We start from the raw sequence: 140,303 nt of genomic DNA, 5'->3' as shown, positions 1-140,303 counted from the left end.
CGTGTATACCCTGTGCAGTCTTGGGACTACTCGGGAATCAGAATCCTTGATGGAGTGGGTGGGAACGCAAGCCATTGTACCTTGGGTATGAAAGGAAAAGTGGCCTCATTTTGTCCCTACGGGCCAATGAAGCCAACCTATTTGGGTTGATCTGTTGATGAACAGGCAGTATAGAACCTCTCACGACAGCCTTGTGGATAAATGAGAAAGCTGAAGTCCAGTCGATAGTGCACTTGGGTGGATGTACAGCTACAAAACAATTGTCCCCAAGGGGGCTTTGCCCAACTCTCAAACCTCAATCTGGAAGGGGATCTCCTAGGACTGTGGCATTGGACTTTGTCCTAGACCCTGTTCAATCCAATGATTTCATCTCTGACGTGGATGAAGACACAGAGAGCAGGATTATTAAATTTTTAGATGACAGTTAGAAGGGATAATTGAGGTCTGGAGAGACAGCTAAGGGTTTGAAAACATCCTGATAAGCTGAAATGATGCCTGAAACAAACAAGATGAAATTTAACAGGGACAAATAGGAGGCCCTATATTTAGGTAATAAAAATGAATTATGTAGGTACAGTATGGCCGTGGAAAGCATGACGTGGGAGAATTTCAAATTAAAATCCGGAGGCCAGGACGCGGTGAGGCCGCAGACTGCCTGACGGGGGCAGCAGAGAGCAGGCTGGCTTACGAAAGCCACAGGCGGAGGAGACCAAGCCGGAGAGGGACTGCCCAGGGCAGCGACAGGCCTGGACTCAGAATGGGACAAGGAGAGACCAGGCTGGGCCGGAGGCGGGCAGAAGCCTGAGCTTGTGAGCACCCGGGGGCCTCTTGTGTGAGTTGTCTGAATCCAGCGCAGATGGGCAAGGGGGCCGTGCCAGGCCAGCTGGGCAGCCTGGAGGCCAGATTTGCCTTCTCTGGTTGGTCCTCTTCACAGCTGGGGTGGACCCAGCCCTGACATGGCCTCCAAGGGCCACGGCTCAGTGGGGGCAGAGAGTGGGGAGCAAAGTCTCCAAGGTGACAGAATGATAGAGGTGGACGACAGATGAGCAATTCACAACTTCCTGCAAACCTATAATTTCACACAATTAATTAATTTAAAAAATCAATGCACTGAGTGCCCTGTGGGAAAAGGGACACAGACCTCCATCGCACCTGGGGAAAGCAGATGCTCCCCTCGGAAGAGGAAGAGGAGGCTTTGTAAGCAGGAGAAGCCCAGGTTCCCTTGCCCTGGAAGAACCTATGGCAAGGGGCCCAGGGCACGGGGAATATAAAGCTTGAGAGAGCGAGAGAGCAAGAGAGAGGGAGGGAGGGAGGGGGAGAGAGAAAGAGAGAGGCTATTCCTCAACCCCACCAGGTGCCCTCGGTAGAGGGAGACCTTGGGAGACTAGTTGGGTGCCTGCCTGTGAGTTTCGTTAGTGGTTGCCAGGGAGAAATACTTTGGGATTTAATCTTGGGAGCAGGGGACACACCCATAGGCTGTCTGATGGGGACTGGGAAAGCCCACCCCAAGTTCTCTGTGACCTGGTGAAGCAAAAGGCTAAGAGGCCTCCAGGCTTGGGCACTTAGAGCGGGTTAGAGCCCCAGAAAGAGACCCTGCCCCCCAGCCTCAGTCCAGGTAGCCGGAAGGATGAAAGGAGAACGTGCTTGGACAAGAAAAATGCAATGCAAATGTCACGAGGATGCCTCAGAGGGAGGCGGCTCTAGCTTCTGCTGCAGGGAGCCTCGAGGCAGAAAGGGCGAGGGGTGCTTCCAGAAGCGCCTCCCCAGGGGTCCTAAGGCGGCCAAGGAGGTGGCTTGCAGGTGCTGCTCTGTGCTGGACTGTCCTGCTCTCTGCAAGCTGCTCCACTTCTCTCCTGGGGGCAGGGAGGGACCAGACACATTCCCTGTGCTGCGACCTGTGGGTTACTACTGGAGGGGGCACAAGCGCCGAGTACTTTGGGGCAAGGCCCTCAAGGGGCAGCCCCCTCCTCTCATGTCCCCAGGAGATGCCAGGTCGTTTCCAAGTCTTCCTTCTCCCCAGGCTCCTTGGCCGATGGGGCCTCCTCCCGGACCCACCAGAACCGGTACACACGGCAGGAGCCTTACTTGATTCACCTCGGTGTACCTCCCACCTCCTCCTGGGGGCCCTCCTTTCCAGGAGCTGTAGCACCCCTTCTTTTTTTTTGCACAGGACCCCTCAGAATTCTGGGCTCTGCACCTGACATTCCGACTGCCGTCATCAGCCCCACCGAGTGCCGGCAGCTCACTCCCATTCTCCTGGGCTCCTGCCATCGCCTGCCGGTCCTTCCGAGAATCCTTCCGAGAATCGGTCTCTGAGTGACAGCCTCTTTGATGTCTCCATTTCCCCCAGTCCCTGCTGGAATCTGACACACTGCTGCTCCCTGCTGACCCAGTTCTTTTGTATCCTCAGCAGGTTGGCACCAATTGGTCCTAGATTTTGATCTCTGCTGATAGCAACTGCCCAGGATCTTGGGAGGGGGGAGGAGAGATTGGGGAGACCATGAAGGAACTAAGGATCAGGACCAAGGAAGGGGAAGGGATAAAGGGAGCAAGGCTGGTCCCACCCGAGCTAGGACAGACCTCCCTGGTAGGGGGGTGGAGAAGGACAGCCTGCTTTGTGTCATTTCTGCTCCTACAGTCCAGGGCTACGGATGGCAGCTCTGGGCACCTGTGTAAAGCAGAGAAGAAAGATGGAGATGAGGAGGTGGGGCGCAGCCCTGGTAAAGAATGGGGGCGTGTGCCCTGCTCTTTGCCTTCCATGTTTCACATGGAACCTGGGGAGCTTGCAGGGCTCTCCCTGCTCTGTGAGCTTGTGACTCTTTTGCAGGCCACTTCAGACCACGTGTTGGGGGATGCTCCAGGAGGGTGACATGTGGTCCAGTCAGGCCCAGGACTGCAGGAGAGGCAGCTCTGGGTGCTAAAGGCCTCAGGCCTCATCACCCAGGGCAGGTCCGAGCTTGGTAAAATGCAGCTGGCTGGGGGTGAATGTCTGTGTGAAGTTTGCATTTACTACCCCCCCACTCCACTTTCTAGCCCGATGTCATACCCAGCAGCCGCTCCCAGTCCCAGCAGCCACTGTACCGCCCAAGGAAGCGCACAGCTGGCTCTATCTGGGCTGCAGCTGCTGCTCTTAGACCAAATGCAAACTCAAAAGCCATCAGTGGCCACACAGGTGACTTAATATGGGGGACTGGGGAGTGGGGACCCCACCTGAAATCATTCAGCTCCATATTTTTTAAAAAAGCTCAGTTTGTGCTGTGGAGCACCTCCTGGCCCACGGATGTTGTGACGCCACACACACACACAAAAAGGGGAGACAAGCGAGAACACAGAAGAACACGCAGCAAATGGACACAGGGAGCAGACAGCAAGCAAGCTGCAAAGGGGAAGGGGAAATAAATAAATACAGACACAGAAGAACGCACAGCGAATGGACACAGAGAGCAGACAGCAAGCAAGCTGCAAGGGGGGAGGGGAAATAAAATAAATAAATACAGACACAGAAGAACGCACAGCGAATGGACACAGAGAGCAGACAGCATGCAAAAAAATACCCGCAAAAGCAGGGGGATAATAAAAAACAAATAAACAAAAAACTCAGTTTGCCAAAAGAGCTTCATCTGCAGATGGACTCTGGCACCTCCCGGGGCAGGCCCTTCTCCTCTCCTCCGACCTTCAGAAGTGAGCCCAGCTCCTCTGGGTTCTGTGTCCACCAATCCAGGGACCACGAGGAGGGAGAATGGAGAGCCAGTCAAGCCCCGGCTCCTTCGCCTGCTCGCCGCACCAACTTTGGCTCTGCCTTGCTTTTCCCATCTGCCAAAGGGGCACCAAATCACCCTTCTCCCCGTTGAATTGATGGCATGAGATAGCGTATTTTAAAAACCTATACCAGCCTCATTCCACACAGATTCGAGGTAGCTTCTAAAAACACCCGCAATATCAAAAGACACATAAATAATACGTGAAATCATCCTGCTGTTGTACGGAGATCACGTTCTCCTTATTGTCACTTGTCACAGTGTAAAAAGTGATAATAGATAAATTACTTCCCAGGCTCATTATCAGAGGATTCACTGGAAAGCCTGGCCTGGTGTGGGGCTCTGGGGTGCTGAAGGCCGTCTCCCTGGCCCTCGGGCTGCTCCAGGGAGAGGCTCTCCCGGAGTCCCTGGACCACCCCCATCAAGGCAAACAAACCCCCCAGCGTCTCCTCTGTGCCTTCCCCCCCGGGCTACGCGCTCAGACCCCCAGGCCAAAAGACCAAGGCCTGTCCTGCAGGAGCCCCCGTGGCGGGGAGGCTGGGGCGCCGGCCCAGCCCGGGCTTACTCTCACTGGGGAAAGACGATGGATCCTTCTCCTTTCAGTCCTCCGCTCACAAAGCGGACATCCTCATACGTCCTCTTCCTCCAGCTCCGCTGGATGGATAAAACGAGAACGTGCTTTGATAAGAGAAATTGCTATGCAAATGCAAGAAATCATCGTCTTCTCCATTCAGAGCGGCTCTAAAGTGATTTCAGAAATAACAGAGCCATTAGGATTCGGGAGCCGACATGACCAAGAGGGTTTGCCTTAAATACTCTACCGTGGACTCTACAGAATTTTTCAGGGGGTCTGGAAACGTTCCCCCCGAGAAAACGGAATTCCTATCGACTTAGGAGTATGCGCTGAATATTTAATGTGCTCAGCACAGCGGTGATCGTAGTGGGGTAGAAATACACAGAAAAGTTTGAGTTACTCCTTTAATGAATATTTATTGAGCTAAACACTGTGTTAGGTACAAGAAACACAAGGATGAACGAGAGAGCTTAAAATCTCTGTCCAGGGACATTGTACCTGCTTTCAAGACGGGGAGAGAAGACCAGCACGCAGGGATGATTTGATAGTGTATGAAAATACATACATGTATATGTGAATATATATATATGTGAAGTTTGAATTGAGTGGTGCTGACATTGACTGTAATGAGACGACAGAGAAAATAAAAACAAAAGAAAGCTGTTAGATGAGGGTTTGAGGAAAGGGGCCTTGAAAGAGTGGGGGAGATGAAGACTGGGGCTGCCTGGAGCTCTGCAGGGAAGCTGCATGTCCAGCAAGTGGTGTCTTGCCAGGGCTGCCCTCACTGGACGGTATCCACTCCCCGGGGACCCTGCTGCACTTGGAGGCAGTGGTGTCCTTGGGAGCTGCCGCCCCCTCGGGCAGAGGACTCCCGCTCCCCAGGGCTGGAGGCTGGACCGGCCTTTCTGCAGCTATTTGTCGCCGTTTCTCCCGGCAGATGGGGACTGCTGGCTGTTCATCAAGTTAGCAATTAACAAGTAATTCATTAGGCGCCTAATGAACAAATTATTAACCTGGCAAGTCCTGTCCAGCCGCTGACTGTGAGAGAAATGGCTACTAATAAGGTCTTGGAGTGGCAGCTGTGGTTTAGTGGTTAAAGCACCAGGCTGGGCAACAGGAATGGGGGTTCGGGGCTCCTGGGCCAAACGGCTTTGCCTCCCTACACCTTCCTTTGACTGCTCATATACCGCGGATAATAAAACCCTGTGGGTGAGCAGATGACAAGTCAGCAACAGTCTAGAGGAGTGCGGGAGCCTGAGTTATAAAACTTCTAAGGTCCCTTGCTTCTAACCTTCTAGGATCGCACATCCCCAAGTCGTGGGAAGGCGTAAAAGGAGACCTACTTATCACCCCTGTAATCGGGGGTACGCCCTCACACGCATGCCTAGAGTTGTGCAGGGGCTCTGCAGGGCACAGAAAACATGCATAATGCGTTCCCTGTTCGCACAGAGCTTACGCTTTGGTTGGGAATACCCTATCCCAATTTGGATACCCTATACCCAATTCATGACAGGGCTAGAGCTACGGTTTCAGAGGAGAAAGATAATGGTAAGCTGGGATGCGGAGGGCGCTGCACCAGGAGGGCAGGGACTGAAAGCAGGACTTCGTTGTGTTTTTCTGAGGACAAAAATCCCCAAATGGGCTTGGCCCAGTGGTTAGGGCGTCCGTCTACCACATGGGAGGTCCGCGGTTCAAACCCCGGGCCTCCTTGACCCGTGTGCAGCTGGCCCATGTGCAGTGCTGACGCATGCATGGTGTCCCCTGCGTAGGGGAGCCCCACGCGCAAGGAGTGCGCCCCGTAAGGAGAGCCCGCCCAGTGCGAAAAAAAGTGCAGCCTGCCCAGGAATGGCGCCGCACCCACGGAGAGCTGACACAACAAGATGACACAACAAAAAGAAACACAGATTCCCGTGCCGCTGACGATAACAGAAGTGGACAAAGAAGAACACACAGCAAATAGACAGAGAACAGACAACCGGGGTTAGGGGGGGAAGGAGAGAGAAATAAATACATAAATCTTAAAAAAAATCTCCAAATGGAGAAAATTGGAAAGAACACGATAGAGATAATCTGTAATCTCGTCACCCAGAGACAACTGCTGTTGACATTTTAACGTGTGTCTGGGAAGGCTTTCTTACGGCAGGAGAGAAGCTGGGAGGATAGTCCAGGTGGAAGAAATACCTTGTTAGGGAAGGTTAAAAAATATGATGGGCATTTGGGGGGATGGATGTGTGGCCTGGGCAGGCTGGAGTGGTGCCCCGGAGCAGGATGGAATCACAGGCTGGAGTAGGCAGGGGCGCCCAGAAAGGCCCACAGGCTCAGGCTGCAGCGCAGGAGAAGGGGCGGGGGGCACGTGAGATAGAGCCTCTGCCATCAGACTGGAAACCCTAGCTAGCCCGTCGGACACTCTGCTCCCTGGTAGCACTCGTGATACAATAGAAATAATGGATGTAGCTGTCCTACTTAGGAGAAATATTGCAAAACCCCTGCAGGAAAAACAAATGATGAGGCTGTGGCAGAGTTGCCAAAGGGAGCACGGGGACAGAGGAAGAGGGTTTGTTGGCTGGGACCATTTGGGGCGTGTCAGCAAGCCAGCCAGTGGAGAAGAGAGCTGTCCCGTTCTGTCCCTCATCCACGTTCTGACCTCCCTGCAGGCTCTTGCCTCGTCACGAGGGGATGTCTGACTCACGACTACTTTTTGTTCTGCAAGAGCAACTATGAAGCCCTTTTCTAGAAGATAAGTAAAAGAGATAATCTTCGTATGCTCTCAATAATCCTCTGAGATAGGTATTGCTATTGTCCCAGTTTTACAGATGAGGAAATTGAGGTTTGGAAAGGGGACGTGACTGACCCAAGAACATATAGCTAGTGACAGAATCAGGCTGCGAATCCCGACGTCAGGACTGCGAATTGTGTGTGCGCCTGTGTGCGCGTGTAATTCGCGGCCCCGGTCTGCCGTGGGAGGTGGCGTAGCTTGGCGGTAAAGTGAACGGTTTTTTGTGACAGTGCTGTTCTGTATTCACTTCCCTCCTCTGCTATCTTGCTAATTGGGGAGTATGAAGAACCTTGGATTTGTTCTTTATTATCTTCATTCATAAAATATGGCTAATGATACCATTTATCTCTCTGGGTTATTGTGAAGCATCAATGAGATATTAATAATACAGGTAACATGTATTTAGCACATAGTCAGTGCTCAATACATGTTAGCTAGCATTATTATTATTAGCAGTAGTAGTAGTAGTAATAGTAGAAGTAGTTTAACTCTGGGCTCATCTAAGTCACAGAAGTAACTTGAGTCTTGGGATTATTCTTTAGTTCTCTGCCATGGCTGGTCACTTTAGAGTTAGAAGAATTCATTCCACATCTTGTGCCCCATAAATTACTTGGCCCTGAGAGGCCAGACCTCAGTTTCCCTTGGGACACTCTGAATTGCCAAACAACCAGGTTCTGCAAGATGCAGAGGGTTCTTCTGTGGCCCCTGTGGCAGAGATGTTGATGCCTGCCCGATAGTCCATCTGCTTCCCCATGTGCGCCAGGCCCTGTGGAGCTGGAAGGGACTATGTAATTGGCTCTGGTCAAGGGGTGGTGGGTGGAAGTGACACGTATCACCTTTGGCCATCTCTGCCCTGCAGTTCTCTCCTCCTGAGGAGGCTTTGTGTTCCAGATGGGGCAGCTACACGATGAGAGAGCATCAGTCAGACTGGATCCCTGCATGCCTGTGTGGAGCAGAGCCCCTGCCAGTCTACAGTAAGTCTGTTAGGTGAAGGAGAAATAAACCTTTATGGTGTCAGTCTTCTGAGACTTTGTAGTTGGTTGTTGCTGTAGCATAACCTAACCTATTTCAACCCATTTCAGTCAATCAAAGACTAACATTTTACATCAACAGCAATATGGCTATCTTGCACTGTTGGGGTCTCCACAGTTTATTCTAGAGTAGGTTCATACCCATAATCCTTTTTGATCCATAGAGCAATTATGTATGTGGAAATGCCTCCTGGTAAGAGCCAGTAAGTGGTATTTCTTTATGCAGTGACTTCTCTAAAATCCCCATTTCTACATATATCCATTAATCAGTTGATCTCTTTCCCCATTATACCATTAGTCTACCACTGAAGTTTCCATACTTTTTTGCATGTATTTTTGTACACATCTGCCTTCCCCTTTCCAGGCCAGAAGCTCCTTGACACTTTTATTCAAGATTGCAGTAACGTCCTGGAGAGTTTGTGTCTCGATGTCTAGTCCAGTTCCTGGAGCAGAGTAGGTGCTTTCATGACGACTGAGTGAGTCCCAATTGTGCGAGGCAGGCAGGCATGCTGTACCATCCCCATTTTATGGAGATGTGGCCAGATGCAGGGACTCGCTCCAGGGGCTGCAGCCACTAAGTGGCAGAGCCGGCAGTAATGCCTCATTTAACGACCGTGGCCTGTTCACTGCAAAGGCAGTTGTCAGGATCTAACAAGAGAGCACGTGCGAGGGCACTTCCTGCACGGCAAAGAACAAACCTAAGATGTTCTCCTGACTTTCGTGATTCCTGTTTCCGTATGGCCAGCCAGGAGTCCCACGTGGTGGTGTCAAAAACTAGAAACGGGTCTGATTGGAGCAAGGCAATGTGTCAAGGAGAAGGCTGGGCCCTAAATTTCCTGGGAGAGGAGACACCGCCTGCTGTAACCTCAGCACTCAGAAAAGTGGTGGAACAAATGCGAACGATGGAGCAAATGTGAACGAGGGAGCGGGGGCAGGGAAGCAGGAAAGGAAGCTTGAATCCAGAAGGGAAAGACCTGTGAAAGGGCTGGGAGAGGGGCAACGGCCCCTTTCCTGCCCTCCCTCTGGCTGCTTAAACCCCCTAGGGCCCGGGTGGCATCTGCAAGGCCGGGCTGGGTCGGCCTCCAAGCAGATGAGCGTGTGGCTGGCTCACGGTGGTACCCGTGCAGCCCACCTACGGGCTCCCGGAATGCTCGTTAGCTGCTACAGCAGCCCCTCTGCCTCCCTGCCTCGCGCAAGCCTGGCTCCTGGCGTGGATGGGATTGTCTACCGGGGCCCCGAGGGGAGGCCCTTTCTCGTTCTGGGGTGCCTGCGTGCCCCAGTATTCCCGCTCAGGGCCAAGGAGAGCAACGGAGCCTCTGGGTATGGAAGGTCCAGCAAGGGGTGAGAGCAGCACCTTGGGAGGAAATGGCCCCTGGTTCAGGACTGAAGGCCGTGGAGGCTCTCCCGTTGAAGGGATTTGTTCTAACTAGCTGTGGATTCCAACAGACCCCCATCGTACGTCCTGGCACCATAGGTCTCCTCCAGCCAGCGCCCTCCTGTCCTCCTTTGGGAGCGGGAAGGTCTCTCTCTTTGGAAAGCTGTTGAGACCACCCCCCGCCTGGTGGGCAGGGAGGAGCGCTTAGGCATGGCAGGGCAGGGCACTGGGACAGTTCACAGCGTCCTGGTCATCTCACAGATCCATGGATCTTGCAGCTGGGGGGCTTCCGACTTCCTCTGACCAGCAATTGCAAATGGATTAGGAGGACTTGTGAGCCACCCCGACTGCTAGAGCGCTTCCCCGAGAGGCCTCAGCTCCTCAGTTAACCAGACAATATCGGCCACCTTAGGAGGGGGGGGGGCCATGGGTGTGGCAGGTTTGCCCTCCCAGAGCTTCCTGGAATCCTTTCTTCTGGAGCCCGATTTCGACTATTAGGGAACCATTACCTCCCGTTAAGCCCTTGTCTCTCTGTTACTATTTCTTTAAAATGCATACGTGTCAGCAAGGAGTAGCAAGAAGGTATTGAAGAATTCGCTGATTGATTGATTGAGATTGCTGGCAAAAAAGACCATTATCCGTCTTGCTAGGTCTGGAAAATGCAAGGCACTGGCAACTCTAAAAATAAACAGATTACCACTTTGCCTGGGACCCGCGTTATCAGACCGTCTTTCAAGGTGGCAGCTGGCAGAGCGGAACGGAGGACAGGCCTGCCTGGCGGAAGGCAGGGTGTTCCCAGGACAGAGCTCAAGCTGCAAGGAGGTACGGGTCGCTGGCCACCTGCTGGAGAGCCCGAGACCCACTCTGATCTGTTCAGGAGCCGCCGGCTCTTGATCCTGCCAGCCTCACCGTCAGTGCCAAGGCTGACCTGGAGAGGATGGCCGTGACCTGTGCAGGGAGTTCAGCGTCCGCACAGCGTGGACTTAGGTCCCCTGTGGGCTGTGCCTCCGGCACCCTCTTCTGGGGGTTTGGGCTGGGGAGAGCCGAGGTTGCAGCCGCTCTGCTTTCTCAGGCTAAACATTTCTTGGGGTCCCCGGGATGGAGTGCAGGGGGATGACACCGCTAACAAGCAAGAACGCGGCAACGGGTGGTGTCGATCGCGAGGTCTAACGTGTCTTTATGGAATTAGACTTGAAAGCCAAGAGAATAAGCCAATCTAGCCTGAATTAAAAGAATTTAAAGGGCAAAAAATCCTCCAGTCAGATTTATCAATTTTTTTTCCTAAGGAGAACAGAACGGAAGTAAAGAGAAGCATTTCTTATATGGGCAAATAAGACCCTAGTGTGCCCAGTAAAAGTGGGTAAGTGGTTTGAACCAGGTCAGTGGTCCTAGGTCGAAGTTCTTGTGTTAAGGACACAGGGCGTAAGTGGCATCATTTGTTCATTCATTTATTCATTCATCCCCTGCACAAGCACTTCCTGAACATCTATTATGTGCTGACCTCTGAGGATGTGGTGACGGAGCACCTAGTCCAGACAGCCCCTCCTGTCCCCGGGGAGAAGGGACACATCCACTTTGGAGGAGGGAGTCAGCGGGTTCCTGTACCCCTGGGGATGCCCCACGCTGGAGCCTGCTGTGTGGATGCCTGACTTGGCTGGGGACTAGGAGCTGGGGTGATGCCGGGTCACTTTGCTGAGAGCGGCACCTGCCAGCTCCACTGGAGGCAAACAGCACCGAGGGAAGCTCAATAGGCTGGGTAGGGGCGTGTGCGGTCCGAGGGATCCCCGGAGACTCTCCTCCACTCTTCTAATCCTGGTGGATGTGGGAGCATGGGCCAGCGAGTTCCAGCTTGGCACGAGGAAGAATTCTGCCATCATCAGAGCACAGGAGAGAAACCCCGTGACTCGGAGTGCTTATGTGACATCGTCTTAGTTCTCAACATTAAAAATTTAATTTAACTTAATTTTGCTGCAGTGTTTAAGCCTCACAATTAGGGGCAGCACAGTCAGCCAGGACGCCTTGGTTCACGTCCTAGGTCAGCAACTCACTGACAACATGATCATGGACAGAGTCATTTATGCCTGACTTTCAGTTTTCCCAGCTGAAAAATACCTGCCCTTCAAGTGTTGTTGGGAGGCACAAGGAGGACGAACTTATAGGGAAAAGCTCTGTAAGCTGTCGAGTGCAGTGCACCTGTTGGCTGTTTATTACCACGGACATGAAAGGTTCCTTCCAACCCGAAGAGCCTGAGGGTTGATGGTGATTGAAATTCTACCATTAGTAATTCATTCCTTTGGGTTGAGCAATGTACCTCCCTCTGGGAACACATAGTTTTCTGCTCTGGCAAGAGAGATAGGATAGCAGGAAAGCATTAGATGCTTGGGGACAGTGGTGGTAAGGAGAGAAAATTCTAGATGATAGGAGGAGATGTTCACAGAAAGAGTGGTCAGGGTGTGGGGTGGGCACACAGGTAAGTGTGCTCATTTGGCCAAATTCTAATTGAGTCTGGCGAAGGCCCTTCCCCTTGGGGAAGGATACTCTGGTCCTCATTTTCTGTCCAAGCCCCTTTCTTGCATGCTGCCTTCCAGCCCCTGGAGCCTGGCGTGACATCCATCGCAGACCTCGAGCTGATGCCCCGCCCATCTTGCCAGGCTCTGCTAAATAAAGACATGGCCCCTGTGGGGACCGCTGGGGCTGAGAGCTCTCCTGGGGAGTGCCAGGCTGCAGGAGCTGGCCCCCCACAGCTCGGCAGGAACCATCACTGCCCCTCTCCCTCTCTCCTGCCTCTAGCCTTCAGTAACCTGGCAGATGGCCAGTGCCGAGAGCTGGGATGTGGGAGAGCTCAGAAGAGAGGCTGGGGGTGGGCCCGGGCAGCTGGGGTCTGCCAGGAGAACTGCTGGCACCAGGACGCGGCTGGGGTGTGGCAGGATGGTGTCCTCCAGGGCCTGAGTGCAGTGTAGTCCAGGGCAGCGGAGGTGCCTGACAGCGAGCTAGGCTATTTCGAGCCGGCGGCAGCTCATTACCAGGGCAGTGTGCACTTGCCCAGCTCCCGCTCTCCCTGCGGAACTGTGAAGGGGCAGGTGAGGAGTGGGCATTCATAGCCTCCCAGGGAGGTCTGGGATTTCTGGTGAAAGAAGCATTCAGAGCAAAAAGCCTGTCTTGTATGAAGGGAGGACATTGCCAAAATTTATCTTGGCGGCCTTCTCCCTCTTCTCCACCAGCTCCTATATCACTTGCCCCAGGCTCCCAGTCCCCAAACCTCCTAGGGCTCTGACCCCGGCTTTCGGGAAGGAAAACTAATGAGTAGCAAGTGTGGGTGATTCCTTATGGGACTGATGTGGGGAAATGCCTGGGGTTGGCCGGGTTTGGATGGGATGACCTGTCTAAGGCTGCCTGACTCGGATAGCCTATGTTTCTAACGAGATAGGAGTTTCTTTTTTTTTTTTTTAAATTTTTATTTATTTTTTTATTTTTTAAAGAAAGGCAGACTGCCACGTGCAATGCCTCATTTGGATGTGTCTGGAGTCTTGGAAGCTTGACTACCCTACGTTCTCCTACAAATGGACCTTGAGAGCTTGTTTGGAGGTTCTAGCAGGGGAGCGCAGCTACTCGTATACCCTTGACCGAAGAACAGTCCTCCTCTAGTGGGGAAGGTCGTCCTCTTCGACGGAGCGCGCAGCTTCGGGAGGGACGCACATGGAGCGGTGAGGGAGGAAGGGGACACCCGCCTAGCCAGCCAGATCAGCCGAATCAACCCTGGCGATCAATGGGGTGACAGATGTTGCAGCCAGATCGCCCTCACATCCAAGATAGGAGTTTCAATATCAATATCTGATGTTGGCATTTCAAGAGAGAATGTAAAGAAGGGGAGTTCTAGCAGCGACATTCTGGGCATTGCCATGGGGGATTTGGGTGGCCTGAATGATGACTTTTAGGCTCTCCTCCAATCATCACCTCTCGCTTTTCTTGGATTTCACACTGGTCTGGTCTTGGCAGAGATTCTGGGGGGTTGGGGCACAGTCCCGGATGCCCACCTCCCCCCCCACCGTGCTGAATGGGAGTGGGACCCTTCTGAAGTTCATAGCCAACTCTTGCATCACCCCCCGACTGCTGTGTCCCCATCCTGTCGCACTTCTCTCCTCCCAGGATGTAGAGGATGAGTGGCGACAGGCAGGGAGTGAGTTGGTGGAGGTGCAGGGGGATTTACTATCTGGCAGTGGGGAAGTCAGAGTGGAAGGCATGGAGGGGGCCAAAAGAGGATGGGACAGAACGATCTTCTCGTGGAAGACACAGGGAGTAACCTAGACCTGAAGGTGCACTGGAGTCACACGTAGCTTGGGGCAGAGGTCACAGCACGCCTGTTTTCTTCTTCTTGAAATGGCCATGACTCTATTCATCATTCCCCACCTCGGCATGGACCGTCCCTATCAGCTACATTAAAGAATGTGGAATAACGTAAATGATACATTTATGCAAATGTATCATTTTTCTCTGCTCTGCAATGAGCTGAGGCTAAGGGAAGGCATTTCTGGGACTTTTGGGTGGTTTTCGCTGGGGAGGTGGGCAGAACTGAAACTCAGAACCGTGGGAAAGCCCGCTGCCGGGGTGGACGGGTCAAGCGTTCCTGGCTGTGGGAGGGAGGCGTGCTGGGAAGCTGGAAGCTCATTAGACCAGTGCCAGAGGACCTCGGCTGGAGGCCGGCTCTGCCACTTGCCGGCCACGTTGTGACCTTGGCCAGGCCACGGGTCTCCTTCAAGCCCGAGCTTGTTCACGTCTAAAGGGAGGCTAATTCGGCCCTGCCTTTTTCCCAGGTGTATTGCGAGGACCCTATCTATGCATCTTCCCTTGCAACGTTGTTTTTGCGAGATGGTGGTATGGAGAGCTTCCTATTGGAGTAACTTCCGATCTGGCGCCCCAGCCCCTCAGGAGGCTGCAGCAGCAGGTTCCTTCCCTGCTAAGGGGTTCTCTGGGGGCGCCCTGGGGTGGGAGGGGCTGCAGTGAGGTCTTTCAGACCCTGGGAAATGGACTATAAAGCCAGATTCCACCTCCTTTGGACGCCTACCTCCAAAGAGAATGATGAAGCCCTGAGAACATTGACGGACACCGAGGAGAGAAATTGATGCCCTCGAATGCAGGGCGCACCGCCTCCCTCCTGGCCCATCCCCACCCACCCCGCCCCAGCAGCCCTGCTCACAGTCTGGGACTCAGATGGCTCAGTTCAATCCCTGCCCATCTCCTCTTCCAGACCAGCTCGCTCCTTCCAGCCTGGGCACGGGGTCTGAAGGGGCTCTGCAGGCAGGACTCGTTGGCGAGGGGGGAGACGGGGCTGCAATGGAGCTGGAAAAGCCCACGACTGACCCGGGCCCAGGAGAGGGCCTCCCTGGGGAGCCGTGCCTCCCTGGGGAGCCCCTTCCAGGCTCCAGGCTTGAACCCCTGGGATTACGCTCAGGCAAGGGCCACAGTAAAGGCACCCAAGAAACGTCAAGTTGCACAATTTCTTCCCCTGTGATCAGATAGTGCAGGGAGAGAGGGAGATTTAGGGTGTATGGAACTGACATATGAAAATTCACTGGCCTAGGGAATTGGCCCGAGTTCAAACCCTAGTTCTGCCACTTAAAATGTGACCTCAGGCAAGTCAAATCACTCCCCTCGCCCTGGTTTCCTCATTTGTAAGATGGGGCTAATAATACTACCTCTTCCATAGTTACCGTATCAATGAAAGGGGTTCATTTCATCCCGGCCTGGCCCCTCTCCAAGGGGAAGGTAGGTTCCCTCCTCCCTGTTCCCCAACATCCCGCTGATTCATCTCTACAACGCCTCTGACAACCACCTCCTCGCCGCGCCCACCGCCACCTCGCCCCACCGCCACCTCATTCGGGCCCTCATTTCCACAGGCTGAGACTTGGAATCGCCTCCTCCCTGGTCTCGTCTCCATCCTTCACAGATGTCAGATCAATCTTCCTAAACTGCCACTGTCGTCATGCCACTCGCCTGCTCAAAAACCTGCAGGCTCCTATGGGATCAGGGTGGGGGGGGGTAGCCTGCCATGCTCGGACCCCCACTGCGCATCCCGATGAGATGACCTTCCCAAGGTTCTCCCGCCAGGCCCTGCCCTTCCCACCTGCCTGGCGCCTCCCAGCTGCTGGACTGCCCCTCAAACGCATCTTACCTTTATGCCTCCGTCTGCGCTATCCTCTTGCCCAGAGGGCCCTCCTCCATTCCCAGACCATTTCTACCCATTTTCTGGGTCCAGCCTGAAGTCTCCCCACTGGCAGCTTCTCCCTGGCTGCGCACCTGCAACCCAATGGCATCAGCCGTTCCTTTCTCTTACCTCGCCCCAGCGTGACATCGCGTGGCTCACTATCCTTCCTTGGTTATACGACCCAAGTCCATCACTGGCCTCTAAAGGCTTCCACGTCAAGCCCTGCCACTGTGCTGGGGACACAGGAGGCTGTCTAATAAATACGTGCTAGCTGATTGATTATGGAGTGCTCCAGGTCAGGCTGCTGTCCCCTGGCTGGGGGCACCCTTGCCTTACCAGCTCTGTGGTTCCTGACACATCTTAGCTGGATGTGAGTGCAGTGTCTTCTTCTTTTCATTCCTGGATGTTTTTCTTTATCTCTGGAGCCAGAGGAAAGGAGGGAATGAGATTCTCCGGGGAGCAGCACCAGGGCTGGTCAGCTGAGCAGTGCAGCTATGCTGTGATGCTAGTGTGTGCGTGTCTTTTACCTGCTTCTCTACTGCTCTAGACCTCTGGAGAATCCACACCAAAGACCAGGAGGCCAAGAGACACGAGGGAAAGCGAATGCATTCAAGGTTGGAAGCCTTCTCTTTCCTCGTCCCGCTCATTTCAGCTCCTGCCTCTGTGGGAGCGGTGGGGCCATCTTGGGCGGGCGGGAGGAGCACCTGCCCTTGAGCTCAGGTGCAGCTGGGAGGGGTCCTTGAGGGATGACCAAAGGATACAGGTACTGGAGAGTGAGCCAAAGCGTATCAAGGAATCGGAGGGCTTTCGTTAGCTCACTCCTGCTGCGACCAGGCTCCTTTCTGCCATGATGCTCTCTTTCATCCTCTAGGAAGGAGTCTCCCTGCAAGCCCTGTAGCCTTTTATCTCTGCTTCTCACTTGCCACCCAGGCTTTTTATTATACCTTGTCAGAAGTTCGTAATTCCTCTTCTGCATGCCTGAGGAAAGGAGCGGTGTTCCGCAAATAATGACCAGCTGCTTTGTCCATGTACCTCATACACTAGCCACGACGAGATGGTATCTTTTTTTAAAAATCTCCATTTCATAGATGAGATCTCTGAGATTTGGAGAGATTCAGTTGCCCGAGAGCGCATGGCAGGGGCGAGCACGAGTTCATCTGTGTTTCCTCTGCACGGCCCAGGGGACCCTCACACAGAGCAGCTCGGGAAGGAGTGTGTCCGGGCGGCTCAGGCTCAGGCTGAGGGTGGGCCTGGCAGAGGGGAGGGAGCGGGGGCCACGCTTGTGTAACCAGATCGGACGTTCCAAGAGGGAGAGGCCCGTGCTACAGCAGGCTGCAGCGCTCCTTCCTGCCACCTCCCCGCGCCCAGCAGCATCCCCGGGTATTTCCGCTTTCTCAGCTCCCTTTGTTGGAAAGGTGGGCGGGTAAAGCTCTCCTGTTTGTTTCGGTCTTCCTCCTTACGCTAACCTGGGGTTAAAAGAAAGTTTAAAAACACTTGGGGGAGGGGGAGAGGGATGTGCCGAGCAGTCCTTCTGAGCCTGGTTCTTGGAAGAAGGCAGGTCTGGGTCGGGGTGGGGGTATTTGGAGGCCCCTTAGAAGGCCCCGGAAGAGAAGCAGGGAGGAGCAAGCGTAAGGTCAGGCTCCCGCTTCCAGCCCCCGCTCCGACGCTCTCCAGCAGTATAATTCCTAGTGTTTCTCATCCTCTGGACCTACACTCGTCGGAGACGGTTCCTTAAGCCCTTCAATCTCTGGAAAGAAGCCAGGGGACCTTGTTAGATGTGAAGACATTTCCCAGAAGTGGAGAGGCATGCGGGAGGGGCGCTTTTGCCAGCTCCAATCTCCGGGCCCCGGCGCAGGAGCTGCGGCCCCGGGGGCAGAGGCCAGCGCCCCGGGCTGTGCCAAGTCAGAGAGGCGGCTAGGCAGAGCCCCCTGCGCCCTCCCCGGCGCGCAGAAGCGCGTTCCCGCCTAAATCCGCAAGATGGAAGTTGCTCCCTCTAGCTTTCCCTCTAGCGAAGGCCGCGGGTTGGCGAGTGGCCCCCTCCTTCGCGCAAGGTCAGTTTTCACCATCTACCCTTTTCCAGAATCTTGTTCATTAAAAAATGCATCTTAAAAGGCACCGCCAGTACATTGGAGAGCTAGCCCAGATCCGCTTCGGGGCAGCGCGTAAAGTTTCCGAGGCGCTGCGCGTACCCCACCGCAGCCCACCGGGTGCGAGCCAAGCTGTGCGCAGGAATGTGCGCGCGCAGGCCGAGGGACGCGGGGCAGCCCAGCCAGCCGAGGATGTCAGCGGGGAGAACCGGGGCGGCCGGCGTGCGTGGGCCTCTGCCCCCCGTGCGCGCCGCGGCGTCTGCTCCCGCGTGTCCGCAGCCCCGCTACCCCCCACCCCTGACCCTCCCACCCTCCTTGGCCCGAACGTCCCAGCGGCTTCACCTCATCTTCTACCCTTTCCCAGACAGACGCTTCTTTCTTGGTGTTTCTGGGCGTTTATTGTCAATTCGGTGACTAAAACGCGCCGGCGAGCCCGGCGCACCGCCAGATGGATCAATCCCCCCCCTTCCTGGCTGCGGGAGACGGAACCCCACGCGGAGCCCCGGGAGCGGGGTGCTGCTAGCCACCTCGCGACCGGCTCCCCGCTGCCCAGCGGCCGCCGACAGCCGGGCCCCCGACGCGCTCGGGGCGCGGTGGCCGCCGAGTCTGGCGCGGAGCCGGGTCCGACCGGGATCTCGGGCGCGCCCGCCGGGGCGGGCTGGGAGCCCTCGCCGGCTCCCTCCCGCTCGGTCCGGACAGGGTTGCCCAGGACCGTCGAATAGACAGTCAGGGATCCCCAGAGCCGCAGCCTCTTCCCGGCGCCGGGTGAAGGTGGCGGGTGGGGACGGGGAGCCTCGAAGGGTGGCGAAGACCGGGCGGGTGGCGAGCGCGCCCCGGACGGGCAAGGAAAGTTCTCGAGCTCCGCGTGGAGAGCACATGGGTCTCTGAGCGCGGGGCGGGCCCGGCGCCGAAGGGATCCTTTTCTTGGGCGCCATCAGGGGGGCGCTCGGCTTCGGCTCCCGGGCCAGGGATTCAGGGGCCCGCGGAGGGTGGAGACCCCTCGCCCCTCCGCGCTCCGGAGGCCGCAGGGGCTGGAGGGCGCAGCCCGCCCGCGGGAGCGCCGCTGCGGGGGGCAGAAGGGCCGGGCGGGGGCTCGGGTGGGTGGGAGCTGACGCGGTGTGGGGGCGCAGGGCAGTTGCGGGCTCGGGCGGCGGGGCCGAGGGAGGCGGTGGCGGCGGAGCTCTCCCAGCCAGCGTTCCCCGGCGCCGCCGCCGCCACCGCCGCCGTGTGGCCGCCGCCGCTGCGGAGTGTCGCTGCCCCGCCGCGCTCCCGCGCCGCCCGCCGCCTGGGAGCCGGAGCGCCGAGCCCGGGGCGGAGGAGAGGGGCGCCGGCGCGCGAGCCGCGGAGAGGGAGCCGAGGAGGGGGAAGGGGCGGGCGGAGGGAGGAGCAGGGGGAGAGGGAGGAAGGGGAGGGAGAGAGGAGCGCGAGGGCGAGCTGGGAGAGCCAGAGCAGAAGAGCGCGAGCCAGAGGAGGGAGCAGAGGTGGGAGCAGGCGCGCAGGGACAGCCGGGCGCGGGGATTCCATTAGCAGGAGAAAGTGCGCCGAGCCAGGGGTGCGGGAGAGGATTTATTCCTTTACTTAATTTTTGGAGCTTTTCTGCGTCTCGGTGCGAAAGAAGCGACTCCGCGCTCTCGGCCTCGCAGCTCCCGCTGGATTTTCCTGGGCTTGAACCCCCGTCGGTGGATTGCTTTCCTATTTGCAGTTTGTCCGGAACCCCTCCCTCGCTTCTTGCTCCCAGCCCTTCCCTCTTCCCTCGCCTCTTCCCCACCTCCCCGTCCCCCTCTTGGGCAGCGCCGGGGAATTGGACCCGCGGGGACTCGCGCCCTCCCGGACGAGCGGAGAGGAGGGCTGACCCCAGGACTGGGCTCTTGGCTTTGAAACCGTATATATACGTGGTCAACGTTTGCGTTTTAATTTTGGTGGGGAAGGGGGGCGTCAGGAGGCAGCCCACCCGCCCTCCTTTCACCCTGCCCCCTCCAGCCGGAGGCGAGCAGCGCCGGACTCCGGATCTTCGCTGGGTGGACTAGCTGGGATCTCCGCATTGGATTCGGGGCTGCTGGGCTCTTATTATTACTGTTGTTATTTTTTTACCCAAGGGAGAAACGGATAAAAAAAAAACAAACAACGGTGGGATTTATTTAACATGATCTTGGCAAACGCCTTCTGCTTCTTCTTCTTTTTAGGTGAGTACCTGTGGGCGGCGAGGGCAGCCGGCACCCGCCGCCCGAGCCCCGGGGGGCCGAGCCGGGCTGCGCGCGGAGGGTGCCGGCAGGAAGGCGGGGAGCCGGCGAGGGCGCGGAGCCGGCGAGGGCGCGGGCGGGGGTCGGGGCTCGCCGGAGCCGGCGAGGGCGCTGCGGGGAGAGCGCGCCACGCACCGAGCCCGGTCGGGGCAGCGCCGAGCTCGAGCGGAGCCTGGGCAGCGAGGACGCGGGCGGAGTGCGGGGCGCGGTGGCTGGCTGCTCTGCTCGTGCGGGGGGAGGGGGGATTAGGAACGAGACCGCAAGCCCGCAAACACCCCCCACCCCGCACACGTACTCACGCCTTTGCTCCCCAGGATGGCCCCAATTCCCGCAAATCAAGCTTAATTTGCGGCGATTAAAAAAAAATCCAACTCTTGATCTAGAAGCGAGGATGGGAGAGGCTCGGTGGTGGGAAGGAGAAAAATCCGGCCGGTCCCACCTTTCCCGACCGGCCCCGGGAGTCGTGGTGGGGGGCATGGATTCCCCCCGGAGCTCCCGGTTGGACATCTGTGAGGGAGCTCTGGCAGTCACCCCCCAATTGCCAGTCAGCCTCGGGAAAATGCACCTCTCTTTCCCACTCCTTCAACCCCTTCCCTGCTGCGTTCCTGAGGACTCCTGACAAGTTTCTCTCCACCTTGGCTCTCCCTCTTGCCCAGACCCGGGCCTGGTGGCTGTGTGGGAGTGGAAGGTTGTGAGCAGAGTTCACTGCCTTGCCTTCACCCCCCAGGGGGGCACGCGGCTGGGGCGGGGCCCCCCCCTAGCTGGTGGGAAGAGGAGTGAGGGAGGCCAAAGTTTGTTTCCTGGGGTGAAGCGGGTGGGAGTGGGAGGATGAGAGAGAAAAGCAGATGTGAACAAAGACCACGGCTCATTTTGTAAACACCCTCCTCCTGGGGGCAGGGAAGAGGGGCTGCCCTGCGCCCCTGAGCTGGGGCAGTTTCCCACCCAGCATTCTCATGGCCTCGCCCCCTTTAATGTGGTGTGAAATCTCCGCCACTTGGGAAGCTGGGGTCTAGAGAGAGCATTCTCGGGCAGGAGGGTGTTGGCAAGGCTGGGTGCTGACCAGAAGTCCCAGGCCAGGCTGCCAGGGAGGAGGTGCTCCATGAGCCTAGAGCCTACTCCGGGCAGCCGGGGCAGCGAGGGTGCTGAGGGCTTGTGGTGCCCACATCTGCCTCAGTGTAGGTGCTGCTCCAGCCACGGGCTGGTGTGGAGCCCCAGGGAGCCAGGCTGCCTGCCGGGTTAGGAGAGCACCCTGGGCTCCGGGAGAGGCTGTGAGCGGGTGGGTAGGTGCTGGGCTCAGAAGGGCCCCTGAGATGGGGAGGCCTAGTCAGTGTTCTCCAGGCTAGGACTGGGATTGGGGTTCCTCCTTGGTCATGCCCTGGGCCCTTTGCCAGCTCCCTCCCTTCCTTCTTCTCCAGGCATTGAGTTCCCAGGGGGTCTGGCCTGCTCTGGGGTGTGGTCTACACCGTTCTGCCCCGCCCCCCAAAGCCAGAAGCAGCTTCTCTTCTGAATGGGAGGGGCTGAGGGAGCCCTCTGGGAAGGTGCCCCAGGACCCACGGACACCCCGCAACCCTTCCCAGCAGCCCTCTGGAAGTGGGTGCTCTTTTGGAAGGGACTATTAGAAAATCTGACCTTTTCGCCCGAGGGCTGGTTTGAAAATCCAGCCAAGACCGATCAGGGCCAAGAAGAAAACAAAATTGTATTTTCAGGAAAAGCAGCCACATTGCCTGCTGCTGAGCTGCCCAGAGCTGCGACGGGCAGGACTTGTAAGAGGCAGGTGTGTGTGGGGGGACAGCCAGGCCCCTCAGCCACCTCCAGGGCCCAGACCACCCTCCTGGAGGCAGGTTTTCCCAGCGGAGGGGGCCAAGGGGTCAACTCTACTTCCCAGAAGTGGCCCTGGGATCATGCTTGCGGTGTGTGTGTGTGTATGTGTGTGCCTGTGTGTGTGTCGGAGATGGCCACTGCTATCTCTTCTGGGAGTAAAGATGAAGATACCGTGTGGAACCGTGAGACCGAGCGGGGAGAGCGGGTGAGGGGAGGGCCAGCTTTCCCCTTGGGTCACCCTCCCTCGCTCCCTCGGTGCTCCTTTGGTGGAGAGGCCCCTTTCGGCCTGGGTGGGAAGGGTTAACTGCACGTCCACAGCATACTGAACACCCTGGGGTAGGCCGGTCAAGAAGGAAGAGAGCCTTAAGGAAACTTCAGCCCCAGGGCCCTTTTCCTGGTCAGGAGCCCATTTTCGGGAGTTGACTGATAATTCCACTTGGGAAAGAAGCTTTTCTGGAGCTTGAGCTGTAGGCATTTTCAGATGGGGTGCAGTGGGCTCCCAGTGGCAAGGGCTTTCACTGCGCCCCTCCCTGGGCAGCAAGGCCGCCCATCCTGACCTCCAGTGTTGATGCGCCTGGGAGAAGAGAAGGAGATGGGGGAGAGCAGATGGGGTGGGGGTAGGGGCAGGGGAGGGGTGGAGGCTGCCCAGAGGACCCACTTCAGACTGGCGTCCTGGCTTGCCTTCTGGCTCTCGTGGGGACATTTGATGCAGGAGGGTGTTGTGGCTTCCGTGCAGTCCCTCAGTTACCTTGCCTCTCTAGCATCTTCTGGTGGCTTGAGTTTTCTGGTCTAGAACTTGGAAACGTTGCTAAGATACCTTCTGACCTTTACTCTCCTAGAATCCTGGGTTAAAGGCTCCAGGTGGCACTAAGTCCTCTCTCAGGCTGGGCTGATGGATTGTGTGGGTCGTGAAGCCAACTAAGAGTCAGGGACAGGTGACAGGGATCGTTTGGTCAGAGGACGTGCTGGCCCTCAGCAGAGCGCCTCCCAGCCTGGTCACAGGTGCTAACTGACCGGGTGGGGCCAGCCCTCCCTTTTGGCACAGGAGCCTGAGAATCTGTAAGGATTGTCTCTTGGTCCTACCTGCAGGAGAGGTAGAGTAAGTGATCTTATGGCGTGAATCCTCCGAGGCTACTTTCCTGACCTTTAGCTGGCTGTGAATTCTGAACTTACAGAAAGCTGAGTCTGTGAGGATGCCCCTTTCTCTCTCCGTCTCCAGCAGTGCAGCCTTTAGCTCAGCCGAGGTGGGAGCAGGGATGCTGAGGGCCAAGTTCAGGGGCGGGCCCCGGGCGGGGCTGTTCTCGCGCCTCCAGCAGGCTCGCAGGTGGGGGGGGGGGTGGCAGCAGGTGCACGCCAGGCAGTGTCAGCTCAGCTGCTCGTGGATGCCCCCGACGTATGCTCAGGGAGACCTAGGAAACTGCTGAAGCCAGGAAAGAAAGATGCTGCCTCTGCTAGGGCTGGGGGGGACACCTTCCAGCCTGTGTCTGCGCAGACGCCTGTTACCTGTGCCCTGTGTTCATGCAGACTGCTTCTCCGGTCTTGCCTGAGTCTGGCCGCAGCCTTCAGCTCCTGTTCTGGGGCAGAGCTGCGTTCAGTGTGAGAGGAAATGTCTTTTCCTCTAGTTCCCAGGTTCTCTCCCCACCCCCCGCCCACCCTCTGCCCCTGTCTTCCTCTTCTCGTGGGTTTGGCCTTGTGTCCCAGATCCCTTTAGGGGCCGTATTTTTTTTTCCCAATCGGGGCTCTCCCGGGACTGCCCGGCTCCCTGCCCGGCTCTGCCTCTAGGTGCCGCTGTCTCCCTGCCGTAGCTCCCCCCCTGAGCGGGGTCCTCCTGGGGAAGGAGTGAGAAGTGGCTGTTCTGGGGGGGATGGGGTGGGGGGATTCTGCGGTATTCCAAGGAGGGGCCCTCTGGCCTGGAAGCTTCTTATGCTCTGGGGTGGGACGATGGGAGGAAGCCTCCCAGATCCCTGCTTTGGTCTCGAAAAGGCAGTCTCTGCCCTGAGCCGTGGGTACGGGCTTTGTGGGGAGCAAGAGCTGGAGTTGGCTCAGTTGAGGACACGGAGCCCGGGCACATGATGCCCATGTCTAGGGGAAACCATTTTGGAGCTTGGCCCTAAGGATGCAGTGGTCCTCTCCCTGCCTTTCACCTTGGTATCTTCTTCCCCACCACTCCCTTTCCAGGGTCTGGGCGTTCTGCGGGGTGGACGGGAAGGGCGATTAAGCGGGACTCGGCCTGCAGGGAAGGGTCCGGAGGCGGGAAGCTCCTTGCCTTTTACTATCGAGTTATTATTTGGCTCTTTGGAAGGAAGGAAGGAGAGACAGAGGAGGAGAGGGCTTCAGAGGACAGAAAGAAAAAAAGAGATGTGAGGAGAGAGAGAGAAGACAAGGCCGTGCAGGAAAGGGAAGGTGTTGGAGAAACAGACGTCTTGGGAGGCATCAGAAAGAGCAGCTTAAGAGAGAGAGAAACAAGGAAAAGGGGCCTCGGTCTGGTGTGGGATTGGCGGGCCGAGCGCGTGAACTGAGCTGCCCGGAGCGTCTCCTTGGAGGGCCCGGGGCAGTCCCGGGAAGGCAGGTTTTTCCAGGTCTCTGGGGTGAAGTTGGCCCGGAAGGCCGGGCCTGGGGTAGCCGCCCAGCTCTGGGCTCTCGGCCTGACTCTCCCTCTCACCCGCGGGGTCCGGGAACCCGGCACAAGGAGCTGTGGGTCAGAGCGGCCCTTGGGCCTCTGCCCGGCCCTTGAGCGGTCACGCCTGGGCTTTGGGCCTCCGTTTCCTCTGCGTGAAACGTGAGGCCTGCACTGTATGTCCTCGAAGGTCTTCGCGGGCCGTGCAAGCTAACTTTCTTTTTGCTGGTTCTAAGTCTCGGGCCACCTCTTGGGCGGGCCTCTCCGGGACTGAGGTTTAGGGGAGGGTACGTGGCAGTAAAGTGGGACTCCCCCCGCTGTGCTCCCCGATTCTCCACTGAGGCCCTGATACTCCTCTCTGGCCTCCTGGAACCTGGGACCGTCTTGTGGTCTCGAGTGAAAGCCTGGTTTTGCCGTGCCGTGCTCCTAGGCCAGCCGAGTGATGGAGGAAAGTCCTAGAGCTCGGGGAGAATGACAGCTGGAGCCTCCTTTGGGTCTGGGGGAAGCTCTTGGTGTCCCGGCCCCTCTAACAGCCTCGCCTCCAATCCACCCTGAGTTGGGGAGGGCGGCTGAGTTGGCGTTGGTGTGCCTCTCTGTGAAATGGGTACGAAGTTCCCAGCAGGGCCCGAGCCCCCGCCCCCCAGGCCTGTGTCTTGGGTCCGTGTCGGCGGCCGCCCTCATTCACGCTTGTCTTCCCTCCCCACCACCCAGACGAGACCCTCCGCTCTTTGGCCAGCCCTTCCTCCCTGCAGGGCCCCGAGCTCCACGGCTGGCGACCCCCGGTGGACTGCGTGCGGGCCAATGAGCTATGCGCCGCCGAGTCCAACTGCAGCTCCCGCTACCGCACGCTGCGGCAGTGCCTGGCCGGGCGGGACCGCAGCACCATGCTGGCCAACAAGGAGTGCCAGGCGGCGCTGGAGGTCCTGCAGGAGAGCCCGCTCTACGACTGCCGCTGCAAGCGCGGCATGAGGAAGGAGCTGCAGTGCTTGCAGATCTACTGGAGCATCCACCTGGGGCTGACGGAGGGTGAGTCCCGGGGCTGCCGGCGAGGGCGGCGGGGGCGAGGGCGGGCGATGGGCCCGTGGTTCGGGGGACGCACGGACTTGGTGATGGAATCCGCCAGTGGGGCCACTCTCTGCCTGCCAGGGGAGCCCGGCGGAAGCAGTCCCCCGACTTAGCTGTTGGTGGAGGAGGCGGGGAGAGACAAGGTGAAGGTGGAGGGGACAGCTGGAGAGGTAGAGAGGGTGAGGTGGTGGTGGGCTGGAGAAACGGGGGTGAGCAGAAGCGGGGGGACAAGGCAGCAGAAGAGCGTCATACAGTAGTACTGGGAGAAGGTGAGCAAACAGGCAGGTGGAGGAGTGAGGACAGAGAAGAGAGAAGGGCAGGCTGTGTGCAGGCAGAACCATGATCTTGGAAGGACGCAGGCCTCTGCCACTGCCCGCTGCCCTGAGGGGCCGAGACTAGGGCCCGGCGGTCCCGCTCCCCTCCCTCGTGCGCCCGCTCCCCTCCTTGCTCCGGGGGCCTCGTCCTTTCAGATGGCTTCCTGCCCCCCCGGCAGGCCAAGGGCGCTGAGCAGTGCGTGGGTGGCGGGCCCTGTTTCCCACCCTTGGCTGGGCCGGGCTGGACTTGTTTGAACTTTCAGGGGATTGGCTGCCTAGGTCAGAAGGTTGCTCACTCATTCAGCAAATATTTATTGAGAGTCAACCCTGCTTAGGCCCCCCGGGAACAGTAGGGGACAGGCTGTGTGTGGTCTCTGCCTCAGTGGACCTCATGGTCTGGGGTACGGATGCTGAAGGGGGCTTCCGTAGTGGGGAATGTGTCCTGTGACGGGGGAAGTGCAGGGTGCAGTGGTGGCGCACAGGAGAGGCCCCCGGCCCTTCTTGCGGCATCTCAACGCCTTCCTGGAAGAGGCACCCTTGGTGCCGAGACTGAAGAACGGGTGGGGGTTCCCTCGGTGAAGAGGTGTGGGAAGGGTTTGAGGGGACAAGGGAGGAGGGAGCAGCCGGGTGGGAAAGAGTGAAACTCACTTGCAGACCTGCAGGGAACTCCGGGCAGAGGGTGGAGGTGGACGTGGGGATGGAGGGGGAGGTGAGATCTGGGGGCAGCAGGACGGGGAGATGAGCAGACCTGTGCTCAGGAGAAGGCGTTTCCAGCCCCAACGGGGAGAGTAGACCAGAGGGATTGTGAGGCCACTGTAATGCAAGGCGGGTGATGGCACCTGCACAGGGCAGCGGCAAGGAGAGAAGGTGGGGCTAAGAGCTACTTGGGAGGTGGCATCAGCTGGTCTTGGCACGGATTGGTGGTGAGAAGGGGAGGGGCACAGGCATCGAGGAGGGCACTGGGAACACAGAGGAAGTGAGGGTTTTTGGGTGCGGGGAGGGCGGGCAGGCGGCTGGCTTTCTTTGGTGGCATTTGCGTCTGGCCTGCCACTCCCTGCACGCAGGTGGCCATGGAGAGCTGGAGCGCAGGCCGGGAGCTTGGACTGGGGCTAGAGACTCGGGAGTCCCGGCAGCCTTAGGTGGCCCCCGAGCCGGGGAGTGGGTGAGCTCATGCAGGGAGGCTGGGGGCATGAGGGCCGGGGAGGGAGTGCCCCAAGCAGGAGGCTTGAAAAGTGTCCCTAGGCCCTCGGGGCCAGTTTCTTCAGTGACTGCTGGGAGCCTAAAGCTGGGTAGGGACAGAATGGCGCCTGGGAATCAGGGACGTTGGGTGTGGACTACTGCCCCTGGGTTTTTGGTATGAAGCCTTTTTAAAAAAATGGGAGTGGTTTGCGTAGTTTAAAGTTTGAAGGGCGGACAGTAGGGCTGGAGCAATTGAGATGGAAAGGAGGGGGGACCCTGTGAATAGGGCCCTTGGGAGCGGACGCGTGCACCTGGAGCCCTGAGAGGTGGGCTGTTAGAAGGACACTTTCTCCAGGGTGCTGGGGAAGGAGGACCCGATGGGGGACAGGATAGAGAGGCTTCTTGACCGGGGCCTAAGGTGGTCCAAATATGCCCTGAATCTAGGAATAAGACCCGTATGTAGGCTGTATAATTATTAATAGCACTGCCACCGCTAATGACAAGGTAATTCCTCATGTATCAAGAGGTCCAGCAACCTTGATTCCTAGAACTAGAAATGAGCAAAGAGAGGGAAGTGCCCTTCATTGGAGACCAGGAGCTGCCCTCACCCAGAGCCCGACTCAGTACTGTGCAAAAGAAACATGAAGAGCAGGGTTCCCGACGCAGTGCGCGGGCTCGGTGGTTTGGTTTCTTGTTTCCTTTTTGGCAGCCTTCCTTGGGTTTTAGCCCAAGGGAGGTCGGGCCCTAGGTGGGGTGGACTTGCTGCTCACCGCAGAAGGGACAGCTGACGGGGGGGGGGCAGGAGAACTGGCAGCCAGGAGAGCGTCGGGCAGGCAGTCTGGCTTTTAGCGCCCACAGCCCTTCGTGTCTCAGCGGCTCCCTTCAGCATCATCGCATCAGCCCGGGACACCCGCGATGATCGGAGCCCGGAGAAATGAGGCGTTTCCATAATGGCAGTAAGTGTGTGGCCGTGTGCCTTTATGCTGCGCGTTGCTGTGTCGTTTTCACGACCCCTTCAACCCCGTGCTTTCGAAATGCCTGACTGACGATGGGTCCTTTCTAGATCCAAGTCCCGAGACAGTGTATTCTGTCGCTTATTCAACAAGCATCTAAGTCCCGACGCTGCGCTTGACAAGGTGACAGCAGTGGCAAAGCCTGCGCCCACCTCTAGAAAAGCAGACCACGTGCCTTTCTCCTTCGTCTTTTCCCGAGGGGATTCCCTAGCTCCCTCTGCCTGGCTCTTGGGGGGCCAGAGGTCGTTGCTGCCCAGTGCTGCCCAGGGGAAGCGGGGAGGCCTGTGAACCAAGGGTCTGCCTGAGAGTTAAATTCGCATGGCCCTGGTACTTGCAAGTTCCTCTTCCATATTCCTAGTCGTGCTTGGTAACCTGGCTTGGGCTTGGGGCAGAGGGGTCGGGAAGAAACACTGAGAAGAGGGAAATCTGCATAGGTTTGGATTTGTCCTGATTCTTGGCTTCTCCTTGGCACCCGCCGATGGGTGACAGTCACCGGGGGACTTGGCTCCACCTTCTCTCTCGCCGAGGCCGGGCTGGCAGTGTGGAGTCCCAGGCCCTGCACACGTGGACAGAGCTGGTGCGCGGCAGCAGAGGGAGGGCAGTGGGCCATGGCCGGAGCGTGGCCTCTGAAAATGTGGCTGCTGAGCCCCGAGAGAGCCCGAACTGCAAAGGAGCTAGAGATCATTCGGTCTCCCCAAGTTTTGTGGGGAAACTGAGGCCCAGAGTGGAGGAATGGCTTCCCAGAACGCACAGCAAGCTGGTGGCAGAGCCCTGACCCTCCGAACCTTATCCGGGTCCCTCTTCACTGCGCTGGGGCCGATCCGTGGGCCGTGGGCCTGCCTTCCTCCTCCGTCATCGCCACCACCGTCGCCGCGGGACCTGCCCGGTGGGCTGCTGCCGCTGGCTGCACGGGGAGTCGAGACCGCGTTTCCTGCCCTCTCCAAGGCCGCACTGAAGTTCACGGTCAGCCTGGTCCTTGAGCGTGGAAGAGCACGGGGCTCTCCACGCGTCCTGTTCCCACCGCGGCCTTGAACCTGACAGCCCGGAGTCCACTTCAGTGCCCTGCTGGGACGTCGGGGCGGCCCGGGCGCAGGAACAGGCAGCGTGCGCAGCGTGAAGAGGATGGAGCACCTGCGTCCTGCTCTGGGGGGGCTGCCCCCCCCCCCAGAACCTCGTGGTCAGCCGGCGGCCGGGCCATCTCCACGTGCCAGCTGCTCGAGGTCAGCGGGGAAGACGGAGCCAGCTCTGGGAGGCTCACCCGCTTGGCAGAGAAGACATGGTCGAGGGAGAGTTTCGCAGCAGCCGCGTCTCATTTAGGAACAACCGAGCTTCAGTAACAGTGTTTTTGGAGACAGCACTCGTAGTGGCTAAGTACGCGGCGGCCAGCTCCCGAGCCCTGATGCCTGGCGCGCCGCTGACCTTGGGCGGTTTCCTCGGCATTTCTGTGCCTTGGATCTTTACCAGTAAAATAGAGCTCAGAATAGTACCTTTGGTGGGGTGGGGAGTCGGGTATATGGGAACCTCTTATACTTTTTAATGCAACGTTTTGTATGATCTTTGTATCTTAACAATAAGGACAAAAAAATAAGATCTCTAAAAAAAATAAAAAAAAGGAATAGTACCTACTTAAATAGTAAATAAAGGAAAAGGAAGAATAATAGTACTTACTATTATAGAGTAATGCTCAGGAGATTAAATAAATGAATATATCTATTGTAGAATATGTAACTTTTTTTTTTGAGGTACTGGGCCCGGGGATTGAGCCTGGGACCTCAAAAATGGGAAGCTAGTACTCTACCAGGTAGAGGTACTGAGGACCAAACCTGGGCCCTCCTGTGTGGGAAGCAGGTGCTCAACCACTCGAGCCACATCTACTCCCAACATCCTCATCATTTTTTTAATTAAAAAATTTTTTTTCAGATTTATTTTTTATTTACTTATTTCCCCTTTCCCCCCATTGTCTGCTCTCTGTGTCCATTCGCTGTGTGTTCTGCGTCTGCCTGTATTCTTGTCAGTGGCACCAGGAATCTTTGTCTCTTTTTTGTTGCGTCATCTTGCAGGGTCAGCTCTCCGTGTGTGCGGCGCCACTCCTGGGTGGGCTGCGCTTTGTCCATGCAGGGTGGCTCTCCTTATGGGGCGCACTCCTTGTACGTGGGACTCTCCTACGTGGGGGACACCCCTGTGTGGCACGGCACTCCTTGCGTGCATCAGCACTGCACGTGGGCCAGCTCATCACACGGGTCAGGAGGCCCTGGGTTTGAACCCTGGACCTCCCATGTGGTAGGCACTCTTATCAGTTGAGCCAAATCCACTTTCCATCATTATTATACTTTTTAATCATAAAAGTGTTTCATAAGCCGAGGAAGCGTTTGGTACCAACAAAGAGGGGTGACTGGTAACCCCGTGGTGGGAAGAGTGTAAGCTAAGTGCCAGGGGGTAGAGTGGAGTCCCCTGAGACTGGACAATGGCAGCCCCTTGTCCCAGAGAAGGTGGGGTTGGAGAGAGGCCTTAAAGAATGAGCACTGTCTGCTTTGGGTCAATGGGCAGGTACCAGTGCCGGCTTGTGTGGCACAACCGTGCGCCCGTGAGGCGAAGCAGAGGGCAGAGCCCTTCTCCAGGAGGGAATGCGCTTCCTCTTTGTCCTCTTTGTCCTCTGGGGGCTTGCATCCTTTTTGGGTGTCTTCTGGATCTAGCAGACTGACTCCTCACTCCACGAACCAGAAGTGGGCTGGTTGAGTCTTGAGCCCCCGGGTGAGCTTGTGGGCCTGGCTGGGTGGGTGGTCGCTTCCCGCAGGTGGCCCCTTGGATGCCAGCCTCCTGCCTCCCCCGCTCTTCAGGAATCGTGCCTGCCCTGGGCCCCAGGTGGCTAGGAAGTTGATTAGGGGGTCGTCGCCCGTCCCCCCACGCCCCCTCAGCCCCCCACACGGTCTGAGTGATTATCCATCGATTTCTCCTCATCCGTAACGCCTCAGGAGATTTCCTCAGCAGAGGGGCAGGATTCCGGATGAGGAGGCGGTGGGAGACCCGGAGCAGCCCGTGTGCCATTTATCTCCCGTCATTACCTTCCCTCTCCCTTCCCCAAGCCTCTGAGGCACCCCAGCGCCATGAAGAGAAGATGGGAGACTGTGGGGAGGAGGGAACCGGAAGACAGGAGCTGGGGCACGTCTCCCAGTCAGTAGGCCATTAGCCCGGCCGGCCAGACCCTTCTGGTGACGTGATGTGATGCAAAGACATCGTGTCTGCCTCACGTGGCCTGTGACGCGGCAGCACGACGGGAAGGAACACTGGTGAGATGGCAGGAGACAGGGCGCCCAGCTCTAGGTCTGCGCTGAAGGGCCATGGGTCGTCTCCGTGCCTCCTCAGAACCCTCCCCTGTGCGGTGAGGAGGCTTGCTGGATGATTGTGGAGAGCCCTTCTGCCTTCCATGAGGCCTTCCACGGGGTTTCATTGTTCCTCCCCCTTAGAATTTCTTTACAGAGTGCTTGGAAGTGTTGGAAGAGGACTGACCACAAAGGTGGTCACGGGAGAGAGAAGTACTGGCCAGTTCTGACCTACTTTGGGGAACGCCTACTCTAGTTGCAGGGAACGAAATGTGCCCCTAAGAACGTGGACCGTTCCACTCCTCGCCCTGGGCAGGGCGTCCCCATCTCTGTCACTCCTCTGGCAGCATCAGCCCCAGGAGTGGAACGTCCTTGGGCAGTTGTACCGAGTGACCCCAGAAGGCCGGGCGGGACCCGTGCCTGATGCTGGTTGTCTCTATTCCAGGAGAGGAGTTCTACGAAGCCTCACCCTACGAGCCGGTCACCTCCCGCCTCTCGGACATCTTCAGGCTGGCCTCCATCTTCTCAGGTAGGTGGGCGCCGGGGCGTGGCTCTGCGAGGCGGTCCTGAGCTCTGGTCTCTGGTCCCCGTGGGGGACGGGTCGTCGGTACCCTGCCGCCGGCCAGAACGCCCCTGGATGTTTCTGGCTCCTCGTCTGAAAAGCGGGCACGTCACGCCGACCCCCCGGGTTGCTGCGTGGATTGTGTGTGTGGAACTTGCCTGGCACGTTGCCGCACGTGTAGCAGGTTCTCGAGTCTGAAACCTGAATTCCCGCTCCTGCTTTCGTCGAAAACCTTGCCCCGCTGCATCCTGCTACCAGTTCCTTGACTCTTCCTGCTCTGGAGCTCTTCTGCTGGGTCACGTTGAGTAGCCTCTCCGTGCCTTGGTGTCCTCAGGTGTGGCCTGGGGAGGACGGCGGCTCCTGCCTCGTTGAGCCGAGGGCCCTGTGCTGAGGGATTGCTGAGGGCTCGGCCCAGGGGATGGCCGGGGTCTGCTGGTACCCCCCTCCCGTCCGCCCTCCCCTGGAGCGCTGCTTCTTGGCCCACAAGCTGAGAGACCCCTCCGGAAGGGGTGCCCAGGTCCCCAGGCCACTCCCCGCTCCGGCCATGGAATGAGGGACCGTGTCAAGGTCAAGTTTTGCTTGCCGTGGTCCTTATGTAGGAGCCAAGGGAGCTGCTTGGGTTCTTTTTTCCTCGGCCTTGTTCCCTCTGACTTCGGGTGGCCAGTGGGCTGAGGGCAGCCCGCCCCAGCTCAGGCTTTGGCAGGGGTGGTCCGTGCTTTCCAGTCTTGGGGTCTGCTCCGTGGGGTGGGTGGGGCTGAGCTCCTCCTGGGCCCAGCATGGGTGCTCGAGGTGGGCAGACAGGGGCTTGTTCTCGGGGTCTCTGAACCCGGCCCCAGGTGCCGGCTTACCGGCAGTCTCGTGACATTTGTTGAAATGTTCTAGAAGTTCTACTGTCCAAAACCAGGGTCCTCAAAGCAGCAGGAAGGACATTTGATGTGCAGGTTCTTTGCCGTGGGGCTGCCCTGTGCAGGTGCAGGGGGCTGAGCAGCCTCCCTGGCTCTGCCCCCTGGGGGCCAGTAGCATCTGTCACCAGTGGTGACAATCAGATGTCGCCAGTCCTTGTCAGATATGTCCCGGGAGGCAAAGTCACTGCTGGTGGAGAACACGGCTCTAAACTGTGAAACCAGAACCTCTCTAGTGAGACCCCGAGCCCTTTCGATGGAATCATTCTCCGGGGCAAGATTTGCCAACCTTTCTTTCATTATCACCCTCCTAAGGCGAGAAAATTAATTCTCCCTAAATGAGAGAAATGCAGTGTGAAGGAATGAAATGTCGTCAGGTAGGGTTGACTTTTGGAGGGCCACCAGCGGTTGTAACAGCCGAGCTTTTTCGCCCACCCAAGGACCAAGTTTTACTCCCTGGGAGTGGTTACCCCCCCCCCCCCCCGCCCCGGGCATGCTCTAGGCATTGAGACAGGGGTGCTGCTCGTGTCTCTGGTGGGGGGCACGGGTTCCTCTGAGGAGGGAGGCACTGGCAGAGGGTCGTTAGGGGGTGGTGGCGGGGAATGGGCTGGAGACCCCAGAGATGGTCAGCACTTGCCCGGTGGGCACCAGCGGGGCACGGCGCGGTCAGAGCAGCTTCCCGTCCTGTTCTGCCTGTGGTTACTAGGATAGCTCAGGCAAGCCTCGCTCACCCAGAGGACTGGGCTGAAAATGTGGGCTGAGACCCCTTCGCGCTCGAACGTGCTGATGCTCAGATTTCCCGATGTGTGCGGAATAGAAATTCATCTGGACCATTCCTTCCGTGGCAGTGCTCTGGGTTGGCCTTGTGGGGAGGCCCTGGCGGCCCCAAATGGACCCGTTCCCACCCTGCCGGTGGCGCAGGTCCCAGCCGCCTGTCCCTGCTGGAAGGGGTGGCATTGGTTTACTGTCCGTAAACGAACCACCTTTCCTTCGCTCCCTGATGGTTGACAGTCAGAGGCTCTCACTCCAGCCCCGGCCCCCGCTGCTCCCTGGACTTACACTTAAGTATCTTCCTAGCAGAAAATCTTTACTTAATGCACTTGACACTCTGCGGGACAAGGATGTTGACAAGACAAATGAGGAAATTACTAGGTCTGTAGCTCACGGAATCAGCTCCCTGTTACCTGCTGCCCAGAGATCACTGGGCCCTGCACAGCCCGCCGTCCCCGTGCTGCAAGGGCCCCTCTCCACCGCGAGGGCCAGGCCTCGGGGCCTTTCCGCTCCCTCCTCCTCTTTCCCCTTGGTTTTGCTCCATTCCGAGCAGTCCTGGGGTTGAGAGACTGGGGGGCTCGTGCAGGGGAAACTCAGTCTCATAGCCAGGGGGCCGGCGCAGGACCTGGTCCCACCGAGAGACCAAGCAGGGCCTGGTAGGAAGAGCCTGGAAAGAATGGCAGTCGGGAGGCCGGGGGTCTTGGGCAGACTCTGCCGCCGAGAGCGGTGGGTCTCTGGGCAGCCTCTTGCTGCTGCAGGCTTAGAGCGAGGACAGGCGCTTACCAAAGCAGGGCTTCCCGTCAAGGCACCCAGAGGGTGGAAGCGGTGCTCGGCCTACCAGGGCGGGCAGAGTGGCCGCTGAACCAGCTCGGGGCGCGGGTCATCGTGGGCCCCCGCTTGGCTGCATGGGAGCTGAGGGATCAGCATCTGGGCGTATCTCGAGCCCCCCCGGTGGTGTGCTGGCTGGGAAGACATGGCCGAGGCGATGCCAGGTCCTGCTCTGTGGTTCTGGATGAGAAGCCTGCTGTCCTGTAGGACTGCAGGACATTGTGGGAAACTCACCACCTCCACGCTCTCCCACTTGGCTGGATGCCGCCTGCTCCACTGTCCCTGTGGGGGACGTCTTGGTGGCCTCCTCCAGGCTGCACTCACCTGAGGCCCAGCCCCAGAGCCTCTGCGGGAAGGTGCTGCTGTGTCTCGGGCTCGGTTGCTGCAACTTCTTTGCCATCTACGCAGGAGTCAGGGTTCAGGGACCCTGTTGCAGGGCCCTCATTGAACGTCTATTCTTTTATTTCTCCTGTCTCTTAAAAATTTTTTTTTCTACCCCCCCCTTGTGGCTTTTTGCACGCTGTCTGCTCTCTGTCCATTTGTTGTGTGTTCCTCTGTGTCTGTGTGTGTTTATTTTATTTCCCCTCCCCCTTGCAGCTTGCTTGCTGTCTGCTCTCTCTGTCCATTCTTTTTGCTGTGTGCTCTTCGGTGTTGTTGTTTATTTTTGCTTGCCACCCTTTTTTTTGTTGTTGTTGCGTCAGCTTGCTGAGTCGGCTCTCCACGGCACCTGTGGGCTGGATGGCGCTCTGGGCGAGGCTGCCTCCACAAGGAGGCCCTGGGTTGTGAACCTAGGGCCTCCCATATGGTAGGCGGGAGCCTGACTGATTGAGCTGCAGCCACTTCCCTCCCCTTTCTCTTTGATGGAGATTGTTGAAAAGTCTGGGATTTTTTTGGTAAAGAAGACTTTCAGGCTTCTGCCAACACCCTCCGGGGGCCAGAGGTCCCCTCCCCTCTGCCAACTGCCAGGCCCTGGTGTCAGGGATTCCAGCGTGCAGTTAGTCCCGAGTCCACGGCCAGGAGGGGAGCAGTCTGGCTCTGCTCTGGACCTCGGGGTCGGTGGTGTTGGAGCCCCCAGACGCCCTGCCCCAGGCTGACTGGTGAGAAGAGCGATTTCCCGAGGGCCGGCTCGTGGCTGGAAGTTCACACTGCAGTGACTGCGTGAACTGGGAGGCAGCCCCGCACGCTGGGAGGCCTTGAGCAGGCCCGGGCTTGAATTTGGGCCAGCACCTAGAGGAGCGAGAGCTGGGCTGCGGCCACCTCTCTAAGCCACGGTGCTGATGTGTGCAAAGTGGGGCTGTGACGGCGACCCACAGAGTGGGTGGAGCGGAGGCGGGAGGACGGACGTGTGCAGCCTGCGGCACGCCGGGGGCGGCGCTGGGCTCGACACGCGGTCCCCCCACCCGTTCATGGAGGATGCCACGGAGGTGAATGTCTTCCGGGGGGACGCAGGGGTGGGAGGAAGTGACACCAGGCGTTCAGAGAAAACAGTGAGTCCTGAGCCCCAGTGGGTCCCTTCTGGGGAGCAGGAGAGGATGGCCTGAGATGGGGAAGAGAGGAAAGCTTCTGAGGGAAAGAAGCTCTTGCTTGCAGGAAGGAGGTTCTAGAAGGGTGATGCATTGTGCACCTGTGTGAGAGTCCCATCCCAGCAGGGCAGTGGGGGGTCGGAGCGGGCCGGACGTGACGGGGACGAGCGGTAGGCAGGCAGGTGGCTTTGCTGCCAGTAGGCGCTGCCGCTGGGATTGCAGGGACCGTGGGGTGGCCTCAGCGACAACAGCGCCCCAGAGGCGGGGCAGGGGGAGTATTTATGGATGTGTATTTTTTCTGTTCTGTAACTGGAAGGGGACTTGGGGACTGGCTAGGCCCAGGCCACCCTTTCACCTGACGGCAAAGGAAACTGAGGCCCAGTAGACGGAGACCAGGATTCCAGGCGTGTGCGCTCAGGCAGGCGCCTGTCCTCTGAGCCCGTGTTTCCTCTTGCACAACTTGGGGCTGCTAGAACCACCTACGCTCCAGGGCTTTTTGTGAGGAGGAAATGAGGTAATTCAGGTAAGTGCTTGACATGTTGTCGTGAAGTGTGTTAGCTGTTTACAATTTGCTCTGAAGTGCTTTCTCCAGGATCACTCGGCCAATCGAGGCAGAGCCTAGTGGCTGGCGTGCGGGAGGTGGTGGACTGGCCTTTTAGCGACGCGCAGCTGCCTCCCGCACCGTGCCCCCGCTTGCGGGGAGCTGGAGTGCCAGGCAACCGGGCGGTTTGCAGGGGGCGGTGGGACCCCAGGCCTCGGCGCCAGTCCCGGGCAGCCTGGCCTTTGGTGTCCAAGGCTGTGTCTGGGTAGGGACGGGCGGAGGCCGGCGAGAGGCCTGGGGACGTGCGCGGAGGTAGAATTGCCGGGCAGCGTCTGGCCCGGTTGGCCTTGGCCGGGAGGCCTCTGGGGTGAGCTGTCCAGGCTGGATGGAGCCAGGAGAGGGCCAGGGACGCTGTCGGTAGAGGCCCCAGCGGTCTCCTCTTTAGGAGGCGGCCAGCACTCACGCCCTCCTGCCAAGTGGCCTTGCAGACGGCCCTTGTAGGTTGAGTCCCGCCTCTCTGCTGCTGCCCAGCCCTTGGTCCTTTGTTGTGGTGTGTTGGCCTCTTTGTTAACAGCATCCATTCCTCCCGGGCCTCTAGCATTGTGCTTGTTTTTATTTTCAAAATTTATTTTCTTTCTTTCTTCACCCTCCTCCCCACCCCCGCCATTGTTTGCACTCACTGGGAGGCACTGAACCCCGGCCCTCCCACGTGCTTGTTGTGTCTCTCATTGTGTTTCCTTGTTGTGTCAGCTCGCCATGCCAGCCCATCGCATCAGCCCGCTGTCTTGCTCGTCTTCTTTAGGAGGCACCGGGAACTGAACCTGGGACCTCCCATGTGGTAGGCGGGCCCCCAATGCCTTGAACCGCATCCACTTCCCCTGCCCTGTGCTTTTGAACCTTGCCCATCAGGGCTCATGGACTAGGGGATGGAACAGGCGCTCCTGAATCCCGGCGGTGGCCCTAGCTGTGATGTGACCTCAGCAGGGCCCTCTGCACCTCGTTTTCCTCCTCTGTAATGGGGCACGGTCCTCCCGGCCTGCAGGGCTCCCGTGAGGTCTGGCCATGACACGCACACGCCGTCTCTCGCAGGACCCGTGTCCAGGAGAACCCGATGGTGGCAATCGCCAGCCTGCTGGGGCCTGGGGGGAGCTCACGGCTTAGTGCACACGTGAGACCCACACGGGGAACCCAGCGCGGGCGAGGTGGCACTGGTGTGCTCCACCCGAGGGGGCACCTGGCTGGATGCCCGGTGAGCGCTTTCCTGGAAGAGCTGGGGTCGGAGGCTGGACCTGGAGGAACTTGTTTTGTTGGATAAAGGTGGAGTGCTGAATGCATTCCAGACACGGGCTAAGCGCTGGTGCCTTAATGTGAACCACGCCGTGTTCTCATGGTGCAGAGGGGGAGGCCGGCCTAGAGACCCCACGTGGCTCATTGTTAGCAGAGGTACAGCCTCAGGGACGCAGGGGAGGCCACAACCTGCTGTGCCCGGGGAGGTCAGAGGAGACGGGGCATCTGGAAAGACGTTCTCTGCAGGGTCGTGGCTTGAGGCCTGAGTGTGGGGGCCGGTAGGGAATGGGGGACGCGCGTGTGGCTTACGGCTGGAGCCCAGAGCCCTGGTGAGTTTCAGGGCCAGTGCGTGGAGACCGCGGGGCAGAGGGGGCAGTGGCCTCTGGGGTCTCCTGCCTTGGCCGGGTCTTTGGGAGCTCTTGCACAGACTTCCCCGACAGAGCTGGGGTGACTGCCTGGGGGAGGAGGGCTCGGGACCCCAGGGAGGGGCTGAGCTGCCCGTTGTGGGGGGAGAGCCCTTAGCCCGGCATCAGAGTCAGTATCCCGGCACCACCTCAAGTGGCCCCTGGCGGTGGCTAGGGTGAGCGCTGGGCCCGGCCAGCTCCGGCCTCACCCCTCGGCTTCTGCAGAATGCCCAGGGAAGCCCCTTCCCCTCCACAAAGGGGGCTGCCGGAGACTCTGAGCCCCGCACTGTCCCCCCACCCCTTATGCCAGGGCTGCAGAGCAGAGGAACGGAGGGTGGGGGCTCCAGCGGGTCAGGAGAGCTGTTTCTGAGGCACCCCCGGGAGGAAGGGGGGTGGGGGTGGGACGGAACTCAGGGCCGCTGGAGGCCCAGGCGGCCCCTCCCCTGCCCCCGACACGGCGGCTCAGGCGATAAACTGCTTATCCTCAGGTTGTCTCCCTGAGCCGAATGCAGAAGCGTGTTATTTAAATTTCAAAATCACCTCCTTCTTCTAACAGCTGTCAGGGACTCTGAGCGTCAGTGAAAATTGGGCTTCGGTGCAGCTCTGTCACCTCTCACACCTCCCCTTGCAGGGGAGAATTCGTGGAATGGCCGAGGAGAGGACGTGGGGTCGGGCAGGCAGGGGTCGTGGGCCCGGGAAGTGGGGTGGCGATGCATGGGTTGGGGACCAGTGCCTCTCACAGGCTGACCTGCAGCGTCTCTGTCAAGGGGTGCCGCGGCATCTGTGGGGGAACTGGAGAAGTCCGCGTCTCCCCCGGCCTGCGCTGCTATTTCCCTTTCTCATCAATGCCTGTGACCTCAGGCTCCATTAAGTGGATAGAAGGATTTGCTCCCACTGGTGTGAGCAGGGCGTCGGTGACTTCTTTCGATTGTCTTTATGTCCAAGCAAGGTTTGCTGTGAAAAAGAAAACACACACACACACACATACAAGGAGAGAACAGAATTTAACGCTAAAGAAAGGCCTTTTTATGGTGAAATTTCAGATGCCGTGGTTGGGAGCTTTCTTTTTGGGGGTGGGGATGTTTTCCAGTGCCCTTCAGATACCATCTTCCGGGAAGCCACCTGCGACCTCCTCCTGCCTTCAGGACGGGCTCTGGCGGCAGCAGGGATGTGGGGTGGCTCTCCAGCCGCTCCTGTGCTGTCTCTTACAGGATTCTTTCCTTCCTGAGCGTGCCCCTGGTTTAACCGTTCACTGCATGCTCTTTAGTCTCCTCATATATAAAGCAGCATTTCAGACACTGGGCCGGGAGCTCCCCTCCCAGCCACGGCTCCTGACGTACTTCTTTATTTCCATTGGGGTCTGTAGAAAGGAAAGCGTCCAAGGGGCTGGCTTGGGTGAGGACGAACGCGTGTGTACGCGTGCCGTGGGGGGCGCGAGTGTGCACGCGGTGTGTGCACCTGCAGGGCGCTGTGTGTGGAGGGCGATACGTGCGGGGGTGCTCGGGGGGTTCGGTCGTGGCCTCTGTCTGCGAGCGACCCGGGAAGGAAGGAGAAGGCTGGAGGGGAGTGGCGCCGGGAGCTGGGCTCTTCCCTGGCGCACAGCGGCTCGCACGCCCACTGCTGCCCCAGCCCCCTATCTCGGCTCCTAGGGAAGCTCCGAGGTTGGGGGATGAATGCAGAGAGCAAGGCCGTCTCTGCTGAGCCACAGAAATACTTGATTTTCCAGGGGCCCCGCCCTCTGCCTGAGTGTTTGGGGCTTCCTGCGGCTGGAGGCTGTTTCACTGAGCTCGGGGTCCAGGCGGCCTCTGTGCAGCCGGCGCGCGTGGTGGGGTTCGTCCTGCAGGTGCCTCCCAGCGCTCCTCCCTGGCGTGCCCGGCCCGTTCTAGGGGCTGGGGAGAGGTCAGCGGACGAGACACAGGAGTTCACTGCGCTTGTGGAGATGATGTTCTACTTCTCAGAGACGCAGCAAAAAACAGAAAAGAAGCCTTCCTAGTGGGAACGCTCAGCAGAGAATTAAAACAGGATGAGGTGGCAAAGGTGACTGGGGCCACTTTAGATTGGGAGTGCCTGTGGAAGGTAAGACTTTTAAGCCAAAACCTGAACCGCAAGAGGCATCCGGCCACGGGAGGACCAGGGAACGGAAGAGGGAACAGCAGGGAGAGGCCCTGCTGTGGATTTAACTGTGTCCATTGCAAGACAGGTTGACGCCCTGCTTTCCTGTACTGCAGACTGTGGACTTCTTTTTAAAGTCAATTTTATTGATACATTTTAATAACGCATACAGTTCCTCCATGATGTACCATCAGTGGTATCTGCTATAATCACACAGTTGTGCATTCATCACTTCCGTCATTATTAGAGCATTTCCATTATTTCAGTATTATTAATAATAAACAAAAAGCCAGACTCATTATTTCAATATTAATAATAATAAACAAAAAACCAGACTCATTATTTCAATGTTAATAAACAAGAAAACAGACAAAGAAACAAAATTCCTCACCTCCCAATCTCTCTACGCTTCCCCCACTGTACATAGCCGCTGTTTCTGGCTTTTCTGTCCAGAGTATATAATCAGTGGCTTTTAGTATAATCACAATGTTATACATACATCATCCTAAAAATTCTAGAACAATTTCATTACTCCAAAAAGGAAGACTCCAAACCCCTCAGCATTCCTTTCTCAGACCTACATAACAACTAATCTTTCATCTTCATGAATTAATTTATATTTACATTTCATAGACATGGAATCATACAATATGTAGTACTCTGTATCTGGTCTCCTTCACTTAGTATAATGTGGTTTTTTTGTCTGATATTAACATTGTGTAGTATTAACTTACATTTGCTCAGCTTCAAGGAAAAATAGTCTTATATATACAATTCTTCCTATATTCATATTTCACATAATATATTTAGTTTGTAATAGAGCAATCCTACAGTATTTTTCCTTTTGTGTCTGGCTAGCTTCACTCAACTTAATGTCCTCCAGGTTCATCCGTGTTGTCAGATGTTTCACAACTTCATTTCTTCCTGCCACTGCGTAGTATTCCATCGTGTGTATATGTAACAATTTGTTTATCCATTCGTCAGTTGATGGACACCTGGGTGGTTTCCAGCTTTTGGCTATTGTGAATAATGCTGCTGTGTACATTGGCGTGTAGATAGCTATTTGTGTCACTGCTCTCAGTTCTTCTGGGTATATACCTAGCAATGTTATTTCCGGGTCCCAAGGCAGGTCTGTGCTTAGCTTCCTTAGGAACTGCTAAACCGTCCTCCACAGTGGCAGCACCATTCTACATTCCCACCACCAGCGAATAAGCATGTGAACTTATTTTGAAAGAAGTTTGTTAAAGATGGAAATAGGCAAGTTAAGATCAGGGCATACTGGACTAGGGTGGGCCCTTTCAGTATGATTGGTGTCCTTATAAGAAAAGGAAATTTGACACAGATGGGGAGACAGAGAGACAGAGCACAGAGCGCCATGTGAGGCCCAAAGCAGAGAACACCCTGGGTTGCTGGCGAGCCATCGCCACAGGTGGGTGAGACGCGGGGGACAGAGTCTTCCGTACAGATGTGGGAGCACGCGTGGCCCTGCCAACACCTGGATTCCCGACTTCTGCCCTCCCGAACTGTGAGGCAAGAAATTTCTGTGGCTTTAAGCTGCCTCATTTGTGGTACTTTGTTATGGCAGTCTTAGGAAAGTAAGACTGATCTTGGTACTTGGTACAAATGCCTAAAAACGTGGACGTGGCTTTGGAATTGGGTCATGGACAGAAGTGGGAAGAATTTTAAGGCTCTTGATAGAAAAAGCCTAGATTGCCTTGAAGGTGTGGGTAGAACTGCGGATGTTAAATGTGCTTCTGGTGAGGTCTTAGATGGAAATGATGAATGTGTTACTGGAAACTGGAGCAAAGGCCATCTCTCTTACAAAGTGGCAGAGAACTCGGCTGAATGATGTCCTGGTTTTGGATGGAAGGTAGAATGGTTGTGTGAAGAACTCAGATATTGAGCTGAGATTTCCAAGCAAAATGTGGAATGTGTTGCCTGGGTTCTCCTTGCTGCTTACAGTAAAATGCAAGAGGAAAGAGGTACATCAAGGAAGAAACCGTTAAGAAAATGGGAATAGCACTTGGTGATGGGAAATTCTGAGCCTGTCCAGGTAACGTGCCCTGGAAATAGGGCTTAGGGTGTGGCTGGACAATGGTTGCTAAAGAGATGAGGCATATGACTCAGGGATCCACTCAACCATGTGAGAAGAAGTCAGAGATCGAGAGATGGTTACCCAGGGAAGATCTGTGGAAGAACCCTTTTGCCTGATGGGGTGGACCCTGTGAATTTCATGGAAGACCCACGAGGTTTTTGAGAATTTTATATCAGCAGAGATACTGACAACCTTCTTTGAAAGGGGCAGATATGGGACAACCTGAAGGCAGAGTGGATGGTAGAGGTCTGGCCCAAATGGACCTCCTCAAATCAAGAGAGTGGGGCCTCTGCCCTGGTGTTTAAAGAGGGTGGACTCTGCCCTGTGTCTGGATAGGGCAAGTACATCACTTTGGTGTTAGGAGAGGGTGGGACTGCCACCCCAGTGGGCCCAGAGGACAAAGCATCGAGTCACAGATTACTCTCAGACCTTGAAATCTAATGGAATCTGCCCTTCTGGGTTTTAGACTTGCTTTTTTCCTTCCAATTTCTCCCTTTTGGAATGGCAGTGTGTATTCTATTCATGTCCTATCACTGTATTTTGGAAGCAGATAACTTGTTTTGTACTTTCCACTACATGGAGATGTCCACAGATGGATAGGAATTTTGTCCCAGGATGGACCATACCCATAACAGCTTTAGATGAGATTTTGGACTTAGAGTGGATGCTGAATAGCATGAGGCTTTTGGGGTGTTGGAATGGGGTGTATATATTTTGCAAGTGGGAAGAATTTGGATTTTTGGGGGCCAGAGGGTGGACTCATAACGGCGGAAATGTGCTCCTCAAGAAGATGTGCTGAAGTCCTTCCCCAGTATCTCAGAATGTGACCTTATTTTGGAATAGGGTCATTACAGATGGGATTTAGCAAGTTAAAATGAGGCCATACTGGAGTTGGGTGATACTTTAGTCCAAATATGATTGATGCCATATGAGAAGAGGAAATATGCAGACAGGGAGCCAGAGGGACAGAGCAGAGGACACCGTGTGAAGACCGGAGCATGGAAGGGATCCTTCCCAGTGGACTTTAGGGGAAGCACAGCCCTGCTGACACCTTGATTTTGGACTTCTGGCCCCCTGAACTTCTGTGGTACTAAGACACCCAGTTTGTGGTACTTGGCTGCAGTAGCCTTAGAAAACTCAGTCAGGCCCCCATATGGGGACATATGTGGTAGACGAAGCAATCTAAGGGAAGGCCATGTAGCTGGAACCCAGTGAAGGAATCTAAGGAAGACCATGAGGCTAAGAACCCAGTGAATGAGATGGAGGCAGTGGTGGGGACAGTGGGCACAGAGTTAGGCAGGGGCCGGATGATGGAGATGCTGCAGACCAGGGTAAGGAGTTTGGATTTCATCGTAGGAGTGACGAGAAACCTTTGGAGAGTTTCAGACAGGTAACACAGTATGGCGTCTACTTTTATAAGGATTACTCTTGCCCTGGAGAATGGATCTTGGGAGGGAATGGGCAAGAGCGGAGGCAGGGGAGACCACAGCAGCTCAAAGGCTTGACAGGCTGCTGCAGTGACCCAGATGAGGGATGGCAGTAGGAGAGCTGGGGAGATGGATGGACATGGAGTATACTTTGGAGGTGGAGTTGAGAGGATGTGGAGGCTGGAATTAAGGACAACTTATATTTTGGGCTTGAACAACAATTACACAGTCATTCACTAGGGTGGAGAACATGAGGGAAGGAACAGGGCAGAAATCCAGAGTTCTGTTTTGGCCATGCTGGGTTTGAGATGCCACTTAGACCTCCCTCTGGAAATGCCGGTTAGGCAGTTAGATACACACCTGGAGTTCGGGGGACGCCAGGGGGTTGATGTATCGATTGAGAGCCGTTCGCATATAGATGGCATTTAAAGCCGTGGAACTGAATGGGGTCACCTCCGGAGAGTGTATAGAGAAAAGAGAGGATGGCTGAGGACCGAGCCTGGATTTTCCAAGCAGGGGAGTAGAAGCCAGCAAAGGAGCCTGAGGACCAGGCCAGGGAAGGAGGAGAAAACCAGATGGGGAGTGTCAGGAAGCCAGGAGAAGCCCAAGCTTCCACAAAGAGAAAGTGGTCAGCTGTGGCAATTGCTGCTGAGAGCTCAAATAAGTTGAGAGAAGTGACCGCTGAATTTGGCCTGTAGTGACGTTGACTGGAGTATCCTCAGGGGAGTGGAGGGATTGGAAGCTGGAGTTGGGGAGGGCAGAAGAGAGAATGTGAGGTGAGGGTGCAAAAGAAGAAATCTACGTCTTTCAAGTTTTGCTCTGAAGGGGGAAGAACGAAATAGAGTGTAGCTGGGGAGGGAGGCGGGGTCAAGGGAGGTTTTGTTGTGTTGTTTTGAGATAGGCAGTCATGGGGCATGCGTGTATGCCATTGGGAATGACCCATTGGAGGGGGATAAATTGAAGGTACAGAAGAGAGGGGGGTTGCCTTTGAGAAGGGGAGAAGGAATGGGATCTGGGGCACAAGTGGCAGGGTGGCTTTTGACAGGGACCAGGACCCTTCCTCCCTTGTAACAGAAGGAGGGTAGACAGGTGAGGTAGGCTGGTCGCTGCTGTGGTGTGATGATGAGGCAGGCTGAGAGCAGAGGGGGAGGAGACAGTGCAGGAGGAATGAGGCAGGAGAAGGTGTGGCATTGTCATTTGCCACGGCATTTGAGACTTTGGGTCAGGAATGCAGGGAGAGAACAGCCAGCCCCGGTGTTTGTTGCTAGCTGCCGAGGTGCAGGCACGGAATGGAGGGGTAGCTTAACCGGGACAGTGGGTTAGTGAGGGCGGTAGAGGAAGAGAGGGGCTGAGCAGTTAAGGGCGTTCACTTGAGTGGGATGGAAGTCTAGACTGGGTGTGGAGGGAGATGAGGACACAGCATGGGGGGGATGCGGGAGAGAGGGCGAGGGCTTAAGTCTGTGGGTTAGATGTCTGGGCGAGGCTGGGGGATTGCCAGAGTGGGAGTCCCAGAGAGCGAGCTGGGAAGTGAGGAGATGGTGGTCAGAGTTTGGGATGCTTGACCCCAGTGATTCAGGGGTGATGTGGCTGTCAGCGAAGGCAAGGACATGGGTGTGCCGGCCGAGGCAGGGGACGAGGTCATCGGAGCGAGAGGGCAGGCAGGGGCGTGAAAGAGCGAGTGTGGAAGTCACTGGAAATGGTGCCTGGGAAGGGGTGGAAAGGAGGACAGTGAGTCGGGTGTGACACCGTCACTGAGAGAGGGAGTGGTGGGTCTGCAGAGGACAGCCTTGAGGAGCAGCAGAGCATGGTCTCCTGGCGGCTTGACCTTCCCAGGAGCCAGGGCTTTTGAGGGAGGAGAAACAGCCCCGACAGGGCAACGAGGAGAAGGAAGGAAGGACTCCCACCACCCCGGCCCCCGGGGCCAGCCATCCATGAGAGGGAAGAAATGACCAGGCTGCTGACATGCTTCTTTCGAAATCACAAAATGACTAAACCCCTGATTTAAAAAAAAAAAAATCAAATTTATTGACCTACCCAGACTCACTTCTGTTAATTATTTTTTAAAACTTTAAAAAATTTACTTCGGGTGGTTTTCATGGCTTTTGAAGATTTTTACAAAGGGTCTTCATAGCTGCGTTTGAAAAATTTCTCAGTTTTTTGGAAACTAGGGCCTTGAGCTGATCTTAGACATCTTATAGTTCAGAAAAGTGTATTTTATAATTAGTAAATGTTTCAGCTTGTGATTGGTGCCTCAAATCCCACATCCACTCACCACAAATGAAAAATGATGAGGAAGGATTTAGGTCAATCACTTCAATATGAAATTCTCAATTTTGGTTTTTAATTGTTATAAATACAGAATTAAAGCTGATAGGCCATTGTGGGAATTGGTGTGAACATGGTAAAAATCCTAAATATGAAAAAAAATCCCTCCAAACTCTGTTCAAAAGGATGCGAAGCACTCAGAAAACAGCTGAAACGATCCCTTTAAATGTGAGACAGTGAAATTTAGATTCGAATGGCTAGAAGCTGGAAAATCAAGACAACCACAAAATGAAAGACTAACATGGCTTTTGGGGAATTGGAAGAAGAGTTCCAAAAATGGTTAAAATTTGGCAAAATATAAAATCGCGTTCCAAAGCTTCTAAGTGGAGCTTGGTGGAATCGGTGTCCGTCCCTCTGCCGTGCCGTCACGTCGATTTTTGGCGGGTCGACCTGCTTCCTGAGGCAGCGTCCTCTGGAGAGCGCTGTGGCGGCCATGGCGCTGTGCTAGGCTGCCCAGCTCAGGGCTGGGAGGTGAGGGGGGAGTTCAGAGCTGAGGGTGGCAGGGAGCCTGCTCATCACGGACTGGGATTTCCAGAGGAAGGTTTGAGGAGGGCAGCGGGGGAGGTGGTGGGAAACAGGGCTGTCGGGGGGTGTGCGGAGCAGTGGGGGGTGAGGGTCCGTTGCACCTGGCTTTTTGGTGACCAAGGGGCCCGAGAGCGAGGCATGCTGGGATTGGCAGGTGGTCTCCCGGGGAAGCTGAGGAACCACTTCCTGCCGGGTGGTCTGGGCTCCTGGCCGCCCTTCCTAGGGCGTGGGGACCAGGGGTGAGAGATCCCCCCAGGGCCTGCACTCATGGGTGCCGGGTGAGCAGAGGTCTCCACGGCCTCCTCTTGCTTTGATTTTTTTGGGGCAGAGCTTTGTAGGGACTGGCCTCTTTCACTAGCAGAGTGTTGAGGTGTGGAGGATGGAAAGATGGGAGGAGCTTTCCAGTCAAGTAACACTTTTTCTTTTAAAAAACCTTTTATTGCAGTGTATAATTCATACGTGAACATACATAAACGATAAGTGTATAGTGAAAGTTGTGAACAGACGTGCGTTTCATCACTCAGGGCTCCCATACAACACCCCATCACCAGTATCTTGGATTTTTGTGAAACGTTTGTTACAAATATGAAAGAGCATCGTCAAAGTATTACTACTAACTATAGCCCATATCTTACATTTGGTGTATTTTTTCCCCCAGCCTGCCTGATTATTAGCCCCCTGTATTAGCCAAAGGGGTGCTGATGCAAAATACCAGAAGCCTGCTGGCATTTATAAAGGGTATTTATTTGGGGTAGGAGCTTACAGATACCAGGTCATAAAGCATACGTCACTTCCCTCACCAAAGTCTATTTGGAGCAAGATGGCTGCCGACGTCTGCGAGGGCTCAGGCTTCCTGGGTTCCTTTCTTACAGGGTCTTGCTTCTCCATGGACTCAGCAACTCTGTTTTCTCCACAAGGTCAGCTGTAAACTATCAGGTGAACAGCTCTGTCTCTCTCCCTGGGTTTTCTGCTGTGTCTAAGGCGCCGTCTCTGTTCCTCTGTGTTCTCCTGGCGCAGGCCCTCTCTTCCTGGGGCTGGCTTCTCTTTCCTCTGTGCTGACTTCCTGGGGCTCCAGCTTAAGATTTCAGCATCAAACTCCAACATCAAAACTCCAACTTCAGAAACCCCCAACTCAGTCCCTTGCCATGTGTTTTATCTGTGAGTCCCCAACCCACCATGGGGTGGGACTCAATGCCCTAGTGACGTGGTCCAGTCAAAGCCCTAATCATAACTCAGTCAGGCCCAGGTACAGACCAGATTACAAACATAATCCAATATCTATTTTTGGAATTCATAACCATATTAAACTGCTATACCCCCTATATTAGTATTATGTATATTTTTTATAGTTCATGAGAGCACATTCTCATATTTGCTCTGTTAACCACAATCCACCACAGGATTTCTGTGTTATGCAGTCCCATGGTTTGTACAGCCCATTCAGTGTGTATACTCGGTGATTCTCATTGTCATCACAGAGTTGTGTTGCTATCACCTCAATTTTCATTAGGCTAAAAGGAAAAATAACATACCCCTTACACCTCCCGTTTTTGTCCATTAGAATTATTCTTTGCCATTGCTGCAGAAGTATTTCAGTATTACTGAAGTAACATACTTTTTCTTTTTTGTTGTTGAGGTACTAGGGGCTGGGGATTGAACCTGGGACCTTATATGTGGGAAGCTGGTGCTCAACCACCGAGCCACATCGACTTCCCTGAGTTTTTTTTTTTTTTTCTTCAGGAGGCACCAGGAACTCAACCTGGGACCTCCCGTGTGGGAGGCGGGCGCGCAACCATTCGAGCCACGTCCGCTCCCCGTGAACTAACACACTTTTATTTTATTTTATTTTTTTAAAAGATTTATTTATTTATTTATTTCTCTCCCTCCCCCACCTCGGTTGTCTGTTCTCTGTGTCTATTTGCTGCATCTTATTCTTTGTCCGATTCTGTTGTTGTCAGCGGCACGGGAATCTGTGTTTCTTTTTGTTGCTTCATCTTGCTGTGTCAGCTCTCCGTGTGGGCGGCACCATTCCTGGGCAGGCTGCACTTTCTTTCACGCTGGGCGGCTCTCCTTACGGGGTGCACTCCTTGCGCATGGGGCTCCCCTATGCGGGGGACACCCCCGTGTGGCAGGGCACTCCTTGCACGCATCAGCACTGCGCATGGGCCAGCTCCACACAGGTCAAGGAGGCCCGGGGTTTGAACCATGGACCTCCTATGTGGTAGACGGATGCCCTATCCACTGGGCCAAGTCCGCTCCCCCTAACACACTTTTATGTGGATACGTCCCGTGGTCTGGGAACTGAGTGGAGGCATTAGCGCCTGTAGTAGCCCACTGAATCTTTTTTTTTAATTCTTTTTTTTTAAAAGATACATAGATCACAAAAAATGTTACATTAAAAAATGTAAGAGGTTCCCACATACTCCATCCCCCACCCCCCCACTCCTTCCACAACAACAACCTCTTTCATCACTGTGGCACATTCATTGTATTTGGTGAATACACTTTGGAGCACTGCTGCACTGCATGGATTATTATAGTTTACATTATAGTTTACACTCTTCCCCAGCCCACTCAGTGGGTTATGGCGGATATATAATGTCTTGCATCTGTCCCTGCAATATCATTTAGGACAACTCCAAGACCCAAAAATGCCCCCACATCACATCGCTTCTTTCGTCTCCCTGCCCTCAGCAACTACCATGGCCACTTTCTCCAGATCAACTCTACGGCTTCTTCCATTACTAGTCACAGTAGTTTTATAGTAGAATAAAAGTAAGTCCACTCTAATCCATACTCTATTCCTCCATCTTGTGGACTCTGGGATGGTGATGTCCACGCCACCTCTAAATTGAGAGGGGGCTTAGATCCCACATGGCTGATGGATGCAATTCTCCTGCTTGGAGTTCCCTGGTCTTCTCGGTTTCCTGGTGTGGTGGTTGACCATCTTCACCTCCCTGTTAGCTGACCTAGGTAAGTCCAACAAACTGGGAGAGTAGGAGCTGCAGCTCTGCTGAGGCTCAGGGCCCAGCTGGCACATGGCCAGTCTAGAGATTCAAGTCTCCTGGGCATACATCAACCCCAGCACCAACCACAGGTTCAGTAAAAGTGACAGAAGAGGCATGTGTAGAGAGTTCACATCTGAATCCAAATCCATCACACTCAGGAGCACAAACTCCAAAGTAGGGCCCACTGACAAGGCACTGGACTCCAGGGCCAACTGCCATGAATCTTTAGCTTCGTCCTGCCATGTGGCAGAGCGGGTGTTGTAGCTTCATTTCACAGGGAAGTGAGTCTCAGAGAGGCTCCACGACTTGCACGAGCTGGCTCTGTCGGTGGCCCAGTCAGGTCCTCGAACTCCCTGGCAGCCTGAGCAGGGGCGCTTGTCCAGCTGCAAGAGGGAGAGACTCCGTCAAAGGGGAAGGTTTTCATTCGTTTGTTGATTTCACTCTCTGACGTTATTAGAGTGTAAGCCCCAGGAGGGCAGGAAACTTGTCAGATTTCTCCAGCCGTGGACAACTCCGTGGATGTTCAGGAAGTGGGGTGAGAGGAGTTGGGGGTGCTACACAGTGGGTGGCTTCCAGGAGTCTCTTCTCCTGACCCCTCCCTCCCCCCCATCGCCTCCCCCAGCTTCCCCCTCCAGCCCTGGCTTTTTCTGCCTCTCACTGTGACTTGCCTCTCTGCTTGCCCGTGGGCCTTGGGCACAGCCTCCTAATTATTTGATTGGCCTCCCTTTTGAAACTCTTCTCTGGGCTTCCATGAAAGCCCTGCCTCCTGATTGTCCACTCACCTCACCGCCTACTCCATTCCCAGGCTCTTTACTGGCGCCACTAAACGAGGGGCCCCAGAGCTCTGCCCTGGCCCCTTTCCTGTCTTTATTTTCACCCTGGGCCAAGGAGCCTCGTTTAGTCGTGGGGCTTTAAATAGCCTCTTTAGGTCATTATGCTCAGTTTTATGTCTCTAGCGCAGACTGCTCTCCTGAACTCCAGATTTGTTTATCCTTCTGCCTTTTCAGCATCCCTACGTGGGTCCTTAAAGGCATCTCACACTTAGGTGGAAAACGGCAGCATGGGATGAATTCTGTCCCTCCTTCCCTCCAAGTCTTTCTCAGTTCACTAACCGCCGTCCACCCAAGGGCTCTGCCAAACACCTAGGAGTTGTCCTTGATTTCTCTTTTTCTTTCCTTCCGCATCCAGCCCCTCCTGTTGGATTATCTCTACGTTTTATGCGTAATCTGCTGACTTTTCACTGACTTGAGGTCATCACCCCAGTCTAAGGCACCACCCTTTTCTACCAGGCTATTGCAACAGTCTTGGCCCTGGTCTCCTCTTTCGACCACTGCTCTTTCCCTGTCCCTTCCCCATGTTCAATCTCTCTTCCTTATGTCAACCAGGGTGGTCTTTCCAAACGACCCCTGACCCCCTTAAGGCTCTCCAAGCGCTTTACATCTTAGAATAAAACCCAGAGTTCTCACTCTGCTCTGCATGGTATCTCCGTGACCTCCCCTGAGCATCTCTCTGCCTTCCTCTCCATCTAACGTTTGCCTCGTGCAGGTTCCAGCCACTTGACCCTGTCCTCCGACTGTGAGCCTGCCAAGCCCATGCCTGCCTCGGGACCTTTGCCCGTGCTTTCCTTTTGTTGGGAATTCTCTTGCCTTGGCTGTTTTGCATGTTTCATATCTGCTCATCATTCTAGTCTGAAGTGATAGGTCACCTCGTGGTCACGGTCTTCTGACTTCCCTTCTTTTCTTTTGTGGCACTTACTGTATATGTTTATTACCATTTTCCTCTCCCTAGAACGAAAGCCCTGGAGATCAGCCGGATTTCTGGGGCCTGGCACCAAGTCGGTGCTAGGAAACATTTGTTGGCTGACGGCTGTAGGTTGTGGAGGCTGGTCTGGCCGTGAGTGCCTTGCAATGCGCACGTTGCTGAGTACGGACCCGCTGCACGTGATTGCACGGGACCATGGTACACTCCTTTCGGCCGTCATGGTTGGCCTGCGCTCTGGCTTGTAGGAACGGGTGGGACGAGGGGCGCGTTCCCAGTCCCTCCCTGCCCTCGGAGTCTGTCCACAGGTGTTTTGGGATGGGTGGGCAAAATGTAGAAGCCCATTTCTTTCAAGAACCTTCCTTTTCCAGGCAAGGAGACTGACAAGATGAGACACAGAGAGAGACCGGATCTGCCTGGGGTCTCACGTGGCTGGTGAAGGGGGGCCCAAGTTTCCTGAACGCCAGCTTAGTGGCAGCGCTCCAGAGCCTGGCACAGGGGCCCACCGTGGGCTCCAGGGCAGGCAGTGCCGGAAAGGGGAGTAGGGGCACGCGCCCAGCCCGCGGTTGTCTGGGAGGCCAGAGGGACACGGAAACACTCCTGGGTGCCCGTCGGCTTGGACGTGGGGGGATGGCGAGGGTCCTGTCCCTGCTTCCCCGGGCAGGCGCCTGCCCGTGACTGGAAAGCCTCCCCCTTGAGCCCGCTGGCTGGGTGGGCCTCTGGGCTTCTGCCGGGGGCGGGTTGAATGGGGTGGGGTGCGTGGGTGCGTTTGGGAGCGGGCCGTGGCCAGCTCAGCCTTCTAAGTCCTGGGTTCTCAGGCTTCGGAAGGCAGCACGGCGTCGCAGGGAGCTGGTTAAAACCAGATGCCTGGGCCCAGCCCCCGGGCCCCAGTGGGGGCGGCCTGGGATGGCCCGAGCTGCTGCGTGTAACGGGCTCCTGGAGGGATGCATGAGGCCACTGAGGTTACAGACCTCCGCTCCAAATCAGCCTCTTCCCTGCGAGTGGTGTGCACAGCCCAGGCTGCGGGTAGAGTGGGGCGCAGGAACAAATACTTCTCGTTCCATAGCAAGGCGTTTTCATATGCCGTGGAAAACCACAGAACTAACGTAGATGCTATTGTTTAGGACAATTCTGGGTCGGTATTGGAATTTTTAAAAGGGAGTCAAGTTAGTAAATCTAAACATTTCGTCTAAGTGGAGAATGAAAGTATTTAGGGAAAAAAATCCAGGGTTAGAACAGGGGGTACTTGTCATATGGCCAAAATCATATAGGTGGTGCTTGAGTGAAGTTGGGTTAACGTGGCTCTGTGGAAATGCCAGACAACTGTTTAAAAATTAGTGTCGGTTGGAAGAGCCTCACGTACCTGCCTGCTGGTGAGCCCCAGTGGGTGGGGCAGTGCCTCAGGGCGGCTCCCCCAGAGGCTCGTAGGGGGGCGAATGGAACGGGGAGCTGGAGCTTCAGGTTTGGAGCCTGCTGGCCTCCCACTGGCTGCGCTCCCCCTTGCCTTGCTCCCACTGAGAGCCTGTTGTCAGTGGGAGGAGGAGAAGGGAGGGGAAAATGAAGCCAAAGTCTGTCCCAGGGGCCGGGAGGATGAACTGACGACAGTTTTGGAAAGGGCCAAGCGTTGTCAAGTCTCTCCGCAGGCTCCCTGGGCAGCTGTTTATCATTTACTCCTTGGAGCATCTGACTCTCCCCCCCCTCCCCCCGTCTCCAGGGCAGGGGAGACCCACACGGGGCGGAAGTGGGAACACGGGGCTGGAGAGGGGCGGGGTGGGGCTCTCCTGCTGCCAGGCCCGGGATGCATTTCTAGCCCCCATGTCCCTCGCAGGCCTTGGGTGGTCTCTGATGGCTGTGCAGGGAGCGGGCAGGTGGCTAGGGCTCCTGGACTCCTCGTCGTGCCATTTGCACATTTTAGCTGGGGGCTGGCAGCCTGCAGCGGGGCGAGGATTGCATTTGGAAACCCTACCTCCCTTTTAAAGCAGAAGCCTCCTGGGTCCGATGGAGAAGAGCTTTGATGGACCGAGGCAGGGAGATGGATTTGAAAGCGCCCCCCCACCATTTCCCCAAACAAATGCGCATGCTCGGGCCACATGGGTGGGGGCGTTTCCATGGACTGCTCCCGAGGGCCAGGCTTCGTGCTGCACCCTCACGTGACCGTGGCATCGATGCTGAAACCTGCAGGTGGAGGCCTGCGTGGAGGAGGGGCTGGCGGGAGAGCCAGAGCGCAGGCATGCCCCTGGGGGCAGAGCGGGGTCCCCTACCTCTCCCACTCTTCCCCCCAGGACGACTGGAGGGGCCCCTTCCCAGAAACCAGGCAATTTCTGTTGCTGCGTTTCTTGATTGTTGTTTTTTTCTAGGAAATTTACCAAGTTTTGGCCCAGGGGTGTACATTTCCCATCCCCCAGCAGAAGCGTTCACTATTCAGGCTCCAAGTGGAAGCAACTGAGGCTATAATTATACCTGCATTAGCTCCAAACGTGCTGAGAGGAGCGGGAGCAGAGCACCTGGGGAAGCTCAGCGCGGCCACGGGCCTGAATTAGCCGGTGCCCGCCCGCGGTTGTCTCCCTGCTCCTCTCCGGGGCCCCTCCCCGGTGCTTCCACCTCACCTGGGCGCGGCTGCCTCTGTCTTCCTCCCGCCAGCCATCTTGACAGGTGCACGGCCTGGGAAAGATGCCTGGCTGCTCAGAGAGCCCCCTACCTGGAGGCGGGTCCCCCGGCACAGCCTTGGCATCGACCGGCGTTCCTAAGCCCTTGCCAGCGCTGGGGCGGCTTCGGGGCTGCGTGGGAGGCCACACGGCCTGCCGTGGCCGACAAGGCCCTGCCTTGGTGAGGGCCCTGCAGTCCCTCTCTGCGGTCTTCTCGGCTGTATGGAACTGCCTTTAGACCTCACAGCCGTGTCGCCCGCTGCTCCCTCGGCCGGGGCCTCTTCCTGCCTCTCTTGGCTTATTACCCATCCTTCGGGTTTCCACAGAGATGCCACTGCTTCCGTGGTGCCCGCCTCGGCCCCTCAAGTCTGGGCGGGGAGCTTCCCCCAGTGCTTCTCCAGCACCTGCGCTTCCCCAGTACAGTGCAGAACTTAGCGCTGGCATTGCCCGCTCCTCGTGCCCCCAGCCCTGTGCCAGGGTGGCGGGTTAGGGTCTGCGGAGGTGCCCACGTGGAGTGAAAGCTTGTTAACGGAATGACTAGGAACACAAGCCTGAGGCGGTTTCCCTGTCTGCCTTCCTGCCCCTTTTATGTCACGGAACAGGAAGCAGGGGTCTGTGGTTGGTTGGGGTGGGCGGCTCAGCCTCCACCCGCCGTCCCCTCCCGTCCTCTCCCGAGCCCCTCCGGGCTTTGGTCACGTTGATAAAACACAGTCTCACAGTGACCACTGCCTCTGTATCTGTTTTGCCTCCTTAACAATATTAGTTATTATTTTTTGAGCCCTTATTAAGTAGGCATTGTTCTAAGTACCTTTATTCTTTCATTCATCAAATATTTATTCAGCGCGTACCATGCTCCAGCTGTTCTGAGTATTGTGGATACAGCAGTGAGCACAGCAGACAGAGCATTTCCTAGAGCTTCCGATGGGATGCACACAAACAAATAAATACATACATGGTGTGGCAGACGGCGGCGAGAGTTGGGGGAAAATAAATGAGGTAAGGGGTAAAGAGAGTGACAGGGGAGGGGGTTGCTATTATGTATAGGTTGGTCAGGAAGGACTCAGGGCTAGGGCAGCATTTGAGCAGAGACCCTGTAGGTTTTGGGGTGGTTGGGGGGAAGCCTTCCAGGCAGAGCAAACAGCAAGTCCAAAGGCTTAGAGGCCAGGCCACGCTCGGCATGTTCTAGAAAAGGCAAGCTGGCCAGTGTGGCCAGAGTGGAGCGGAGTGAGCCAGGGAGAGAGAGGCATGAGATGAGGTCAGCAAAGGAAAGGGGTGCTGGCAAGTGAGAATATCGCATGAGCCAAAAGTGTCATTTAAAATTTTCTAGTGGCAACAGTAAAAAGGTGAAAAGATAGGGTAGAATGAATTTGAATGGTGCATTTGCTTAACCCAGTACTTCTACAATAGTATCGCTCCAGCACATAATCAATGTAAGAAACCTTTTTCTTTTACCAAGTTTGCAAAACCTGATGTGTATTTTCAAAATCTGGTATGTTCCTCTGGTTTCGCAGGAGCCACATTTCCAGCTTCAGCGGCCACATGCGCCCCGTGGCTGCTCTGTTAGAGTGCAGATAGAGAGCTCTGTGGGCCAGGCTAAGGACTTCTCTGCATGACGTTGGGAAGCTGGTCTAGTCTGCGAGGCTGCCAGAGTGGGCTGGCTGGTGCAATGGGGATTTATTAGCTTACAAGCTTACAGTTCTGAGACCGTGAAAATATCCACATGAAGGCATCCTCAAGGCGGTGCCTTCTTCCTGAGGATCAGCTGCCGAGAACCCTGGGCTCCTCTGTCACGTGGCGAGACACCTGGCAGCATCTTCTGGGCTCTCTCTTCTCTTCTGGGCTGTGTTGTTTTCTTCTGTGGCTTTCCTTTTCATCTGAATTTTTTTCTCTTATAAAGGACTCCAGTAAAAATGATTAAGGCTCACCCTGGGCCACACATTAACTGAAATAACCTAATCAGAAGGTCCATTGACCATTGGTCCACATCCACAGGAATGATTAAGAACATACTTTCCTGGGGTCTGTACAGCTTCAAACCGTCAAAGAAACTAATGGGCAATTTGAGGCCCAGGAGTGACAACTGCCTGCCTTAGGCCTCGGAAGTTTTGCTTCACTTTGCTGTGATGAGAGAAGACTATTATGGGATAGGCATGCAAGGGCAGAGCAGGGCAACCAGTAAGGAGACTCCAGGCAAGCAGTGGTGGCAGCTTGGACGAAGGTGGTAGCAGTGACGGTGGTGAGGAATGGTTGGGTTCTGGGTATATTTTGAGGTTTTCCCGATATGGAGCGTGGATGAGAGAAGAGTCAAGCAAGTGCCAAGAATTTTGGCTTGAGTTGCCAAAAGGACGCCGTTGTTCTCAGCAGGACAGGGAAGATGGTGGTGGTGGGGGGCAAGCTTGGGGGCCAGCAGGGGTTCGGCTTTGGCCATGCTGGGTTTGAGGTGCGAGTATTAGCCTTTCAGGGTGGGGTGTTGAGTAGTCATGGGATGGATGTGTCTGGAGTTCAGGGGACGGGCCTGTCCTGGAGAGAGGAGTTTGGGATTTGATAGCACATTGATGGTATTTAAGGCTGGGAGATGAGATGAGGCCCCTAGGGAGGGGGTGCATGGAGAGAAGAGGAGGACTGAGCTCTGGGGGAGGAGAACAAGGGCCCAGCAGAGGAAGGAGACTCCAGGGAGGTAGCGGGAAGGCACAGGGAGAGTAGCCAGCAGGTGAGGGGTCAGGCAGGAGGGCGTGATCAGATGCTGCTGATGGGCTAGGACTCCAGAGCCTTGGCCAGAGGCGTTTGTGTGGAGAGGTGAGATGCCCGGCTGAAGTGGGCTCGAGAGAACACGGGAGAGAAACAAGACGGAGGGTGTAGAGAAACTCACTTGAGAGGTTTTGCTTTAAAGGAGAGCAGAACAAGTAGGTGGTAGCTTGGGGGGTATATGGCCACGAGGAGGTCTTTCTTATTTTTTAAGATGAACGATATGGTCAGTACTAGGAATGACCTACTAGAAATGATAAAATTATGATGTGGGAGAGAACAGATTAACCCGAGGTATCTCATTTATGCTCAACAATCGTAAGAGGTAGGTGCTATTGTACAGTTAAGGAAACTGAGGCAAAGGAAGGTTCGGTGATTTGCCTAAGGTCCTACAGCAGACGAGTAGCAGGGCGGGAGTCGGACTCGGCTGGTTCAGTTCTGGAAGGCCCAGTCTTAGCCACTGTGCTGTGCGCTGCCTCTAGCGGGAAATACGAGCTCTTCAAGACTGGAACCGCCCTTAGATGCAACACAGCACCTGGCAGAGGTGGGACTGAAAGATCTTTTATGGTCAAGGGTGAGAGCATCGGAGCTGTGTGCTCAGTGCTGGGCTGGCTGGTGGGAGGGACAGCACGGCCTCTGCCTGCCTCCTCCGGTGGGGACCTGTGCAGGGAGGGGATGCTCAGTCAATACTGAACAGCGTTTGTTGGGTGGATGGGGAATGAATAAAAAGCCTACAGCTCGTCATTAAGCCTAAGCCCACGACACACTCAGCACTGACCTGTGATCTGGTTTTGGCTCTGGCTTGCTACCAGTGTGCAGGCTGACCTTGAGGAAGCCACTTGCCCTCTTGGGGCCCCTGTTCCTTATCTATGAAATAAAGAGGCCTGGTGAGATGTTCTCCCCATGCTCCTTCCATCCAGGCCTCACCAGAGTGTCTCAGGAGGGGACGTGCAGATTTCACTCCCACCTCCCCTCCCTCCTGCTGTCAGCAAGGTGGCCAAGGGGGGTCAGCTGGCGGCGGAGGGCCGAGTGGCCCTGGACCGTGTATTCTCAGAATAGCTGAGACTTAGGGGGTGGAGGCAACCACAGGGGAGCCAACGTGATTTCCAGGAGTCCTCCTTCTGCCCAAGGTGTCCACTCCAGGGGCAGCATGGGTCCACGCCAAAGTCCTGGCGTCCCTGCTCTTTGGTTGGTTCTGGGCCTTAGCCTTGACCTCACAGTCCTGGGACTTCAGCCCGAGCTTCCTTTTCAGGCCAGTGGACGCTCCTCCACTGCCCTGGGGCACGGTCTTGGTGGTTACAGGGGGTTACAGTGAGGATGGTGGTGGGGTGCTATTGGCATGTAGGCGCAGGGAAGCTGAAGGTCCTGGAATGAAGGGCTGTCCCAGCCCCAGGTGCTGGTGGCACTGCTCGAGTGTGCTGCTGGGCCAAGCGGCATGTGGTTTGTGAGCAGCAGGGCAGGAGCTCAGGAGCTCTGGGGCCAGTTTTGGCTCAGCTGCCACCTAGTTGTGCCATCTTGAGCCATTTTCCCTTTATTTCACCATTTCCCCCTTTTGTAAGTGGAACCACTGTTGCTTGTGATAAGTTTTTAATGAAACTTCGGGTAGATCCGCACCATCATCATAGCTCCCCTTAGGTACAGCTCACCTGGCCAGGTGCGTCCTGAGCGCTTTCTGGGTCTACATGCTCACTCATTTCTTCCTCACCCCAGCCTTGTGAGGTTGGTCCTATTAAGTTACCCCTTTTGCAGACAAGGAGAGTGAGGCAGAGAGAGCATGTGGAAGCAAACTGAGCAGCGGGAGGTGTTCCCCAGGGGGGCGGGCAGCCAAGTTCTCCAACGTGCCCGTGCGGGCCTCTGACCCGCTCTCTTCCTTCCGCCTCCAGGGACAGGGGCAGACCCGGCAGTCAGTGTCAAGAGCAACCACTGCCTGGATGCCGCCAAGGCCTGCAACCTGAACGACAACTGCAAGAAGCTGCGCTCCTCCTACATCTCCATCTGCAACCGCGAGATCTCGCCCACCGAGCGCTGCAACCGCCGCAGGTGCCACAAGGCCCTGCGCCAGTTCTTCGACCGCGTGCCCAGCGAGTACACCTACCGCATGCTCTTCTGCTCCTGCCAAGACCAGGCGTGCGCTGAGCGCCGCCGGCAGACCATCCTGCCCAGCTGCTCCTACGAGGACAAGGAGAAGTCCAACTGCCTGGACCTCCGCGGCGTGTGCCGGACCGACCACCTGTGCCGGTAAGCCTGGCTCCCTGCCCCGCTGCGGCTCTGGAGGGCGTCGGTGGGCTCCTGCTCTCGTGGCTTGCTCGGTATTCCTCCTTCCCTGCATCCCCCGCCTGGGGGTCATTGCATTTTGACCTTGGACCTGGCAAAAAAAAAAATGTCAGCAGGTTAAAACTAACTTGGATGTGTGCAAAATGAATCGTCCTCCACTCTTCCGTTCATCCATCCGTCCATCCACCCACCCACCTACTCATTCATTTATTTGGCGGATGATTATTGTTGGCCTAGTGTGTGCCTGGCCTCCTGCTAAGCACAGAGAAGGAACTGAGGTAGACAACTCAAAGGGCTTACAGTGTAAAACTGTAGACTCCTGGAGCCTTGGAATGAAAAGGTACCTTCAAAGAATTAAGTCCCCCCTCTAAAGGAAGCCCCCTCCAAATATGCCAGCAGAGGTCATGGGCAGTTGGCACAGGAGCTCTCATTTTTTTTTTTTTTTTTTAAAATTTTATTTTTATTTTTTTAATTTTTTTAATGGTTTACATATGGTTTATTTTTTTTTTCTTTTTCCACCCCCCAGTTTTCCCTATTAACATTTTAAAAAAATATTTATTTATTATTATTATTTTTTAATTACATTAAAAAAAATATATGAGGTCCCATTCAACCCCACCGCCCCCGCCCCCCACTGCCCCCACAGCAACACTCTCTCCCATCATCATGACACATCCATTGCATCTGGTAAGTTCATCTCTGAGCATCACTGCACCCCATAGTCAATGGTCCACATCATAGCCCAGACTCTCTCACGTTCCATCCAGTGGGCCCTGGGGGGATCTACAGTGTCCCGTAATTGTCCGTGAAGCACCACCCAGGACAACTCCACGTCCCGAAAACGCCAGGGAGCTCTCATAAATCCAAGAGGTGGCTCAGTCGTACTGAGAGAGGAACCAGTATGGGTTGGATTCTCATAGTTCTGGATTTGAATCCTGACTTCACCTTTTACCAGTTGTGTGTCTTTGAGCCAGTTTTTGAATTTCCTCTTTCCTATCACTTGTGAATAGGGAGTAAAAATACCCATATCACAGGGTTATTGTGAGGATTAGATTCCGTGTGTCCAGAGCTTAGCACAGAGCCTGGCATATAGTAAATGTTCAATAAACCTAGCCTAATTATTAGCAAGGTTTTCCTTTTTTGTTATAGGGAGTTGAAATTCACCTCTTCAAAATTCTAATTTTTACCTTGTTGGTTAACCATTCACTGAGACCCTATTGTGTGCAGAGCTTGATTCCAAGCCCTGAAAATGCAGAGGTGAACATGCTGCTTTCCCTAGAGCACTCAATCCAGAAGGAGAAACAGACCAGGAAGGCAGCAGTCACAGTTCAGTGAGGCTAGGGCTGTTGCTCTTGGAGATGGGAGCACGGAGAAGCAGCACAAGCCTCAACTGGGGTTCCAGAGGAGCCTTGCAAAGTGGGAAGGAGAAGGCCAGGAATGAGTCAACTGGAAAAGCTTTGTGGGAAGGCTGGAGGGTAGAGACCTGGGCTTAGGGGAAACTGCCGTGGTGGGCAAGCACAGTATCCTTGAGCTGGGGAGGCTGCCGTAGAAACGGGTCACACTAGATACTGGTGTTTATAGATTGCCGATTCTATATCAGGCAATATTCTCAAGGCTTTATGTGGTTTATCTCATGGACTGCTTGTATCAAAGGGATGAGGTAAGTGCTTTGTCATCTTTGTTGGCCCAGTGAGGAAACGGGACACACAAAGGTTATGTACCTTGCCTCAAGCCCCACAGCTCATACATTTTGGAGCTAGGACTCGAGCCCACCTAGTCTGGCTACACATTCTTAATCACTGTACTGTATTGCTTTCCTTCTAGTACAGCCCATTGACTTGGGCTGACAGTGGCTGAGGGATGGAAAAAGTGGATCGTTCCAGAGATGGTTGGAACTGACTGAAAGTTCCTGAAGCAGGAACCATTTGTGTCTTCTTTACTCCACACCTGAGTTCTGCCCATGGAGCCTGGCGCCTGGCCAGCTCTTTGCAAGCACTGGTTGCATGGAACATCAAAGGCGACTGCTGTGGTTCCTGCTCTGAATTACTGTGCAGTGATGGAGCCCTTCAGTGGGGCGTGGTGGTGGACGTGCTGCATTTGAGGTGCCGGTGGGGCATCCCATGGCCCTGTCTTGGCAGGGGGTGGCATTTGGACGTGTGGTTCTGGAGCCCAGAAAAGAGCCTGGAGTGGAGATGGGCTTGGAGTTTGTTGGGCACCTTGTTGGTGATTAAAGCCACAAGAGCGAATGAGATGGTGAGCGGAAGGTTGGAAGAGCCCAGGCTGGATTTGGGCATTCTCCGTGTTGAGTCGATAAGTGGGGCCACTGGTGTGGACGGCGAGGACAGACGTCTGCTAGAAAGCCCAGTACTTAAGGGAGGGGTGAAGGAAGTGGAGTCTGAGAAGGGCAGGCTGGGGAGGTTAAAGGACAACCGGGAGAGAGTGGGTCGGAAACCAGAGGAGGAAGAGGATTCTGAAGGAGGCTGTGACTGACGTGGCACCTCACAAAGCGTGTGTGCGTGTGTGCATGTGCACATTGTGTGCTTGTGCGCAGGACCCTTTGGAGGGCACTGTAGGTCAATGGAGTGGAGGGCGAAAGCCAGTTGCAGGGAGGCCAAGGTGTGGCAGGAGGAGAGAAATAGAGGCAGTGGTATACAGCCCCTGCTTGGAAGGAATGGGGAACTGGGGGTGGGGGGAGGCTTTCCTTGCAACGTGGGAGAGCTGGGACCTGCTTGTACACCGAAGGGGAAGTGCAACTTCGTGTGGTTTGGAAAACAAGTGCTCCTGGAGTTCAGAGAGGGGATTGGTCCCAGGGGCCCGCTGTAGGGTGCGGGGAGAGCTTTGTGAAGAAGGTCGGCTTTTCTGTCTTGCTTATTTTAAGCAAGACTCACAGCTTATCGCCTACAAAAACCGATTGTGGTGATTTAAAATAAAACTATGCATGCAGTAATAGAATGCCTAGAAATAGAAACCGAGAGCCTTCAAGAGGAGGAAACACATGCGGCCACTCTGTAATCCAGCAGAGGTAGCTTGAGCCCCGAGCTTCCGGGTGGCTGAGGTCAAAGGGGAAGCTTGATGGACCATGCAACTCCCAAAGCATGGTAGCTGGGAGCCTCCAGCATCCTCAAATGAGACACATCGCTGCTTGTTCCAAGGGTTAAAATGACCATGTCCAGGAGGCTCTTGCACGGTGTGAGTGGAATGACAAGGGAAAGGGGCTTGAAGTGAAGACCAGGATGAGTCCGAGCCCAGTGGTGGCAACGCTGCTTTCAGAGCTCCACACATCTGTGTGGGTGAGCTGTCCCCGCAAAGCGGGGAACGCAGGGGACCTGGGGTCAAGCCCCACTTCCGTATCTGAATAGGAGCCTTGAGCAGAGATGCGACGTAAACCTCAGCATCCACTCTATTCGTATTGTTTTAAGGGGCCTGTGGCTCTGAGTGACATGGGCGAGTTGAGAGACGGGCGAGCTTGGTGGCTTGGAGAAGGGCTGTGTCTGCTGACAGAGCCAGAGGGTTTCCCACTCCCCAATAATGGGGGAGGCCAGGAACAGCAAACTCCAGTGATAAACTTGAAAATGTGGATCCAGAAAGGGTGTTTAAATGATACTAAGGGTTGGGAGAACCAGGGACTGAGAATTCCTAGGACCTAAGGGTTGGCATTTTTGGAGAAGCACTGCTTCCAAGCCTTGGATGTGAATTTAATGATAGCAACTCTAGGACCCACACAGCGTACAGCTGCTGAATTAGGCCCACAGTTCGCCTTGTGTGGCCTGGGGTCATGAGACTTTCCATTTACTCCAAGGACGTTTTCCTTCAAGCCCATCTCTTCCTGACTCCCATGCCACCCAACACAGGGATCCACGTGCAGATTTAGAGAACGACCCTGGAAGTGGCGGGACGAGAAGGGGGGTGGAAGCTGCTGGGAGCCTGGGGGAGTGCTGCAGTGTGGTGAAGCATGCTTTAGGGCTGAGGCTCGAGGTGGGGGCGAGAGGTGCTGGGAGTAGAGACAGAGACGCAGAGACGACGGCTGGGTGGTGGAGTGGTTGCTGGGGTGCCCCGGAGCCTGGGAGCTTGCCTTCTGTCCTCGTTCTGCCCCTCTTTTCTTGGAGGGGCCACTTCACCCTTCCTTACCATGGTGTCTCCATTGATCCAGTAAGGATTATCCACCAAGTTAGTTGTGTCCCTTCTAGTTCTTCGGTTCTGATTCTATCAAAGTCGTTTTCCAGTCTGCCTTTGCCCCCTGCTCCTGCCCTCTCCACTTTGAGGTTATATCCCTGGAGAGATGAGTTCTTGCTGTGAAAGATGACCAGAGAAGCCTCCTCGGGGTGGATGGCGTGGGAAGATGTGCTGGAAAGACCGTCCTGCCAAGTCCTCCAAGGGGCCTGCCTGGCAGCAGAGGAGCTGTCTTCTTCTTGTGTGTTTGAGGCCTGCCTTCCTGACCACTGCACTGCTGTCCTCATGCCCCATGTCCAGCGGCCTTGTGGGTGCCCATCCCCAGCACCAGGAGGCTCAAGGTGGCTCGAGATGGGGCATCTGGAGAACAGAGAGCCTGGACTTTGTTCTCCCCTCTGCCCCGGGCAGGGGTGCTTGTCCGTCTCCTCTCAGGCCTGGCTTCCTCCTGGCTGGGGCCTCTCCTGGATCCTCAGGGCCAGGACCAGGTGGAGAACTTCACCTTGAACATGGGGGAGCCCGTGCCATGTGTGTGGGACAGGAAATGGAGACTCTGTACCCTCCCTTTGCTGGATACGTTAACGAATGCAGTTGGCCTTGATGTGGATTATGGAAGACCCTGTCTGGGGCCTAATTCTTTAGGAACGAGGCCGCGTCCTTGGGCCTCTCCCCAGGACGCAGCTGGTGCTCCAGTGCCGAAGCTCCCAGGCCTGAGCCTGGTCCCTCTGGCTCCTGCCTTCTGCTGGGGGACTCGGCTCAGCGTTGCCTGAGCTTCTTGCTGAGCGAATTTCAGCCCAGCATTCTTGGGGGGCAACTCTGTCCTAGTTCACCTGTCCTGGCATTATATTAAAGCAAGACCATCGACTTGCTGTAAGGCACACCTGGTGGCGGGCCTAATGCATCACCCGCGTAGTATTTAACAGACTCCACTCCTCTGTCTTATTAAACGTCACTAACGATCAAGTGCTGGAGGCTTGCTTTGATCTGGGGTTTGGCTTAGAATAAGGATATCTTCTTCCTGGGGCCTGGAGCTTATTGGAAGCACTTCTGAATCTTCCCATCACCCTTTGGACCAGGGTCAGTTTGGGGCCAGGGTCAGGGATGGAGCTTCTGGGATTGGAAACTGCCCATAGTGCCAACTGGTTTTGAAGTTGCGTCCTCAGAGACCGGGCTCTGCCTTTTGGTTTTTGTCTGGGTCACATGTGCTTTTTGTGCTTTTTGACTTAAGTTAGGGAGAATCTGGGAAAGATCATGAGTGGCTTTTACTTTAAAAAACCTTCTGTTATCGAGTCTGGAAAACCCAGAAAATTGCTTGGAATGAATTCATAAAATTTGGTGGGATTCTTTCTCTCTTGTCCCCCCCTACCTTAAAAAAAATTTTTTTTTTTAAAACAGTCTTTTAATTTCTATCTCTACCCTGTCAGGCTACATTCATTGCAAGGATGGTCTCAGATTTGTTTGGGTATGCGGTAGTGTTGGGGGGTTGTGGAAAGGTTGATTCCATTGTCCTGTAAACGGTGTCCCTTGGAAGGCTCATTTAGAAGAGGCCCTCTGAAATGGCTTGTTTCTCTTGGTCTGCCAAGAGTATATAAATAACTCCTTGCTGGCCCTGTGCCACATCCTGGGCTGTAATTGAACCTCTGGGTGCTGAGGATGTGTATCAGTAGATTCCAGCCTGCGGCTACCCTGGCAGCCTGAGCGCCTTGGTGCCATGGTTGTTGTCCTCAGCAGAGAGGGTTGTTTCCAAAGCAGAGTTGGGCTCCCTCTCACTGCAAGGCTCTCCTCAGAGAGCCCTTTTAGCGAACCTTCCTCTTGTCTAAGTTGGTGAGTGTCCAATATCTTCAGGCAGTGTAGATGAATGAATCGTGGTTTTGATTCTCAGCTCCTTGGGACTGTCCCACAGCTTCTTTTTGAGTTTCCGTGGAATTCTGTGGCTGATGACTTCAGCAGGTTGTCTCTAAATGGCAGCAAAGAAATATCTGAGTAGGGATGGGTGGGCTGTGGAACTCTCAAGCCTTCATTTCCTTTAAAGAAGAGATCCTTGACTATCTGGAAATTACATGCAGAGCTTTATGTGTATTTTCTTTTTTTCCCTTTTTTAAATTAAAAAAGTTTATGTGTATTTTCTAGAGAGAAACTCATTGCATTCATTAGATTCTTAAAGGCTTCCTTGATCTCCCAAAACGTAAGAACATCTACCTTCTGTAATGGATGGCTAGGAGTGACTGTCCAGAGAAGGATTGTGAATCTGCCTCCTGGCTCAGTAGCAAAGAGGGCTGTGATCGATTAGTGATGCCTGCCATGGGCATGGGAGAGGCAGAATCGATAGACTGCTGGAACCCAGCCAGTCATTCCTGGGGCGAGGGGTTCTCCAGGAGCAGGAGGAAAGGGGGGATGTCTTGTGACCATTCCTTTATTTATTTGGCAAACACTGATTCATCATCCTCTCTGGGCTAGGCATTATGTTAGGAATTGGAGATTTAATGATAAAGTAGGTAGAGGTCTTTGCCCCCATGGTTCTTACAAACTAGTGACAGGGCCTTGTGTTTATGACCTCTGCAAGGAGACTGGAGCCACATTATAAATTAAATGATAGCATTTCCACTCAGATGTTCATAAAAATTCCAATTTTACTCTGCTATCTACCAATTCATTCTTGAGCTACTCTTGTGGCTCTGGAAAGCAGCCCTTTCTTGGGGGACAGCCACAGACAGATGATCACTCAGGAGCCTGCCTGGCTTTGAGCAGAGCTCAGGACCTAACACCCACATCCATACTCAGATGAAGCTGTGGCCATGGAGTGGAAAAACCACTACCTTCCCGAATGAAGGGTTGGCAGTGGAAGGAGACTCTCTGTGCAGGGCGGGACCAGGGGATCCTCAGCCCTACCAGGGACCCCAAGAGCTGGTGCTTGTTGTTTGGCCTTTAACTCTGGGCCAAGGGTACCCAAACGACTCTTCCTTGAATTTTCTGTGGCAAGATGAGACAAGGCTAGAATGTTTAAATCTTGCTTTTATAAAGACTCTTGGGGAAATAAACACAGAGAGAAGCACCAACCTGGATACTCTTGCCTGCAAGAGATGGTTTATTCATTGTCCTCCTCGCTCCTGAAGGAAGGTCCAGCACTGCTGGACAGAGAGTGTCTTTAACATTTTGCCCAGGCAGCCCCCGAGGCATCTGGGCTCCACAAAGCTCACCTCTGAAGAGAGTCGAGCTGCACTCCCGACTAGCTAAGCCTCCCCTTGTGGAGTTGTGTTTGAGAACCTCCACTTCATGTCTGGGTGATGGGCAGAGGAATGATCTGGTTGGGGAAGTGCCACTTTGGAGAGAGTGTCTGCCCAGCAGCACCTGCTGCGGTGTGTGTGTTTCCTTAGAGAGGACAGGACAGTCTCAGCTCTCCTCATCTTGCTTTGTTCCCACGGGGTTGCTTGAGGATTTCTTTGTCCACTCATTGGCCCAGACTCTCTTCTTGTGAGGACTGCCGCCTTTTGTCTGTTGCCTCTTGGTATTTTACTCGCCATTCAAAGTCCGTTTGGTCCCCAACTTTTGGAATCTTCCCCTGACCACTTCTTCCACTGATGGCCACTAGAACTGGTCTGCGGCCTTCGTGTGGCACTTAGCACGCAGCTTTCCTTGAGGATTTTTCCTATTCTCCCTACTGGATTTATACTTTATCATATTCTTATATTTTCTGCTGTGTTGATTTTGTTTATGTATTTTTTTAAGATATCTTCTTTTTTAAGATTTATTATTTTTTAGCTTTATTTTTCTTTATATATCCCCTGCTTCCCCCAGATGGTTCACTCATCTGTCTGCTCGCCTTTTCCACGAGGCACCGGAAACAGAACCCAGGAGGCGAGTGACCAATGGCCTGAGCCACATCTGCTCCCCGTGGGCTGTGGCAACAGTGGGCTCGTGGCCTCCGCTTGTTGTGCTGGGAGGCACGTCTGCTCCTCTTCCTTTAGGAGGAACCGAAACCCGAACCAGGGACCTCCCGTGTGGTAGGCGGGCGCCCAAGTGGTTGAGCCGCATTGGTGTCCCCATTTTGTTTATTTAGCACTCATGTATTGTGTGCCTGCTCTGTGCCACACCATGAGCTAGGCATGGAGAACACAATAGAGCTGGAGCTTGCCTCCTTAGAGCACGTGGGCTGGTAGAGGAGATGCAGAGTAAACAAGTGAACTGACAAGCACACGGTTCATTTCAAAATCGGCCAGATGCAGAAACTATAATTGAGGCAGGGTGGGGGGACCTACGGGGACAGGGGGCTCAGAATAAGTTCACCTGAGGTGAAGTCTTTTAAACGGAGATCCGAAGAAGGAGGAGCCAGGTGTGAGGCAGGTGGGCGAGAGGACGTTTCGCACTGAGGGAAGAGCTCGTGCAGAAGTCTGGGGGAGACCGAGAACTTGGCCTTGCCTGGTACCTGCCCGGTGTGGAAGGGACCAGCTCACACGGGGCCCCAGAGGCCACGGCAGGCAGCTTGGGCTTACTCTGAGTCAGGTGGAGAGAAGCTTCTGAAGTCAACTAGTGACATCATTAAAATAGTGATAGAGGGAAGCGGATGTGGCTCAGCTGATAGGGCGTCTGCCTACCATATCGGAGGTCCAAGGTTCAAACCCCGGGCCTCCTGGTCCATGTGGGGAGCTGGTCCACACACAGTGCTGATGCATGCAAAGAGTGCTGTGCCACACAGGGGTGTGCCGCGTGAAGGGGAGCCCCACGTGCAAAGGAGTGTGCCCCCCATGAGGAGAGCTGCCCAGCGCGAAAGTGCAGCTTGCCTAGAAATCATGCCGCACACATGGAGAGCTGATGCAGCAAGATGACACAATAAAATGAGACACAGATTCCCGGTGCCACTGACAAGAATGCAAGCAGACACAGAAGAACACACAGCGAATGGACACAGAGCAGACAACTGGGGGGTGAGGCGGGGAAGGGGAGAGAAAAAAAAATAGTGATAGGAAAAGTTTACTCTAGCTCCTGCGTGGACAGTTAAGGGAAGGAGGCAAGAGTGGATGCTGAGCCCAGGCGGGAGGTGATTTTAGTGTCACTAGAGCAGAGATGATGCAGCTCTGAGCAGGGTGGTGGCAGTGTGGATGGCGATCAGTGGATGCATCTGCGATATTTTGAAGACGGAAATGACATACCTGCGATGTGGGAGTGAGCGAGGTGGAGGGACTCAAGGATGACTCACAGGTTTCTGGCTTGAGCAAGTCTGTGGGTGATGGAACCGTCTTCCGAGACGGGGAAGACTTGAGGGGGACGTATCAGGAATTCCATTTTGGGCGTGTTAATTTTGAGTTGTCTCTGAGACGCTCACGTCTGGAGCTTGACTGGAGCTGTCCTGCTGGGGCCACGAGCATTCTTCACCGTGTTCAAAGCCAGGGGTGTGGGTGGGAGCTCGGAGTGAGAGCGGAGCCCAAGAGCAGACGCTGAACGCGCCTGGCACACTCGAAGGACGTGGTTGTGTCTGTGGTCAGTGTCACGGTGCCCTCGAGGTCAGAAGAACATGTTTGGAAAAAGAGGGCAGGGACAGCTGTGCCAAATGCCGTGGAGAGGTCACAGAGGTAACTAGTGGATTAGGCAAACTGGAGGACATTGGTGCCTCGTCCCCAGACCTGACCAGAGCTACGTGAGTATTTGCCCGTCGGTGACCAGAGCGGCCCGGGGAAGAGGACTGCGGTGGGTGTGGAGAAGTCGCTCCTCTGGGGCTTCCGTGGAGAGATGGCGGAGGAGAACCTGGCTGTGGTCTGGGGAGGGTGGGGTGGGTCTGGATGGCCAGGAGGCGGGGTTGGCTGCTGCCCTCGCCGGCGCTCTCAGTTGCTCTGCCGTGTCCTCTGCAGCGATCCTGTGATCCCTGTGATCCGGGCCACCGCAGCCTTGGGGACAGCCCAGGGCGTGGGAAACTCATGCCGGGGGTCTTTGATGATGCCCTCATTCGCAAGTGTGATCTGGACTCTAAAATGTCCCCACCTTCCGCGTCTTCTCTGTGTCCCGTGCTTGCCACCGACTTGCCTTCTCCTGCCCCTGATAGAAGAGCTCTTAAAATGTGGAGGGAGACTCTCCCTAGGTGCTCTCCTGAGCAACCTGGGTGGCCTACCCTCTCACCCAGTGATGGAGGCTCTTCGGGACTGCCCAGAGGAGCTTGTTTTGTTTCTGTTTTTGCCTTTTCTGTTTTCAGTCTTCTGCCTTGAGGAGGGACTTAGATCAGGCTGAAGAGTGTTGGAGAGTGTCCCCAGTGCCACTTGGAATCTGCTGTCTTCATGGCGTTTCGGGGTGTTTTGGGTGGCCAATCTCAGGATGCGTCCTTTGCCTTCCTGGGTCGGGGTCCCCAGAGGTGAGGCAGCCCTCCTCCCCTTTTTGTTAAGTAGCACTGTCCTTGGTGTCCCCGAGCCAGCCATCAGCCCCACAGCCCTTTCCGGGGCTCTCTTGGAGACCCACGGACCTTGCACAGGGTGCCCTGTGCTCCCCAGGTCTCTGAGGTGGATAAGCAAGTTAGAGCAGGGGCACCCCCCACATAGAGGGCAGAGCAAGTTAGAGCACCGGCACCCCCCCACATAGAGGGCAGAGCAAGTTAGAGCATGGGCACCCCCCCCATAGAGGGCAGAGCAAGTTAGAGCAGGGGCACCGCCCCCATAGAGGGCAGAGCAAGTTAGAGCACGGGCACCCCCCCATAGAGGGCAGAGCAAGTTAGAGCACCGGCACCCCCCCCATAGAGGGCAGAGCAAGTTAGAGCACCGGCACCCCCCCATAGAGGGCAGAGCAAGTTAGAGCATGGGAACCCCCCCCTTAGAGGGCAGAGCAAGTTAGAGCACCGGCACCCCCCCCATAGAGGGCAGAGCAAGTTAGAGCACAGGCACCCCCCCCATAGAGGGCAGAGCAAGTTAGAGCATGGGAACCCCCCCCTTAGAGGGCAGAGCAAGTTAGAGCACCGGCACCCCCCCCATAGAGGGCAGAGCAAGTTAGAGCACAGGCACCCCCCACATAGAGGGCAGAGCAAGTTAGAGCACCGGCACCCCCCCCATAGAGGGCGGAGCAAGTTAGAGCACGGGCACCCCCCCATAGAGGGCAGAGCAAGTTAGAGCACCGGCACCCCCCCCATAGAGGGCAGAGCAAGTTAGAGCACCGGCACCCCCCCCATAGAGGGCAGAGCAAGTTAGAGCATGGGAACCCCCCATAGAGGGCAGAGCAAGTTAGAGCACGGGCACCCCCCACATAGAGGGCAGAGCAAGTTAGAGCACGGGCACCCCCCCTTAGAGGGCAGAGCAAGTTAGAGCACCGGCACCCCCCCACATAGAGGGCAGAGCAAGTTAGAGCACCGGCACCCCCCCCATAGAGGGCGGAGCAAGTTAGAGCATGGGCACCCCCCCCATAGAGGGCAGAGCAAGTTAGAGCATGGGAACCCCCCCCTTAGAGGGCAGAGCAAGTTAGAGCACCGGCACCCCCCCCATAGAGGGCGGAGCAAGTTAGAGCATGGGCACCCCCCCCATAGAGGGCAGAGCAAGTTAGAGCACCGGCACCCCCCCCATAGAGGGCGGAGCAAGTTAGAGCATGGGCACCCCCCCCATAGAGGGCAGAGCAAGTTAGAGCACCGGCACCCCCCCCATAGAGGGCGGAGCAAGTTAGAGCACCGGCACCCCCCCCATAGAGGGCGGAGCAAGTTAGAGCATGGGAACCCCCCCCTTAGAGGGCAGAGCAAGTTAGAGCACGGGCACCCCCCACATAGAGGGCAGAGCAAGTTAGAGCACCGGCACCCCCCCCATAGAGGGCAGAGCAAGTTAGAGCACCGGCACCCCCCATAGAGGGCGGAGCAAGTTAGAGCACGGGCACCCCCCACATAGAGGGCAGAGCAAGTTAGAGCACGGGCACCCCCCCATAGAGGGCAGAGCAAGTTAGAGCACAGGCACCCCCCACATAGAGGGCAGAGCAAGTTAGAGCACGGGCACCCCCCCATAGAGGGCAGAGCAAGTTAGAGCACCGGCACCCCCCCCATAGAGGGCAGAGCAAGTTAGAGCACGGGCACCCCCCCATAGAGGGCAGAGCAAGTTAGAGCATGGGCACCCCCCCATAGAGGGCAGAGCAAGTTAGAGCACAGGCACCCCCCCATAGAGGGCAGAGCAAGTTAGAGCACAGGCACCCCCCTTAGAGAGCAGAGCAAGTTAGAACATGGGCACCTGCCCCCCACATAGAGGGCAGAGCAAGTTAGAGCACCGGCACCCCCCACATAGAGGGCAGAGCAAGTTAGAGCACCGGCACCCCCCCTTAGAGGGCATTCAGTTATGTGCAAAGAAACGGTAAGGTAGCTGCCTCTCATGAGCAGAAGGGACCTTTTGGTATAGCTGCCCACACCCTCTGTGGCCCAAAATGTGCGGCTTGAGTCTAGCACATGAGAATGCACCTCTGTCAGCGGGTCCACCGGGAGTGCGCCCTCAGCTCTCTGCCGTGCTCAAGGGAAGTCTCTTTTTTTTAAAAAGTTTAAAAGTTTTAAAAAGATTTATTTTATTTATTTCTCCCCACCCCCTTGATGTTTGTGCTCGCTGTTTGTTTGTTGTATGCTCATCTTCCTTTTAGGAGGCACCAGGAACTGAACCCGGGACCTCCCATAAGGGAGAGAAGGGCCTGATCGTTTGAGCCACCTCCACTACCTGATTTGTTGTGACTCTCTCATTATGTTTTCCTCCTTGTGTCTCTTGTTGCTCTCTTGTGCATCTTTAGGAGGTGCTGGGAACCGAATCCTGGACCTCCCATGTAGTAGGCAGGAGCTCAATCGCTTGAGCCACATGTGCTTCCTGAGGGAAGACTCTTCAGAGGCGTCCTTTAGAGAGCAGAGTGATGAGGGAGAGCCAGGGAGCCCTGGTTTCACAGCCTCGCCTCAGTGTTGTGTGAGCTTTTGGGCAAGTTCCTTGATCATTCTGTAATTGCGGAACCTCCATTTTCTCTGTAAAATAAGGGTGCTACCACCTTGTTGGAGCTTGGCAGTTCACTCAACGGGACTTTCCTGGAGCTCTCTTTCCAAGTGCTTCGCGCCCAGGGAGCTGAGGCAAACCTTCCCCGAGGAGCCCGGAGGCTCTCACTGGCTGTGTAACGAGGCGCCCTCACAGATGGCTTTTCTAGAAGGTATCCGAGCTGCTTTTGAAGGAGGACTGGGCAGCACCTGCCCGTTCCTCACCAAAAGGGGGAGGCCCTGAGGCCGGCAGGGGTCTGGGACATTTTGCCAAGGGGTTTGGACTTTGTCCAGGAAGGTCTCGGGGAGCCGTCAAGTATTTTAAGCAGGAGGGCAGAGTGACATGGTCACATCGGCGTTCTAGAAAGGGCTTGTGGGGTGGCCTGGAGCGCTGGGCGGCTGGAGGCGGGAGTCCGGCGGAAACTGCCTCGTGACGGGGCCTGAGAGGGCCAGCGTGAGGAGGGGAGGGCTGCCAGCCCAGACACCGCCTGGATGCGGGGAGTGGGGCAGGGAAGAGTCCAGAGGGGCTGCGTTCCTGGCCCGGTGGCAGTGCCATTTCCTGAGAGATGACAGGAGGAGGGGACCTGGGGCCTGAAGAGGCGAGCGCTGGATCTGAGCTTGCTCGGGAGCCTTCGGAACGCGCAGGTGCAACGCCGGCCGAGTTTTGTATGTGTCGGGAGTTGAGAGAGCAGGGCTGGAGCCATAGACGATGGGATTACGGGAAATAACTCACAGTGGGCGTAGGCACAGGGCAAACGTTAGTGCCTTCAAAAAGCTGACAGGTTCATGTGTGCAAAACCACGGACAAGGACGAAGAGGCCCTGTGAAGGAGGTGCTGCGGGGATTAAAATGCTTGCTGCAGGGGTGGAGAGGAGAGAGCACGTGGCTGGGAGAGTCGGGGAAGGTGGTGTGCAGATGAGAAAAGGGGGGCAGAGGCTTCCCTTGCAGGCTTGGAGAAGGAGGAGGAGGAGGCGGCTGCAGCACGGCTTGTGTGAGGCAGGGCGGGCACGGCCCTGCTCAGGGCAGAGGGGGCCAGCTGGGGCAGTGTGCGTGCGTGTGGTTGCGATTGCAGCTCGAGATGCCCCGGGAGGCCACTGAGCACGTAGCATCTCCCCAGTTCTCCTGTTCTCAGTCCCCAAATCCAGCAGGCTCAGGCTTCTATAAACTTATTGCTTCAGAAGAGGGAAACATGGTTTGGTGACAGTCCTGGATTAGGCGTTATACTCCTCTGCCAAGGACTCATGCTATCATCTTGGCGGTTAGAATGAGCTGCCTTTTAGTTGGGGAGGCCCCTGTTCTCGGAGGGACACAGCAGAGGCTGGAGCCCCCCCTTGACAGGGGAACGTTGCGTCCCTTCTGAGCCCTTGAGACGCAGACCTTACGACACCCAGGGCCAAAGGAAGGAAACCAATTGCATGATCCAAGGGATGCTTCCTTTCCTTGCCGCTTTCTTTTCCCTTTCCCTTACTGCCCCCTCCCTCTGCTTTCCTCCTTCCTCTTTTTTCCCCCTAACTCTCAAGATGAAATTCACTTTACTGCTTTTGCTGATTATAAAAACACAGTGTGTGCTCACTATAAAAAACAATTCAGACAAGACAGGAAGGTACACTAAAGAAAGTAGAAATCCTTCCCCATCCTAACAGCCTAAAATAAGCATGGCTAACATTTAGAGAACATATACTTCCAGACTTTTTTTTATATGCATACACATATTTGAACAAAAGCGGTAGCATGCAGTACGTGCTGTTTCGTCAGCTCTTTTTTCCTCTAGATAGATCAGTAACGTTTCTCAACACATACAGGTCTACTGGTTTTTGACGGCGGTAGAGTTTTCCTTTGGCATTTGTGTCTTCTGTGGGTGACCTTTGCACACTTGCCCCTTCACTACTATTGTGCTTTGTGTTTGGATCTTGAGCCTGGCAGATGTTAGGGGACAGCTACCTCCTGGGCACGCAGAGAAGGACATCCTGAGGCAACGAGACCCTTGGCCCCTGGGTCCCCAGCTCAGGACCGAATTGAGCCAAAAGGAGAGGAGAGGAGCTGGGATGAACCACAAGTCTTCACCGGGTGGGAGGGTGTCTGGGTAGTTTCCATTTGCAGGTTTGGCTTGTTCCCTGAGGGGTGGGCAACTAAGGAGAGTGTGGTCTGTCACAGGGAGAGGGCGGTGACTTTTAGAAGGGAATATGCCGAAATCAGCATGAGCTACCGAGTGGCAACCAATGAGTTCGTAAGACTTGGGGGCTGCAGCAGTCCAGGTGAGGAAGCGGCTGGCTGTGCCCTGCAGTGGAAAGTGGGGCTGAGCGGTCCCTGGCCAGGTGCGCTGTCTGCTTCCCAGCAGGTAGGTGGGGCGGGAAGAAAGCGGAAGCAAGCAGGCAGGACCCGGCCCTTCCCTCTGGAAGTGCAGTGGGCAGAAGGCAGCTCTGGCTGCAGTCAGAAGTCTCTCCGTTTGCAGGCTCCTTGCGTTCTCCTTGCTCTAGTTGGGGCCCATGCCTTCAAGGAGGGGCCCACAGAGGGTGTGGGTAGCGCACCTGCAGCGGGCACACTGCTGGGGGTCCTGGAGAGCCCTGGGGATGCCTGCCGTTACCCTGCACCCCACTCACCCTGGCACGCGCTGGAAGGAGAGCTGACGTAGAGTGGAGACCACTGGTGCATAACACGGGCAGGGGTGCGAGGGGCCAGCTCTACGGGAGCGCAGAGGTAGGGCTGAGGCCTCCTTCCTCTTTTGTTGGCCTGCCTTGGTCTTGTTCGTGATGGGAGAAAGGTGTGATGTATGGAAAAGGGGCGACTGTGAAGATAGACGTCGTTGTGCCTGCAAATGTGGCTGGCCAGAGCCCCAAGGATGGTGGATTCACCTTGAGACATAGCTAGAGGAGATCTTAAAGACCATCCCAGCAGATGTCAATTTCTAGATGAAGAAACTGAAGCCCAGTGTGTTAATCAGCCAAGGGGTGCTGTTGCAAAACCGGAAACCTGTTGGCTTTATAAAGGGTATTTATTTGGGGTAGCCCACAGTCACGAGGCCATAAAGAGTAAGTTACTGCTCTCACCTAAGTCTGTTGCCGTGTGTTGGAGCAAGACAGCTGCACGTCTGAGGTTCAGCCTTCCTCTTCCTCCTAAGGCTCGTGGTCCCAGCTGCTTCTGATCTCAGCTGCAGGGTAGCATAAGGCTCTGCTCTCTCCCTGGGGCTTGTTTCTTTCCAGGTTTTCTCAGCTGTTCAGGGCTCTGGTCTCTTCAGCTGCAAACTATCGGATGAATGGCTCGGCTCTCTCCCTGGCGCTCCAGAGTCTGTTCTCCTCCATGTATTTACTTCCCTGTCTTTGATTGAGCATCTATTTATATAGCCCACAAGGGGGTGGTGGTGGGGGCGGTGAGTGGGCAGGGACTCAAACCGAATCTCCCTAATGACATGGTCAAATAAAAGCCCTAATCCTGATTTGATAGAGTAAAAGCGAACCCACTGAGTCTAATATAATTTAATACGCCCAGGGGAACAGACCAGTTTATAAACACGATCCACTATCTATTGTAATTCATCAACAATACCAAACTGCCACCCCCAGAGAGGGGGGAGGTACCAGCTACGAGTGGCGGGACCTGGTCGGAAGGTCAGGCTGCGCCTTCCCAGGTGGCGTCCTGTTCCGCCGGGCACCTCGGCACAGCAGAGAGGGAGCTGGACAATGAGTCGAAAACCTGGGTCCGGGCTTGGTGGGCGTAACATCTCCGAGCCTCAGTTTCCTTACTACAATCAAAAAGGGAAGGTCCTATCTGTCCTGTCCACCTCACGGGGGGGCTCTGGGAGACAAGAGGACGAACATCACGACGGCACTTGGAGTGCTGGCAGGATGCGCCCGGGCTGTTGAGAAGTGTGGTGCTTCCCGGCAGTCTGCGCTGGCCTGCAGAGCTGGCTCTGTACTTGGGGGAGAAAGGAGGCTACAGGGGACATCCTCCCAGGGGCAGATGCTGAAGAGCGAGGAAGTCTCGGTGCCTGAGACACGGAGAGCCCTGGAGATGTTTTGGCTGCAGGCTGAGACCAGAAGGATTCCAGGTTAGGTCAGGTCTGGCCAAGGGAAACTCGCTCCGCTGCCTTTCCTTTCCTTCTAGGTCTTTCCCAGCGAGCCGTCAGGCTGTCCTAAGCCCCCGTCCTTCTGCCACGGGAGCCTGGCCATTCACCAAGGGGCTGAGGCTGGGCGGGAAGGGGTGGGGAATGTGGGGCACCCATTCCTTGGGGTCTCCAGTCTGGAGCCCCTTCTCGCCCTCCCTTTAAGGGCTCAGGCCTGCATTCCCCTTCTCCCCCCACCCCCCTCCCCTTCAGATCAGCCTCCCAGAGGTCAATGGCAGAAAGGAGGAAGGAGAAAGAGAAATGATGATGGCTTTGATTTTTTTTTTCCACCGGAGCCTGGGGAGGGTGGTTGTTTTGCTTCCTGGACCTCAGCAGAGAATTCTCTGCCAGACAATCATCTTGGCGCTTTCATTGCTTTCTGATGCTCTCCTAACTGCGCAGGGTCGGCTATTAAATGGTCATCAAACCTCAGCCTCTATCCCATCAATAGTCATAAAGTTGGGGAGATAAAAGCCATCAGTTTTCCATTATAGCTGAAAGCAATACTGGAGATAGCTATTTTCTGAATGCTGCAGATAGATGTGTTTTAACTCGAGCAGGGCTTCCGTGGCCCCTGGCTCAGCTGCGGGCCCTCCCGGGCCTGGGATAACCTGCCGGTGCTGAAAGTGGAGGAGGGCTGCTGGTTTCTCTCCCTTTGTCCTGTCCACCACCTCCAGAGGACCAAAAGGGCAGATCCTCGGCGTGGGGTGCTGCGAGGAGGCCTCGGGGACGGGGCGGTGGGAGTCCACCCTCCTTTCTAAGCAGGTGGGGTGGGTAAAGGGGGGCGTTGCCATCCGCTCATTCTAACGAATGCCCCCCGCCCCCTGACCTGAGATTTAGGGCAGGCCAGGAGCTAGGCCGGGTGGGTGCAGCAGCAGCCAAGGCAGCCGTGAGCGGGGGGCACCGGATGGCGGAAAGTTGGCCTCCCTGATATACTGCCCCTGGAAGCTTCTCGCAAACGAGCAGGCCATTTGGAAATGGATTTTGCAATCAGACAGCCCGGCAGTGAGCAGCCTTCAATAAGTCCTGAGAATGAACTTTTCCAAGCCCTTCGCCCCAGGGCCCTGCTGACTCTGGTTCCAGCACAGGCTGGGTCTCAGAACCCCTGCCTTGGATTCGTTTGCACCCCGGCTCTGGTCACCCCTGCCTCTGTTTTCCCTCTTGGGCTTTCTCGGGGACTGGCCCCCCTGCCTGGCCTGCCTTCTTAACAAGCGGAAAATACCCATTCATCTCCCAGGACGCTTCTCTGTCACTTCCAGGAAGTTGCGTTCTGTTTCTCGAGCCTCAGCCGCTCTGTCGGAACCCACATCAGAGCTATTCTTAGGAGCTAGCGCGGGGCGAAGGGTGTGCGTTTTACTCCACAGCACTCTGGGGTCAGATCACATTTCCTGGGTTTTCTAAATCTGGGACAAGCTCCCCGCCCCCCTGCCCTGCCTGGCCGGTGCGCTTGGCTCAGTGGTTCCTGGGGCTTTCCGGGGGCCCGGACATGCCCGACTGCTGCTGGGGGCTGAGGGGCTCCCCCTGCCAGCCTCAAGGGGGCCCTGCTCTCGGGGAACCCACGCTGCCCCTGTGGGCTGTAAACCCGGGGGCCACTGCGCATCCCTCAGGGCTCTGGGCTCGCCGTCCCGCAGCTCCCAGTGCTTCCTGGTATGGGCCCTGGGGAAGGGGCGCCGTGGCCGGGACCTGCACGGCTTTGCTCCCCAGCCCCTCTCCTGCCCCGCTGGGGTCTCTGGCCCCTCCTCTGCCAGCCCTGGCTTCTCTTCCTTCGAGTGGCAGGGAAGCCCGCTCTCCCTCTGGAAGGGGCGCTTGGTGGTGGGGAAACGCCCCTCCGTATCTTTAATCGCCTCTGGGAAGGCTCACTGCCCACCCTGTGTAGATCCACACGTGGTTACACTGTGAGCTGCTAGGCTGGGCATCTAGCCCACCGCCCGGCTCCGAGTGGGGGTGCCCTCAATACGTGGTGCGTGCTTGAATGTTCCTGTCTCCTTAAACAGAGCCCACAGAAGGTAATTGAACCTGTTCTTGATGACACAGTGTTATCTTGACTATCAGTTACTCTGCACAGCTGGTGTATAGTGGTGCCTTGAGGTGGTACCAGCTTCTATAGAACTGTTTGCCCCGCACTAATTAGCCCCAGACTACTGCGACTTCTGAGTTGCTGTAATTTTCTTTTTTTTAATTTCTGTCTCCTTCATTGTCTGCTGTCACTTCTTTGCTGAAGGTCCTGTCTGCTCCTTGGAGTTTCCTTCTGTCACCCTTTTCTCTTTTGCTGATTTTCCAGGGAATCATAAACCAGATAACCAAATGCGTTAGAATTAGGTATGCGCTAGGAGTTACTAGATATTAAGTGAAGAGATAAAGGATTTTCCTCTGGAGCAAAAGATCTGTTTTAGTGTGCAAACTTCATGTGCTTTATCCGGGCTGCTTCCTTGTTCTTGGCAGGCTGCCAGGTAAGTGACCTACAAATGTGCTGTCTTGGTGGAGCCCTTAGATTAAAAATATATATTTTAAGATGACTCTGGAAAAGGGACAAGATAGCACTTCGAGGCCTTTGGGAAGCAGAGTTGGCGATGGAGATGGATAAGGCCACCAGACCTCCTAGGATTCCTGTTTCTCTTCAAAACTCTTCCACCAAAGCCTTGCGTCTTCAGCTTTCAAGACCTTGGGCACCCACGCAGCCCTGCCCTGTCTGCTTCTCCCGGCTCGGGGGTCCAAGGATTCCGATGAGGACGCGCTGGGTCTCGGGGCGGGTTGGACACCAGCAAGGGGGAGGCTCTCGTCCTGGGGCTGCCGCTTCCTGCCGCGTGACGCTGAGCAAATTGTTGGTGGCGACAGTACCACCTGACCTAACCAGGGGGCGCTGTGAGAGTCAGAAAGACCGATGAGCAGGTCTCATACCCCGGAGGGCCGTCTATGTGCCAGCTGAGTTAGCACCAGCGGCACGGCGTCAGGGAAGCACCCTGGACAGAACTCCTGGGTTCTGCCTGCACGCCCGTGTCGCCCGCAGCCTTAGGGACGTCAGCAAACCCCCCTGGGCTGGCTCCCTTATCCGAAAACAGAGGGTTGAGTTGAATCGGCTTCATCTCGACTTTGGCACGCCATGAACTGCAGTTCGCCTTATTGCTGGGTTTTGGGGTGGCGAGGAGAACCTGGGGGCCCAGGGTGCTGATAAATTCCCTGCCACCCAGCAAGGCTGAAAAGCCGAGGACTCTGCGTTTTGTGGCTGGTCTGCGAGCCTGATGATTTTATAGGTTTGCGTGAGAATACGTGAATGGTGTGTGGGATTGCGAGTGAGGTGTTAGTGTGTACGCGTGTGTGGGGGGCAGGCGTGCCTAGAGGGACCCATGCCTGCAGAGACGGTGCCTGGGCAGCTGTGGGGAGAGGCCTTTTCAGCTCGCCGCGGCCTGCCAAGCTCAAGCTTGGCTCCCTCTGGAAGGCAGATGGGGGCTTGGCGTGACCTTGGGAAGCCACTTCCCCGCCCCTGGAGAGCAGCTTCTTCATCTCTGAAGTGAAGTGGCTGGGCCGGTGGACCTCTGAGGTCCCTTCTGTGGGATACCACAGAACCCACGGCCTGCCTTCCTCCTGCCAGGACACGGCGTGGGGTCTGCCCAGTGGCTCTGGGCTGGGTCAGCCTGTGACAGGTCTTCCTTCCCGAGCACCCCAGGCCTCTGCAGCCCTAACATGGGGCTTTCCAGGTCTGTGAGGAACCAGCTGGTTTTTCTGTGTATCTTTGGGCTTTCCAGACCTAGAAATGGGGTGGGGGGGGGGGGCAGGCAGGCTGGAGGGGGACGTGGCCTCTTCGTTCTCATGGGGTGTGAGAGCAAAGAGGACGGGGATCCTCTGGTGGACCTGAAGGCCCTGTGGGGCTGGAGTGAGAGCAAGGGGATCCCAAGTCCGCGTCTTCTTTGGGGTATGGTGATTGCATTTGGTTGCGGGTGCCTGAGGGAGTGTGTGTGTACAGATAGGATGAGAGAGAACTCTGTGTTCTATGTATTTTGTCAACTTACTCGCCCCAAAGTGTTTCTGAATGGCAGGTGCTACTTCTATAGGAACTTGCCATCTTCTTCATTAATAATAAAACCCAGATTTTCCAAGGTCATGTAAAGGGCAAATCTGCAGTGGAAGGAAGAGCAGATGGATCTCCCAGATCCCCCTCCCAGGATCTCCTTTTTCTTGGGGATCTTCCATGGATGACCACCCACCCCTCTGCATGGGCCTGGAGGGGAGGGAGTAGCCCTTGCCCCCCTTTTTCATTTTATTTTTTTTGTTTTAAATATTTATTAATTTCACTCCCCACCCCCCACCCTGTTGTTTGTGCTTGCTGTCTGCTCTCTGTGTCTGCTCGTTGTCTTTTTAGGAGGCACCGGGAACCAAACCTGGGACCTCCCATGTGGGAGAAAGGTGCCCAACTGCTCGGCCCACATCCGCTCTCCCCTTGCTCCCCTTTTAACACTCCAGCTCCAACAGAAGGCCTACCCTTGTTTTAATATCCCGTGCAAAGCCGGGATCTGGCCGCGATGCTTACTAATAGCAAATACAGGCTCAGGGAGACCGAGGGACATAAGCATGAGAGCCGCCTGCCTCTAGGTTATCTGTCTTCACAAGGCTGGGTTGTGCTCTGGGGCTGGCAGTCCTGTCCTGTACTGGACTTGGTTGACACTGGGAGGCCGGCTTTGCCCCAAAGAATGTCCTTCCAAGGCACGTGACCCGTAATATCAAGGATGACATTTACTGAGCTCGTGTGTTAGGCACTGTGTCACGCGCAACCTCTTATAATCTCGCAACAAGCCTTTGAGATAGGTATAGAGAAGATTTCTCTATGCCCAGATAGGGGAACTAGAGACCAGACGTTTAAGTGACTTGTCCAAGGCCACAAGCTCATAACTGGTGGAGCAGGCTGCGTTTTTTTTTTTTTTTTTAAATTATTTATTTATTTATTTTTTAAAATTACATTATGAAAAATATGAGGTCCCATTCAACCCCACCGCCCCCGCCCCCCACTCCCCCCACAGCAACACTCTCTCCCATCATCATGACACATCCATTGCACCTGGTAAGTTCATCTCTGAGCATCACTGCACCCCATAGTCAGTGGTCCACATCATAGCCCAGACTCTCTCACGTTCCATCCAGTGGGCCCTGGGGGGATCTATAATGTCCCGTAATTGTCCGTGAAGCACTATCCAGGACAACTCCACGTCCCGAAAACGCCTCCACATCTCATCTCTTCCTCCCGTTCCCCACACCCAGCAGCCACCATGGCTACCGTTCCCACACCCATTCCACATTTTCTCTGTGGACATTGGATTGGTTGTGTCCATTGCACATCTATGTCAAGTGAGGGCTTAGATTCCATATGGGTACTGGATGCACTCCTCCCGCTTCCAGTTGTAGACACTCTAGGCTCCATGTTGTGGTGGTTGACCTTCTTCAACTCCATGTTAGCTGAGTGGAGTAAGTCCAATAAATCAAAGTGTAGGAGCTGAAGTCTGTTGAGGCTCTGGGCCTGGGTGTCATATTATCAGTCCAGAGATTTGAATCCCCTACATATATCTAAAACCCAGCACCGACTACAATTCCAATAAAGTAGCATGCAAGTCTTGTGAAAAGAGATCCCCTCTGAGTCCAATTCCATCACGCAGAAACACCAGCTCCAAAGAAGGGCTATCTGTCATGGCAGTGAACCCCTTCTGCCATGACCATAGAACCCGTGGGTCTCTTTATCCCTCAAAAGAACCAATACCTGGGGTTGTATCTACCTTATCTGTCTCTTAGACTCTGTTCAGTTGTACATAGGGGTATTCCTTCTGACAACCTCCAGACTCTTTTTTAGAGACTCACAGCCTTATAATCTCATTTCTCCTTTCCATTTCCCCCTTACATTAGGTCAAACAGCTTCCCGAAGTCATGTCATTATATGTAGACAGGTATATTCTGCTGTTCCGCATTGAATCTTTAATTCAAGGTCATTTTCTAGTTGCTTCTTCAGCTGGTATGTGGTAGTGATCCCTCGGTGCCAGGGAGGCTCATCCCCGGGTGTCATGTCCCACGCTGGGGGAAATGCATCGCATCTACACGCTGAGTTTGGCTGTGAGAGTGGCCACATTTGAGTAACATGCAGGCTGTCAGGAGGAAACCCCCAGGCACAATGCTACTCTAGGCCTTGTTCTTATTGCAGGTGTATAGGCTCAAAAGTGTAACCATTAGTATCACGAGCCCACTGTTGGGCCCTCCTTCCTTCCTGGTTCTTGCCGTTGCACCTGGAGGATTGCCGCTGCTCTCCCAGGGCCCACAACAGTGACCCCCCGGCCAGGAGCCCAGTACCCCCCAGCTGTTGTTTTTGTTTCCACTATGAGTATATATAGACATTACCATATACCCTGGGCATATGCCCTGTATAACTCCCTGTCAACCATATATATCCTGTCAATAACATCCCATATCAGTATTCCTCCGCTGCCATTGTTGAACCACTCTGTGATCCAAAACTTCCCGTAAAGTGAATCCCAACATAATGTCAGCTTCAGAAGAGTCTTAGATCACTGAAATTCATATATACAATATACAGTATTTCCCCAGATCCACCATAAAACCTTTTCCCTTGCACAGCAATAATCTTTTAACTTATTCATATCATATTTCCTGAAACTGATGTACAGATTCCAACACTATAGTTTTCAAACAAGGTGACATTTGTGCTTACTATGTGGTCCATATTTTAGGCTGTACAGTTTTCTAAATTTTTTAGTTATCCTATGTTTTGTCTTATGGTTTTCATTATTAGTCTGTCGTTCCCTATATGTTTTTGGTGTAATATTAGCTGTTTTATATTCATCCTCGTGTACTCTCACATAACTCCTCTTTTGCCCCCTTATTTACCTTTGTTCCGTCCATTCCACATCCATTTTCCCCTCCCCTTAGGGCCCACAACGCCTGCCAATCTAGTACCCTGGGAGCCGTCCTATCTCACGAGAGATACAGTTCTCTCTATTCAATGGCATTAGTCTTCCCCAGGATATGGGTCCACCCCACCCAATGGTAGAACCCACCTTGGCAAAATGAGCCTTCAGGCTGCGTTTTTGATGCTATCCAGCCTTGTCTCTCCAAATGGGGTCTGTGGTTGTAACTACATGCCTATTGGAATGCTGATTCCTAGGTCTTGCCTGAAACAATTACACAGAATCCCTGGGTGTGGGGCCCAGGAATCGGTCTCCCCCTGGCTCACTGGGGGGTTGTCTTGATGGTGCATGCTGTGACCTGGGCCCACCCTGCCCAGTGTCGGGCCTTGTCTGGACTGGACCTTCTGGAATCAGTGCTGCCCAGGCTGGCCGAGCAGGTGCCCATGGACTCGCAGCCCAGCAGCCCAAGGTGCTTCCTACTGCGTTGGGGAGTTTGTTCACTGTCTTCCCTTCCCTGCAGTTGCTAGACCTGCTGCGGTGATAGATGAGTATGTCTGCGCTGGAGAGGGGCCCAGGTCTACCACCGTTTAGCTGCACTTTTGTTGTAAGATCCAGCCTGCATTTTAACGATTCAAGTGACTTCTGCGTGTGTAGCCTTCAGAAAACAATCTGAGCCTTTGCTGTGAATCCAGAAAGGCTTTGGAAATAGGACATCATTGCAGAGACCACTGTGGAGTACCAGATGGGTTGACCTGAGTCGCAAGGGTAGAAGAAGGTCTAGGGTGGAGGCCGCTGTCTGTGGTCAGGAGAGGGGTTGCACGTTCCCCTCTTCTGGTTGACCGCCATTGCAATGAACCTGGGCATCTCGGCCCTCCGTGGGCTTGCAGGCTGTTGCTGGAGCATGCCTGGCCCTGGGTGGGCATAGGGTTGATGCCCAGGACCCTTGGGATGTGCCCGTGGTTGTCCACCCTTCCTCCTGGAGGTGATGGGGGCTGGTACATGGATGTGGAGCACTGAGGCCTAGCCCTGGCCCTTCCTGGAGGGAGAGGGGCACAGTGAGTATCATTACCCACCCAGGGCATCACTGAGGGGTCAGGTCCTGGGAACCTGGTACTGGAGAGGCTCTTGCTTTATCCTCAGGGCATCCCCTTTGGGTGTATCCCGAGATAGCCACCCAGCAGAGACAAGGGAGGCCCTGCTTGTCTCCCCTGGTATGGTGGACTGAATTGTGTCTCCAAGTTGGGACATGTTCTTGGTCTTGGTCCATATTCTGGCGCGTGTGGATTCATTGTAAGATCCCTAAGATAATACTTCAGGTAGGGTATGGCCTGCCTGAATCTGATGACTGGAGTCCTTTGTAAGCAGAGTGAAAGGCAGGTGGAGAGAGAAGCCATGGGGAGCAGCCAGAACCTGTAAGTCAAAGGAACCTGGAGGAGAAAGGAGAAGGTGCCATGTGCATTGCCCTGTGATGGGAAAGCCAAGGAACCCCACAGTTTGCCTGCTAGCCACCTGGAAGATACCTGGAAGGAAGTAAGCCTTTTAGCCTCTGGAACCGTGAGCCATTAAAGTCCTGTTGTTAAGCCAACCCGTTGTCCAGGATTTGTTTTAGCACCTGGGAAACTAATGCACGTGGGGAACTGGGCCCAGGTTGGCAGCAGAGAGTGTGACCCTGGAGAGTAAAAGCCTGTCCTTGTAGGAGTGACTGCCCACGGTGGACCCTCAGAGGGTCTCAGCCTACATCTCAGTCATCCTGGGAGGACTGAGATCAAGCGCCTGCTGGAAGTGGAAGGCGATGGATGAGTATAGTGGGTTGAAAAGGGTCACCCCACTTCCTAATTCATGTCCATCCAGAACCTCAGAATGTAACCTTTTTTGGAAATAGGGTCTTTGAAGATAGAATTAGTTAAGATGAGGTCATGCCGGATTAGGGTGGGCCATCAATCCAATGACATGTGTCCTTAGAAGAAGAGGAGAGGGCTCATGGAAACATACAGCCATGTGGAGGTGGAGGCAGAGACTGGAGTGAGGCCTCACAAGCCAGGAGACACCAGAGGCTGGAAAAGGCAGGGAAGGTCCTCCCCTAGGGCCTTCAGAGGGGGTGTGCCCTGCCGAACCTTGATTTTGGACTTTAGCCTCCAGAACGTTCAGAGAATAAAAGTCTGTTGTTTTAAGCCACTAGGCTCATGGTATGTGTTACAGAGCCCTAAGATACTAATCCAGTGAGGCAGGGTTTCCCACGCTTCTCCAGGGGATGCCACCAGCTGGAGAAAGATTATTTTGTTGCTGTCACTGTGACACCCAAGGCTGGTGGGATCTGGCCGACTATGACAGTTACTGTCTGTAGCAGTTTGATATTATTGATAAATTTCAAAAAGAAATATTGGATTATGTTAGTAAACTGGTCTTTTCCTCTGGGCATGTTAGATTACGTTGGATTCAGAGGTTTACTTGATTAAATAATGATCAAGGCTTTGATTGGGCCACTTCAGTAGGACTGCATCCCTGTTCCCTTGGTGGGTGGGCAGTCGGGGAGAAAACGACATGACCGAAGAGATAGCTGGAGTTTTTGAGATGGAGCCTAGGAATTGAACACACAGGAGAAGAACACACAGGAATAGAGATGGTTCCTTAGACAGGGCAGAAGCCCCGGGGAGAGACAGAGCTGGTCCCCTGAGAGTCTACAGCTGACCTTGTGGGGAAAACAGAAGAGCTGAGCCCAGAGGAACCCAGGAAGCCTGAACCCTCACAGACGTCAGCAGCCGTCTTGCTCCAATACGTGGCCACAGACTTTGGTGAGCGAAGTAACTTATGCTTTGTGGCCTGGTAACAGTAAGCGTCCACCCCAAATGAATACCCTTTATAAAAGCCAACAGGCTTCTGGTACTTTGCATCAGCACCCCTTTGGCTGACTGATACACTGTCCGTGGGGGCTTGGAGTTGCATGCACCCCAGAAAAACACGCTCTTAAACTTGATCCATTCTTGTGGGTGTGAACCCTTGTAGATAGGCGCTTTTGGTGAGGTTACTTCAGTTAAGGTGGGACCCACTTCAGTCAGGATGGGTCTTTTTTTTTTTTATTTTTTATTTATTTATTTATTTATTTATTTTTTTATTGACTTTGTAATAATATTACATCAAAAATATATATGTGAGGTCCCATTCAACCCCGCTCCCCCACCCCCCCCCTCTCCCCCCCCCCAACAACACTCGTTCCCATCGTCATGACATATCCATCGGATTTGGTAAGTACATCTTTGGGCACCTCTGCACCTTATAGACAATGGTCCACATCATGGCCCATACTCTCCCCCATTCCATCCAGTGGGCCCTGTGAGGATTTACAATGTCTGGTGATTGCCCCTGAAGCACCATCCAGGGCAGCTCCAAGTCCCAAAGACGCCTCCACCTCTCATCTCTTCCTGCCTTTCCCCATACCCATCGTCCACCATGTCCACTTTTCTCAATCCAATACCACCTCTTCTATGTGGACATTGGATTAGTTGTGTCCATTGCACCTCTATGTCAAGAGGAGGCTCAAATTCCACATGGATGCTGGATGCAATCCTCCCATTTTCAGTTGTAATCACTCTAGGCTCCATGGTGTGGTGATTGTCCTTCTTCGTCTTAATCTTATTCCTGGAGGCCTTATAGGGAAGGCCAGAGAGAGAGAGCGAGAGAGAGAGAGATCGAGAGAGAGCGAGAGAGAGTGCGAGAGCACGAGAGCGCCAGGAGAGGCCACCGTGTGCACTTCCATGTGACGCCAAAAGGATCGTGGGCAGCCAGCCCCAGAGTGCGCCGGCCCCGTGGGGGAGAAAGCATCACCTTGCTGACGACTCGATTTTGGGCTTCTCCTAGCCTCAAAGCTGTGAGCCAGTAAATTTCCATTCTCTAAGCCAACCCATTGCATGGTATTTGCCGCAGCAGCCAGGAAACGAAGACACCCGTGAGAGGGGGAGTATGAATGGGCTCGGAGGGCAGGTGCTTTTCTAGAAAGACTGGGGAAGACTAAGGAGGGCTTTCTGAGGAAAGGGGGCGGGAGCAGAGATGGTGGGTGTCGGCGTGCTCAGCTGGGAGGGGATGGGGTGCAGGGCTGCTCTGGAATGGGAACTACTGTGGTTTTCTAGACAGAGCAGCTGGTGAAAGACCAGGCTGTGGGGGGCAGAAACCAAGTGCACGTTTCCCGGCCTCTTGCGCTCTTGGGAATGAAGCTCGCGTGCTCTGGGGTAGATCCCAGATGTGCCTCCTAAGGGCAGGAGGGCAGAGTGTACCAAGTGGTCAGGCAGCACTGGCTGTGCCCTCACGGCCGTCACCTCCACTTTGTTGCTATTCACTATGTCTGACCCACGAGGGGAGATGTCGCCCCAAAACCCTTTCCTTGATGTCCATCGGCACTTCCGAGAGGACTGGCGGCCTTGGCATTTCACCACAGACAGACCTGGCTTTACGTCCCAGCTGCAAGCTTTCTTAGCTGTACGGCACATCATTTACTTTCTCCAAACTTCATTTTCCTTCTCTGTAGAATGGGGGAATTTTGTGGTACCTATCTTGGGGCGTTTGTGAGGATTAAACAAGCTAATGATTTTAAAGGTGCTTGGTGGATGACCAACATAAGAAACACTTAAAATGGTTAGCTATTATTAATTATTCTTATTCATTTGGTTTCTTAGTAAATTCAAACGCAGGACTAAAGGGAAATAGAGAAAACAGCAACAGCATAAAAATACAGGTTTCCAAAGTACAGGTCTTAGGTCCTGGGTGTCTGGGCTGGCTCAGCACCCTCAAGTGGTGCTCGCCCACCCCGGCAGGGGGTTGAGCTGCCCTGGCCCCCCCGGCCCCCTGTTTCCTGGCCCTGGGAGTCTTTCTGGGCTCCAGCTCTTGAGTCCACCCCGTCTCCTGTCTTTCTCTTGCTCACCCAGCAGCCCCTTACACGGTGCGGGCCTGCAGGCCCTGGTCCTGCGCTGGAGCTGACCTGGAATGACCCAGCGGGGTGGTGTCAGGCTGGGGAGGAATTCAGGAATATCTTTTCAGATTAATCGGTATTCGTCCTGGACTCTGCGTCTTCTCCACACCGTCGGGCTCTGTTTTGAAGACAGGCTTGGGTGACTGTCTCTTCTCTCTTGTGCCTGCTGCTGCCACCACTTGGGCTATCGTTCAGAGCAAGGTGGCTCAACAGGGGTGGGCTTGGAGGAGGTCTGCTGTACGTGGGCGAGCAGGCACAAGTCCTAGCCTGGAGGGCAGGTGTCTGGGGATGGTGCCCGGGCCATGACTTCACTGCAGCCTCTTCAAGACCATGAACGTGGCCCCCGGACTTGCAGTAGCCCCTCACTTGGCGTGAACTCTGTGGTGTTAGGACACGTGGTACCTATATGCGAGCGTAGGGGTGGGCTCGGGGGCCAAGGGGGACTGCTGTCTGCCCTGCCAACTCCTGAATGCTCCTAGAATATGATTTTCCTTTGTTTCCTATTTTTTTTAAAAAAAGGTTTATTTATTCAATCCCACTCCCCCCATTGTTTGAGCTCGATGTCTGCTCTCTGTGTCCGTTTGTTGTATACTCTGTGTCTGCTTGTCTTCTTTCAGGAGGCTCTGGGAACCAAACCTGGGACTGCCCATGTGGGAGGGAGGCGCTCAATCGGTTGAGCTATATCCGCTCCCTGCTTGTTGTGTCTCCTTGTTGCATCATCTCGTGGTGTCAGCTTGCTGTGCCAATCTGTCACATCAGCTTGATGTCATCTTCTTTAGGAGACACTGGGAACTGAACCTGGGACCTCCCATGTATGAGGTGAGCACCCAACTGCTTGAGCCACAACCCCTCCCCCTCTTGGTTTCCTCTTTGTTTTTCTTCCCCTCCCTGCTGTTTTTGCTGTCTGTGTCCATTCGCTGTGTGATCTTCTGTATCTATTTCTCTTTTGTGTCTTCTTGGTTTGTCTTTCTCCTCTAGGATTCACCAGAATTCCATCCTGAGAACCTCTGATATGGAGAGAGGTTCCCTGTCAATTATGCCACCTCACCTCCTGGTCTCTGCTGTGTTTCACCTTGACTCTTCCCTTTGTCTCTCTTTTGTTGTGTCCTCATCTTGCTGTGTGACTTACTTGTGCAGGCACTGGCTCACTGTGGGAGCACTTGGCTTGCCACGCGGGCACTCAGGTAGCCGCATGGGCACTTGGTTTCCTTTAAGTTCAGTTCTGTGTGTTTGGACGTCCCATTGTCTTTGAGTCCTGATACCTTCATCTAAATAGCAGGTGTCACCCCTTGCAGGTCCTTTGCCTGGAAGTCTACCAGCCACCTAATCTCAAATTATCACTCCAAGCCTGTCTTCTGGTCTAGGAGGGTACTGCTTAAGGCATGTTTCTAAGTCCACTGTTTGCCTTCTGCAGGCTTACTGCTGCAGGAGAATGCTGGGCATTCAAAGAATATTTGTATTTCTCCTCCTCCTCACTATACAAATGGTCTACCTTCCTCATGGCCACAGAATTCAAATATATTGATACTCATTGCACTCCATTACAGATGCCACTCTCTTTGCTTTGAACACCAGCATCCCCACCCCCCACAGCAATATCTAGATGAAATTCAGGACTTGTAGCACATCTTCAGTAGGCCAAGGGGCAAGAAGAAGGAATGCCAAGATACCCTTGTCCACCAGGGAAGACTTGCCTGAGGGGAGACACATCTGTCTTTCCTGCTGGGACACATGACCTTCCTGTGCAGGAGGCTGGAAGATGGCTCTCTGGGGTTTGGGGTCAGATACCATCAGTGTGGTCTGGCCAGTCCTGATTTACTTTTCTCCCTGCAGACTCCATGGGCTTTGGAAAGGGATTCTCCCTGCAGCTGTCTTCCAGTAGACTCCAGCTGCCCCCTCCGGTTTGCTGGTGGGTTTGGCCATGGGGTGCCCACACCAGCCTCTACTTCACCTTCCCTGTTTGGTTCCTGTTTTAGTTTGCTAAAGGCTGCCAGTGCAGTGTACCAGAAATGAGTTGAATCCTACAATAAGACTTACTAACTTATAAGCTTACACTTCTTAGGCTGGGAAAAATGTCCAAATTAAGGCATCAGGTGAAGCTCTCTTCCCAAAGTTGGCTGTTGGTGATCCTGGACTTCTGCCATGTGGCAGGGAGCAGTGGCAGCTCTGCTGGTCCTTACCTTCTCCCCTGGGCCATGTTGCTTTCAGCTTCTTGCTTTCTGTGGCCTTCTCTCTCAGTCTCTTGGGCCCTCTCTCTGTGCCTCCTTGCTCTGCTGATTCTAGCCTCCAGCCTCTGGGACCTCTCTCGTCATCTCAGATTTTTCCTCTGTCTCTATGGCATTTTTCCTGCGTCTATCACTTTCTCTCCTCCATTTATAAAGGACTCTGGTAAGAGGATTAAGACCTACCCTGGGCTACACCCTACTTGAGCAATCTAATCAAAGGACCTTAACGGAACTAATCTAATCAAAGGTTCACAGTAGGTTCAATTTAAGAACATAATTTTTCGGGGTCCACGAAAGACTCAAACCAGTATAGCTCCCTTTACTGGGACCTTGTCTGTTCACTCATCCCCTGCCTTCAGCCACCTGCCATGGGGACTGATCTTGGCTGATACCCCCAGATGTTCCCTTCTGTCTTGTACTTTGGATATCTACCAGAAACAGGATTGAGGAACTGGAGTTTGCTACAGAAAGTGCTGAACTTATAATAGTGTCCTGGTCAACCCACTTTCTAGCCCACTGGAAAGAGGACTGAGTATGTGGTCTTAGAGATCTATTTCCAGCTCAAAATTCCCTTGAGCAGCTTAAGGTTCTCCGAGAGGAGCCCTGCCCTTATACCACAGGGGAGAATGGGAACCATCCCTCTTGAACCACTGGGGAGAATGGGAAGTTGGTGTTGGAGCCCTTGGGGGCCTCCTTCCTGCCCAGGGCTGGACCACAGGTGCCCTCTAAAGGTTCATGTTCTTTGCATCTACATTCTCTGGGGAATCACTCTAGGTTCTGCCTTAAGAACCCAGTGATTTCCTCCTTCCGCATTGCCAAGTCCATTTCCTGCCCTCTGCTCTACCATTGGCCTTGATGACCTTCTCTGTCTTCCTCGATCTGCTCTCACTTTTGTCTTGGATTTGACTCAGGTTCTCCTTTCCTCTGTACCTTGTATCCCTATGCCCTGGACCCTGCTCCTTGACCCTCAGCCTTGGAAGAGCCCTGCGAAGAAGGGGAGCTGGGTGAGAGACTTGCAGTAGAAGCGGGCTCCAAACTCTGCCTACTCTAAGATAAATGCACTCAAACTCTTGATGAGCTAGCTATGTGTCTCCCCTTTCCTTCTCACTTAGGAGGCACTGTCTTTTTTTATGCCACATGAGAATAGTCTACCTGGACATTTTATCTTCTCCTTGCACGAAGCCCAAGACTCCAGATCAAATTTCCACATGCTCCAGGGTCCTGCTATTTGATTTCTTTATAACAGAGGCTTTCAGTTGGTTTTCTGAGGACTAGTACCTAACCTAGTAGACTAGTACGTAACCTAGTACCTAACCTAGTCTCCATCAGCTCTCCCTGGCCAGAGTTGTCTGGGTTCCATCCAGCCCCCTCTGCCTGGAGGCCCCTGGGAGAAGCTGACAGGGGTGAGGCTGTAACTCTGCGTGGTACGGGCTGGAGGGGTGGCATCGCCACTCGGTCTGTGCGGGAGGGGCACCGTCTCCCAGGCCCGTGGGTCCAGCTCCCTCCCTCCTCTGTCGAGGTGGTCTAAAGTCGCTTGCTATGAAGTTGTGGGAAAGAAACAGTGAGGACTTAGGGGATTCAGGGCTTAGGGGAAGCTCGGTGCTTTGGGGGGCAATGAGGACTGCTTAACCCAAGGGGGTGTGTTGGGGTGCACGAGAGGACAGGAGGCCACGTGTAGATGAGGTCAAGCACCTGCTCCTGTCCTCCCTGGACACCGCGTTCTCTGTATCAGCTTGACCTGAAGCTGAGGGGTTGGAACCCCCCAGGTCACAGATTCTTATTTTATTTTGTAAACCCTTTTTGTAAAACACTAACCTCAGCGAAGGGGAGCGAAGGAAGAAAAATAAAAAAGCTGAGTTCAGCAGCTGCAGTTTGCTGTATTTTTCATCTTGCATCAGCAAGTTGGGACCACAAATAATCTGGTCTTACATGCTTCAGTGATGCTGCCACTTAAGGCTTCCCACTCCTTCTAGGGTTGTACATTCCTGGGAGCCAGCCTCACGCCCCTTCCCCAGCCTCTCTGGCCTGGGTGGTGGGGAGGTGGGCGGACAGAGCAGGAGCCCATTAGGGAGGAGGGGCACAGAGGGGCAGCAGCACTGGGCTAGCAAGGGATGGGTAATTAATTTCTGAATAGTTTCTGGAATCAGCTAAACATTTCCTTTTAGCCAGTTTCCCCGGCCTCACAGCCTTTGTTATTCGGGGAAAAATGTCATTTATAATGGATGTGGCCTTGATAAATTGCTCCTGAGAAGCACAGCGTTCTCATTAGTCTATATAATGAGAAAGACTCCTAGCGGTGGCAGAGCTGCCCAGATATTTGCCTAATAGGAAAAATATTTGTCTCTGCAGTTTGGTATAGCAGGCCTGAAATGGAGGGTGGCGGGGAAGGGGCGAGGGCCCTGTCAGCCTGTAGGCTCTGTGGACTCTGAGCTTGGGTCTCCTGTGCCCCCAAACCACACGTGGGCTTTCTGGCTTCCCGGTGGGTCTGGGCTGTGGTGTGCAGCCTTCCCACCCCCTCTGCCCACCCCAGCGTGGGCATCTCCTGCTTCGTCTCGACTGCCTTCGCGGGGAGCCGTCTGTTGAGTCAGCTGACGGGGAGAATTCGGGTGCACTACGACCGTCTTAATCTCTTTTCATTATCCTAAGAAGAAAAACGACAAATATTTGTATAGCGAATTACATTTTTTGGAAGTGCTTTTGCGCATGCGGTTTTATTCACTTCTCTCAGACACCCTTCACTGGAGGTGCAGGAGGTGAAGTGACATTTCCAGTGGTCATCCCTGGCGACAGCGCACTGGGCGGTCCAGACGCTCTGCCCTCTCACTCCGCCTTTCTGCTGGTTGGGCAATGGGCAGGTTACCCAGCCTTCCTCCGCATGGACCCATCGCGTTCTCCTCTGTGGTTCCCAAGGTGCTTCTTTTTCTTAAGAGTGGTGCTTAAGGATATGTGTTCATTCTCAAAGACCGCCGGGGCCTCCTTTGGCAAATGGCTATGACCAGAGATCACGGAGATACTTTCCCAAGTTCCTAACTTGGCAGGACCTGAGGGGGTGCATTTGGGGGAACCGCGTGCCTTAGAGACACCAAGTCCAATTTGGTGCAACTCGGATACATTTTGCTATGCTGCCCAGCTGGAGATGGGCTTAAAATTTTGTTGTTCAAGGGAAGGTGTGAGGAGAGTTTTTGGAGCTCCTACTATTTAGAGGGAAGTCTTTCATGCCTCTAGATACAGTATCCATCCCTCCGTCCGTCCATCCATCCTTTCCTCCCTTCCTTCCTCCAGGCAATTAGATGAGTCCATATTAGGTGTCAGGTGCTATGCTGGGCCCTGAAAAGACAAACTTGAGTGAGATGGTGTCTGTTCTAAAAAACGCACAGTTTAATGAGAGAAACAGATATGAAAGATATAAATTACACTAGGGTGATTTAAGCACAATAATCAAAGTTTGCAAAACATGTTCAGAGTTGGGCAAGATGTTCAGGTAAGGTTTTCTGGAAGACGTGGCACCCGGATCGCGTTTGACGGGTGGACTGGAGGAGGTTGCAAGGAGGAGATAAGGATTCCTGGTGGGAGGAACAGCCCTGGGGTAAGTCATGGCTGGGGAGCCTTGCTATGAGGGTTTGGGGCAGGAGGGAGGAGGCTGTGTGAGAGGTGAGATGAGATGATAAGGGTGGCAGGGTCCAAAGGGTGGAGGTCAGGCTGGCAAATTATAGGGCAGCAGAGGCCCAGGGAGTTCTCATTCAGGGGGGGTTCGTGGGGGCTGTGTCCTCAGAGTCACACTAGAAATACAGTGACCCCTTATAAAAGCTTACGGTTGCCAGCATGCTGGACACTGTCATAGGTGCTGAACAGTGACCTCAGTCACTCTTCCAGAAACTACGCTCTCCTCTTTATGAGCGAGGCCTGGAGAGTCACAGGAGGGTGAGTGACTTGCTCAAGGCTATGGGATTTGAGCCCTGGCGATTTGGGGCTGGAGACTTTGCTTGTGATTCACCCCCAGGCATCCTGCCTCTCCACATGTCCTGCAGATTCGATGAAGCCTCCACCTCTGCCTTTTCCTCTGTATGTTATGTTTCAGGAAAAGTGATCTAATGTAAGATCCTCCCTGAATTTTGTAGCAATGGACTGGTGGTGTAACCAGATTTTATCTAGGTTCTTGGCTGTGCTGCAGAAATGAATTTCAAGAGCACGTTGGGTGAGTTAGGCAAGTCATTTATTCAGGTAGGGAGGGAAGAGAAATGGGAGAAAATAACAGAGCAGGGGTCCCAGGTAGAGAGGAAGGGGGTGAAAAGGGATAAAGAGGGCTGACTTACAGACTCTAATTCCCCATTATAGATTACAAACGCCCAGGGTTACTTGCGTGGCCACATGGCAGAGGGAAAATGGTGAGAGCAGCGCACAGAGGGCAGAAATGGGTCCAGAGGCAAGAGAGCGGAGCATGCGCATGCTCAGGCCTCATGGTCTGCTTTGTAAACTATTAATTATTCCACCCCTTCGCTAATGGCAGGGGCGGGGTTCCAGCTGTTTGCTGTTTTGATTGGTCACCCCACCCATCAATCCCCAGTGAGGACCTAATGATGAAGCCCTTGGGGAACATCTGGGGCTTTTCCTTGCTCCCGGAAGTCTCTGTTCTGGATGGCAGAATCTTGGGGGTGGGGGTCTTCCAGCAGCCATCCCGGGGGTTACTGATGTGCACGTGGACTCTCTGCCAGGTTCCAGATCCGTCTATTAATTCTCTATCTTACTAGCCTGCTTCAGTAGGGTTTGGATGGATTTTGAAGGCTGAGAAATACTTTCTGTGGCGTTGGGAGATCTATGTAACAGGTGTCTGTGGCTTTGAGTTGGAGGTCCTCAAAGTTGGGAATGGGAAGGAGAAAGGCTGAACTTGTGTGTTCTGAAGAACTAAGACAGACATCAGGTGTCTGGTCTTGGGATCGATCAGTGGGGTCAGGACAACCATTTGTGGGGTTGACAACTGGCATCTCAGACCTTGTCCGCTCCCTGCCTGCCCCAGGATTATCTGCTACTCCCCACTGAAGCCAAGTACACATGGAGCTTTTTGCTCTGGAGAAGGAGGGAGGGTGGGAGTGGGGCGTGGGAGAGAAGAAACCTAACCTTATACCACCTGCAAGAACCATATCAGCATTCAGAGAAAGTTGAAAGAAATCTTTCAGCTGGCTGGCTACCTAGCTCAAGGCTAACCACACTCTTAACACAATAATAAGTCAATCCTCACTGAATAATTAAATAGAGAGCCTTCATAAGTATTGACTTAATGTGACAGCAAGTCTATAGTGACTCGGGGTTTGCTTATGTAAACACAATCTCTTGTTCAGCTTACTTAGCAGTTCAATGAAATAGAACAGTCCTTCAATTAAAATCCAGTGATGCATATGTTGAATTCATTTCTTCTCTTACTGGGTAGTAATGGGTTTGGAACATGGGTAAAGGGTTTGGGGAAAACTCAAGAAGAGGGTATCTGCCTGTGTTTTTGGAGGGCAGGAATGGGTATATCCAAGGGCAGTTTCTCAAAGGAAATGGCCTCAGTTCCCCCTTGGGCCCCGGTTGGGGACCCAGGTGAGTTTGGGTTCTGCCACACTCAGATCCTCACGCCCCTCTTCCAAAGCAGACTGCGTGGTCTGTCGGTCTCTGGTGGTGACCTGGGACCAACTGATTGTTCCTGGCCAGCAGGGACTCAGTGGCTCCAACCACGGTGCTCTCCAGGTCATTTCCTGTGGACACCCTCCTGGCCCCTGGAGGAGACAGGACATGCTGGGTGCACTCCAGACTGGACAGAAAAGGGGGAGGCCGAGGAGAAATGGCTGCTCCATTGATTCCCTTGGGTGGTGCCAGAAAATAGACCTTCCACCTTCTTTGACATCAGAATGCTGGGAGTTAGGCAGGGGCAGAAGATGCTGTGGAAGAGAAGGCTGGAGCAGAGCTGGGCAGTGTGGTGGAAAGGACAGCCCACTGGCTTTGGAGCTGGGATTTGAACCTACATCTTCTGGCTTTTCTGCTGTGACAGTGAGTTCATTAGGTTGCCTCGGCCTTTGTGTCTTTATTGTAAAGTAGGGCTAACAATGCCACCTTCGGAGAATTGGTGTTAGAGAAAACGTGGTTTGTGAAAGCAGGTTGTCTGTCACTCTACAAATGTAAGGGGTGCTTGTCAATGGACCAGAGCCGTTATGTCCCTAGGGCCTGAAGGGAGCAAGCTCATGATAAGGGGTGGCCAGCAGAGTCCCCTCAGTAATAACAGCAGCGGCAACTGTGGAGGGGTTCTCGCAGAATCCAGGAGCCCTTGAGGGAGGAGATGTAAACACTTCTATGTGTCTTGGCCATGTACAAAACGTTTGGTGGCTATTTCCCAGAGTAGAACCAGGTTCTGACGCCAACCTGCACGTTCCTAGGAGTTGGAGCTGCTTAGGGGGGAGAAGCCCCTTCTCAGAGATGTTGGCTTTTCCCACTCAGCCTGTTTGATTTGGGATAGAGGATCAGTTGAATTTGCCGAGGCTTCCGGAACCAATAATATTTACTCTCGCCGAAGGCTTAGAAAATCACTGTTTATAAAAATGCAGGACTCCCGCGGCTTTCTTCAATTAAACTTAAAAAAAAAAATCGCAATCTCAAAGCAATTTTATTAAAGAACATAATCAACGGTCTATTCTATTACCATCTTTTGAAATTTGCTTCTGAATCTTGTCAGTTCATTTACTTGACCTTTTTTCCTGGTTGTGAACAAGGTGTATACACTCTTATTATTATTTTTTTTTAAAGATTTATTTATTTATTTAATTCCCCCCCCCCCCCCCCTTGTTGTCTGTTCTTGGTGTCTGTTTGCTGCGTCTTGTTTCTTTGTCCGCTTCTGTTGTCATCAGCGGCACGGGAAGTGTGGGCGGCGCCATTCCTGGGCAGGCTGCACTCTCCTTTCACGCTGGGCGGCTCTCATGGGCGCACTCCTTGTGCGTGGGGCTCCCCCACGCGGGGGACACCCTTGCGTGGCAAGGCACTCCCTGCGCGCATCAGCACTGCGCATGGCCAGCTCCACACGGGTCAAGGAGGCCCGGGGTTTGAACCGCGGACCTCCCATGTGGTAGACGGACGCCCTAACCACTGGGCCAAAGTCCGTTTCCCTATACACTCTTATTTTCTCCTGCCCTTTATCCCTTCACATGATTTCAAGGTTGAATTTCCATATATTGGCCCAGTCTCTGTCCTTGCCATTTTTAATATCTGTGTAGCTTTCTGTGGTATTAATATCCATCTGAACCATTCCTCCTTAGTTTCGCTGGGGAAGAATGCAAGGCCTTCCTTCCTGATTTTTGTCATCTGCTTTGTTGTCGCTCTCACTGTTGACATGCTCCTGTCGTCCTAGCTCTTTCACAAGGGTCAGGCAGACCCTTTGTGGGTGTGATTTTGGTCTGCGTGCTACTTAATGCGTGCGCTTTCTGGTTGCTTAGACCTTGGAGAGAGAAGATCATGTGAAATGGGGGAGCAAAGCTAAGTGCTTGTCAAGACTTTCTGTTTTAGGTGACAAAGTAGATGAGGAAAAATGAAAAAGGAATTTGTTGGGCTTACATAATAAAATAGAGACCCAAATCAAATAGGACTCTCCTGGCCTCTTGTCCCTGCTTCTCTCGGCAGGTGAGCTGCATGTTTATTCTTATAATGACAACCAGGAGGCTAGAGCCATGGTCTCAATATTTCTGGGCTCACCTCAATAAAAGAAAGAAAAGAATGTTCTTTGCCTGCTCCATTGGGAAAACTTCAGGGAAGGACCCTGATTGGCCTGCTGTGTTACTTCCTTATCCCCAGGCCAGTGGGTGTGGCCAGGAAATGGGGTTGTGTGATTGGCTCAGCCTGGGTCATGTGCCCACACCCTGGTCCTGGAGGTGGAGTGCTGTGATTGGCAGCCTTTATTAGAACTACCTGGCCAGAGAGGGCGATGGCCTCTCCTCTCCTGTCGCACACCTAGGGGAGCTGCTCTTCTGGGCAGAAAAATAGTAAGCTTGCGCTGCGCAGTTAAAGAATAAACAGGAGGAAAGGAAGCCAGGTTGGCACTTGTTTCATGAAACCAGGGTGGCAGTGGCCTGGAGAAGGCAGGAAAGGATGCGGGATCAGGCTGTCCTCGGGGGGCCCTGGAGGTGACAGAAAGCAGTCATGTGGGTGGAGCCCATTTTCCCCCTTCTCAGTGTCACCTCATGAGCCAAGCCCTGCACCGCTGGAGGGGACCTCGGAAAGCCATTCCACAGGCACTTGGGTCTGTTAAAGCCATTTTCTCTGCATTCCCAGGAACCATCTGTGAGGCCCATCATGAGTCATTTGCACTTCTTGGGAGTCCTTTTTTCCCTCCATGAACTGTTCAAGCTCCCCACTCATTTGCACTAGGCAGTGCTGGTGGCTGCCCCACAAGTTACTCTTGGCGGTGGGTCGTGGCAGGAGCGAGGGGAGAACAGACCCCATTCTTGTTAAGCAGGTGCCTCGCCCTGGTGCTTTACTGACGAGCTGGCTGTAGGGTGTTTAACCGTGCCATTTAGCCAGAGACCTCTGAGCTATGGAGTCCTCATTGTGAAGTATGTCTGCCTTTTGGGATTGCTCTGAAAATGGAGATAACAGCATCTGACACATAGCAGGTCCTCAATAAAAGCTTCCCTTCTGCCTTTCTTCTCTTGTGCAACCAGTAGAAACCCATGGATTTCATGCAAGCAGCCTAACAGGTACAGCCCGATACACTGGAACTTGGGGTCATTTATAAGAAGTTTACAAAGCCATATGTTCGGGTCAGCATTAGAAAGTTTTGGGGCTCCGTGGGAGAAATATCACCCCAGTGCGACTCTGGGCCAGACTAATTTGGGAACGTGTATGTGCTTGGGAAGTTGTTTATATCCTGTACTTGCTCTTGGCTAAGGGCAGAGCCTAGCACTGAGACACTATCTGAGTGTAACTGTGTGACTCTTTGGTGTGTGTGTATGGCTATATTTTTGCCATGCAACCATGACCTTTCTCAGGCCGTGAAGCATGACTTTCTTCTGCGTCTGGACCATAGTGTGGAGGGAGATATTAAAGCGGAGGCCAGTCAAGTCAGAAGGTTCCTGCAAGCTCTGAAATCCGTGTTGATCGTCATCCTGAAGCAGTAATGCATGCAGAAGTTCCCGAACGTCAGGATGCCTCTGAGTCATCTGGAGGGCTTGTTCAGACACAGGCTGGCTCCCAGCCATAGAAGCTCCCATCTTGTATGTCTAGGGTGGACCTGCAAAAATAGCTTTTCTGATAAGTTCCCAGGTGATCCTGATGCCGTTGGTCTGTGGATCACCCTTTGAGAGCTACTGGTCTGTAGGAATTCCACCCCCCACCCCAGTCTGGATGATTTCTGCTCTTGTGGGCGGGTGCCTCCACACCTATCCTCGCCTCCTTTTCCCCTTGTTGGGTGTACACGTACCCATCAAATAGTGTTGCCGTATTTAGCAAATGAAAATACAAGATGTCCAGGTAAATTAGAACTTCAAATAGACAACGTAAAACATTTTAGTATAAGTACATCCCCAGTATTGCAGGGACATACTTACACGTATTCATTTATCTGAAATTTGGATTTAATTGGACATTGTGTATTTCATCTGGAAACCCTGCCATCAAATCGGGGGTCAGATGTGTTTCTCCCTCCCTCTCCTGCTGCTTTCCTGTGATTGAATAGGCTACAACTGCTAATGAAACAAACCCACAGAGGGCTTGTGATTGTAGGATGGTGCCACCTGCGGCCTTGAGCGCATTTGGCACTCTTCGGTTGATCTCCGCGTGAGGTGGACTTGGCTTGGGTTCATTTGGGTTCTCGTGCTGGCCCTCTCTTCAGCTCAGGAAACGGCTTGTGCTTTCTTTCATGCCTTCTCTCTTGCTGGGGCTCTGAAAGGCCAAACTCTGAGACACGATGGGGCTGATCCAACAAAAAGTCTGTTCATGGCAAAAAAGCCTGGAGTCCAAGAAACCGGTGAACTCATGGTGTGTGCAGGGAGAAGAGTGACATCTGGCCCAGAGATTCGGCCGAGGTTACCAGCTGGCTCGTCATGCATTATGGAAAGGATAACATTGGACTTGGAGAGTGCTACCCACCAGGCTCGGGGTTCATGTGGCGGCTGGACTTGGAACTTGTTTGGTCTCTGAAGCTGAGCGAGGGGACCCCTCTGCCGTGGACTTCACGATGCACTGAGGGGCCCAGAGGAGCTTGAGCCTCCTGGGGACTTGGACGTGGCATCCTCCTCAACGGCCCCATTTGTCACTCTCCCTTGCCAAGGCCGCCTGGGTGCTGAGAACGGAGAACTGGAAGAACGGGCGGCTCTGGGCCTTCCTTCCCTCCACCCCACCTCTCTGTTGCCTGCTGGTCTCACGCCTTCCTCCTCCCCCTCCCTTTGCTCTGAGTCGCATTTTCTCCCCTGAGGCCCTGGCACCGATGATAGGTGCCTGCTGTTCAAGGAAAATAGGCCACAGCCTCATTGGAACCAGGGGGCACTTACCCGGTGTCACCCCGGGGTCTGGCAAAGGGCCCCTGGGGACGCTGAGTGCCTCCGGGGGCCTGGGCTGTCCCTTCCTGTGTCCTCAGCACCGTCTGGAGAGTGGAGGTGGGGAAGGAGGTCCAGGGGCTGACCCTGGAGCCTGGTGGTGAGGGACAGGGACAGGAAGCTGTCTCTCCCCAGCATTGCGAGGTGGCCCAGAGCCCCCTTGGCGGGTAAGCAGGGGTGTTTGCCCCTCGAGTACCTGACACCACGCAGACCTGACTGCCCTTGCAAACGGCCTCAGGGCGCTCAGGGTGAGAAGTCTTGGTAGGAAAGGAGGTGCAGGGGGCATCTCTGTCTGACCCTGGTGCCTGCCAGCTCAGAGCTCTCCCCGTCCCCGTCTCCTTTGTTGCTTGCGGAGTCCTGCGAGGACATAGGCGTACACGATCTTCCCGCGTGGGAACTGGGGAGCCCAACGCCTGAGCCTTGCCCAGGGTCACGCAGCCGGCAGGTGAGACCGACAGCACCCGGGATGCCCCGGGCCTGCTCGCTGCCCTCGGCCACTGAGCGTTCCTGCTCCACCTCCTCCTGTCTCTCACCTGCTGTCCCCTGACCGGCTCCCTTTACTTCTGCCTCTCCTCCAGATGGCCTTGCCTCTCCCTGTAGGCTTTAGGGAAAGATGTTGGATGTCCCCAAAGGCGTGGCCAGCAGGCAGCCTATTACCCCGTTCCCGCCTTCGCTCTGTCTCCAGCCTCTGGGGCCCGTGCCCTTTCGAGGAGGCTGGTGGATGTGGAGCCCGGTCAAGAGGCTCAGGGGCCCCAGGCCCAGTGACTGGGAACTAACGGTGGAGAAGGGAATGCGGCCGCCCGTGTCCGGGCTGGAGCTGGGCTGTCGGTAAGATGCCCGACGCTGTGGCTAGAGCCCCAGCCCCGGAGTCTGCCTAGGGACCCGTGTGCTGCTCCCAGGAAGATAAACCAGCAGGGGCGTCTCGCTCAGGCCCTGTGCTCACCATGCCCACCCCTTACCCATCAGTCGCGTGGTGGGGCTCAGTACACATTGGGGGAGTGCCGGAATGGCTCTCTGCCACCTTGGCCCTGCCCAAAGGGACTGTGGAGGATGTGGATGAAGAAATGAAGGGCGCCTGCCACTCTGGGAACCAAAGCTCCCCTGGAGAGCCAAGCAGGGCAGTGTTAGGGCCTTGTGCAGTGAAGTGTTACGTTGTCCCACTAATGGTGAACGGGGAGCGGATGTGACTCAAGCAGCGGGGTGCCTGCTTCCCACAGGGGAGGTCTCAGAGTCGGTCCCCGGTGCCTCCCGAAAAAAAATAAGACTAGGTGTGTAGCCGGAACGTGGGGTGGTCAGAGAGGGCCTCGTGGAGAAGGCCTGGGGGAGAGCCACGTGGTGCTGGAGGAGGGAGGAGAGCCACGTGGTGCCGGAAGGGCTCTTGATTTTCAGCTGAGAGGTGGTGTTTGGAAGCCTCTTTGGGCGGAAGAAGACGGTAACTTGTGATTTGCTCATGATGTGGTTGCCTGCTGGCCCCACTCCCTGGTAGGAGTTTGCTTCTAACTTTCTGATGCTCAGCTGCAGCCCTCCTCAGCGTTGGGTCCTGATCATGTCCCCTCGGCATCTTCTGGGGCACACCTCTATTTTAATTTTAATCATTTTTTAGGAGGTACTGGGGATTGAACCCAGGACCTTGTACATGGGAAGTAGGCGTTCAACCACTGGGCTACATCTGCTCCCCAATGAGAGTTGGTTTTTTCTTTCGTTTGTGTTGTTTTTGGGAGGTATGTTGGGGGTAGGCCAACCCAGGACCTCCTGCATGGGAAGCAGGTGCTCAGCCACCTGAGCCACATGTGTCCGCTCCCCTGGGGTAGACCTTTGAATGAAGTAGTGAAGTCCTTGAAGGTGCTTAGGGAGTTTGCTTTGTTCTGTTTGACCTCCAGATTCCCTCTACCGCTTAGTCTCTGTCCCCACTCAGCCCACCTTGCAGGTCTCTGGAGATCTGGGGAGTGGGCCAAGACCCCGCACCGTCATCCTCTCATAGCGCCTTCTCCCATTTGCGGGCGTGAGGCTGGGTTGGCGCGTGGGGCAGGATGCTGGGTTTTGCCACTCAAGGGCAAGACTTCCCGTCAGGGGTGAAGGCTTGGTGGACCTGTGCCCTTCCCTGCTTTGAAGCTGAGTGGCGAACAGAGACAGGGCAGAGGTTCCACAGATTTCCTTCTCTCTTCCCAGGGCACGCAGAGGGTGGGCTCTGGAAGGACCTTTCAGGCCCTCTAGATCTCCCCTCCCCCGCGCAGGAACTGGGGGTCTGCCAGAAAGCACCCCCGCCGTGTTGTTGGCAGTCCTGGGTGGGAGCCCTGGCTCCACTGCTCGCAGCTCTGTGATCTCGGGCAGGTTCTTTAGCTTATCTGGGGCTCAGCTTCTGCAGCTATAAAATGGGGCAATAATAACAACTCTCTGTCAGCTCCTACAGAGTTTCTGGGACACTTAAGTGAGAAATGATGGATTTGAAGGTCCCTTTTTAACTCTAAACAAAGATTGCTTTTTAAAAAAAATTTATTTTTATTTCTCTCCTCTCCCCCCTGTTGTCTGCTCTCTGTGTCCATGCGCTGTGTGTTCTTCTGCATCCACTTGCATTATCTGGTGGCACTGGGAAACTGTGTCTCTTTTTTGTTGTGTCATCTTGCTGCGTCAGCTCTCTGTGCATGCAGCTCCACTCCTGGGCAGGCTGCACTTTTTTGCGCTGGGTGGCTCTCCTTGCGGGGCGCACTCCTTGTGCGTGGGCTCCCCTACGCGGGGGACACCCCTGCGTGGCACGGCACTCCTTGCGCGCAACAACACTGCACATGGGCCAGCTCCACACGGGTCAGGAGGTCCTGGGTACTGAACCCTGGACCTCCCATGTGGTAGGTGGATGCTCTATCAGTTGAACCACATCTGCTTCCCAAAGATTGCTCTTTATTAATTTGATAAATGAGGAAACTGAGTCCCAGAAAACGAAGGGACGCCAGTGAGTTAGGGGCAGAGCTAGACGGAGAATGGGTGTCCGCGCTTCCTCAGCTGCTGTGCTTTGCCTGCCCTCTGGGCTAAAGGGGTCTCCTTAGGGCCCAGTCCTTCCACAGGGTGTCCTCCATCTCCAGGCACCCATTCGCAGGACCGTAGGCCGGCAGGCACACCAGAGTTTGCCCAGTGTGGGGGACGAGGCCAAGGGCCGACAGGGCACGCTACAGGCACCTTGCCCCACTGCCCTGTGTCTTCCCTCTGGCCTTCTTCTCCGGTGGGCACTGGTCCCTCCCAGTGCCTGCCTGCTTCTCTCCATCTGTCCCTTTCTCAAACGAGTCTAAGTTCTGGTGGAGGACTCCGGGAGCTGGGTTTGTGGGGCACGAGCACGGGTGACAGAGTCAGACGACCTGGGTCCTGGGCTTTCTCTGTCGCTAGCTCATTGGGCTACCGTAGAGTTCTCACCAAGCCCGGTGTTTATTGAGGTCCTCCTGCGTGCCAGCCATTGGGAAGATACCAGTGCACAAGACCTCCTCCGTGGAGCCCCGAGGCCTGAATGATAGGAGGCGTGCAGTAAAGGGCCCTCACCTGGAAGGAGTGATCCTTACTTTTCCGTGGCGTGGTGGGAGGGTCGTGCCCTCCCCCAGGCGAGGCTGCTGGGGACAGTCTGTGGGCCGGGGGCACTAGGGCAGGAGGAGGAAGGAATAGCCTTTGTCCTGCCTGTGAACGTGGTGCTCTGGATCTGCAGAGCCCTCCGTGTCCAGGCCTGGCTGGGTGCTGGGTGGCACACCTGCGTCTGCCTTCAAGCGGCCCGTGGTCTGGAGCTGTGGACCAGTCATTATTTAGCAGCATTTGAGGTGCCAGCATGGAGCAATGGGCGAAGGTGATAGGGTCCCTCAGGGGAGGAAGAAGCTGATTGTAGCCAGTGGGACTGGGGAAGTGGAGAAGGAAGGGGTGGGAGGGGAGGCCAAAGAAACTGGCCAGGGCCGCCCAGGAGGGTGTGCCTTTTAGTCTTCCGGGGGCTGGCTCCTTTGCTCCTCAGTCAGATCCTGCAAGATACTAGCGCAGGTATTACTGAACCCATTCTGCAGATGGGAAGAGAGAGGTGTGGAGGGACTGGGCCATGGTCGCCCCACGAGCGTGATGAGCAGAAGGTGGGGGCCAGGGCCCAGGAATCCTCGGCAAAACCACCCCAGGTCCTTCCTGCGCCCCTCGGACTGACAGATCCATTGGTGCCTGATGTTGTCGCGTGTCTTTTTGGGTCCTTTGCGCCCGTCGGTCGGGGGGTGTTTCTAAAGCCTCACTCTGCGCCCGGCACTCTGGGAAGCCTCTGTCCTCGAGGTGCTGGCGGCTCGGCAGGGGCAGCATGACCGCTGTCCCCTGAAGACTCGATTGCCCCCGTCTCCTCCCCTCCGCCTGCCCTTGGAGGCGTCGGAGAGAAGACGCGGAGCCGCTGGCTGCGCCGAGGCGCGGGGCGGGAATGCGGCCAGCCTAAACTGTTTCCTCCCGCGGGCCTTCTCCTGCCGCCAGGTCCCGGCTGGCAGACTTCCACGCCAATTGTCGAGCCTCCTACCAGACACTCACCAGCTGCCCCGCGGACAATTACCAGGCGTGTCTGGGCTCCTACGCCGGCTTGATTGGTAAGCTCCTCCCCTGTGCGCGGGGGCTCACGGTGGCTCCCCGCTGCCCCAGGCTGCGTGGGCAGAGCCGAGCCAGGCTCAGGGCCCGTGGGTGGAGCAGCCTGAGCCTGCCCTTCCCTGCTGCAGATTCAGATAGAACTGCAACGCGCAACCAGGGGACAGGCCGGCTCTTTTTGAGGAGGAGCGTCCCAGCTCTTTATCCTGCGGAGGGGGGGAAGGGTCCCAGGGACCTTACAAGGTCTGTTTCCTTAGAAATAATAAGGAAAGGTCACATTTATTGCGTAGTTGCTGTATCCCAGATATTCTAAGCATTTTACACAGACTGTCTTATTTAGTTCTCATGATAGCTTTTACTAGGGAGCTATTGATATCTCCATTTTACAGATGGGGAAACTGAGGCTTAGAGCAGGTGGGTAACCTGCCCAAGTTGAGCTGGCTAGCAAATGGTGGCACTGGGATCCAAACCCAGGATGTGAACCTGAGTCTCCCCCACTCTAAAATCCACTCTTCTAGTTAGTGGAGGAAAAAGTGAGGGCCCGTGCTCTGGCAAAGCACTCTTAGAATCTTCTCTGCCTTCCGGGGGGTGAGGAGCCCCTCTGTCCCCTGTCAACCCCCATGGTTGTTGGGATGGCACAGCTTGGAATTAGGATTTTGAGTTGGGATGTGTGTGTGTTTGGGGGCAAGTGCGAGGGAGGTACCAGCCACCTGCCCTGCCGAGCCTGGAATCTGGTGTGCCCAGAGTGAAGGACCTACTGCTGCTCTCCTTCCTCTCCTCTTCCCTGCCCAGGGTTTGATGTCACGCCCAACTACGTGGACTCCAGCCCCACCGGCATCGTGGTGTCTCCTTGGTGCAGTTGTCGTGGGAGTGGCAACATGGAGGAGGAGTGTGAGAAGTTCCTCAGGGACTTCACCGAGAACCCATGTCTCCGTAAGTCCTGGAATGTTCTCCCCATCCCCAGCAGCCCCCCAGGCCTCTCCAAACCCAGGAGGGACCCTTGGAATCTTCCTTAGCTGTTCCCTTCTTCTTCCTTTGTGATGACCAGTGACACATATGGGACTTCTCCACCATGTGTGTTGCCTGCCGGAGCCTTGGTTTCTCTGCCCTTGGAGAGTCACACTAAAACTGGCAGCCTCAGTTTACCACTGGAAGCTTTGAACTATGTCATGTCAAGGCCCGAGATCATTGGTCTATTATCCTGACAACTTCTCTCACGCTTCTCTTTAAGGGGTCTATAAGGGGTCTATTATCCCTAGGATCAGTGACTTTATTTTCAAGTCACCAACCTCCTAATCCAAAGGCTAGAAGGGAGTGTAGCCATTGTCCAACTCTGTCTTTGATCTTTCCAGTCTGACACCCATTGCTACTACACACACCTGAAAGTGCTTCTCTTTTACCTTCCCTCCTTTCTTCCTTCCATCCATCTGTCCATCTGTCCTCCCTCAGGTACTCTGTCTTTTCCTCCCTTCACCCCTTCCCTCCTTCCCTCCCTCCCTCCCTTTATGGCAGTGGGGATTCAGAGATTCAAGTTACAATCCCTGTCCCTGAGGTGCTTGGAGGCTGATGGAGGTCTCCATCAGGGGGTCAGCTGGTGGTCCCCAGCATGCACAGTGCTGGGCAGTGGTCTTCACAGGCTTCCTTAGGAACCCAGGGTGGGCATGACCAGTTTGGCCTGGTGGGGAGAGGTTCTCAGAAGCTGTACCCCCAGTGGTTCATTGGGTATGGTCAGTTGAAGAGGCAGGAAGGTCATTGCAGTCCACAGAGGTACAAGGCTCCACAAAAGGTGGGCTGAGGGACCCGGAAGCCACTTAGCCTGGCTGTAGCATTGAAGGTGACTGGAGAGAGAGAGTTATCTGGACAAGCAGAGTATCCTGCTCATGGAAGGGCCTTGTAGATCTGAAAGAGTTTGGATTTTATTGTCCTGCAGGTGATGGTGGTGTCAGGGTGGTCATTGAAGGGATTCAAGCAGGTGATGTGATCAGATCTGCTTTTCAGAAAACTCACTCTGGTTGCCGTATAGCACGGTGGGTTGGGGTTATGGGTCTGATGGGTGACCTAACAGAGATCTAGAGGGCTGCGCAAGGTGTTCATGAGAGAGGGCTGTGAAGCAGAGGGGAAGGAAGGCTGGAGGAGAGAGATGTGTGGAGAAAGCTTTAGGAGGTATGTACAGCTGACTGCAAGTGAGTGATCAGGAGGCGACATGGGTGACTAACAGGCTTCTGTTTTGGGGCACTTGGGTAGATAGTGAGACACCTTGCAACAGTAGAGAAAGATGTTGAGTTGAGCAATGGACTTGATGAGTTTGAGGTATGTATGGGACATGGAGGTAAAGAGTTTAGTAGGTGCTTGGCTGTTGGGCCAAATCTTGGGGACAGAGTTTTGTCCAAGAGGTCAGATTAGTTAGTCCTCAGGGAATTAATACTAATTGAGGACATGGGGATGGGTAAGAAAAGTGTATGGTATGAAGAGGGAGGAGGGCTGAGTCTGGGGCTTTGGGAGCCTGATTGGGGGGACCTGAAAGCATCTGAGATGGCAAAAGAGTCAGGGAAACCTGGGACTGGAGAGCTGGGGGCTGGGGAAGCTTCTGAAGGATGATGTGGTCTGCAGTGCTGCTTGCCACAGATAAGATGGCCCTCCCAGCCTTGGCGTGGCCTGCTCCTCTGGGCTTCCCATGCCCCCCATTTTCTTTTCCTCTTCTACATTCCTCATCACGTGCATTTCCTTCTATTCTGCTTTCTCTGTCTTTTCCAAACTCCCTCTCGCTCTTTCCTTCTCCAGATACGAGCTCTATGTAGGTCCCTGAAAGTGAACTTCAGCAAAGCTAAGTTTGGGCATGTTCCAACCTGTCCCCAACTTCTGGGCTGCCATAGCAAAGGTAGTGGGGAGCAGGGGAAGAAGTGGTGAAGGTGACCCCTGATTTCTCTGCATCTCTGATCTCTCGCCACACAGGGAATGCCATCCAGGCCTTTGGCAATGGCACAGATGTGAATCTGTCCCCTAAGAACCCCTCGTTCCAGGCCACCCAGTCCCCTCGGGTGGAGAAGACTCCTTCTTTGCCAGATGACCTCAGTGACAGCACCAGCCTTGGGACAAGTGTCGTCACCACCTGCACATCTGTCCAGGTGAGGGCTTGTCTCTGCAGCTCAGGAAATGGGGGCAGGGACAGGCTGAGAGTCTAGAGAAGCCCCGTGATAGCCAAGGTGGGTGTGGGAAGTGACTAAATGGCAGGCTGGGCGAGCAGAGCTCCAAAGTCCCTCCCTTTGGTCAGGGACCCAAGAGCCCAGAAGAGTTGGTCTGGGGTAGTTTTTCATGTTTGATGTGTTCTTTCATTCAGGCACTCATCTTGCAAGTATTAAACACCTGTTAGAACACAGTATGGTACTAGAAACCATGGGGGTACAAGAGAAATATAATGGTTACCATTTACTAACCAACTCCTAATGACTTGAGTAGTTGCTAGTAGACTTAGTACCTTTCTCATTTAATCCTCATAACTGTGAGGTATTAGTATTTTGTTTTACATTTAGGAAACTGGTCCAGAGGGGTTAGGTGACATATCCAAGGTTGCATAGCTAGTTAGTGGGTGGAATCAGATTTCAAGCTTGCACCTGACTCCAAAGCCCATGATATTCATTTGTCTGTTGGTCCATCCATCCTTCTGCCCATCCATTCATCCATCACCCATTTCTATCCATCCATTTCTATCCACCCATCCATCCACCCATCCACCCAGCTGTTTTAGTCAGGGTTCTCTAGGGAAACAGAATCAACAAGAGACAGCTGTCAATAGTTTGCATTCTATAAGAGTCTGTCATGCAGCTGTGGGGATGCACAAGTCCAGATTCCGCAGGCAGGCCGCAACCAGGGGCTGCAGTGAAAGTCCAGTGACAGTTCTTAAGTTGTGGGAAATGTTGGCTGTGCAAAGACAAGCTGGGAAATTCTCTCTTAATGCTGGAATCACTTCCCCTTTTAAGGGATTTAACTGATTGGGTTAAGCGTCACTCATTGCTGATGGCAGTCTCCCTGATTGATGTAATTATAACCAGCTATCGATGATTTACCACTGCAGTGAAGTCAATGGTGACTTAATTCCATAAATGCCCTTGTATTACAGTTAGCCCAGAGCTTGCTTGAGCAAACAACTGGGCACAATTACCTGGCCCAGTTGACACAATAGCCTGACCATCACAGTCCACCCCTTGTCAACTCAGCAACCATACACATTACCTTAAACCGTACTTAGTCCCTAAGTAAAAACAATAACAGACATGCAACTATATATAACCTAACAATGTTCAACTTGCTGCGTACAACCAGAAACACATTAATTCCATACAGAATAGGGAGCAACTTCTTTGGTAATATTCACTCTCAAACTTGACATCCTCAAATATTATGACATGAAATGGATACAACTTGTTATATAAGGGAAAGTTTGGGGAAGAAGACAGATTTGTTTGGTGTACATATACAATCATCATAAACAAGGAAGAAAGATTCATGAGCATTATAGTCCTCGTTTCTGTAACTGGTCATGTGGCCGAAGTTCATATTTATCGCTACCTTCTTCCACTGCCCATTCCATATTTTCATTACCCTCTGCAAGCACTTCAGCTGACTGTGGTTCTTTGCCTGGTGGAGTGACCCAAACTTTCATTCCTGAAGATTCTGGGCCATTGTTAGTCCTGCGTGGATTTGGTTGTTGCAGTTTTCCATTGACTTTAATCATAGGACATGGCAGTACTAGGAGATGCTGTAGAGGATTCCAGGCAAACTCTTCTTTACCCCCATTATGTACATGCAGTCCTATTTCCCCTTGATAGTCAGGATCAATCACCCCAGCCAGAACAGTAATTCCCTTCTTTTGACTGTTGATTCAGAGGTAAGAGGAGCCCAAAGTGGCCAGGTGGCAGTTTTAACTTCTAGTTCAATGGAATCGTTGTTGTGTTCCCTGGTGACAGCACTCCTCCTTTTGGGACTAAATCCTGTAGACCAGCAGAGTTGGAGGTTGCAGGGACAGGAAGCAAAAGTGTTCCTAATGGGTCACTAGGGGTAATAGTAAGTGGTGCCACTCCCATTTCCACCCCTTGATTCCTCAGTGCATGATTCCTGGTTATGGGAGAAACACCACCATAGAGTGAACACTGATTTAAAGCATATACAGCCTCCTGGAGAACATTGCCCCAGCCCTGCAAGGTATTGCTACCTAGTTGGTGCTGTAAAAGGCCATTCCACCATTCTATCAATCCAGCTGCTTCAGGGTGGTGGGGAACATGGTAAGACCAGTGAATTCCATGGGCATGTGCCTATTTCCACACATCATTTGCTGTGAAATGGGTTCTTTGATCAGAAGCAATGCTGTGTGGAATGCCATGGCAGGAGATAAGACATTTGGTAAGTCTGTGGATGGTAGTTTTGGAAGAAGCATTACGAGCAGGAAATGCAAACCCATATGCAGAGTATGTGTCTATTCCAGTTAAATCACTGCCCCTTCCATGGTGAAAGTGGTCCAGTGCAGTCAACCTGCCACCCGGTAGCAGGCTGGCCGCCTCAAGGAATGGTGCCATATCAGGGACTGAGTGTGGGTCTCTGCTGCTGGCAGATTGGGCACTGAGCAGTGGCTGTAGCCAAGTCAACCTTGGTAAGGGGAAGTCTGTGTTACAGAGCCCATGCATAACCTTCATCCCTACCTCTGTGGCCACTTTGTTCATGAGCCCACTGGGCAATGACAGGAGTGGCTGGGGAAAGAGGCTGAGCATTAGCCATAGAGCGGGTCATCTTATCCACTTGATTATTATAATCTTCCTCTGCTGAAGTTACCCTCTGGTGAGCATTTATGTGGGGCACAAAAATTTTCATGTTTTTTGTTCACTCAAAAAGGTCAATCTACATACCTCTTCCCCAGACCTCTTTGTCACCAGTTTTCCAATCATGTTCCTTCCAAGTCCCTGACTATCCAGCCAAACCATTGGCAACAGCCCATGAATCAGTGTAGAAATGGACCTCTGGACATTTCTTCTTCCAAGCAAAATGAACAACAGGTGCACTGCTTGAAGTTCTGCCCATCGGGAGTATTTGCCCTCACCACTGTCCTTCAGGGATGTCCCAGAAAGGGGCTGCTGTTCTACAACTGCCCACTTTTGGGTGGTTCCTGCGTATCATGCAGAACCATCTGTAAACTAGGCCCGAGTTTTCTCTTCCTCAGTCAACTGACAGTAAGGGAATCCCCAAGAGGCCAAAGCTGTGGGCTGGGAAAGAGAAGGCAACATGGCAGGGGTGGAGACCATGGGCATCTGGGCTACTTCCTCATGTAACTTACGTGTGCCTTCAGGACCCACTCGAGCTCTATCTCGTAGATACCACTTCCACTTTATTATGGAGTGCTGCTGTGCACACCCAACTGTATTGTCTGGTGAGTCAGACAATACCCAGCTCATGACGGGCAACTCAGGTCTCATGGTAACTTGATGGCCCATGGTTAAGCGTTCAGTCTCCACTAAGGCCCAGTAGCAGGCCAAAAGCTGTTTCACAAAAGGGGAGTAGTTTATCTGCAGAGGATGGCAGGGCTTTGCTCCAAAATCCTAAGGGTCTGCATTGTGATTCCCCTTTAGGGGCCTGCCAAAGGCTCCAGACAGCATCTCTATGTGCCACGGGAACTTCCAGCACCATGGGATCTACTGGATCATGTGGCCCAAGTGGTAGTGCAGCTTGCACAGCAGCCTGGACCTGATGCAGAGCCTCTTCTTGTTCCGTTCCCCAATCAAAACTAGCAGCTTTTCTGGTCACCTGGTAAATGGGCTGGAGTAGCAACCCAAATGAGGAATGTGCTGTCTCCAAAATCTAAAGAGACCCACTGAGTTTCGTGCCTCTTTTTTGGTCGTAGGAGGAGCCAGATGCAACCGCTTATCCTTTACTTTAGAAGGGATATCTCGACATGCCTCATATCACTGGACACCTAGAAATTTCACTGAGGTGGAAAGACTTTGTATTTTAGTTGGATTTATCTCCCATCCTCTCTCACGCAAACGCCTTACTAATAAGTCTAGGGTCTTTGCTACTTCTTGCTCACTAGGTCCTATCAGTGTGATATCATCAGTATAATGGACCAGTGTGATGTCTTGTGGGAGAGAGAGATGATCAAGATCCCTACAGACAATATTATGACATAGGGCTGGAGAGATGATATACCCCTGAGGCAGGACAGTGAAGGAATACTGCTGGCCCTGCCAGGTGAAAGCAAACTGTTTCTGGTGGTCCTTATTAATAGCAATTGAGAAAAAAGCATTTGCCAGATCAACAGCTGCATACTAAGTACCAGGGGACGTGTTGATTTGCTCAAGCAACGATACCACATCTGGGACAGCAGCTGCAATTGGAGTCACCACCTGATTAAGTTTACGATAATCTACTGTCATCCTCCAAGATGCATCTGTTTTATGTACAGGCCAAATAGGAGAGTTGAATGGGGATGTGGTGGGAATTACCACCCCTGCATCCTTCAAATCCTTGATGGTGGCACTAATTTCTGCAGTCCCTTCAGGAATCCGGCATTGTATTTGGTTTACTATTTTGCTAGGTAGGGACAGATCTAGTGGCTTCCTTTTGGCCTTTCCAACCATAATAGCCCTTACTCCATAAGTCAGGGATCCAACGTAGGGATTCTGCCAGTTACCGAGTATGTCTGTTCCAATTATGCATTCTGGAACTGGGGAAATAACCACAGAATGGGTCAAGGGACCCACTGGACCAACTGTGAGATGAACCTGAGCTAAAACTCCATTAATCACCTGACCTCCATAAGCCCCTACTCTGACTGGTGGACCACAGTGACGTTTTGGGTCTCCTGGAATTAATGTCACTTCTGAGCCAGTGCCTAATAATCCCTGAAATGTCTGATCATTTCCTTTTCCCCAGTACACAGTTGCTCTGGTAAAAGACCGTAGATCTCCTTGGGGAAAGGTGGGAGGAAGAATAAATTTTGGGCAGTTTAATAGGATCCTTCCCCAAGGAGACTTGGCCGCCTCCTCATTCAAGGGGTTCTGGGTCTGTAAACTGTCTCAGTCTGGGAATTCATTAAGGGGCCATGATTCTCTGTGTCTGTAATTTGAGTTAGGGTTTCATTCACTTGACCTAGAACTCTTCTGTTTATACACATCCAGAAGAAATGTGTAAATAGCTGGTCTATTTCACTGCTAGGTACCCCGTGATGTATTAGCCAAAACCATAACTCTATACGACTGCGATTAACTGCAGATACTTCATTTTTACCAGACTGACATCCAATCATCCCCATTATGTTTAAGGATTCTAACTCCATCACAGCCCTCCCTACAGTAATATCTGGACTACAGAGAAGAGCAACCACAGAGCTCTTCAGGGAAGATGGAGTTAGTCTTACAAATTTATTCCTCATAGTCCTGGTTAAAGGTGTATGCTCTGGACATTCCTGGGGTGGGTGGGCAACTCTCAAATGGTAAGTCCATTTTAGCATTCCAATCTCCCTAAGCCTTTGCATTCCCTCTTTACTGTGTATCAGGGCAAATCGGGCATCTCAACCTCAGACATGCTAGGCCATCTTTTGGCCCATGTTTCAATCAGCCACTCAAACAACCTGTTAGAGCCCTTTCTAACCCCTTGAGCTACAGCTTTGCATTGAGAATTTCTGCTTAGTGGGCCCATATCAATAAATTCAGCCTGATCCAGCTTTATATTTCTTCCACCATTATCCCACACCCTTAGTATCCATTCCCACACATATTCCCCTGATTTCTGTCTATAGAGGTTGGAAAACTCATGGAGTTCTTTCTGAGTATACCTTACTTCCTCATGGGTCACTCTTTGTATTTCACCTTTGGGGACTTGTGATTTTAGTCTAGTAATAGATCACAAAGACAAGAGAGGTGGTGGGGGGTGGGTAAGGAGAAGGATTAGAAATGCCTTGCAAACTACTGATCTCAGGGCATTCCCTTGCGTTTTCTTCTGGTGAGACATGAGTCTCTTCAGGCCGGGGTTGTAAGGCAGTTTCCTCAGGGCAGACTGGAGCCTGGGCAGTACATGCTGGAGTTTGGCTGGTATGTGCCTCAGGGATAGGAGGAGGCCCTCACACCCTGGGGCAGGCTGGAGGCTGGGCAGGGCAGGCTTCAGTTTCGCTGGTACCCACTTCAGGGCTGGAAGTTTTTCAGACTCCCTGGGGCAGGCTGGAGGCTGGATGATATAAGGTTGACAAGGTATGGTCTGGACAGGGCAGGTGGCAGGCTTATCTGGTAAAGTCTCAGCAGAATTCAGAGTTCAGTGTCTCCATCAATATCATCATCATCCCATATGTCTCCATCCCGATTCTCTGAATTCTACTCTTTCCCAATCAATACCTTCACTTTAACTGCAGAAACCCTGTGTGGTTGAGATTTTAGTTTCCTTTGTAACTCTGCTACTCATATAATGAGAGTCTGAGTTTGGTTCTCAGATATTTTGAGCCTGTGGCTACAGGAGGCAAGATTTTCTTTCAGAGCACACACAGAAAGTTTCACATCATCCATTTGGTGTTCAGGTTTCAAATTTGAAGACTTTAACTCATCTCTTTCTTTGGTAACAGTATCCAGAACATCTAGGAGGAACCATCCAACATCATTATACCGTTTGACTCCACAAAACTGTTAAGGTGTTGAAAGCACTCTCACCCAGATCCTTGCTTCTTACAAGCGTGGAAGATGCTGATTTGCGTATCTCAATTGCCAGCTCGTGCATGGGCTGTTAGCAGCCTCTTTGTTATTGGAAAGGGAGTTGTCAGTACCCTTTGAGTCCAATTAGAGTAGAAAGACACTTGGAAAACTCCCAGAACCACCTCAGACGCCCCATGTTTGAGACTCTGTTCCTCAAGAACCACTCCTGGTACCAAGCCGTATTAATCAGGGTTCTTTAGGGAAACAGAATCAACAAGAGATAGCTGGCAATAGTTTACATTCTATAAGAGTCTTTCACGCAGCCTAGGGGATGCCCAAGTCCAGGTTCCACAGGCAGGCCGCAACCAGGGGCTCTGATGAAAGTCCAGTGAAGGTCCTTGATGAGTTCTGGGAGATGTTGGCTGTGCAAAGACGAGCTGGGAAATTCTCTCTCAATGCTGGAATCACTTCCCCTTTTAAGGGATTCAACTGCTTGGGTTGAGCGTCACTCATTGCTGATGGCAATCTCCCTGATTGATGTAATTATAACCAGCTCTCTATGACTTACCACTGCAGTAAAGTCAATGGTGACTAAAGTCCTTAAATGCCCTTGTGTTACAGTTAGCCCAGAGCTTGCTTGACCAAACAACGGGGCACAATTACCTGGCTGAGTTGACGCAACAGCCTCACCATCACACCACCTATCCATCCTCCGTTTCCATCTACGCATCCATCTACCGATCCATTCATCTATGCATCCTTCTGCCCATCCACTCATCCATCCGTCCATCCACTCATCCGTCCATCCATCCACCCGTCCACTCGACCACCCATCCCCCTGCCCACCCATCCCTGGGGTGTACCAGGTCTCCTGGTCTATGATCGGGATGTGCGGGTGAATGAGGCAGACCACAAGAGTCTTGTGGGAGGGCAGGTAAATAGGCATCAGATAAGGACCATGTCAGTGCACCCCTGGGGCCCTGTGGGGCATCTGGCAGGCCCCCGCTCCCCTGCTGAGCTCCCCTGCCCTCGTGTCACACTACTGGCTGCAGTAGGCTTTCTACTGAAGAGCTTCGTTCTAGGCAGACCACACACACACACACACACACACACTCTGCACACATACGTACCTGGAACAAAGAATTTAAAACAGAACCTAAGACAGACTATCAGGGAGGCCAGAGGAAGGAGGGAACAGTGAGGGCTTGGGCGGTGGGGTATAGAGGGACAGATAGTTCAGGCAGGCTTTGAACTTGAGCTCCCCAAGAAGGATTGGAGGGGTTTGCGGTACAGTTTTCGGGGGCACAGGGGTAGGGGAGCAAGGCCTGGATGTGTGCGCTGCGGTCTGAGTGGGGTCACTGACCTGCAGGCACAGAGCAGGACCAGGATGGGGCGGGGCCCCCCCTGAGCCCCCATGGCGCCGGAAGCTCATGTGCTGGTCCCGTTGGAGAAGCCCCCTTCTCCCTTCCCCACCCTGGTGGCGCCCCCGGCTCTGTCACAGCCGACCTCCGCACGCCCCCACGTAGGGCTCGGCTTGGGGCCCTTTCCGCGCCCTGCCACCCTCCATTAGCTCGGCACCTCCCCGCGTGGGGTGCGGTGCCGGCGTCACCCTTGGACAGCTCCTAATTACGCTGGGCCTGCTTGAGCGGCTGCTGGCCAGGGGCTTGGGGTCCAGGTCCCTGCACAGCCACCAGCTCAATTTCATGCTAGAGTGGCGGGCAGCTCGGCCGTCAGGCCCTGCCGCCTGTCTGGTGACCATGCCGGCGGCTCTGGCACGGCCCTGCGTGTGCCCCCACCCTCCCACCTGCCCCGTGTCCTCCCCGGGTCCCTCTGGGCGGGCTCCCCTGGGGAGGTGCTTACTCAGCAGGTGGCTGCGGAGCCTCTTCCCAAGGCTCCTGTGATTCATTGTGGGCTCAGCCGAGTTCAAAGCCACGGCTTTGTGCCCGACCCCCGCCCTCAGGGCCTGATCACCCTGCAGACCCACTAGGCTTTTACTAGGCTTCCCCTCTCCGTTTGCTAAACCGGTGCTTAGTTTCTCTTAGGCCCTGCCTGGTTTTCTGCAGACTCAGTGCTGGGGGACTTGTCTTAATTTTGGTTTGATTCCAGTGAACATAACGGATGATCTGTGTGTGAGACACTGTTTGTGAAAGGGCTTTGTTAACTGAAAAACACTACGCACATGCTTGGTTTTATTAGTCCCAGGGACTGGGGGGCTACCCTGGGCCCAAGGGATGGAGTCACTCTGAGACCAGGAACGGCCATCCCAGGAGGAAGGGAAGAGAGAGGGACCCCGAGGAAGGTGCCCCCCCCGCCATCCCTCCCCAGGAAGGGGAGGGACTCCCGGTTCGCTTCTTCTGTTTGTTTTGTTTTTTGAAGTACTGGGGCTGGGGATTGAACCCTGGGCCTTGTATCTGGGAAACTAGCACTCAGCCACTGAGCCGCATGGGCTCCCTTGAGTTGGTGTTTTCATTTGTTTGCTTTTGTTGGTTGTTTTTAGGAGACACCGGGAACTGAACCCGCACGTTCCGTGTGGGAGATGGATGCTCAACCGCTTGAGCCACATCTGCTCCCCCAATTCCGTTTTTTTTTTTTTATTTTTAAAGATTTATTTTTTTATTTCATTTCTGTTCCCTTCCCCCCATTTTCCCCCACCCCTCCCAGTTGTCTGCTCTCTGTGTGCATTCTCTGTGTGTTCTTCTGTGTCTGTTTGTGTTCTTTTAAGCGGCACTGGGAATGTGTGTCTCTTTTTCTTGCTGCATCAGCTCTCCATGTGTGCGGCGCCACCCTTGGCAGGCTGTGCTTTTTTCACATAGGGCAGCTCTCTTTGTGGGGTGCACTTCTTGCACTCCTTGCGCGTGGGGCTCCCCTACGCGGGGGACACCCCTGCATAGCAGGGCACTCCTTGCACACATCAGCACTGCATATGGGCCAGCTCACCACATGGGTCAGGGGGCCCTGGGTTTGAACCCTGGACCTCGCGTGTGGTAGGCGGATGCTCTACGCATTGTGCCAAGTCCACTTCCCCTCCTTCCGTTTTAACTGTAATCTGTTCAGTGCTAGGTGCTGGGAGAGTAGTGGGAATAAGATGCCAGTCTCGTGGCGGCTGCTGCGGGTGCTTTGTCCCTCCCCACTGTCCCTCCCTCCCCTCCCTCAGCTCCGCTACCTTCCAGTGGCTTTGATTGGCGGCTCTGTGGGGGCCACTGGGGGGCCGTCGGAAAGTCCCTGAGAGCGGAGAACGAAACGGAGGCCTGGATGGCGGTGGGGGGGCCGCACACCCACATTGCCCCTGGAGAGCAAGACGAGGTCATTTTACCTATCTTGGTCATCCTCAGCATGGCCGGGGCCCCTGGGGAAGCTCTGGGGACCCCCTTCGCTGACCACAAGGGCACCCCCGTGAGTGACTGGTAGGGTGCCCCGAGGTCTTCCCAGACCCTTCTCTTCCGGCTGCAGTGCATCCCTCCTCCTCCAAACCTGCTTCCCCCAAAAGGACGTTCCCGTGGTGGGCGTGGGGCGCGGCCCTGGAGGAACCCTTGTCCCCATGGTGGGGCCGCTGAGCAGAGAAGCAGGTGTCTGTGGACGCTGCAGAGGAGCCGGCTGAGCCTGGGCCCGCCGGGCGGGCCGTGCCGTGTCCATGGTGCAGCGGCTCGTTCTCTCCTGTGCTCCCGCCCCTGGCTGTGGCTCCCTCTGAGCTCTGCGGAACTTGGGGAGCACCTGGCAAGGTCCACACGGTGGTCTGTCCTGGGCCCTGTCCATAGAGCCTGTGTGCAGATTCCCAGGCCCTTCCTATGGGAACTCACGGCTCCTCGTTCTGGAACAGGTCCTCGTTCTTGCTTGCAGACAACTCTTGATTCAGCGTTCCCCCATCCCGTAGACATCGGTTGGGTGCCCTCTGTGTGCGTGGTGAAGGATGCAGGAGGATGGGTTGGAAGGCGCTTTGGGAATGTGATGCGGCCTGGAGCAGGTGCTGCGGTGGGGTTGGGAGGAAGGCTGGGTTAGTGCTTTCCCAGGGCCGAGTCTGTTTCCAGGTGACTCTGGGCTCAGATGCCACTTGGCGGGGCGCCATCGGATCCCCTCAGTGTCAGCTTTCCCTGGGGTTCTGAGGAGCCCAAACAACATGTGAGCTCCTCATCTCCACCAGCCAGTATTTGCTCTTACCCGCGATCCTGCCAGTCCCATCTTGGAGGGAATTATACATGAGCTGGGAGGGGGCACCACAAGGACCCGTCAGCACAGGTCCCCGACAGGTCAGCAGCCAGCCCCCTCTCCTCTCTGCCCGTCTGGCCCTTTGATGGGTCCCCTACCTGACACAAGCCTGTGGACGGCAGCGTGGGTGCTGAGTGGCCAGGTCAGTGGTGGGTGTCTGTTAGCCATGAATTTCTGACTTCCAGTTATGGTTGGTTTAAAAGCTTTACGACACTTGAAACTTGGAATCCATTCCTGCTTTCCTTCCCTCCCTCCAGCTCTTCTTTGTAGTCATTCATTTAATCATCCACCCAGCCATCCACCCACCCACCCATCCACCCATCCAACCATCCATTCATCCACCCATCCATCCATCCACCCACCCATACATCCATTTTTCCAACATGAATTCTTACTGCAGTATTGCTGTATTCCAAGCATGGAGACTAAGAACCTGTAGACCTGTAGGACGAATGAGATGTGTGCTCAGGTAATTGTAAGGGAGAAAGTGATTGGCCTACCAAGAGGACCACTGAAGTGTAATGGCGGGTGGGATTGCTTTGGGCTGGGAATGGATGCTCAGGACTCACGGGCAAGGTGAAACCTGCTGCCAGGCCTGGAAGGACAGGGAGACCTGTGAGACTATGTGTGGCTATCTGGAGAGGTGGAATTGGGGCAGGAGTGGGTGAGGATGTCCGAGGCAGAGGGGCACGAGGGAGCAAAGATGCAGACTGACGAAAGCCCAGAGCGTGTTGAGCTGGGTCCACAAACTGTGGACTGCTGGCCAACTCTGGTCCGCTGCCTGTTTGTAGAGGTAAGGTTTCCTTGGAACACCCCCACCTCTTCTTGTCTATGTATCGCCCATGTGCTACAGGCAGAGCTGAGTAGTTGGGCAGAGACTCTAGGCTGGCAGAGCCTAAGACGGGTCTGACCATGCTGGCCACAGAGAAAGTGTGCAGGCTCTGGTGCAGCAAGGCATTGGCTTGGATGGGAACACCATGTACACGCATGCCAAGGGGAGGGGTGAGAATTAAAGCCGGCCGACGGGCAGGTTGACACTGTAAGCGTGGAGACGCCACCAAAGGCTCTTGAACAGGGGACTGCCATGATCAGACCTGTGGTTTAGAAAGGGTAGTCTGACAGCAGGTGGAGATTGCTGGCAGGGGAGAGAAGGGAGAGATGGGGAGACCGTTAGGAGATCTTTGTAACACTTGGATGGAGAGGAAGCGGTGATTGAGCTGCAGCCCTGGCATGGCAGCAAGGGGCTGCGGCAGAGTGGTGGGCCCAGGTGACTTGCTGTCGGGGCCCCGGGGAGGGAGCCGGGGGACCCCACGTTTGGCTATGGGGCCAGGAACAGAGAGAGCTGACCATTGCTTGCCATCACTTTCCCCACAGACAAAACACTGGACTTAGTAGCACCTGGGCCGGTCCGAAGAGGCTCTGGGACTCAGGGTGGGGGCAGAGGAGGAAGACAATCATTTCCTTCCAGCTTCCTGGGCAGAGGGGCCTCTCTGGCAGAAATTCCTAAAAGGAAGAACTGTGCCTCCAGCTCGTGTCTCCCAATGCCTGCTGCCTGCAGGAGCCAGTTCTTTGGTGCTCTGTTGGCACCAAGCCAAGCAGCCAGCCCTGCCCGCATCAGGAGGGACTGGCTTTTAGCTGCCCTATTTCCTGCCATCCCAGCAGCCGAGACCCCTGCCCTTTGGAATGCTCTAAATCCACAGACCCTGGGCTTGCTGCACGTGCACGAGAGGCTCAGAGTGAGGGACAGTGGCGGGGACTGGAGCGAGCCACACTGTGTCCCCATCCGCGCCAGGAAGACCAGGGGCAGCCTCCAGGGGGAGATGCTGGCCTCAGGGGACAAGGCGACAGCCTGCAGCCCGAGGGTCTGCAGGCAGGATGGCTGCCCCCTCCCCCGTGTGTGTCACTGGTGGAGAAGTGACATGTTTATTTCTCGCTTTGGGATGTGAGTGGCTGGAGGGCAGGGCTGTGGCTAATTCATTTTGAAACCCTTTGAGGGAGAGGGGACTGGGGGTTTGGCTCTGGGGAAATGTGAGGGAGGGGGTGGGGACTAGGAAATGAGGGGTGGAGTCGAGTCCCCAGAGGGGCACTAGGTGGGGGGACCTGTTTTGCGCTGACTTCCCCTTTCCCTAGGCCACTCTCCGAAAAAGGCCACCTATTTGCCACCCCTGACCACTGAAGGTGCCTGGCCTGGGCGAGGGGCGTCAGGCTTGCTTCCGAGCAGAGCTTGCCGCAGCCTTCTGCCGTCTGCTGTGTTGGCTGCACCTGGGGCAGACGCTTCTCCCTGCACCTTTGTTTCCTCCCTGTCACCTGCTAAGCCCACAGCGAGGAGGCAGGGCAGGGAGCAGGGGCTGGCCCCCCAGCCCCTCCTCCCTGCCCTTCTCGTAAGGCCCCGCCTCAGGACGCTGAGCCCAGCTCCACTCTGCTTGACGCCACGTGCAACGAGGAAGCCCTTACCTGGTACCGAGCTGCGGTACGTCGTGTGCAGTCTCCTTTAGTCTCTGACAGTGGGTCTGTGAGTCAGTTTGTCCATCCCTGTTTCGTAGGGGGGGACACTGAGGCCCAGTCCAGTGAAGCGCTGTGGTCGTCACCGGAACCGAGCCTGAGCCCAGGTGTCTGGACTCTCCGGCCCTGGTTTTGTGTTCTGTTCTGACACTGCCTCGGATCATGGCTTGTCCTGGGAGGATGGTCGCCAGGGCGAGGACCCTTCAGTCTGCAAAGAAGGCTGGGATGGGTCCTTGAGGGCAAAGTCTAGAAACTTCCAGATGATGCTAGATCCACAGTGCTTTGGGGACTAGTTACACAGGAGAGGGAATCGGTCTGCCTTCGCCGCCTTGGCGGCCTGAGGCCTGCTCAGCGGAGTGTCCCAAGAACTTGGGCACGTTTTGAGGGTGGGTGACCTGTGATGGGCTGCCCGGGGGGCCTGGGGAAGGGGTCGTATTCCGGATCTTCATGGAGGCCAGAACTTGCATTCCAGTGTCCCTGTAACTCTGTCACCCGGAGGTGGGTGTTTCCTGGGGTGGGTCCAGGGAGTGGTTTTGCCTTCTCTTCATCATGTGGTTAGAGAGGACCCAGAGCCTCAGGTCCCCTCCTCCTCCTCTCTTCCCTCCCTGCTGCTTTCTTTCCCCCTCCCCTCTGCTCCCTCCCCCGCCCCTCCTCTCCTTCCCTGCCCCTTTTCCCTCCTCTCTCCCCTGCCCCTCCTCTCCCTCCCCTGCCTCCTTTCCCTCCTCTCTCCCCTGCCCCTCCGCTCCTCTCCCTGTCCCTCCTCTCTCCCCTCTGCCCCTCCTTTCCCTCCCCTGCCCCTCTGCTGCTCCCCCTGCCCCTCTGCTCCTCCTCTCCCTCCCTGCCCCTCTGCTCCTCCCCCTGCCCCTCCTCTCCCTCCCCTGCCCCTCCTCTCTCCTCTGTGCTCTTTCTCCCTTCTAGTGCTGCCTTTTCCTTTCCTCTCCACTCCTCCTGTTACCTCGTTCCTTCTTAGTCTGGCCTCTTTCCTGTTTCCTCTCCCCCTCTCTCTAATGTTTGTCAACACCCCTCCAGTGCCCCTCCTTCAGAGGAGCCTGTCAGGACCTGCTCACTCCGGGGAGTGAAATCCAGGTTAGGTCTGGAGAGCGTGTTGGGAACATTCAGATGTTTCCTGCTCACAGCTGGCCGAGCTGCCAGCCAGGGAGGGAGACTTTGGTCCAGGTGTCCAGTGCTTCTCTTTGGGTGGGCTGACCTTGGGGTAGAGCCTTGACCTCTGGCATCTGGGTACCTGGGACTCCCTGGAGCTGGCAGCCACAGCTATGGAATGCTGTTGCTGCAGGACCCGAGAAGTCATCTGGTTGGCTTTCTTAAACCTCATTTATTTTTTCAATGAGTTTATTGTTTTTTAATTTTATTTTTTACTTTTTATCCTGAAGTAATTTCAAACCTATAAGACAGTTACAAAAATAATACAAAGAACTCTTTAACACCCCATCCCCACCCTAGGTACTCCTAGAGCTCCACCAGCTCTTAACACTTTGCCACCTTTGCTGTATCACCCCATCCATCCATCCATCCATCCATCCATCCATCCATCCATCCATCCATCCGCTCATCTATTTTCTGAACATTGGAGAGGAGGTTGCACACATCATCATTCTTCCATGTACATTTCCTTGTACTACAAGGATATTCACTTATATGATCACCTTTAGGGCAGTTATCAAATTCAGAAATTTGTAACATTGACATAAATCTTACATGCTATATTACAATTCTGTCTTATGTCCCAATATGAATTTTGAGCCTTTTCTCCTCCATTCTTAGATCCCATCCTGTATCATGTATTACATTTAATTGGCATTATCTCTTTAGTTTTACTTTCCTTTTTTTAAATTGTGGAAACATACACAACATAGTTTCTTTCCATTGCAACCCCCCCAAGCATACTTCAGTGGTGTCAATCACATTTACAGTGTTGAGTCCCCTTAGCACCTTTCAGGACTACAACTTTCCCTTCACCTTAAACAGAAACCCTACACTCATTTTGCATTAACTCCTCGTTGCCCTTGCCCCACCCCAGTAACCTGTTCTCTACAAGTTTGCATAGTCTCTGATATTTTCTTTGTGGTTACCATGAGGCATAAATTTGACATCCTAATCTCTAACAATCTTATTTGGATTGATTCCTGCTTAACTCAATAGCATACATAATATACCCCTTCATCTCTCCCCTCACTTTTATGTAGTTCTTATCACAATTTACCTATTTATACATTACAAGTCTCAAACCATTGATTTATCATTATGTTTTATGTATTTGCCTTTTAGATCCCATAGGAAGTCAAAAGTGGAGTTACAAATCAAAAATATAATAGCGCTTGGTACTTAACATTTCCCCATGTCTTTGTCTTTGCCAGAAATCTTTATTTCATGTGACTTCAGTCAATTGGTGACCTTTCCTTTTAACCTTCAGAAGTACCTTTGGCAATTTTGTCGGGCCAGTGTGTGGTGACAGGGTCCCTCAGTGTTGGTTTATCTGGAACTTTCTTAATCCCTCCCTTGTTTGTGAAAGGCAGTTTTGCAGGTTATGGAATTCTTGGTTGGCAGTTTTTTGTTTTCAGCACTTTGAATGCGTTTCCCCGCTGCCTTCTTGTCTCTGTGGTTTCTGATGGGAAACTGGCATTCAGTCCTGTTGAGGCGCCTTGTATGTGACACACTGGGAAGAGCTGCTCTGGGAAGGCTGATTCCTGAACTTCTTCCCACCGTCTTCCCACAGTCCCCGTAGCCTCTCCCTTGAGTTGGCTCTTGCCCTGTTACTGCAGCCCTTTAACTGTTTTCTGGAGCTTTGAGAGAGATGTTTTTGTCAATTCTAGCTGTTTGTTCAAAGCTACTATGGGGAGACAGAGCCCTGAAACTTCTCCCTCCATCATCTTGATTCTCTGTCAATACCTGTTTTTTAGAACAGTAGGATTCTTCTGATTTTTAGGAGGTACCGGGTATTGAACCTGCGGCCTTGTACGTGGGAAGCAGGTGCTGAACCACTGAGCTATACCTGCTCCCCAAATTTATTTGTATTTTTAATAGTTTTTAAAAATTAAAAAAAAATACTTAGATTATATAAATGTTAAATAAAAAATATAGGGAATTCCCATATGCCCCGCTTCTTCCCGTTCCCACACTTTCCCACATTAACAACATCCTTCATTAATGTGGTACCTTTGTTTCAATTGATGAACACATATTGGAGTGTTGCCACTAAGCGTGGATTTTAGTTTACATTGTCGGTAACACGTTCTGCCACACAATTTCATAAGCTATGATGAGATATGTAATGGCCTGTACCCATCATTGCAACATCATTCAGGACAATTCCAGTGTCCCCAAAATGCCCCCTATATTACACCTTTTTTTCCCCCTCTTTCTCCCCTCAGAACCTCTGGTGCCCAGAATTATTTTTAAAATAATTTCATACACAAGTCACACATAGTATATAAAACAACAGAAAAAGCGGAGGTGCTTTGGTTGGAATGGGGCTGCAAACCCTGAATCCGAGCTGGGCTGTGCGCCCCGTGATTCTCCACAAAGATCCGTATTCAGCGCGTGGTAAGGTGGGGGACACAGGATAAGACCCAGACCCTCGGAGGGGCCGGTGAGCAGCGGGGCAGAGAGGCCGCGTGAGGTCTGTGAAGGGAGGAGGGAAGGAGAGGGTCAGCCGAAGACCCCACCTCTGCCGTGGGGCCGGCTGTGTCCGTTCCTGGGCAGTGGCCGCACGCAGCCCCGGCTGGCGTTTCGCTCGGTCCTGGGAAGTAGAACCCCCGGTAGGACCTGAGAGCACATGCCCTTCCGCAGAAGGAGCAGGCTGGACCCCAGGCCGCAGCTCGGCGCCTGGACGCCCTGGTCTTGAACAGGATCTCGCGGGCCCAGGGCTCCAGGCCCGTTCCTCCTGCACCAAGTCCTCATCGCAGCCCTATCTCCACCGTCCGCCGAGCCTCGGCTCTTGGCTGGGGCCTCCGTGTGACAGCTGGGGCCGTGTTGAGCTGACCAGATGCTCCACATTGTAGATTTGCCTGCGATGTCTGTGGGGTTAGTGGTACTTCTGGCCAAGTGCAGTGATTTACGCCTAATTTCTTGGGCTTCCCAGTTGGCTTCTGGTGGCCAGAGCTTCCCCCCCAGTGCCGTGGGAGCTAAGCCACGGGAAGCCAGGTTGGAAACCCTGCATGCAGCCGGTCCCCAGGGGTGACTACCAAGATGACGACGACAAAGGACCGCTTGAGGCACGCTCTCTGGTTCGTCCTGCAAGTGACTGTCCCGGGGATGGAAACCAGTGGCACCCGGCCCGCCTTCCTCCCTGAGCCTTCACCTTGTCTGCAGAGCTCCCAGGTGCCGCACACCTGCTTAGCGTAGGCATGACCGGCACTTGGTGTGGTTGCCCGCCGCTCGCCGAGGTGCACCTGTCGCAGACATCGCTGATCAGTCCCGGCCCTCTTACCTGCTGGCCCAGACGAGAGCTCAGTCTGTTTCTGTGTAGCCTTCCCGCAGCCACGACAAATTGGAGCTAGCCTTGCGCTTCCCGCTCTGTGGCGTTCACCCGCGCATTCATTCACACGGGCGTGCCTTGGGAAACCCTTGCTGCGTTGTCGCTGGCAGCCGCAGTGCTCAGTGCAAGGAAGAGAAGACGTGGGCGCCGCCTTTGGGGCTCAGCGCCACCCAGTGCCGTGTGTGTCGGAGAGCAGAGTTCTGGGCTTGGTGTTCTAGGAGCCCGGAGGTGACAGGACTGAATTGCCAAGGGTGTCAGGAAAGAGCAGGGGCTTTGGTGCTCGGTGGGAATCGAGCCCCTGTTCTGCGCCGCTGACCCGGGGCTCGGCGAGGCTAACGGCGGATGGCCGGGCCACAGAGCGTTTGGTCTCGTCTGAGTCACCAGACAAAACCTGGCCGGACACTCGGCCCCCGTGGCCCGCCCTGACGAGTGCCCTCTCTCCCACAGGAGCAGGCGCTGAAGGCCAATAACTCCAAGGAGTTAAGCATGTGCTTCACGGAGGTGAGTGAGGGGCTTGGTGGGGGTGGGCTTGGCGGAGCCCGAGACTGGGCGAGATGAGGCTCTTTCCCAGGTGAGCCTCTGATTCAGAGCCCCCAGATCCCGCTGCCTGGGCTGGACCTGGCTGAGCTCTGTCCCCCCAGTGGTGGGCAGACACTCACCTGCCAGGAGAGAGGACCGAGCTGGACAGGGCTGCACCCAGGGTCCGGGGCTGTGGCCACGACCGAGGGCCGTCCCCAGCCTTCCTAACTCTTTAGGACAAAAGTATTGAACACCTACTACGTGCTGGCTCCATCAAGAGATGGAGATGGAAAAAGGTGATCTCCTCTTTCAGGGCACCCCAGCATGTATTTATATATGCCTTAAAGACCCAAGGTAGTAAACGTGGATGAGAAGAAAAGGCAGCGTCAGATTCAGAAGGCGAGAGAGCTTTAGACAGAGGTGCACAAGAGCGGCTTCATGGAAGAGGAGGCCTTTGAACAAATGTAGGAGGAGGGACAACGTAGGTTCTCTCTCCTCTCACCGGTGGGCTCTGGGAGCAGCTTCCCCTTGAGCTCTCGACACGAGCTCTCAGCCCGGGGGGACTCACACCCTTGCCCGCCTCTGGCTGCATCAGCCCCGGTGCAGAGACGAGCAGCCCGTTTTCCTGGGCCCTGCTGCCCGAGGACTTGGAGCCAGAAGGGACGCAGCCCTCCGTCTGGCCCCGGCCCGCCCCAGCGCCCTGGCGTTCTGTTCTGGCTCTGCCTCTGCTCAGACTGCCCTTCCCTCTGAGCCGACAGGGAAGGCAGGGCTTGGGGGCCCGGTTCCCACCCCCCCTTGCTTTTCCTCGCCAGCCCTGCTGACCGCTGTTCTCTTTGTCCCGCCTCCCCGTCTCCCGCGGACCCAGCTCACTACCAACATCATACCAGGAAGCAACAAGGTGATCAAACCCAACTCAGGCTCCAGAGGCGCCGGCGCGTCGGCGGCCTTGACCGCGCTCTCCTTCCTGACGCTGACGCTGGCCTCGTAGGCCCTGGGAGCCGTCTGGGAAGACTTCGGGACGTGACCGAGGGAACACCCGCCTGATGGAATGGCGACACGCAAAGACGCGCACACACCTTGCAAAAAAAAAAAAAAGTTTTTTTTCCCCACCTTGTCTCTGGACTTGTCTGCACCCAGGTTTCTTCTCTGGAGAACTTTTTCTAAACCAAACAGACAAGCAGGCGGGCGGCCTGAGAGCTGGCCCCGGGGGTCTCCTGGCCAGGGACGCCTAGGCATGCCCTTGCCCTGCTCCCGGGGTTGCCTCTGCAGATCCTTGGGAAGCAAGTGACGAGCCCTGCAGCCGAGGGGCCCCGGGGCTGTGCCTGCTGCGGGCCGGGGCAGCACAGCCGCAGCTGCTTTCTCGAGCTGCCCGCTGGGGTGCCAGCCGGGCATCGGCAGCACCGGCTCCCAGGACGGAGTTCGCTGCCCGTGTGCCCTCAGCCAGGCCGGGCGGTGCAGTCCTGGGGCGTCTGCTGCTGCCGTGTGAACTCCAGGACGCCGTGCAGGGTGGGGGTGGGTGGCTCGGGGTCAGCTCCGGGAAGGCTTGGGAGCTCAGCCCACCTGGGGGCCGGTAGCCAACCTTGGCGGCGAGAATCCTGAAATCAAAGAGAGATGATTCTTCGTTGGCTTTTTTTTTTGTTTTCAGTGGGTCCATTTGGTGGGTCTCCCTTGGGGGGGAGGGCACGGAGGGGGGCATTAGACCCAAGTTGGTGTGCGTCTGGGATGCGCGCTGGCCTCCTAAGCCCTCCCTCCCTCCTTGTTCTTTTTCACTTTTCTGTTCCCTCGTTTCTGAGGCATTATCAAACTGTGTGTACATAGCCAGGCTCCTTTCTTGACATATATGTATATACACATCCATATACATATATTGTGTGGTTTCCCCTTTCTTTCCTTTTTTTAACAAGACTATCGAAGTACTACCCCAACAGATGAGCGAAAATGTATTATTGTAAAGTTTATTTTTTTTAATAATGTTGTCTATAATGGAAGAAAAAAAAAGGAGGGGAATTGGCTCCCTGTGTCCCTGCTCCAGTCGGGCTGACTGGGCGGTGGAAGGGGGGTGACGGATCAGTGCTCACGCTCGGCCGAGATCCCAATAAACGTGCTAGGAATCAGTCTGCCCTGCGCCTCGCTGCCGTTGTGCCCGCCCCCCTTCCTTTGTTCGGGGCCGGTGCCGCTCGTGGCTGCTCACCTGCGGCCCTGGTGGGCCTTGGGTGGTCAGTGTGTGCGTCCGTGTGTGCCTGTGTGTGCATGCATGAACGTGCGAATCCGCCCACGTGTCCCTGGGGGCAGAGGACGGAGCCCTGGTAGGACGTTGTTGTACACGTGGGGGGCTGGAGGGTCCCGGCTAAGCCTACCAGCCCGTTCATTTATCTGACCTCAGGCAGCACAAATGCCCCGTGGTCTCCGTTTGGAGGTAGACGTGAGGATGGTGGAGGGAAAGACAACTGGGTGTCACAGCTTTGGTGTATTTTTGCTTGAGGGCTGCACCTGTTACAGGTGGCTTTTAAGCTCACCTAGAATGGAGCCTGCCTGGCACCCGGGACTCCTGGAAGAGTGTGCTTTTGAAGGCAGCGATCCGACCTCTCGGGCCCCACCGAGAAGGAAGCACGACTGCGGGGGCTCCGTTTTTTCTGTTCCACCCCTTCCTTCCCTCTTTGTCCACTTGTTACCCATAATCCACCTAGACACTGGGCCAGCCCTGCTCTCCCCAGAGAGGAGCAGGACGACGCCTGCTGGTGTGTGTGTGTGTCTGTGCACACTTGTGCACATGCAGGATTGAGTGCACTCGGGAGGGGGAGACGGGAGGGCGGCCGCCTGTGTCCCACCACACCGATGTTGGGTGATAGAAGGTCGTTTTCCAGCCTCCACGCCCTGGACCTGGTTGCGCTCACACAGTAGGTGTGGTTGTGGTGACGTCTGTGGTGTGCCACACACAGGAGTGGCTGGGACCCGAGCAGACTGAGCCCACCTGCGTGGGCGAGAGGGTGGTGAGCCCGCCAGCCCCTTCCCCAGCCACCGTGAGCCCTATAGAGGTGGCTGTGGGGTCTGCCTGGGAAGCCACATTCTTTGCAAACAGCGAAGATTCTGCTCAACTTAAAAGATCATTTATTGAAAAGACATGGGGGAAGGTGGCTCAGAGACTGGGTGGGTGGGAGGTGGAAGGACAGAGGAGTCTGGGGCGGGAACCAAAGGACATCGGAAGGACTAGGGGGCAGCTGCTCTACCGGTGACGGATGACTGCCCACCGTTGACTCCCTGAACCAGGGGCTGGTGCCTACCCCCACCATGCTTGGGTGGGAGAGAGAGGATATATTACATCTGGTGACACTAAAGGGAGGTGAGCTCTTGGATTGTATAAGGGGGAAGAGAAAATACCTGGAAAGCTATTCCAAAGTGCTACTGTGAAGGAGAAATGGATGCTGGCAGCTTTAGTCTGCATGAAACCATCTCCCCATCCAGGTGTCACAATGGCTAGAATTTTACCATCCTACATTTATTCCTTTGGTTAAGACACTTCCTGTTCTCTGCGATTCTCTCAAAGTATGCAAATAGAACCGGAAAGACTGTCAGGTTACTATCTTAATTTAATCTTAGTAACATTAAAACTTTTGGGCCTACATGCTGAGATTGGGAGGAAAGGATGGGAGGGAACACCAGAGACAGATTTTAAATTATTTCAGAGTTATTTTGGGGAAAGTGCAGCCACGTGCAGTGTAGATGCACTTCGCCTGTACCCCCGAGTCAGCAAAACAAATAAAAGGAGCTTTCTCTGCCCCTGCCCCCCTGAGGGCCCCTGCTCTGGGGCATGGGTCTACCTGCAAGGCTGTTTCAGCTTGTGCCTCTTAGGCCCCAAGCCTGGACCTACAGCTTCTGCCCTCCCCGGGGAAGCTTCCAGCAGGGGAGAAGTTCTTCAGCCAAGGACCTGGGCATCAGCGTCCTGCCTGCCTTTGGCCCTGCCGTCCTCCAGGACCTCTTGGACCGGCCCGGCTGGTGGCCCAGCAGCGACTTCGCTGGGAGGTCTGAGGAGGCAGGCCAGGAGCTGGGGCACCTGCGCTGCTAGTCCTGCATGGTCCCCCACTTGGGCCTCCTCCGCCTGGTCCCAGGAGCAGACAGGGCTGTCCTGTCCTCCGGAGCCTGCTGGGAAGCATGGGTTCCTGGGACTGAGCCCAGCCCGGCTCTGGCAGGAGACAAGAGCTGACCTGTGGCCTGATGTCCCCAGCCAGCCTTCCCCAGGCCACCTCAGGGCCCAGCAGCCTCCCACCCCACGGCCCCAGCCAGGAGGCCATGCCTACCCTCGCCCGTCACTGGACCCCCAGCGTGTGAAGGCCCATCTGCAATGGCTTGACTTCCTGCCCAAGGGGCCTGTGGTGCGTCACTGGAACTCGCCTCCCAGCCATGCTCCACCGATGGCCAGCTGCCTGTCAGACAGACACTTTCCTTTACGTACAGAAGGACAGCACCGCTGCTGCCTGCTGGCGGGAGAAATCCTTTGCCAGCGTTTTCTAATCTGTGAAGTGAGCTTAAATCGGGTTACCCCTCCCAAATCTGCTGGAATGCCAGGGGGATCAACCGGACACATGCTATAGGGCAGTACGAGCATCCAGAGCCCGCTGCCCGTTCTATGAAAGGGCCTCTCCGGGGGTTGATAGTCATCTTTTAAAAAGGGATTTGATTTTGCAGGAAATGCAGACGTCATTTAGAGCCGAAGTGGGTAAATAAGATCGGTGACGTTCTTTGTGACGGGTGTGAGTGGCGGAAAGGCGGGTTCTCGCTGGGCGACTTTAGGGAAATCTTGTCACCTTGCTCAACCTTGATTACCTCACCTGCAAAGTGGTATTCGATTTTAATTAAGGCCCCTCTTGTCTCGAAACAAGTTCTGGGGAGGGGAGGATGGGAAGGAGGAGGAGGAGGGAGAGGATGCAGAGAAGGACAGGCAGGCGCTGAGGCCAACGGCACAGCCAGCCCTGTTTCCTCGCTCCACACGCCCCGCGGCCCCGAGCAGCTCTTTAGAATTTTGAACAATGGCAGCCAGCGCAGCCTGCCAAGGTGACCACTTTGGATTTTTAAGGTCTCACGTGTTTTCTAAAAACCCAGCCGTACTACTTTATAGTTCCACCTCCTACGTTAAAACACGTGAATAAATAGAAAGGGCTTCGACACCGCTGCAAAGATGCTGTTTACAAAATCAGGCCGGGAACGCGCATCAGTGAATCAGAACGTGATGCCACCCTCCACGTCGAGAGAGAAGTGAGTCTTTTGGCCCTGTACCTTCCAGAGCCGAAAAGGGGATCCAAACAAAGGATTTTTAATAGCTTCACTGAAAACAAAAACAAACCAAATATAGAAACGTTAGGAAAATTTATTTTTAAGGTTTAATGAATGCTTACATGAGCTCTTACCGGTTGCCAGATGCTGTTCCCAGAGGCTTTGAATAGGGGCCCATTTACTGCTCACTGGCACCTCTGGGTGTTGGTGCCGTCATGCCCAATCCACAGATGAGGAAACTCAAGCCTAGAGACGTTCCTCTTTTGCCCAAGGTGTTACAGCAAGTAAAGGGGGGCGCTCAGATGCCAACCCAGGGCTGGCCGCAGAGTCTGCGCTTGAACCCCAGCGCAGTGCTGCTGCCCCAGCACGGGCTGCAGAGCGCGTGCCCTGCAGCGCACCGGCCCACGGCTCCCGGGGGACGACCGCCCGCCACCCAGGGCGCGCCGGGTCCTGGGCTGCGCCGCTGCCCCCTCCTCCCTCTCCCAGTGTCCTCGGGCAACAGTCCATCTACAGATGCAGGGCTGCGCAGATCGCTGTGGCCTCGGTAGAGGAGCCCACAGGGTAGATGTTGAGGGAGTGATGAGTGCGGTGTGGGGCTGGAAGGAGGTGCGGAAGGAAGATGGCACGCAGTGACTGCCCCCCGCCTGGGCGCTCGGCAGGCGAGGGTTCCACCCTAGCGTGTCCGTCGGGTTTTGCTGGGATGGTCTTGTCGGGGAATGGCTTGAGCTGAAAGCCTGCCTCTCCAGGACAGAGAGGGCCAGCTGGGGTCCGGCTGGGTGGATGCAGCCCCTCCGTCCCCGCGGTGCCTTGACTGAGTGGGCAGAGCGTAGGCTCGGGAATCAGGCGGCCTGGGGCTTCAGTCCAGCTGGGTGACCTTGACCCATCTGAGCTCTGGTTTCCTTGTCTGTAAAACGGAGAAGGTAGTCCCTACCTCATAGGAAAGGGAAATGAAATGAGGCTTATGCCTGGCGTGCAGTAGGTGCTCTGCCCGGCACGCAGTAGGTGCTCAGTGCCTGGCGCACAGTAGGAGCTCCGTGCTACCCAGGCCCCCGTGGCCTGCCGGTGCTTTCTTCCTGGCGGCAGGAGGAACTGAACTGGATTCCAGCCTTGGGGCTTTCCCTGGCTCTGCATTTCCGCGCCCGGAGAGGCTTTCCCACGAGCATGCCTGCTTCTCAGGCTCTTGGACACGCTGCCAAGTGCGAGTTGAGAGGGCAGGAGGAGAGGGAAGAGGAGGAAGAGGAAACCTCCCTGCCTGCGTAAAGCAGATGCCTGGATCGGCGCGCCGGGGATGGGGGCTGCCCGACATCCACACGTCACCCTCTCTGGGCTGGCTTTGATCGCCTCGCCGCTGTGAGGGTCCCACTTCAAAATGGAAAACAGGAGGTGTCAGTGAGATGTGGGCCCAGAGGGAGAAGGTCAGCGCTTGCGGAGCGGGAGCGGCGTGGGGTCCCTGCCTGGGCCCAAACCGGAGCTGAGGAGCCACCACGGATTCCGGGAACTTCCTCCGGGAAGGAGCTCCAGGCAGCGCGAAGCCGGTTTCGGGGACCGACTCCGAGGCCCCTCAGTGCTTTCCGAGCAGAGGTGTCTTTCCTCTATAAACAAAAAGTAAATAAAAAGGGCTGGCAAGGAGGTGAGAGTCTGATGGTCTAGAAACACCCATTTTCTTTCCTCAAGAATTTTGGGGTATAGAGGGCAGGGTACCTGCTCTGTGACTGTAGCTGCGTCACTCGACTTCTCTGACCCTCAGAAAGGCTGCTCTAGGTCAGGGGTTGGAACGCTCTTTTTATAAAGGGCCAGATGGGAAATATTATGGGCTGCGCCACGGACGATACGCAGATGACCAGGCCCGGCTGTTTTCCCCTGAAGGTCGATGATTAAAAACGTGCGCAGGGAAGTGGACTTGGCCCAGTGGTTGGGGTGTCTGCCTACCACATGGGAGGTCCGCAGTTCAAACCCCGAGCCTCCTTGACTCCTGTGGAGCTGGCCCATGTGCAGTGCTGATGCGCACAAGGAGTGCCCTGCCACGCAGGGGTGTCCCCCGCGTAGGGGAGCCCCACACTTAAGGAGTCCACCCTGTAAGGAGAGCTGCCCAGCGTGAAAGAAAGTGCAGCCTGCCCAGGAATGGCGCCACACACACGGAGAGCTGACACAACAAGATAATGCAACAAAAAGAAACACAGATTCCCATGCCGCTGCCAACAACAGAAGTGGACAAAGAAGAACATGCAGCAAAATAGACACAGAACAGACAACTGGGGAGAAGGGAGAGGGGAAAGAAATAAAATAAATAAATGTTAAAAAAAAAAAGTGCACAGGCCGGGTGTGGCCAAGCCCTGCTTGGAGGGTCTGAGACCACGTTCTCTTCCCCAGTTCAACCCCAGGCGTTCGGCCACGGAGCTTTGGCGGCAGGGCAGCGACGGACGGGGGATGGGGCTGGAGTCACCCCAAGCCTGGAGCACACAGAGAGGGCGATCGGCCCCCTGTGAAAAGGGAACTGAATCTCAGGGCTTCAACCCAAAGGCCTCACTGGGGCTGGGATGGGGGGCGAGAACCGCAGCTGCCCATGGGCCATACGCAGGTAGCCACGTGCTGACTGTGAGCTTGTGGTCCCAGGGGCAGAAATCCAGCCAGCTCTGCTCCCCTGTCCACGTGCTGGCCCTGGGCCTCAGCCCTCGGGAGGGTGTACCTCTTCCGCATTTGCGCAGGGCCGCTGTTGGGGCTGGCCGAAGACCCGTGGGTAAGAGGACGAGAGAAATGTCTGTCACTGTGGCAGGGAGAAGGGCCGACGGTGCGCGCAGAGGAGGCCGAGGCGCGGAGAGCGCCCCGCTCGGCTGTTGGAGGTCACCCAACCCCCTGGAAGGTCAGAGGGGCTGCTCTCCAGGGTCCTGCCAGCAGCAGGAGTCTGGGATTCCACGACTGCCCGCGATTTCGGGGCCCATCTGCCTGGCGCAGGACAATGGCAAGGAGAAGGAGTTCATCTCTCTTTCAGTAAACACCGCCAGCCTGCGGGCGGCTTCAGCTTTTCACCGGGCGCCTTGTGCAGAGCTGTGGACGGCCGCCGCGGAGCTCACTCGGGCCTGGCTGACCGTCTTGCCCTCCCCACTTGGCCCCGTCCTCCCTCCTTCCAGGGCTCCGTGCCGCTCCCTTCCTGGCCGCCCCTCCTTCCTGGGAGGCCACCGCCTTGACCTGGCCACTGCCCGCCAGTCAGGTCCTCTGCACGTGGACCACCCAGGCAGAAAGTGACTAATGCTCATCAAACGTCTCTGCAGGAGGAGTTGGTGCCACGGTCAGCGTGATTTGGTGCAATCAGGAGAGAGGTGTTTGGGAAAAAGCTCTTCCTTGATTTTTCTGGGGACTGCACAGTGGACAGACTCCTCCCCTCCCCCCTCCTGCCAGCACCCAGGAGGGGGTCAATGTAAAATAAAGGATGCTGTTCTCACCCAACTCCATTTAAAAATCTAAGTCCAGTCTGGTTGGCCAAACCCATCCTGGTTTGAGGGTGCCTCCTTGCCCCGTACATGCTTCACTTTTATCCTCCGTGGGAGATGAAAGGCCTCCTTTCAGGTGCTCTAGAAACCTAAAATCACTGTTGTTGTTGTTTTAAGTACTGGGGCCTGGGAATGAACCCAGGACCTTGTATGTGGGAAGTGGGCGCTCAACCACTGGGCCACATCAGCTTCCCTGAGTTGGTTTTTTCATTTGTTTGTCTGTTGGTTTGTTTGTATTTTTTAGGAGGCACTGGGGACCAAATCTAGGACCTCCCATGTGGGAAGCAGGCACTCAACCGCTTGAGCCACATGGGCTCCCCTGAAATTGCTCTCCTCATTTTGTTAGGAAGCTGGGTGAGTGGCAGCCACAGTGGCACGAAGGATCCAAGCACAAATGCCTTCCTCCGTGGAGCGCATCTATGGTGTTAGCACCCAAGGTGGGTGGTGGTGGTGAAGGGCGGCTGACGTCACTGGGCTGGAGACCCTTGGCCTTGCTGCATGTCACCACCCAGTGCCAGGGCAGCCTTGGAGAGGACAGGTCCAGAGCGAGCCCCAGGCCATCGGAGGAGTGTTTGTGGGAATGACCACAGCGGCTGGTGGGCAGTTGGGGTGGGCTGGTCCTACCTGAGCCTCATTCCTCTCTGAGCACCTGTTGGCCATGCTCTCTCGATACCGCCCAACATCCATCTCCCCGAGTCTCCGCCAGGCCAAGGACCTCACCTGGAGAGGCCCCAGGTCTTTAGCCCCATCCATCCTGACTTCAAGTCCATGTGAACGCAGGCTCCTGCAGAATCGGAATCTCAGGACAGTGAGGAACCCGAGGGGGAGGCTACCTTCTGCTATAATAAACGCCATTGTTTGAGTGATTGGTTGCTGGCAACCATACAGGTGCTCTCAGGGTTGCCCCCAAGCAGAGGCTCTCCCATGGGGATTCTCTCAGGGTTCTGTTTGTCCTCTGCAGGACCTGTGACCTCCACCTCTGGGGACGGCTCCTGCAAAATCCCTTCCATCGTTCCTCTTCTTAGTCTGTCAGGCAGAGTTTCAGCACATAAGCGCCACATTTAAGCACGGAAGTGTGGGATTCTGAAAGCAGATGGCGGGCTCTAGGTATGACACAGCTGAGGACACTTCTGGTTGTTATGCCCTGTTACAAATTCAGCACGGCATAGATTGGCACCAACGTCACTGTCTTCCAGAAATTTCTCCTTCACCTTTCTCCTTTAGAATCCTTCTTCTGCCTGACTGGTTTTCTCTGAGTTCACCTTCTGGTGCAGGTGCTTTGTTCAGCATCTGTAGGCCTTTGGCTGTCTGCTTCGGATCAGGATGGCCCTCCCTCAGCAGGCTGGACCTCAACTGGGCATCCTCCTGGGAATCCGCCCACCGAAAGCCCCTGACCTTGCCAGCATCCGCGTCCACCTTGAATATCCCATTCTGCCTTCTCCCCATTGTTCAAGTCCAGTCCCTGCATAGGGGTCACTCTTGGGGAATGGCGTTGAGAGCAGAAACCTACTTGCATGTTTGGTCGCTCCATTCCACCCACCTGGTTTGGCCAAGGACTGCTACAGGTTTTTCCCAGTATTGGTATCTTTGAATCTCACGTGTCTTTTCTTGTATCCCTCCGTCAATCAAGGGCAAAACTCCCCTGCTTTGAATTAATTGGGAGCGTATGGAAAACTTGTCTAGATTTAAAAAGAAATCCGAGTTACAAAATTTTGCTTAAACAGAAATGTGACATATTATTTTCAAAGGGGGCCCATACTCCTGTAATGAAGTATAAGGACCCTCCGCCTTCTGCTCTTTCTCCAACTGCTCTCCCCCTTGACAACTCTGCTCTAGCCACATTGGCCTCCTGGCTGTTCTTTGAACATCCCCCAGTGACTCCCAACCCGGGGTCTTTGCAATGGCTGTTCCATCTGCCTGGGACACTCTTTCCCTCGTCATTATTATGACTAACTCCCTTACCTCCTGCAGGCTCCTGTCCAGATGTCAACTAACAAGAGGGACATGCCCTGGCTTCCTTCTCCCCAACCCTGTGTTTTGCCAAGGCACTTATCACCTTCCTGCAGACTCTATATACATACCTGTTCATATACGTGTATCTGTGTGCATTGTGTATCTGTTTGTGATCTATCTCCTTCCACTAGCATGTGAACTCCAAGAGGGCCTATAATGAAGCCAAACAAACATACATAACTTATAATATATATCTTATAGCTGGCAATACAGGCCTTCAGGAAATGGTTGTTGATTGAACGAATGAACGTAGGTATGGAGTCTCAGTGGATACCAGCAGAGCGTGCGGGTGGATCTTTGAGGGATAACGAGATGGGGAAAGGAGGAAAGAAAGATTTTGAATTAGCATATTATTGCATGACCTTGGCCGTTATTTCCTTATTAGTGAGCAAAGTCCAGAGCCAGCACCTTATCCCAGGGCACATAATTCACAGCAGAGCCGAGAGTAGAAAGTTGCGTTCTATTTCGTAGCTCAATCCTCCTTCTACACTGGGAAAACGATTTCTTCTTTTAGGTGGTTAAATACACACTGGGCCATCTCATTTGCAATAGTTAATTTGCTTAGCAAACTCTTTTCTCGTGGGTAGAACAAAGAGAGCTTTCAGTTGAGCCAGTGGAGGGCCACAGAATTAGGCCCAGTGAGGTTTGAATGAAGGTATTGGAAGAGAACCCCGTGGGGAGAAAGTCTTGGTTGTCGATGAAGATTTGGACATCTGTTTAAGCAAGTTCAGTTGAATTCCTCTGCAGGAAACTTATCTTATAATCAAGCTGACAGTCATCTGGATTTCTTCATCCTGTGTCTCCAAATAACTGCTTGTCCTGGTTTGGCCAGCCTCACCCTCCTCATTTCAAAACCCCATGTTCCAGCTCAAAAATACCATGAGTCTACAGTAAGCGTCTCTCCAAATTTGCAGCGAGAGTGTGCGCCTGCTACACACTGTGGCCGGTTATCTTGGTAAATAACCTGGGAAGTTGGCCAGGGTTCGAGCCTGAACTTGGAAGGGTTAATAGAGAGCCTCGTGAGAGAGTGAGAAGAAGGGGGTGCAGGCGGGTTGCATTTACTAAGAGGGAGATAATGATAATAAAAAAGTGCAGAAGCAAGCCTGGCGTGTTCAGGTGTGTGACTGAGAAAGGCCAGCAGCACGGGGAAGAGGAACTCGTTAGAAATCACCAGGCCATTAGAGGCGAGATCAACAGCTGCCTTTCGAAATGGGGAGGAAATAGATACGATCTCAGGAGGATGATAACATGGAAGTGTTCCAGCGTGCCCAGCTGAACAAACATAACTTCATAGAAAACTTACTTGGAGAACCAGCCTCCATCTGTGATGGAGAGGGAGGACCTTTGACCCGGGGCCAGGGGCCGGGGGTCAGAGGCAAAGGGGCAAGAACAGGCTACTCGAGTGAAATTTCAGGCTCCTTGGCTTCCTGTGAGAGGCAACAAGTTTACTAAGTTTTCAAGGCAAGGGAGAGGGGAGGGAACAGGAATGGAAGCCTAAGTCTTTAGTTGTCTAAATTTACTGATAATCAGGCACTTAAAAAATCATGACACTCTGCTCCTCTCTGGGGAGAGCATCAAAGGCCTGCAAATGGGGCTGCCTCAAAGAGCTGAACTTTTCAGCCAAATCAGGTTTCATGAGTAAGTGGGCCTTGTGTGTGTTTTCTGTACCCCCAAACCCCATTCTGTATGGAGGAAATAATGGTGTGGTAAGCACTTCCCATTGGGGTGCAAACACAGAGAAGGCTTCTGTTTCTCATTGGCAAAACCCGATGGGGAAGCAGATTTGTTGACTCCTGCAGAGTTCTCTGAACCAAACCTGGAGGTGCTTTCTGGGAAGCTGGTTTCCCTCAGTGCTCCTGTGATGGCAATCTTCCTGGGGTAATTTGCAACTTGTGAAGGATTTTACTAAGTCCCTACTTTGGGTATTTTAAGTGTCATTAACTACTTGCACATGAACTTAGAGGAAGCATGGATGCAAAAAGAGAAACCTCTCCCTGTGAGGCTGGGGGAAGGATCTCCCCCTCACTTCCCTTACCTCCACTTTTGGGCTGGCTTCCCTCTGTGCAGTGGTGATTCTCTCCTTATAAAAGAAGGATGGGATCCAGGATGTGTTCACGGTTTGGGGAATTCTGTGCCTGGCACTCAGGGTTGTACTGAAGTGGGTGTGACCTTGAGATGGAGGAGACCTAAAGCTCCTCACCATTTGAGAAGTACTAGTTCGTGGGGGGACACTCGGACAGCTGTTCGACTGGAATGAGCAATGCCTTGCATTGAGCCCTTGGGGAAAAGGTATAAGGCTGAACTTATCTGCCTGGGAACCAGGAAGGCAAAGCTGTCGTCCTTGTCCTGGTCTAGACCACGTACCTTCTGTCTGCTTCAGTTTCCTCTTCTCTCAAATAAGTGATTCTAGCCCAGGCTACTGGACAAACAGCTCCATTCAATACAGAAAGAATGGAATGGGTGAGAACTGTCGATATCAGCTTGAGAAGATGGGCTTGTCCCAATGTGGACCGGATCCATTTTTAGGTTGTTCAGGAAGTTCTAGCTGTGTGACCTTGGGAAGACCCCTAAACTCTGTAAGTCTCAATTTGTAACCTACGTAATGGGGTTAAGTAACATTTACCTTGAAATGT

At 54.5% G+C, this 140,303-nt stretch overlaps 1 protein-coding gene across 4 annotated transcripts; it reads left to right on the top strand.

Annotated features, from left to right (window-relative positions):
* The first annotated feature begins 19,186 nt into the window (after positions 1 to 19,186).
* Positions 19,187 to 129,018, top strand: GFRA2 (GDNF family receptor alpha 2). Of its 4 annotated transcripts, none has more exons than XM_058289811.1 (10): positions 19,220 to 19,284; positions 19,900 to 19,986; positions 25,193 to 25,507; positions 31,818 to 31,901; positions 58,714 to 59,068; positions 105,416 to 105,525; positions 106,313 to 106,453; positions 108,473 to 108,645; positions 126,830 to 126,883; positions 127,767 to 129,018. In XM_058289811.1, the coding sequence occupies exons 2-10, from the start codon at positions 19,947 to 19,949 to the stop codon at positions 127,887 to 127,889; spliced, it is 1,395 nt and encodes a 464-aa protein (XP_058145794.1). In that variant the 5' UTR covers positions 19,220 to 19,284; positions 19,900 to 19,946; the 3' UTR covers positions 127,890 to 129,018. The 4 variants fall into 4 exon arrangements, with proteins under 4 accessions (XP_058145793.1, XP_058145794.1, XP_058145796.1 ...); XM_058289812.2 differs by having other exon boundaries at positions 19,250 to 19,355; XM_058289810.2 differs by having other exon boundaries at positions 19,187 to 19,986.
* The last annotated feature ends 11,285 nt before the right edge of the window (positions 129,019 to 140,303 follow it).

Source organism: Dasypus novemcinctus, chromosome 29 (genome assembly GCF_030445035.2).
Source record: "Dasypus novemcinctus isolate mDasNov1 chromosome 29, mDasNov1.1.hap2, whole genome shotgun sequence".
NCBI lineage: Eukaryota > Metazoa > Chordata > Mammalia > Cingulata > Dasypodidae > Dasypus > Dasypus novemcinctus.
This window is presented reverse-complemented; position numbering and strand designations above follow the sequence as displayed.

Bases quoted from the DNA above. Each gene is read 5' to 3' on its own strand.
- GFRA2 (XM_058289810.2), top strand. From the start codon at position 19,947: ATGATCTTGGCAAACGCCTTCTGCTTCTTCTTCTTTTTAG. The intron at 19,987-25,192 runs GTGAGTACCTGT...CCCACCACCCAG, and splicing joins CTGCTTCTTCTTCTTTTTAG to ACGAGACCCTCCGCTCTTTG. The intron at 106,454-108,472 runs GTAAGTCCTGGA...CTCGCCACACAG, and splicing joins CACCGAGAACCCATGTCTCC to GGAATGCCATCCAGGCCTTT.